The sequence below is a fragment of the Lepisma saccharinum genome, chromosome 9 (genome assembly GCF_977018435.1).
Source record: "Lepisma saccharinum chromosome 9, izLepSacc3.1, whole genome shotgun sequence".
Taxonomy (NCBI): Eukaryota; Metazoa; Arthropoda; class Insecta; order Zygentoma; family Lepismatidae; genus Lepisma; species Lepisma saccharinum.
Window position 1 is genome coordinate 55,447,598 of NC_139237.1, and position 144,179 is coordinate 55,591,776.

The window sequence follows — 144,179 nt, forward strand, 5'->3', positions numbered from 1 at the left end:
AGTGACAAAAACAGCAACTATTTGCAAAAGTTTCTAACGTGTAATTCAATACAGTAAAATGACATTAAAATGAACAAACAGTTTTATTATATACTCCTAAATGAATACGGTAAAGCAAATTACCTCGGTAGGTACTGTTTAACATAATAATGCATAATTTTATCCTGTTAATAGGAAATTCGTTCACCTTATGTATTGTAATAAATCAGTTATGTCATAGTTGTCACAGTTGTGAACCGTATATACAGTTATCTATTTTTTCTAATTATATTTTTTTGTTTAAAGTTATAATATATATTCTGAAAAAAGAATCCATTTTAATAAAATTCAATTTTATGGTTTAAAAATATACACATAGGTCAATTTCACAGATAATTAAAACTTAGAATAACTTATCTACACTTTAAAATAAAAAAGGGTGTTTAGCAAATCCCTAGGAAAACACTATATACTTCACTACACAATCAGTTCGACAACATTATGTAAACGCTGAAATCGTGATTGTTTATCCACATTCTAGAAATCAGAAGATTCAAACTGGTAACTTCTTAACTCGTTTAAAATCTTAAAAAGTCTGGGATGTGCATTAATATTTCGCTCGTCAGTTAATGTTTTGATATCATTATGTAGAACAGCAACTGAAATACTGATCGTATGCAACTTAGTAACAAAGGTTTTCCAATTTTGCTGGTCACACTCCGACATTTTGATTATATGGCTACTGTTACCTGATTGTTCAATTTGCATTATGATTTAAAAGGTGGTAGTACTCCTCGATCAGGGAATGTGTGTTTTACTATTCCCCTGAAGACTGTTGTTGCGAGTTCCCCTAACGCAATTGCATCTATTTTCTCCTGGAGATTTTGACTGTGAAGTTCCAGATTTTTGAAAATGGTGTTGTTTATTATTGTATATTATATGATTCCGCTTTGATCTTATTATGAAACTTACACAATCTATCCGCTATTATATTTTATATAGAGACGGGGTGTGACGGAGTAATTACAATTGCACTCTCTACGTGAATTTTATTCTCTTCATCAATCCATTCATATCCACCAGTAATCTTATAAGATAAGTAAAAAGTAAACAATTATTTAATAACCATAAGGAATTGTGTCAATAACACCATCTTTTTCCGGTAAGATCACCTGTTTATCGTATTCCAATTTAAATTCCTTCTAAGACCACTAAAAAACCTCTTATGAGGAAACCTCACCAGAGACTAACTCCCTTAGTTAGGTTTTTTGAAAGCTGATTAACTTACGAGACTTTACGCCCACGCCAGAGGTTTCAGCTGTGCCCACACAGGTTTAGGGAGAAGTAGGTGAAATGGGCGACTCTGGGCCTATCCTTTGACCTACTTTCTCGCCTTAATGGATTGCTCTCGTAAGGCAAGCCTCAAGCAGTGTTGCCAACTCGTCCTTGACCTACTTTTGAAATGCCTTACGATATTTTCCTATAAGGCCGTTTTTATACTGTAAGGCGTGCTTTAATGGATTGCTCTCGTAAGGCAAGCCTCAAGCAGTGTTGCCAACTCGTTTTTGACCTACTTTTGAAATGCCTTACGACATTTTCCTATAAGGTCGCTTTTTTTACTGTAAGGCGCGCCTTAGTGTAATCTACTCGTAAGGCAAGCCTCAAGCAGTGTTGCCAACTCGTCCTTGACCTACTTTTGAAATGCCTTACGATATTTTCCTATAAGGCCGTTTTTTTTACTGTAAGGCGTGCTTTAATGGATTGCTCTCGTAAGGCAATCCTCAAGCAGTGTTGCCAACTCGTTCTTGACCTACTTTTGAAATGCCTTACGACATTTTCCTATAAGGCCGTTTTTTTACTGTAAGGCGCGCCTTAGTGTAATCTACTCGTAAGGCAAGCCTCAAGCAGTGTTGCCAACTCCTCACTCGAAAAAATCACCAAGGTTTTTATCTTTGCCTAACCTAAAGCAAGGAGCTGGCAACGCTGCAAGGCAAGCCTCAAGCGTTGCCACCTCCTTTGTTCTGGCTGGGTTTTTTGACCTATTTTTTATTTTACGACGTTTTACGCACTAAATTAACCTACAATGAGAGAAAAATGGAGAGAAAAAGCTCTGATATCACTTTTTAAGCTATTTTTTATGCTAACTCGTTTTTTGACCTACATTTGAAATGACTTACGACATTTTCCTATAAGGGCGCCACCTCTTACTCGTAAGGCATGAGCCTCAAGCAGTGTTGCCAACCCCTCACTCAAAAAAAATCACCAAGGTTTTTATCTTGGCCTAACCTAAAGCAAGAAGCTGGCAACGCTGCAAGGCAAGCCTCAAGCAGTGTTGCCATCTTCTTCGTTCTGGCTGAGCCTTTTGACCTATTTTTTATTTTACGACGTTTTACGCACTAAACTAACCTACAATGAGAGAAAAATGGAGAGAAAAACTCTGATATTATTTTTTAAGCTATTTTTTGCCTCTGCAAATTTAGCTCATATACTAACTCGCCCTTGACCTACTTTGAAATGACTTACGATATTTTCCTATAAGGCTGCCTCCTTTACTGTAAGGCGCCCCTCAGTGTAATCTACTACAACCTGCTAATAGGCTTTTGGTCTTAGCGTAATCTGTTTTACGCACTAAACTAACCTACAAGAGAGAAAAATGAACAGAAAAAGCTCTGGCATTACTTTTTAAACTATTTTTTACCTCCTGCAAATTTAGCTCTTATGCTAACTCGTCTTTTGACCTACTTTTGAAATGACTTACGACATTTTCCTATAAGGCTGCCCTCTTTTACTGTAAGCGCCCCTCAGTGTAATCTACCACGACCTTGTGCTCTCAGCGTAATCTGCCACGATGTTTTTTTTGTTTTTAAAAACTCTCATGTGTGATCTTCTACAATGTGTGTGTGTGATAATCAAAATTAATTTTTGTTAAGGAAATCCCTGGCCCCTGCTACGACCTAACAGGGGATCTCTCCTACGATGTTTTGGGCCCCCTGTTACGATATTTTTCTGTAAATTTACTCTTCATGATGTAAAAATGGTATTGTAGCGATATTTGAAATTGAGTGTACTGCGTGAAGAGGGAAAAATCTCTTCATGTTCACTGAACAATAGGAGAGCGGAAGAGTACTTCCTGGGCTTTTTTCATCGAAAACGTGGGGTGATGATCAGTTCAGACAATGGAATTGACGGGCTATTTTTTGATGCGGATTACGCCCCTTTGCTCAACATATCACTCCTCGCATTCTCTTATAATCCGAAGCTCTGCCATGGAAACTTCCATATCATCTAGAGCGACTGTTCTGCGAGTTGATTCTTGAAACTAGCCAAACAGACGTGAAAAGGGGATTGTGGATGGCATTCCCATGAAACAAGCCAAACAGCCCTTAACGTATTGTGGCAGAAAATATACTCGCAGAACACAAAGTATAGAAAGTTTTTTTGTTCCTGTTGAGTGTGTGTTCCAGAGAAAAGTAAGTACCTTGCATGATATATTTTAAAACTGCTCTGTGACCCTCTTGTTTTTCACGTCGTACGCGAAGGACTTCTCTGCAATCAGGATGACGCTGCACAGAGTATCGGCAGGCGGCGCGTCCTGGAACTCGCAGACGACCTTGATGTTGGTTCGATCGTTGACCACCACCTGTTTTCTTTTTGTGGCGTTGATGACGAACATCGGCCTGCGGATTTTGAATTCGCTGGGGGTGTAGTACATGTCCACGCTTCCCTCGGTCACGCGTTTGTAAGCCGTGTAAGCTTCGTAAAGTTTGAGGTAATCATTTTTGGTCATGTCGAGGTTGTAATTCTCGCGCGGGAAGACTTCGTTGCGTCCATTTTTCAGATAAACGTTTTTGATCTTGCAGTCGTCGAATTTGCTGGAATCTTTTTCCTGATTGTTATCGCGACCGGTCTGAAAAAGTACAATGACGAAATCTGGCATGTCGAACTGTATGTTGTTGAACTGAGTCGTCACGTCGAATTCCATGTGACTTCCTGACGCCATCTTCTGCACGCACTGGTAACCGTGAAAGTGAATCGGCACCTGCGGACTTTTCAAGATCTCCGCTTTGTACTTGAGGGCGTAGTTTGTTTCGTATTCCACGATCGGCATTCTCAATTCCATGCTCCGGATGACGCACTTGGCTGCTTCGGGTAATGTGTTGGCTATCGGCGTGCCGTCGGCGTTTAAGTTGGTGTATCGCATCAGTGCGTCGTTGTCGTTGGCTGCTCTTCGAAACGTGACCCTCAGTCCTCCCTTCCACATGATCTCCTTGTAGTCCGAGAAGAATCCCGGCAGCAGACGCATGGGAAAGAGCACCGTGTGAGAAAAGTAAGTACCTTGCATGATATATTTTAAAACTGCTCTGTGACCCTCTTGTTTTTCACGTCGTACGCGAAGGACTTCTCTGCAATCAGGATGACGCTGCACAGAGTATCGGCAGGCGGCGCGTCCTGGAACTCGCAGACGACCTTGATGTTGGTTCGATCGTTGACCACCACCTGTTTTCTTTTTGTGGCGTTGATGACGAACATCGGCCTGCGGATTTTGAATTCGCTGGGGGTGTAGTACATGTCCACGCTTCCCTCGGTCACGCGTTTGTAAGCCGTGTAAGCTTCGTAAAGTTTGAGGTAATCATTTTTGGTCATGTCGAGGTTGTAATTCTCGCGCGGGAAGACTTCGTTGCGTCCATTTTTCAGATAAACGTTTTTGATCTTGCAGTCGTCGAATTTGCTGGAATCTTTTTCCTGATTGTTATCGCGACCGGTCTGAAAAAGTACAATGACGAAATCTGGCATGTCGAACTGTATGTTGTTGAACTGAGTCGTCACGTCGAATTCCATGTGACTTCCTGACGCCATCTTCTGCACGCACTGGTAACCGTGAAAGTGAATCGGCACCTGCGGACTTTTCAAGATCTCCGCTTTGTACTTGAGGGCGTAGTTTGTTTCGTATTCCACGATCGGCATTCTCAATTCCATGCTCCGGATGACGCACTTGGCTGCTTCGGGTAATGTGTTGGCTATCGGCGTGCCGTCGGCGTTTAAGTTGGTGTATCGCATCAGTGCGTCGTTGTCGTTGGCTGCTCTTCGAAACGTGACCCTCAGTCCTCCCTTCCACATGATCTCCTTGTAGTCCGAGAAGAATCCCGGCAGCAGACGCATGGGAAAGAGCACCGTGTGACTTCTCGTCGATATTTTGGTCCTCGCTTCGAATCCTCCCGCTTGATAGTATGCCACGTCCGTTTTGGATAATTTCAATGTTCCCACTGCCGTCGACGTGATGCCTGGATAATCTATTCTGTCGATGACGGTGTTGTGTTTCCTCACCTCCACCTTCGAGAACAGGTGAGGCACGAAGTTGTCCACGAGTTTCAAATTCGCATTGGGCGGAAACGCTTCTCCACTTTCCTTCTTCACCACGTCGAATTGAAGGTAGAGGTCTGCTCTGTGAGGATGAACGAACCCATCCCCTACGTCCACGTCGTATTCGATCTCCCTGTTCGCTTCGTTGAGATTGGCAAACGTGCGACGGTTGGGAGGGAAAGATAGCAATTCGTAACTTTCGATTTGCTCCATTTTTTTTTCACTATGTGTGTTATTTATTATACGTTGATCTCCACGATGGCAGTGGTCGTTGCACCTGCGAAATCCACCACCTCTCCTTTCTCGTTCGTCACCACCAACTCTATGTCGTCTATGCGGTTGCGACATACTGGAAAATAGATCGGCGAAGAAGGTGTGTAGATGATCGGTTCCATGAACTCGGAACTGGGTTTGAACGTGGCGATGATTCCCGTCTGCTTGTGACTTCCTAACAATCCGTCCGAGGATTTCGTGATCATGCCTTCCGCCACGTTGCAGTGAACGTTCAGAGTTTCGATGGCTAGAAATTTAGGAATATTGACTGCCGTGTGCTTGATGCCAGCTTCGAGTTTGGTGTTGTTCTCGAAACCTAGAAGTTCTCCTATGGTGCCCAGGTCCACGGTCTCCGTCGCGGATAGGATTTCCACTCTGTGCGTGACCGAATTTTGAGAAAGGTACGTGCCTTTGGGTAACTGAGCTTGCAAAGTGGAAAGATTGTATTGACCTGGCGTGACGACGATGTGTTCGCTTCCGACGCTAATTTTGTTGTTGTGCTGCGTGACGTTAGGTATGAGGTACATGCTGTAGAATGCACGCAGAGCCACGGATTTAGGATAGACGATGTCGTCGTGCAGCGTGAGTTTCAAGATTGAAGATTCGCTCGTGAGATGGAACACGCCCATCGTGTTTAAGGTTCCACAATGCTTTCTGAAAATGTTCCACCGACGGGTTATTTATTTTAGACATGTATGCGAGAACGGAAAGGCATAGGTGGTCGCAGTTAACATCGGTGAAACCCTGGATGCGTTTGTCATTGTAGTAGAGGTTGGCAACACTGAGATACTTCACCAACCTGGCAGGTGGTGTGCCACCGAACGAATCGAAAACAAATGCATTGTTATCGTCAATTTTGAGGTAGCATATCCAATGTGTACCAGGATTTTTGTAACTGTCCAGGTTGACCACGCCATACTCCTTTTTCTTCACAGCAGAAGGTAGAGAATCGGACATGAAAACACCCCTGAAGTTTTTTATTCCCAACAGTTTGATCAGAGATTCAATATCGAAGTTGGACAGGGCTTCTTCTTTTTTTTATATTTCTTCAAAGCATCGAGGTTGCTTTTTGTTTTTTGGTTATACCTTTCCCCTTCTTCTCCATAGCCAGGTTGTGACGTTTCTGTTCTTCCAACTCGGCCTTGTTCTTCTTTGAGTCGATGACGGTTTTCGCGATGGCGGCACTTCCGCCGGCCAAACTTCCAACGGCCCCCAATGCTGCCAGGATGGCTGGGATGCTGAATATGAAACCTCCGATTTTTTGCTGTTTCCGCGAACGCTGCAACCGTCTCAATTGAGGTGTGCTGAGAAGTAATTTCATTCCGTGTCCTTTCGTCAAGCATGAACGTTTCTTCTCGCGTTGTTTCTTGGTGAGTAACCCATCGAGGGCACCTAGATTTTTTAGATTGGAGTATGGTATCTGGTACACGACACCCTTGGGCTTCATGTTTTTTTTTTCACGGTATGTTATTTATATATAAATGTTCTGAGATTTTTTTGTTTTGTGTAATTGTTTTACGGTATGTTATTTATATATATGTATGTTCCGAGATTTTTTTTTGTTTCGTGCAATTTTTTTTTCAAGGATATACTCCGCGCAGCGCTGTTAAACAAATTCTATTACGTGCTTTGTTTTTTTACCAAGAAGTTCCTTTGTCCCCTTGTACACGATTCGAGTTTTGTTCTCGATTAAAATAGATAGCTTCTCGTCGGATAACATGTTAGCGTATCGATCCGGTAAAAATAGACTGTATTGTGCGTTGAGCAACAGACGCGCCTTGGGACCATACTGGGTAGAAACAATTGAACCGGAAGTTATCGTGTAAGGTTTGTCGACTTCCAATTCCTGAATTTTTACATACTCTACTGACAAATTTAGCATTTGTTTTAATGCTTGGAGGTCACTCATTTTTTCAGTCGTCATATTGAAGAGAAATTTTCAGTGTTAGAGAAATTTAATTTTTTTTCACAATGTGTGTTATTTATATATACACCGAAGATTATTTTTTTTTCGCGAAGTGTGTTATTTTATATATATTTTTTTTTCACGAGATTTTTGTATCGAAGTTTTTTTTTGTCTGTGTTAGAGGAAGAAAGTTTGTGCTTCGGAAAACGCGATGATGTGCGTGATGATATCTTCAGTCTCTTGTTTCGACTTATGCCAATCATCTGAGAAACATCTTCTCCCCTGCCTCGCCTCGTGCAGTTCATCTAACCTATTGTTTAATTTTTCCCCTGCGACCGAAAAAAGAGTGTCGAGATCGCCGCACCTCATGCCGCTAATTTCCCGAAGATAATCCTTGACAACCATTTCACAAGGGGTGCGAAATTCCGGCGTTGATCTGGCTATGATCAAAAGTTTTCTTATATCCTCACAATCTCCGTTTACTGCATGTTTGAATATTTTACACAGCAGTTCGTGTGGCAAGTCGGTTATACCAGACATGATGTTTTTTTTTTACTGTATGTTATTTATATACCCCACCCAAGTTTTTGTTTTGTGTTCATGGCTATGGTGGTGCCCAGTGCCGCAACTCTTTCTCCCAGCGATGCGTCTCTGCTAACGAATCTTTCGAAAGCTGCGTGCTCTAACTTTCTGTCTGCTTCGTGACGTGCATCCAGATCGGTGCGAGTGGTGTTGTAAGCGATGTCGTGATCTTTGCACGCGGCATCCAACGGATTCACACCCTTGTCTCTTCTCTCCAATCTTTTTTCGAGTTTGGTACCCGGTCCACAGTACTGGTAGCCAGGTAAATGCATCTCGAAAGGTAACTTGTTGATGATGTCGTTTACGAGTCCCTTTCCTTCGGCCACGTTCCAGAATCTCGGAGGCAGCGTGTTGATAATTTTGATGAGGTAACCTATGCCCTTGTCGTCATTCACGATGAAGTTGGAAAGTTTGGCGCTGATCATGTCCACGATGCCAACCTTCTCGTTGTAGAAATTACGATTGCCTGCATTCTCCTCTCCTGCAATAACCAACAATCGGTCTATGAGCTTGCGCACGTCGTCCACCCACACAAACTCTTTGGGCAGGGTGTTGTAGAGTTTGACGCCGCTGCCTGTTTTGACCTGGTTCCAAATCGGTTTGATGAGATTTCTGTACTTCTCACCGCTGCTCGATTTCACCCTATTCTGCGAGGCGTCGTTGTTCTGGTACAAGGCATCCGTCATAATCAAAATTTCCTTGTAACTTTGGTAATCTTCGTCGGTGTAATCTTTCGGCTGCTTTTTGGCAACGAGTTCCCACAGTCCCACCGTACCCGGATACCTATTCCAACTATCTTTCTCGCCTAAATTAACCTTAATGTCGTTGCCTTCGAAGGTCACCTTCGATTTTCCAATCTTCCAAACCACACCGCCGCCTTCGTTGCTCTCCATGCTCGGATACAATCCGAACACTTCATCCTTGTCGAATTTCCCCGTGCTCAGGTAGTCTCGTGCCAAAGGTCCCAACTCAATCTTATCCAAAGACGAGGACGTGCTACCTATGGCTCGATGTCGTGCCGGTACGTCCTTCAGTTCGAACGGCGTCGAAGGAATGCTCGAAATAGGCGTGGGTACGGTGTAACTTTTAGCTGCAAGTGGTACGAGTTCGTTGATCAAATTTTTATTTTGTTCCGTGACGCCTTTAATTTCTTTACCTAGATCGCTGATGGCGTCGATCACAGGTTGATCTTGACGTTTCTTCTCTTCGTAGAATCCGCGATTCTCGGATTTCCAACCTTTGAAGCGTTTCGCGAGGTAATCGCGAAGCTTGAGATTTTCGTCTTCGATTTTTCGTTTCGTCATAACGTTATTTATACACGTCGTTTCTTACAACGTTGCAACGTTTAGAAAGTCGTTGATTTTGTTTCTGTATTTTCCCTCGTTGGGTTTCCTCGTCATGTCGATCGTCGCGAATCCGAAATCGTCACTGTTCCAACAGTGGGAGCAGCAGCGTTCCGAAAATTGATTGTAGTTCATGTCTCCGCCTACGTAGTCATCGTACGCGTGCTTGAGGTTGGTGTGATCTTGACGAAACAAACATATGAAATTAGCATTGTCGCGTACTAACTGTTTTGGAATTTTGGAAAACGTTTGAGCTAGAAAGGAGCAATCCATTCCTTTGTGACGACCTTGCGTGAAAAAGTTGCGAATTTCATTTTGATTTTCCAGGATGACATCGTCGAACACAACGACTGAATTTTCACGACAATCGTCGAGTGGTTTTATTTCCGAAGAGAACGTTGCAATGTCCAGACCATCGTACAGTTTCATCAGTTGCTGGTATTTAGATTGCTCCAAACTTTTCGAGAACACGTACAGATGCCTGTTCTTCCAATCTAACCAATTCGGTGCGAGGAGAAAATTGTCCACGAGCAGTGTCGTTTTCCCACACCCCGAAGGACCTACGATCAGACAGCGGATGCTGTCGGGGAGCAACTTGCCGTTCCTTTTCTTTTTTCGATTTTCCGAATCAGGTAGACGTTTCACGATATTCCACGCACTCATAGAATCACTTCGTTTGAATCGATCCAACTCGTGTCCGGAAGTCCCAGCCATTTCACCAAAAGTTTGTCGCCTCTCTTACGCAAAACTTTTTCGATAAGGTACGTGTCGCGGTATTTAGTTTTAGAGAGTTCCTCCTCGTAGAAGCGCCCCAATAAAATTTCACCGCCACTGTCCTTTATTATATACGTGTGGCGGTTTCCGGGTAGAACTCGAACCACGGTAAAAAGTTCCGTGCTCCAGTTTCGTGTGAAACCCCTGTCGAACGTTCGCTTCAATTTACTAACCCTCACCTGGTCTCCAATTTTGTATTTAGGTTTTTTTGTCGTGGGATTGTACTTTGGACAGTAAACTGTAGAAATTAAACGCTGCTCGTCGGACTTGGTAACGTCAGCTGGCTTCATGTCTATCGTTCTGTGTACCGTATCATTATAGGTATCGACGAGTTCCGGCAGAATATCGACCCATTTGTAATTTCCCCGAAGCGTGAATCGTTTCCACATGTGTGTTTTCAAGGTTCGATTAAATCTTTCCACGATGCTGGCTTTGATGTGACTGAAGGTCGAATAATGTCGAATGTCATGTTTTTGAATAAACTTTTGGAATACAGCATTGTAAAATTCTTTACCGTTGTCTGTTTGCAAAAACCGTGGTCGTCTGCCGCTTTTGCGAAAAATTGTCTTGAATGCTTCCGTGACGCACGTTCACGTTTTGGCCTTCAAAGGTAGAGCCCATGCGAATTTCGAAAATGTGTCTATGACTGTGAGGAGGTACTTGTTGCCCTTGTTCAATTTATGTACGTTTTTTAGATTGCCGCTACTCATCTCCACGAGGTCACTTTGCCAGAGGTCGTCGATGCCCTTGGTCACCACCGCCAAACGTTCGTAGTTGCGGCGTGCAGGTTTATGCAATTCTTGGACGATGGCTTGCCTAGACATTTTTTTTAGAGATTACGTTTGAAGAGAAGCACAAGCGTGATGGGATTCAAAGAGGGTGGCACTTCGCTCGTGTTTTGAATGATCAGCTTATCGCCGGCACTCACGTCAAAAACGGTGAGATCTTCGTCTTCGTGTATTTCATATATGTTGCGCGTTTCGTTCCAACGTGCCAGAGGAATGTTTCCTGCTTTCTGGACACCACGATTCGATATCAAGGTCATGGTAGGAACGCTAGCTTTTCTGCCGTGAGACCAGTACGAAAATTCATTTATCTGAATTGTGCCATCGAGGAGAAACTTGTAGTACGGATGATAAGGATGTAACATGTACAGTTTGTTACCTTCGACGAACGTGGAGATTCTTTGTTGATTGGGTACGCTGTTGATTTCGATGGCTTGCAGAGAATGCAGTTTAGCGAATTTAGTATCGACGCTAACGAGGTTGCTGTGAAGCTGTCCCAGTGTATTTTGTACGGGCAACAAATGTTCGACGATGGTATCCGTTACTGTAGAAAATGACGGTTTGATTTTCACTTCCACGTTCAACTGCTTGAAGTTTTCGTTGAGTTCTTGCAACTTGGCACCGAAAGAGGCCAGCGTCGATTCCTGCGTGGATTCCAGCACTCCAACTTGATCTCTGATGTTGACGACAATACTCTGAAGGTTCTCGACTTGATTCAATTTCGAACTTTTCTCGGTAAGATCGTTCACGATGCTTCGCATCTCGGTAAACTGCGTGTGAAGGTCGGCAACGCTCTGCGAAGTGGGCAGCGTCGACACCAGCGAAGCAAGTTCGTCTCGAATCTGTTCCACGTTCGCCGTTTCCGTTTCCAGTTGTTTCAGCATACGTGATATGTTCCTTTTCAAAGCATGTAATTCTTCGGCGGTGGGGAGATTGGCCACCCTACTCTCGAGATCGCTCAACGAACTTTTGATGTCGCTCGATTCGGATAGTGCCGTCACCGCCGTTTTCAATTTTTCCAAATCTTCGCTCGAAGGTACGCTCGTCCGTAACGATTCCAAATCACCCTGTATGTTGTCGAGTACGTGATGAAAATGAGCAAGATTGGATTCGACGTTCAAATTTTCTAAATATTCGATCTTCTGCTGAACCGTGATTAACGTGTCCTGAATGCTCGTCAACGCGCTCGCTTCAGCGTGAATATTTTTAATTTCTTCGTTGATCAACTCCAGAGACGCCTGAAGCGTAGCGATGGTGGTTTGAATGTGTTCGAAATCTTGATAAGCCTCCAATTGAATTTTTATGTTCGCAACGCTTTTGCCGATGACCTGCAGTTCGTCTGACGATGGTAGGTTCGTCATTGTATCTTCCAAAGTCTGTAACTTGGATTTAATTTCTTCCAACGTGGTGGCAAATTCTTCTTGTAATTTGGAAACGACGACGTGCAAGCGTTCTACATCAATATCCTTCACGACGGTTTGAAGTTCAGAGAAATTCTTTTCGATTGCAGAAGTTCGTTCTTCGATTTCGAGTTTCAATTTTTCCAAATCTTCATTTTTCGATTGAAATTGCTGTAATTTGGCCAAATCATTTTGAAGCGAATCCACGCTCAACTGTATATTTTGAACGCTGTCGTAAGAAGGTACGTCGACATAATTTTTTATGAGCGTTTTCAGTTCGGAATCGATTTTCAGAATGGGGTCGAGACATTGCGTTTGGAGCGTAGCGATTTCCGACTCTAAACTTTTGTTTAAGGTCTCCTGCAAAGCGATCAAATCGCTCCTCAACTTTTTAATTCGGACGTCCAACATGAGAATCTCTTCTGCGTGGTCTACACGCTTAGTGTGGCCGAAAATGTCGTTAGGCATTTTTGGTTAATGGTTATTTATAATAGGATAGACAATACGTAATTCTACGAAGAGAGGAATGAGTTTATCGTAATCTCCTAGGAGTTGAACGTAAAGATAATCTCCTGCAGAAACATCGTACGTAATGTTAGAAAGCATCTTGTCGTGCTTGATTCGAAAAATGTTCTTGCCGGTAGATATTTTGATTTCACCTACGTTTTCCGGATTCACGGTGATTTGAAGTTTCCCACCGATCGGAATTTCGTAAAAATGTAAATTGTTGTTGAAGACGTAAAACATCTTGCCCACATCATCATCCAATTTCGTCCAAATACTGTTGAGATGAACAATCAGTAGACCATTGAGTTTAGTTAACATGGAAGGTAGATCTGTCGTTGTGAGGTGTACAGTCTCCATGTTGGTTTGTTTTCGAAAACCAAAGAGATTCATGCTGGTTATTTAAGAAAAAAATTGAGAACATATCTAATATAAACAACACCACAAATAGTAACTTCATCTATTGTAGATCATTTATGGTTTTGGGGGCTAATATAAATAACACCACAAATAGTAACTTCATCCGTGGTAGATTATTTATGCTTGGGGGTCTAATATAAATAACACCACAAATAGTAACTTCATCTATGGTAGATCATTTATGGTTTTGGGGTCTAATATAAATAACACCACAAAAAAAAATGAGTGCAATTTAGTAACTTCATCTTTTTTTTCTTAGCAAAAAAAATGGAGAAGAAGGAAGCGAAACGTGCATGTGACTACTGTGGGAAATATATATCTATTTCAAACTTGAGTAGACATCTGAAGAATGTGCATGGGGAAGGATCAAGTAAGAGAGAGCTCGATGTTGACGATCAAGCGCCACGAAAAAAGCAGAAGAGTGCCGGCGAAAATATTAGAAATATTTTAACCAAGGAGACTTTCCAATCTAAAGAAACATCTGATCTAAACAACTTTTTTCATTCGGTCAAAAGCAAGTTAAGTTCGTCTATCACCAAAGCTTTGTTGCAATGCTCGTTGAAAATCCACCTCATCGTTTCCGTCATTTACGAAAACGTAAAAAAAGAGCGAGAAACTTTCCATCATTACACTGGTGTAAAGAGCCTCCACGCCGCCGATGTCGATGAGCTGGATGCCATTTGCAACCAGATGTTTGACGCTTTGTTGAACAAGCACGAGACTTTCCAACAACGTGGATCGGGTTGGACACTTTGTGGTTCGCCTCACACTTTAACTTTGAAGGTGGCACGATACAACCCGATGGGAGCATCCAGCTACATCGATTTGCCTCTGGAAATAGCTGGTAAGAAAGCCATCATCAACATTCAAAATGAGGATAATAGATGCTTTTTGTGGTGCATCATTGCCGATCATCACCCAGTCAATGATCACAAACATCGTTTATACCACTACAACAAGCCAGAATATCTCTCAGAATTTGAAAAACCTATGGCTGGTATTAATTACCCTGTAAATCTACGAGACATTAGTAAATTTGAGGCACAGTACAAGACAGATAAAAACGAAAGTATAGCAGTACACATCTTCGGATTAGACAAAAACAACACCATCTACGTTCTCAGACATAGCAACATTAAAAGTAATCGTGTCATCAGATTACTTCTGATCGAAGATGATGATAATTATCATTATTGTCTAATTCAGAATCTTCCAAAATTAATAAGAAGTCAAATTACCGCACATCAACATAAAATTCAAGTATGCGACAGATGTCTGAGTATATTCTACGGTCGAGGAAAAAAGAATGCTGATGAAGAACTCCAAGATCATCATGAAATGTGTAGTAAACATCCGGCTTCGACTATCGAAATGCCTTCTCGAGACATGAAATTTTCCAACTACAAGGCGCTACTTTGGCATCCCGTGGTGATATGCGCCGACTTTGAAAGTTTCCAACTTCCACTCGCCATCTGCGAACCGAATCCCAGCATATCGAGCACCACCGAAATTCTACATCACGAAGCCTGCGCTTTTGGATTGATGGTCAACAACACAGGCAATGTTATTTTACATCGTGGCAATGATGCTCCACAAAAATTCGTTCAAACCTTGAAACAGATGGCCATACAATTCGCTCCTCTACTAAGAGAAGACAAACCAATGGAGCCTCTTACCCAGGAAGAGATGGAAGCATACGACCTTGCCTCTCAGTGTGATGTGTGCGAATGTAACTTCACCCTCGAAAATGTCAAAGTTCGCCACCACAATCATCACACGGGAAAATATGTGGCCCCCCTGTGTAACGACTGTAATATACAAATCAAGAAACCGACTTTTATTCCTGTATTCATTCACAATTTGGAGGGCTACGACGCCAAAATCTTCATAAAGGAGATGGGATGCGACGCTCAACCCATTAGCGTCATAGCTCGCACCAACGAGAAATTCATTTCATTCAGCAAGATGGTGGACGTTGGAAATGGCAATCACATAGAAATTCGCTTCTTGGACTCCTACAACTTTCTGTCTTCGAGTTTGGCGACACTTGCGTCTCAACTCACCGACAATGATTTGGTCGCCACCAGGAAATGTTTTGGCGACCAACATTTAGCACTGTTGAGACGCAAGGGGGTTTACCCCTACGAATACATGACGGATGCTTCCAAATTCTCAGAAACGTCGTTACCGCCGAGAGAAGCATTCTACAGTTGTCTTAGCGACACCTGTTGCACCGAAGAGGACTACCATCATGCTCAGCTTGTCTGGTCTACATTCTCTTGTCAAACCATGGCCGACTATCACGATCTGTATCTGAAACTGGATGTTACGCTATTGAGCGACCGTTTTCATCTCCATCGCTCGAGAGGAATGGCAGCATATGGTTTGGACCCCGCTTTCAGCTACACCACACCGGGTTATTCTTGGCAGGCGATGTTAAAATCCACGAAGGTGAAGATAGAACTCATCAAGGACGTCAATCAACTTTTGTTTGTCGAAGAGGCAAAACGTGGTGGAATCGTCCAGTGTCCCCTTCGATACGTCAAGGCCAACAATCCATATGTTGCCGATTTCGATGCAGGGAAACCGAGAAACTTCTTGGCATACTGGGACATGAACAACCTGTATGGTTATGCCATGTCCGAGTCTCTGCCCATCGGAGAATACAAATGGATGAAGGAGCAGGAACTTCAAGATTGTTTGGAATGGAGCGAAGATCATGAAAACGAATGTTTTCTGAAAGTAGATTTGGAATATCCTGCATCGCTTCATCGAGAACACCATGGATTTGCGATGGCACCTGTGATGGAATCGGCTCCGGAGAAGAAGCTGATGCTCACCTTCAAGAGCAAAGAGAATTATGTGGTGCATTATCGTCTCCTACAATTCTACCTCCAGCATGGATTGATTTTGAAACGCGTGCACTCGGGATTGAAGTTTAGACAGACCAGGTGGCTAGCACCCTATATCGACGGCAACACTCAACGTCGAGCATCAGCTTCTTCTTCCGCAGACAAAGACTTATACAAATTGATGAACAACAGCATCTACGGCAAGAGCATGGAAGATGCCAGGAAAAGAAGAAATATCAACTTGGTCTCCGACCCCAAGAAAATAAACAAGCTCGTCGCTCAGCCCACGTACAAGAACTTCACGATACTGAGCGACACATTGGTATTGATCGAACGTGCTCTCAGGAACATAACATTCGACAAACCAATCGCCGTGGGAGTCGCGATCCTCGAGTTGTCGAAGCTGGCCATGTACAAGTTTCACTACGACATCATGAAACCACGCTATGGAGAGGCGATCGAGGTGGCATACACAGACACGGACAGCTTCGTGTACAACATCCGCACCGATGATCTATACGAAGATCTCAAAAGCATGAGCCAGCATTTCGATTTCTCCAATTATCCAAAAAATCACGCTCTATTCGACGACAGCCAGAAAATGACGATCGGGAAGATGAAGGATGAAGTCAACGGCCGCATCATCACAGAGTTTGCTGGTCTTCGAGCGAAAATGTACGCCATCAAAATTCAAGATGAGACCGAAATAAAAAAGGCAAAGGGGGTGGGGCGTTCCAGCACAAACAAACTAACCATCGAAGATTACAAGTCATGCTTGTTCATCAAAGAAATCAAACGCATGACCGAACATCGGATCACGAGCACCATCGATCAGCTGCATACATCCACGATCAACAAAGTGGCGCTTGATCCCCACGACACCAAATTGAAGCTGCTAGACTGCAACATCCACACCCGAGAATGGGGATACCATGACGAGGAAGAAATCTGCTCGCACCATTAGACTTCTGCATCAAAAAAATACGTATTATTTTTTACCCCACTTTTTTTTTTAAAAAAAACAATCATTCACACTTATTTTTTGCATTCACTCTTTTTTTATATTTTTCTATTTTTTTTAAAAAAAACAATCATTCACACTAATTTTTGCATTCACACTTTTTTTTTATATTTTTCTATCATATTATGTACACTATTTTTGAGGATATTTTTTTTTTCTTTCAGATGCTGCCCCCCTACGGAAACTTTTTTAGTTCTTACACATTCTATTCTTAACCAAAATTTTTTCTTCTCTTCAATCATAAAACACACACATTACACACGGAGGTCCTCTGTAGGGGGTCATTGGGGGGGGGGTTTAAAAAAAACCGTGAAACTCTACAGAGGCACGGCTTTGTTAGCCGTGGCCATTAGAACTGTGTTGGGTACCACGCACCCCTGGCGAGATATTTTTTTTGGGGGGCCAGGGATTTCCTTAACAAAAATAAATTTTGGTTATCACACACACACATTGTAGAAGATCACACATGAGAGTTTTTAAAAACAAAAAAAACATCATAGCAGATTACGCTGAGAGCACAAGGTCGTGGTAGATTACACTGAGGGGCGCTTACAGTAAAAGAGGGCAGCCTTATAGCAAAATGTCGTAAGTCAATTCAAAAATAGGTCAAAGGGCGATGTTAGCATAAGAGCAGGAGGCTAAAAAATAGCTTAAAAAGTGATGCTAGAGCTTTTTCTGTTTATTTTTCTCTCATTGTAGGTTAGTTTAGTGCGTAAAACAGATTACGCTGAGACCAAAAGCCTATTAGCAGGTCGTGGTAGATTACACTGAGGGGCGCCTTACAGTAAAGGAGGCAGCCTTATAGGAAAATATCGTAAGTCATTTCAAAGTAGGTCAAGGGCGAGTTAGTATATGAGCTAAATTTGCAGAGGCAAAAAATAGCTTAAAAAATAATATCAGAGTTTTTTCTCTCCATTTTTCTCTCATTGTAGGTTAGTTTAGTGCGTAAAACGTCGTAAAATAAAAAAATAGGTCAAAGGGCCCAGCCAGAACGAAGAAGGTGGCAACACTGCTTGAGGCTTGCCTTGCAGCGTTGCCAGCTCCTTGCTTTAGGTTAGGCCAAGATAAAAACCTTGGTGATTTTTTTTGAGTGAGGGGTTGGCAACACTGCTTGAGGCTCATGCCTTACGAGTAAGAGGTGGCGCCCTTATAGGAAAATGTCGTAAGTCATTTCAAATGTAGGTCAAAAAACGAGTTAGCATAAAAAATAGCTTAAAAAGTGATATCAGAGCTTTTTCTCTCCATTTTTCTCTCATTGTAGGTTAATTTAGTGCGTAAAACGTCGTAAAATAAAAAATAGGTCAAAAAACCCAGCCAGAACAAAGGAGGTGGCAACGCTTGAGGCTTGCCTTGCAGCGTTGCCAGCTCCTTGCTTTAGGTTAGGCCAAGATAAAAACCTTGGTGATTTTTTCGAGTGAGGAGTTGGCAACACTGCTTGAGGCTTGCCTTACGAGTAGATTACACTAAGGCGCGCCTTACAGTAAAAAAAAACGGCCTTATAGGAAAATGTCGTAAGGCATTTCAAAAGTAGGTCAAGAACGAGTTGGCAACACTGCTTGAGGATTGCCTTACGAGAGCAATCCATTAAAGCACGCCTTACAGTAAAAAAAACGGCCTTATAGGAAAATATCGTAAGGCATTTCAAAAGTAGGTCAAGGACGAGTTGGCAACACTGCTTGAGGCTTGCCTTACGAGTAGATTACACTAAGGCGCGCCTTACAGTAAAAAAAGCGACCTTATAGGAAAATGTCGTAAGGCATTTCAAAAGTAGGTCAAGAACGATTTGGCAACACTGCTTGAGGCTTGCCTTACGAGAGCAATCCATTAAGGCGAGAAATTAGGTCAAAGGACAGGCCCAGAGTCGCCCATTTCACCTACTGGAGAACTTAATCTCTCGCCAGTGACCTTCATTTACTCATTAACTTACGGGATTTTACGTCCACGCCAGAGGTTCAATTTTTCTATGGTATGATTATGTGGTGAAGTTTAGTTGAGATATGGAGTTATGCAATGATTTTTATCTATGATTATGTGGTGAATTTTAGTTGAGATATGGAGTTATGCAATGAATTTTTACCAGGGCTGTTATTTACGGAAGCAAAACTCCGTGTTTGGAGAAACCTAGATGTCCATCTGAGAGGACCAGCGCTGGTTTTTATTATTTTCCCCCCAGATGGACACCCAGGTTTTTTCTCATTATTTTTTTCCAACTTTCTACATCCTGTTAGGGGCCCCTAATTTATTGCGTCAACTCTAAGTGTAGACTAGCTAACTTGAGAGAGCATCCCACATCTCCCACTCCCCACCAATACTCAGTTGCATTAACAGTCACGTGGAAGTAAATTTATACCCGGCCGGGTGTATAAATTTGTTCTTCCTCAGCCGGGTTCGAACCTACGTTATCGGTTGAGCCAAGCTAACTAGACTGTTGCCTTAACTCCCTGAGCCACAGAGTCAGGCAAGAATAATATGTTATAAATCGGTCTTTATAGTTCCAAGTGTGTGTACATCTAACAAGTTCCACAATTCTCTACTAGATGTCACTATAAGGTAAAATATTCTCACTTTGCCGTCACGGCGACGAAGATTTGCTACGATACATATATTGCGTAATATGTCGAGCAGGCGGTCTAATTCTAAGGGGCACGGCGCCAAATTCAAAAAATGTTGTGTATATATAATGCACAGCGGCCAGAAATAAGAAATGCATTATATTGGTTCCTATTAGATATTTCGGCAATCTGACTTCAGATTTGGGTAGCCCACCCATGTATTGCGGGTTGCATACCTTACAGGGGCAATACGGGTTGCATGACTTTCAGGGGCAAAACCAATTTTTGTTATTTTCTCTCTTGCTAATTAAGATATTTGAAGACTTCAAAATCCTATTTTTAATAAAATTTTCCGTAGAATTCAATGGGAGTATCAGTTTTTAAAAATCTCAAATGTGTGACCCGATTTTAAACAATTTATCTTTAATTTTCTCAACAAGATTTTTAATATATTCATCATTCATATCCCCATTAAGAGTTAATAGGATTTCTAACTCATTTTTAACATTCTTGATCAGCTGAATTATATTCTGATAATCTGTTTTCTTTTTATTCAAATTAAATTTAGTGCTTAATCCAGTGATAACTGCTGAAATGGTTGTAAAACTAGTACTGATAATTGTATATGTGGTCAGTGGTATTAAAACATTTACAAATGCTGTTGCAACTGATAAAGCTATGGATAGAGTGATTAAACAATAATAGAAATATTTTAGAGCCTTATATCTCTTTTTTTCTTCTTTAACATTATCTCATATTGGTTTATATGACATTGTAGTATAATTAGTTAACACCTTAACATATGTTTGTGTTGGTGTTTGTGTTTGTGTTTGTGTTTGTGTTGGTGTTTGTGCTGGTGTTTGTGTTGGTGTTGGTGTTGGTGTTTGTGTTTGTATTTGTGTTACTGGATGTGTTGTCAACAACTTTTTCATTTTGATGGGAAATACAGAAATAAAATAAAAGCTTTTATCATTGTAGAAAAATCAAAGATGATTTTATCACTTATATAAATGGAGTACATGGATTTTTCTAAAGCCTACTATGTAACAACCGCAAAAATACCTATTTATTGTTTTTTTTTTCAAATTTTATTACTTTTTTATGTAGTTACTCATACAGATAGAGATGGTCTATAAGACATAGTGTATTATTATATTTACGATTCCATCCGTCCATATTTTATGTTTGGAAAATATTATGTTTACAAGTATATATAATAAACAATATCCAAAATATTATTTTAATTCCAAAAACATTCGATGTTGTTTGTTTATGCAACAAATACTAATTTTTTTATTTTTATTTGGAGTTGTTTTAATTATATCGAATTTAATTTTTATCTTGTAATTTAAGTTCAATTTCCTTTCCTGTATTTCTTTTTCTAGCCAATAATTAAAAGCAAAACAGTTGGATAGATTTTCGAACATTAGTATATATCTGTCTTTACTTCTATAATTTACTGTAGATATTTTAGATATTACTAATTCTAAACCCTCTTCTAAAGTTTCCAGTCTATTGCATTCTATAAATTTTACCTTCCCAACTATTTCTCCCATTTCTAAATTATTTAATTCTTCTTTAATATCTTCCATATATTCTAAATCTTCTTTATTTTTAATAGCATCCAATACTACTAAAGGTTCTACTTTTGGAAATGTATGACCATTATATGCAGTTGTACCATTGGTTTTAAATTCTATAAATAGTTTGTCCATCGGGTAATATATAATATCTAAATTATCTCGATAAGTTAAAATTACAATCCTTCTTTTCTTAATAACTCTCTATCCTTATCAAGAGAAATAAATATATTTTTTAAAAATAAATGAACGGAATAAGCGGGTCGGGATTTACTATGCTTTTTCTTGCAAATTTGTCCAAAAAAGTAAAATTAAAAAAACTATGTTTTTAGCCCGTTTTCTTAAGTAAATGACAAATTTTGGGCAAAAAGAAGGGTGTTTTCGAAGGTAGTTGAAACTGGGTGGTTGAAAGCAAGGCAAAGTTCTAATCTTACCTATATAAAAGTAGGCAAGCATACCTATGAAATGCACAGCTCTGCTCGCTAGGCAAGCAGCGAAGCGGCGTCTCTTAGCACCTTCAATGCGCTAGTACATAACCATGCGCGCAATTATATTGCTAGCACGTGTCCGTGCGCCAACGTATCTGTACTTCCAGGAATTAGAAATCTTTTATCATCTTTCCAACTGAGTGATTTTTTTATTTAACTTTTCTGTATAAATTTCATGTTTGTGACTCCTAATAACGTGTTGTTTATGTAAGTACTCAATTTTATTGACCAAGCAGTTTTTATAATCCTCAAATTGAATTTCTTTCTTTAATACAGCTTTTTTAATTCCTTTCAATCGCTTATCCACTTTATTTTCGGTTCTGTACGCATACATTTTACTCCTTAACCCAATAAATTCTAACATTTTTTCCCCATTCAATTCGTCTTTCATTTTTCCAATTACTTTTTTATTTTTGTTACTATGTAACGAGTGATCCTTAGGATAATCTGAAGTATCGAATAAATCAGAATTATTTTTCATAAAGTCATAATAATTGTGATTTTTTATTTCAAAAATAAAAAAATCAGTGTCTGTGTATAATAACTTTATATTATCTTCAAATTCATTATTTAAAACATTATAGTAAAAATCATACATTAAAGCTCTAGATAAATCTAGCACAGCCTGTTCAATATAAATTGGTTTATCAAATTTAACAGTTGTTTTATAATTATGGACTGCAACCAAGTATTTACTAAAAATGGTTCTAGATTTAAAATTAGATTTATTTATTGCTTTCTGGACTTTATCCTCATCACAGTATAATTGAATATTTTGTTGTTTTCTAACTGATTGCATCGATTTACCAAATACACTATTAGACATTAGTTTCCAAAAATCCTTTTCAAAATCATTCTTTGCTTTCTGTCGCTGTTCAGTATTGAACTTGATATATGACGCCATAAAGTCTGATTGAGTAAACTTAATTCCTCTGTGAATTTTAGTTATTTTCGTTCCCAATTCTATATACAGTTTTAATATTTTGTAGTGAACAACATAATTCTTTTCATCACAAAAGTGACATAATAATTTAGGAACTTTAGCATTGGGGGGTATTACATTCTCTGGCGCAAGTGGAAGATCATTAAATTTATTATGCAATGTAAAATCCTTTGGAAACGATAAATCTACTTCTAAAACAAATCCAGTATCTCCATCAGACTTTAAGTGATAATCTAAATTATTTAGTTCGTCTTCACTCATCCATTTGAAATCTTTTTGAGGTAATTTTTGTGATAAACTATGACCATATAAATTATTCATATCATTATAATGAATTTGAGTGTTTTTATCAGTAACACTATACCTATTAGAGCACTGACTTATTCCACCCCTAATTCCTTTTTCAAAGAACAAATACATCTCATAATCCATTAATTGATCTAAAGTAACATTTGTATATTTTAGCATGCAATCCCAAGCAAATCCTGGAGTAGTATAATACCAAACTGGATCTAAACCATAGGAACTATTTAAGGATAAATCTCTGAAGCTTTCAAACACATCAGCTAATAACAAAACATCTAATTTTAAATATAAATCATGCCACTCACCCAGATTCTTGATTTCAAATTTCCTCCAGACTTTTTGTGCATGATCATATTCGGGCCAACTTATACTTGCGCCTGTAAGGGTTGAATAGAATTTATCTATTGGGGGTAATTGTGTCTCATCGAATCTTTCTAATGAGTTTATATATTCATAGGGATAAATGCCCTTGCGAATTACCTTTGATCCTTGCTTTCTGAATAAAGCATCTAAAACATTCTGTGGAAAATATTGTAACGTTTCTTTTAATTGTTTCGATTCTAAGTTGGATGATAGAGCATCTAAACTGCTTGCTAGGAATCTAAATGAATCTATAAATCTTAATTCAATATAACCACCATCAGCCATTCTTAAAACTTTACTAAATGAAATGTATTTTTCTTCATTGTCTGCAATTAATTTAAGATTACTCTTAATGCCTTTGGCGTGAGCCTCTGCACTGTCCTCTCCCAGGTTTCTAACAAATAGATGGCAATCATAAGAACTTAAATTATGGAACAGAATTGGAATAAACAAATTACAATTTCTACAGGCCGCTCCTCTGTACTTTGGGCTGTAGTGATCGTGTTCTCTGACTTTCGGATTTTGTTTGGTAAACTCTTTTTTGCATAGATAGCATATTTTAGCCTTTATGTGCTCATCCCAATTTACATCTGTCATGGTTTAATTTTCCTTTAATAGTTTATAGATCCTTTTGGCTTGGACTGTAATCTGTTTTATAAATCTTTTATCAGCATTTTCTCCTCTATAATTTTTTAAAGGATTTGTAATGTTTCCGTAAACACTCTTAATATAAAGTCCATAACTACAAGGAATATGGAGTTGAGTTTTCTGAGTATACGAATTTTCTGGATTTGGTTCACAGCTTTGAATTGGTTTTAGAATAGATTCAAAATCGGAATAAATTACATACGGATGCCTCAACATTTTTTGAATATTTTTAAATGATATTTTAGGTTTAATTTCTATTCCATTTTCTATGTTAGATTTAGGCATAACAGGTAAACAGGTTTCATTGTTATTACATATTACTTGATGTTTCTTAACAGCTTCTTCTCTTCTAGCACTATAATTTAAACATCTTCTACAGAAATATTTTTTATCTCTATTAATTTCTAATTGATTATTCAATAAACGACTTAAACTTTTAATCCAACAATAATGATTTTCAAAATAAAGTAGATCAATATTTTTATTGTATTCTTGTTTCTTGTTATGGTATAATGGATAAAATACATGTTCTTTATCTTCAAACCCAAATACCGTTATGTTAAGTTTATTCAATTTTTCGAATTTAGGAATATCTTGAATTTTAACTGGAAATTCAATTCCATAAAAATTTAATAAATCTTTGTATTCTGGCTTATTAAGATATTGTGACCATCTTTGTGGATCTTTTTTCGGGGTTTTTAATGCACATGAAACTGAATATTTAAAACACTTATTATCTTTATTTTTAATATTAATACAAGCCTGTTTGTCCTTAATTAATTTGGGTAAATCTTTATACGATGACCCGCTTAATGGTTTGTATTTATTAATATTAATTCTTAAATTATTTATTTTACTTAAAGCCCAACCTGAGCCTTTAGCTTCTAATTCATCACATCTAGCAATAAATAAATCTCTTTGATTATCCCAGAATGCTATTAAATCATTTTCAGATCTTATTATGACATTAGGTAATTGAAACTTGTGTGTCATTTCTTGTTCTAAATTTTTAAAATAACATTCTAACTCTAAATTAATTTTAATATTTTTATGCATATCTAAAGCTTTTTTAATAAGATTATTCGCTTTATACTTAATTGAGTCCATATAGTAAGACAAATCAGAATCTCCTTCTTTATTGTTGTGTTGATAAATTAATAACCTACCTTTAAAAGCAACTTCAACTAAAATAAAATCAGGTTCAGGATTATGTTTTGCTTTATGAAACTGAAGTCTAGTTTCTTTAATATACTTTCCACAAACATCACATTTTATTTGTTTTATTCTCTTTTTCTTTTGAGGAGCTATTATACTTTCATCAAAAGGGAATAAATCATTGATTTTTTTGTTTTCTTTTTCTCTTTTGATTATTTTATATTGCTTATTAATTTCTTTTATTAAATCAGATTTTTTATATCTTGAAATGTATTGTATTTTTAGTTCTTTAGCAATATTATATAACTCTGGTAGTTTAAGTTTATTTAATTTGTGCAACAATATTTGATCTTTTCTAATGTATTCACTACATTCTTTGCATTTAATCTTCTTTATTCTTTCCTTCTTTGGTTCTGCTATTATTTCATAATCAAATGGAAATATTTTATTAATTTTCCTGTTCGCTATTTCTTTCTTTCTCTTCTCAAGCTGTTTTATAATTTGTTGTATTAAATCATCCTTATTATAGCTCTTAACATATTTTATATTTAACTTCTTAGCTATATTATATAATTCAGATAATGTGAGCACATTTAATTTTTCGTCCACTTCGTGTAGAATAAGAGATTCTTCCATTATTCGTAGCCAATTTATTATAAAAAAATTATTCAGTATTAACCTTACCAGACAAATTGTAAAACTACACCAATCCCCTTTTTATGTAATTGAGTTTTTAGGTGTCTGTGATAATGTGTTTTAGTATAATACCTACCACATTCACAAAAAAGTCTTTCACAGGTTCTTTCTATTTCACACTTTTTACAACTTTTATCTTTATTGTAATTATAGAAATCATCTAGAGATTTAATTTCTAAACATTTAGAACATCGTGGCTCCATTTATTTAGGAAAATATATTTTCAGTGCTCTTAGCTAGAGAATTTAATTCTCAATAAACCTAGTTTAGCTAAGGTTATAATTTTATTCTTATGTTCTTTAAATTGAGCATTCATATTCCTAATCATAATTCTTTCAAAATCATTGGTTGCAGAATCCTCTGATCTGTATAAACCTTTCACTCTTCTTTGAAATTCCTTGATTTCTGGTTGTTGGGTTAAAATAATTTGATTCATTTATTTATTCCCAATATTTTTTTCAATTTACAAATTTAATTCAAATTGGACATTTTGTTGTAACACACTTATTTATGAAGATAATAGGTAGAAATATCGGCTATATTTAAATCATCTTGGTAGCTAATCTTACAAATAAAAAGTATAGCTTATAAATTAATGATGGGGTAAAATTATTTTATTTTCCCATTGATAATATTTTTCCCTTCAGGAATGTTAACTATTTGAATTTTTTCAATATCTTTAAATGTCGGACCTTTATTACTAGTTTTTATTTCTAGTAATTCTTTTTTAGAATATTCATTAATACCTTTTTTCTCAAATATAGGTTTAAAATCATCTTGAAATTTTATATCTTTTAAAGTTTTATTCATATATCTACTTATCTTCTTATTGTCTTTTGTTTCTATTATCATCGTACTAAACATTTTGTTCATTTCGTCTATACCACTTTCGTCATTGTGTTTAGATGCTTGTTTTCTTATAATTTTTTTATATTCCTGTTCTCTGACTAATAATTTATCAATTATTTCTTGATTTCTAAAATTAGAGTATTTATATATTTCTTTAGTAATATGCGTGTTATTCAATGATTTAAAAAAAATTATTATCATATCTTTATATGAATCTGGAAGACCTTTTAGATTTTTAACACCATTATTGATAGTTTGAATATTATAACCGGATTCTTCGATTAATTCTTGTAATTCAGGTACATTGGTTATTAAATTATCTAATCCTATTAATTCACTCTCACTGGGGGTAAATAAATTGATTTGTTTTTCCATTTATATATATATATATTTTATTTTAGAATATTTACCTTACCACATTTCTTTACTTTACTATATTACAGGATTTCTTTACCTTACTATATTACTGTATTACCTTACTATTTTGCAATACCATAACTTACAGTATTACTATACTATAATACTACAATACGATACTGAATTACACTACTTTACAGTAATACCATACTTTAACAAATATAAAAAAATATAAATAAATAAATAAAAAATGTCAAGACCGATTACTCCAGATGAATTTGTTAAACTTTTAAAATCTTATAATTTCTTAAATAATTCAATTAATTCTTTTTGTGAGAAATATAAAGTTAATTCTAAAACTGTGGTAAAATATTTAAAAGCCAATAATATATCCTATAATCAAAAAAGAGTTGTTAATTTACCACCTAGAGATAATTATGGGCGTTTTATGTTAAATTTAAAGGTTAAATCACAAATTATAGTAAAACCTAAATCTAATACAAATAATAAAGCTGAGTTAAATAATGTAAAACGCAAAGAAGTTAGATTTCAAGAGCCATTGAAAAAATATCGATCATTAAAAGACTTGAATAATATTTAATTAATTTAAATATTCAGTTGCATAATTACGATTTCTCATTTGTGTAATATCATTATTATTCTTTGCAACATTCATTTTATTATGTTGTGTGAATGATTTATAGATGTTCTTTAGTATTTGTAAATCAGATTGCTGCAACAAAAACAAGTTGTTTTTACCAGATCGATATAGCAAAACCTTAACTAATGAATTGATGCAAGAACTTGTTGACGATAAATATAAAATTATATATAAAGGTAAAAAAAACTCTTTGATAACCAAACAAAGCATGACATTGAATTTGTTAAACCATTAAACTAACAGAAAATATCTTAAAACAGCATCGTATCCCCTGTGAGTGGATTGATGAACACAATGTAATTCACGCGTGGAGTGTAATTGTAATAACTGCGTCAGACCCCGTCTCTATATAAAATATAATAGCGGATAGATTGTGTAAGTTTCATAATAAGATCAAAGCGGAATCATATAATATACAATAATAAACAACACCATTTTCAAAAATCTGGAACTTCACAGTCAAAATCTCCAGGAGAAAATAGATGCAATTGCGTTAGGGGAACTCGCAACAACAGTCTTCAGGGGAATAGTAAAACACACATTCCCTGATCGAGGAGTACTACCACCTTTTAAATCATAATGCAAATTGAACAATCAGGTAACAGTAGCCATATAATCAAAATGTCGGAGTGTGACCAGCAAAATTGGAAAACCTTTGTTACTAAGTTGCATACGATCAGTATTTCAGTTGCTGTTCTACATAATGATATCAAAACATTAACTGACGAGCGAAATATTAATGCACATACCAGACTTTTTAAGATTTTAAACGAGTTAAGAAGTTACCAGTTTGAATCTTCTGATTTCTAGAATGTGGATAAACAATCACGATTTCAGCGTTTACATAATGTTGTCGAACTGATTGTGTAGTGAAGTATATAGTGTTTTCCTAGGGATTTGCTAAACACCCTTTTTTATTTTAAAGTGTAGATAAGTTATTCTAAGTTTTAATTATCTGTGAAATTGACCTATGTGTATATTTTTAAACCATAAAATTGAATTTTATTAAAATGGATTCTTTTTTCAGAATATATATTATAACTTTAAACAAAAAAATATAATTAGAAAAAATAGATAACTGTATATACGGTTCACAACTGTGACAACTATGACATAACTGATTTATTACAATACATAAGGTGAACGAATTTCCTATTAACAGGATAAAATTATGCATTATTATGTTAAACAGTACCTACCGAGGTAATTTGCTTTACCGTATTCATTTAGGAGTATATAATAAAACTGTTTGTTCATTTTAATGTCATTTTACTGTATTGAATTACACGTTAGAAACTTTTGCAAATAGTTGCTGTTTTTGTCACTTTTCCTTAATCAAATTGTGGTCATGTTTTTAAGGGGTGCAAGCACTTCGTGATAACCCCATGAGGGACTCTGTTTTATTACTTTTTTTGCTTGTTTTTTCTAGATTTAAGGGGTGTGAGTGAAAAGTTAGCCCTAAAAAGTCATATCTTTTTGTTAAAAAATTTCCCCTTAAACGCAGTAAAGTGTTTTTTCATTAATTTTTTTTTATTTTTCTCTTGTTTTTTATGTTTTAGAGGTAAAAAATTGCCCCTTAAATTTAGATGCGCTAGAAAATATGGATGCATAAAATTATTATTAAGGGATGGTGTTTTTAATGTTTTTTCATTATTTTTTTGTTTTTCTCTTGTTTTTTTATGATTTTGAGGTGAAAAGTTGCCCCTTAAATTTAGGTGCGCTCGCAGCCACATTTTGCTATCTTCTACTTTGTTTAACCGCAACGATGAGAACGCATGGTTAATTTAGTATGTATCTTCTCTAACATCACATTTCTTCCCACTTTTGGCTAATCGCTCCATTAAAGATGAATGACTAGAATAGTATTCGAAGTCGGGGTGCAGGAGTACACCCCCACTACACACACACACACTACCACCAACTGCACAATCTAAGTATCACCCAACCTGCCACGATACGAGACGAACTTTTTCTTCTGTCCCATCTTATTTCGAAAACATTCACTTGTCCCATCTCCTTTTATGAGACGAGACGGGAAATGTCTCGTCTCGCGAGCAACACTAACATTAACAATAGAAGCATCCCCTTAGCTGTCCCCAAAGTCTCGAGCAAACATCCTCCCATGTAACAATTTCCAGTTCAATGAAATGTCGCTCACAAGGAAACAGTCATGCCGAGGTCGAGAGTCAAACCTGGAACATGCGACTTCCTCAGATATCAGATAAATCATGAATTTTGTGTATAATAATTACAACGCTAGTTCATTCCTGGTAATTCTGAATCTGCAGTTTGGTTTGCATATATAAGCAGGATAATATTCAGTTTTCGAGGGCTCGTCCCGTCGAAACGAGGAGTCAAAGAAAAAAATATTAAGAAAGTTTTTTTTTCTATTTATAATGATAAGTCTTTGCATACGTTGTTAATTCTATATTTTTCGAGACTTGAGACGAGAACGAGAATTGCCCTTCCAAATCGAGACGGTTGTTTATAAATTGAGACGAGACTGTCAATGAGACATTTGCAAATAAACACGAGACAGACATTTACAACTCTCACGAGAACGAGACCAAGGCTGCCATGTCTCGTCTCGATAGGATCCTTAGTGGTGAAGTTGTGAAACAACCAATTAATGCGTTCGGGGTAACGAGATGAGGCGGCTTGTTTGGCAGTACAAAATAATTATATCGTACCATTTCAGTATGGGATATTGTTATACACATGGGCCTATATATAGTTCACGGGGTGGGGGGGATGGATCAACTTTTGGTATGATTGGGGTTGCTTTATTTCGTAAGTGAAAATCCAGGACACTGCTGGCTGGAAGCTTGTTGGGGAGCAGGGGGTGCTGGAACCGACAAAGTTGTGTGTATGTAGTCACGAAGTCACACTAGTATTGATACTTTTCTGTTCATCTTATGTCACTGCGTTTTCAAAAACCAAATATCTTTAAGATGACTCGAGGGGGAAAAATTACTGATTTGACAGTCTCAATGCAGTTTCTTATCGCAGAAATTACGAAACTATCAGGAAATTGGAGACATTGGTCTGCAGTCCCATCTGGTGTGTGGAATTACGAAATTTCCTTCCCATCCGTATCCCGTCCTATTCGTCTCTAATTTAAGAGAATGAAATAAGTCCAAAGAAATTTTTATGAACAAGCGGATAGAACAGGTAACTCTGGCAAATTTATTGAACCAAAAAAAGAGGGGGGTTGGACCCGTTGAATCCCCCTTAAATACGCCCTTGGTTATACATATTATTTTCTTTTAATAATTATAAATAAACTAAGTATAGATATGTACTGTGCAACTGTGCAACTAATGTATTTTCTCTTATCTGCACAAAAATATTTGATCATAATTTGCGCAACAGAAATGGAACACAAACTCAAATTGCTTTATGGAAAAGAAAGTTAAATAGGCTTTATAAATAAAGTGAAGAATGTGAAAATTCTTATTTTGCACTACATAGGTTACGGTAAATTTCGATAAATATAAGTTTAAAAAATATTTTTGAGTGTCTGGTCAGCAACCAATTTTATAAGCAATATTTTTCGCATGGCCTGAGAACACACACGCAGCTGAACCCTTTCATTTATCTTCCACGTGAGCAGCACGGATATTTCATAGAAGAATGATCATTACAAAGCATAGCTTTCCTTTCTCCTATCGCTCCTTCTTCCATTATTTAAATCGGTACAGATTTGTAAAACTGCTGCACGTGTTCGCTCACCGTGGGCTACCCATCCGGAACTGGACGCTCGAAGCAGACGACAAACGAGCTCTCTCTAAGGCGTGACGTATTAACATGGTGACGGCGTGTTTTCAGCGCAACGCTAGCCTCGCAACTTTGGAAGTCTCGTTTCTGCCTTAAACTGGATGCAGAGAAACTCGAGAACTTGCAGGGGTCATTTTTCCAGGGTGTAGTTTTTAAAATTGTTGTAAAAAAATTGAGTGGAAATGTCCATTGGTAGTGTTGGAGGAGCCAACCCATCAGGATGGATGGACGAAGTTAACTTTGTGGATTTTATGAAACACTTTGTGAAAGAAGTAAAGTGTACCAAAGAAACTCCTATTCTGCTACTTCTTGATAATCATGATTCCCACCTTTCAATAGACGCCCTAAACTATTGCAAAGAAAATGGAGTAACATTATTATCATTTCCTCCACATTGTTCTCATAAACTTCAGCCCCTAGACAGATCCGTATTTGGCCCTTTGAAAAAGTTTATTAACTCAGCCACAGACGCTTGGATGGCAAACAACCCAGGACGTACAGTTACCATATACGATGTTCCTGCTCTAGTTCAAACAGCGTTACCTTTAGCAGCAACTCAAATCAATATCCAATCAGGATTTGTAGCAACGGGAATAATGCCATTTAATCCACACATCTTTCAAGATGAGGATTTCATGCCAGGATATGTCACGGACAGACCTAATGTTCAATCTGAAAGTGTTAAAGAGACAAAAGTCGACAAACTTACCAGCACAGAAGGAGACTCTGTTCAGGATTCGGGAAATATGGATATACAGGCAACACCCGGAACATCACAAACTGTTAGCAGTGTTCAAAAACTCACTATTAGTCCTGCAAATCATTCAAAATCCCCTGAAGATGTACGACCATTACCAAAGGCAGGACCAAGAAAAGAATGCCACAACAGGAATGTAAGAAAACGTCGTTCTGCTATATTGACAGACACACCTGTGAAGGCAAAATTAGAAGAACAGAAGAAAACATCAAAACCAAAGCGACTCTTCAGTGATAAGTGAAAGTCAGCAAACAAGCATAAACAGTCAAATAGTTTAGATATATCTTCTGATGAAGATGATGTCTTCTGCTTGGTTTGCACAGATCTTTATTCTAATAGTAGGCCAAAAGAGTCATGGATTCAGTGTTCCCGTTGCAAGTATTGGGCTCATACAGCATGCACCCCAGGAGGAGATTTCTATGTTACCACAACTGTGATTCCATGGATGATTTATCTGACTGAAACATAATGATAAAAGACTGATCACTGCTTAGGTAGAAGAGTGGAGTGTACATCATTTTAGTATAATCACTAAATTATGATTGGCCAATTTGTGTTAATCTCGTTACTAAGAATAAATGTGTACTTCAATCTAGTATTAGCAATTCTATAGTTTGAAAAACAATTGTATATTGATTGTATTGTTTAAAACAGAACAATGTATGAGCTTCAAATACAAAAGAGGTAGACAAAACAGTGTTTTTATGTTTCCTTTCAATGTGTCAACCTACCCCACATAGTGTGTCAATCAGCCCCGTGTATGGGGCACATTGACACACTTCACATGCCTCCATTTTTGTGCTCATAGCTCCGAACGTATTGGACGAAAAATATCTCTGATTCTTCTCTTTAGTAGAGGACACTATGGCAGTTCTTGCAATAGTTTACTTTCTTACTCTGGATAAATACTTCGGTAGCTGTAGGCAAGAAACAAAAAAGTGTGTCAACTAGCCCCGGTCTCCCCTATGTGTCTGTCCAACTTATAACAAAGGAATTCCCTGTATTTAGATTCACCTGTACCAAAACCTGATCTTGCCACAACTGAACCCGTATGAAAAGACCGGTTAAACAATATCATCGAGGTGTACAGAAAGACCAATGGTCGAATACCAGCAGAGGCTTTTAGAGCTCTTCTCCGAGCAAAACATTTGAAACGTATTTTATACGAATGGGTCCAAATCAGTTGAGTCAGTTGATTGCGCCTTTATTGTGGACGCTGAGATTTACAGTTACGCTTTATATCCTGCTTGTTCCATCTACACGGCGGAACTACATTCAGTCCTAAAGACACTGGTATCTGCTGACGATCACGTCCTTGTTTGAACTAATTCGATGTGTTCTCCAGGGTCTGTAATCGCTTCCTTGCAGGCATTACATACTATGACGTTTCCCACGCTTGCCGATCATTGGTATTTATAGCAGTAACCACGCTGGATTGCCGCAGTAGAGAGAGTGAACCCCTGGGAAGCAGAGGCCAGGTTGGGCATAAAATAAGCGGGAATTCAGAAATTCAAACCACACTAATCAGCACCACGCATATAATACAAGGTTCTTGCAGATATGTACAAAACATGAGGGAGTTAGACCACAACGTGGCAATAGCATCTACCTAAGCGCCTCTCTGCTGGCTTCCATTCGCTCCTCGCTGCCCAGCAGACGACGTTTTCCTCCTTTCTCATTGGCGCCGAAACCGTAGAGATATCGATAGAACGGGAAACGTGACAGGTTGTAAGAAAAACGGAATAGTGTAGTGCATCCTTCTAAGGCTCGTATTCTTATCAGTCAGTTCTCAATAGCAGAAGCCATGGGGGTGAAGCTCTAATGGCGTGAGCTGTAGTCTGCGTGACGTCAGCGATGTTAGCAACATCTATTGGCAGGCACCCATGCTATGCGCTTCTCAGTCGCGAAGTATTTCATAGTTCTACGCTTGATGTCAAGCAATCGTCAACTAACAGTGAAACCAAGCACATTTGCTGATCCTAGTTACATTGAACGTTTTTAGGACATCTGCTTGAATTTTTCGCAGGAATATCTCCAGAAGAAGTCGTGAATTTTAAGCTTGTTTGTGTTTGTTTTATGCACAGGTAGGCTACTTGTGCCTGGCCCAGTAGGTTTAAATGGGATCCACACCATCCAATACCTGCAATGGACAATGATGTGGGGGTATCTCTAAGATAGAAATACGGGTACCTACGGAAAGCATCCGCACCTGTCCTATTTTATTATTTATTATTTCAAAACACATGGGCATACAACTGGACTCACGGCTCCATCAAACATCCCCTCATCTCAAAATTTCCACTTCGAACACTATCTCCATCAGTGTGATATTGAACCCGACACACTTTGATTACATGTCAACCAACGAAGTTATCATTAAGCCGTCCGGGATGCGACATCGTCTTATGAATTATGTCCATTATGTAAAACAGTGTTGATCTTCTTTCCTTGAATAAGAAGCACGATAAATCTTATCAAGTGTACCATTTGAAATATATTCCCTGGCCCTTAGTTCCCAAACAAGACTGTAGACATCTTAAAACGTTTTATTTACTAATTAGCATTAGTTGTGAATTATATCTAATCCTTGGTATTTGCTGCTTTTAATATGAAGCTTATATTACACAGCGCTTCACATTGATATTTATTTCCACAAAGCATTTACCATACTTTCTGTCATCCAGTGCTCAGCTTATTTTCTGCGGGGAGAGTTAGCAACACTCATTAAGCGTTCGCCAGTCCCCGCAAGCACAGCTTTGCATTTGAAATGACCGCTCGTCCGCCACTGCTAGTTGGACAATGGACGTGGATGGACAAGGATCGAGGGTGCCGCGTGATGTATGGAGGCTGCTTTGTTTTTGGACTCGTTTTGAACGGCAGTGAGTGGATGCTGTCTAAAGCACTCTTATCGTAATCTATAGCTTCAAAATAAGTTATTTCGCTCATGCCTACATTGAAGAGAAGATGATATTAACAGTAGGATATTTAAAAGGTAAAAAGGAGAAACTTAGATTTTTTTTGAAATACATTGTTTGGTGCAACCCCTCCCCTCCATCTCCTCTGCCCAGGCTGCCATCTAGCGTCCCCACAGAGAAGAAAATCGGCAACATAGTTTGGTGCACTGCCAATAGATGTCGGTAGCTTCGCCCGTGACGTATTAAGACCACAGATTATAACATTGAGTTCGCACGTCTCTCCTAGTAGTTTGTCTATGGCATGAGCCCACTTCTGCTGGTTCCCCCGCCTCGCGGGCTTAAAGGGTTACGAACCAACCGATGATGCCGCCAAGTCTGCTGATGCAGACGGATGTTCTGCTACTCAAAATTTGGGTTAATCATGTTACAAACTAAGAGACAGAATATTGTTAGACGAAAATATATGTTGGCCTATTGGCGATCTTTATAATGATAATTACCATCGCTTGTTATTTTGAAATGGTTGATATTAACTATCTTGTGAAATTCAGCCGAGAAATGAATTCAGTTTCTGCAGAAAATAATATGAAAGGCTTTAAAACGTACATGGACTTGATTTAGGCGCTCATTTAAGTAGCTGCTATCGTCCCTCATGCAAGGAAGGGCAAGAAGCTAGTTGATGGCCAGGAAGAGAAATGAAGGACATTTGAACAATTCTGCATTTAATCATCAGTAAGATTTTTGGGAAGCCACGGTGCACAAAAATTTACTGTATTCCAGATTATTACACACTACGAAAATGGGCATCGAAAGCTCTTGTTCAAATATGAAGCTTCAAAGGAAAAATAATCATACATTCTACAATTGAGTAGAGTTTTGTAACACGATGTTTAACATGCCTTGGTTTACTACATGCCTTAAAAGAAAGAAAATAAAAATTTGGTTTAATAAGTATTCATGCGTACCAATCCACTGTAAATTCAACATGATATGAAATGTTTAGTTATGGACAGACGTTTAATATATTCCATAATTATCTTACCCAGGTAGAAGACGAAATACTGAATTGAGACTGAAGCAGGTTCCATCTTCGAAGGGAGACCTTTCCATTCCATTTATGTATTTTACAGCCATTATCTGTGAAATTTTTAACGTTGCTTTTTAATGTGCATTCTGTAAATACTATTATATATTATTATAATAAATAATATTAATACGGGAATATTTTAAAATTACAAGTCAAATAAAGAACAAGAATTAAATTTTGGAGAAAAGACTTTCCAAATTCTGTTGGGAGGGATGTGACCATCCAGTGCCGTAAAAGTTGGTTACTAACTTATGTTGTTCAGGAGTCTAAGTGATCCCAAACCTATCGATAATCACACCAATTCCATATTATCCTCAAATCTACAACAGCACTCCGCCTGTTTGCCATCATGAGATTGCGTATTGGCAACGTTGAAAGGTACTCGAACGGTTCTGTATGATTATTATTACAGCTATTTTTACTTCCTACATTATTACAGCTAGTGGCCTCCGTGGCTCAGTCGATGGCAGTTCCATGGAAGCCTTCAGAGAGAGCGGACGCGGAAACTAGTTGCTCCGTGAAGGTCAGTGTAACGTTGCCTTCAGGAAACAACGAGCGGGAGTGCTGTGTGTGTGTTGCTTGTGGCGTTTTGGTGCAGCTGGCTGGCGAGTAAGTAGAATTGGAAAAGTACTTAAGATTAGTAAAAAAATGAATGTCATTAGATAAAATACCATCCAGATACGTTTTTCGTTCGGGGCACCGAGGCCGTCGGCGCGAGAAATTCTTGACATTATACATGGACAATTTCAACTCGACGTAGATGAGATCTTGTGAATACAAATACTTCCGCATTTTCGATGTGTTTTCGTAAAATGTATCAGAGAAGCAATAATGACGCGAATATTAGAGAAATGTGGTCCGGAAACAAACTTTTGTTATGATAATGGTGAAACTGTAAAAAGTGCATTTGAGTGATGCGGGGAGGGAAAGAAAACCGATAAGAGTGTTTAACTTTCCACTAGAATTAGATGATGACTGTGTGAAAGAAAAAATGACGGAATTTGGGGATGTGGAATGTATAGATAAAGAAACGTGGTCAAAAACTTTAAATATCAAGTTTACAATGGGGTGAGAATAGTGAAAATAGAACTAAAAAAACGATTCCTTCGTTCATTACAGTAAAATCTCATCAGTGCCATGTGATATACGACGGACAGCCGAGAACGTGCAGGGCGTGTGGAAAAGAAGGACACGATAGCTGGCAATGTGATAGTCTACAGATAACAACGCTTCGTGTAAATAAAAACCAAGAGAGAAATTATAGTGATATAATAGTGGAAAAGGGGAGTTCCTCGAACGTGAAAAATCAGTTCCAACCAGATAGTAATGAAATCAAGTCTGAAGGTCTACAAAAGGTGACAAAATAACAAAAGCAAGATAAGGGGATAAAGAATGTGTCAAGTGACACCGGCCCGGTGGAAATGTTCCCATCGGTAAATACGGAGACCACAAAGGAAGAACACAACCAGAAAATCTTATCGATGGACACAAAACAACCGGGAACTTCCCACCTAGACAAACAAAAGGAAAAAGGAAGTGAAGAAATTCAGGATGACCTGATGCAGGACGAAGGGAACTCAGTTGATCTTCCTTCCATCCCAGCTGCAAAGAACAACGACCCAAAAGCGGAGGACAAGGGACCATCGAAAGACTGTGAGCTGGAAAGTGAATTGAATACAGAAGAAGAAAGTGACGAAAGTGCCACTTCAGTGTCAAAGTGGGAAATATCGCAACAGATGGGTGCAAAAAAAACGGACGAAGAATACTTCGAAAGGTAGCGAGAACACAGTAGCAAAGAGGAGATCAGTGAGAGAGGTAGGAGGTATGAATAGAGTAATGAACAGAAGAAGTAAACCCTAAAAAGGGAAATTTAGTTTGATATTTCATTTGTTATTTGTATAATTTTTTTCAACGTTATGAGGGACGATCGGAAAGTACTCTTAACTGTGTGCTGCCTTATTCATTTATTAATGGTATATACCACTAGAATATGTACTATTAATATTAATGGAATCTTTTCGCCTGTAAAATGTTAGAAGAATTTGTACGGGTACACTCCATAGACGTCTTGTTTTTGCAGGAAGTTTGTATGTGTAACTTTCCATCAATATATGGTTACGAAGCCATAGTTAATACTGGGTGTCAATGGCCGTGGGACAGCAACACTTGTTAGAAACGGCATAATCATTAATAATGTAAAAAAGTTAGTAGATGGGAGAGGCATTAGCTTTCAAAGTACCAACTATACTTTTGTGAATATTTATGCCCCATCAGGCAATTAAAATAGACAGTCACGTGAATATTTTTATAATCAGGACATTTTATATTTGCTACCATTAAATGAATCTGAAATAATACTTGGGGGTGATTTTAATCAGGTATTACATCCCAGCAATTGTTTAGGAGCTTATCAAAAGAGTACAGCCCTTGCAACATTAATTGAAGAATTGAATTTGAAAGATATTTGGTTACAGAAGAGACAGGATATAATATTTACATATTTTAATAATAAATCTGGATCGAGAATCGATAGGTTATACACAAATACAGATCAAATCAAAAATATAACATCCATAGAAGCACTGCCAGTGCCCTTTACTGATCATGTGGCAGTAAAAATGGCAATTAACCTGGAAGAAACAAAACTAGTAAGGGGTCCTTCATATTGGAAGCTAAATATACAGTTATTAGAGCTTCCACATATCAATTAAATATTTGCACAAAAATGGTCCGAACAGTGTAAACAACAAAAGCATTACAGTAATCATAATGACTGGTGGGTTTGATATGTAAAACCAAAATTAAAAACTTTTTTCTGCTGGTATGGAAAAGAAAATGCAAAATACAGAAACGGATTGATCAATTTTTATTACCAGTGTTTACACGAGGCATGTCAAGGGAGAGATGTCACCATAAATTACCAAGCCATACAGCAGGATAAAGCCAAAATGTTAACACTCCAGAGTCAACAAATGGAAGGCATAACAATAAGAACCAATTACAAGAATTTAATTCAAGATGAAAGAACTTCGATGTATCACTATGTACAGATGCAAAAACAACAAAAAACACTCATCATGATAAACAATCTTGTGGATTCAGGTGGAGAATAGCATGTGAGTCAGCCAGGAATCATGCAAACATTTTATGACTATTATGGGGATCTTTATCAGACCGTGGAGGGGGAATCAGAAGCAAGAGAAACATTACTGAATTCTCTAACTAATGGTTTGCAAGAAGAGGATAGACAACTTTTAGATACTGAAGTAACAATAGAAGAAGTTTATGAAGCGTTACGAAATACAACCTTAAAGGAGCACCAGGAAAAGATGGTATTGGTTACAAGTTTTATTTGCAGTTCTTTGAGATTATAAAATATGAACTAATCAAAATCATACAAGATGATTTTAAAAATGGAAAAGTTTTATAAAATGAAGGCATCATCATATTGATACCGAAAAACCCACACGCAAAACAAGTAGACGACTACAGACCAATAACATTACTGAATTGTGACTATAAAATAATGGCAAAGATCTTAGCAAATAGGTTAAAGTTAATTTTACCACGGATACTCAGTGAGAAACAAACATGCATTGGCAAAGAGCATAACATATTTAGTCCAGTTGGTGGGATTCGCGATCTGATATCCTATTATATGATGCAGAAACTTGATGCATGTGTGCTTGCTTTTGATTTTTAAAAAAACGTTTGATTTAGTATCGCATGACTACCTGTTTGAGGTTCTAAAGGCATAAAGATTCAGTGATAAATTCATTAATATTTTGAAAGGTTTCTATCAACAGGCAACATCTCGGATAACGGTCAATGGATTCCTGACGTCCCCAATAAATATAACAAGATCAATTCGGCAAGGATGTCTACTAAGTATGCTCTTGTTTGCTTCAACCCTGGATCCTTTGCTGCAATATACCAGGAAAACTTCTCCCGACGAGATACACGCATTTAAGGAAAACCAAATGTTTGCTTTCGCAGAAGATCTATCTACTTGTATCACCACAAACGAGCTAATGCAAAAAATGATGGCAGCGATACATATATACTGCCGTGCTGGTGGAGCCAAAATAAATATGGAAAATTCAAAGGCGCTACCCTTTGGCACATGGGATGAAAAATATCCAGATATAGAGATCCCATATGTACAGGAAATTAAAATATTGGGAATAATTGTTCACAGGGACGAGGAAAAAACGTTAGAATCCAATTGGCAAAATATAGCGAGAGACATTCGCATACAATGTTATGAAATGCAAAGCAGACAGTTGAACATGATACAACGAGTGTGGTTTTTGCAAACATATATGTTTATTAAATTAAACTATACTGCCCAAGTGATCCCAATCAATCAAAAATAACTCAGAATAATGAATTCAGCAATTGGTTGGTTTATGTGGTATGGACATTTTTTTCGAATACCACTATCCAATCTATGGCAAATGAAACTAAAAGGAGTATTGGAGCTCACAAATATTGAGATTAAATGCAAATCCCTATTCCTGGCACGATCCTATACGCTCTATGGCATTGAAGATTCCATTACATCATTGTGGATACAGTTATGGGCGAAGGAATTTACACCCCAAAATCCGCCAGATGTACGCAGATTGCAAAAAGGACCGATATATCTACGAATTTTGATGCAAAAATTCAGTTATGTGGTGCTTCCGCCAAAAGGTGAAGATGTAAAACTCTCTCAATACTTATATACACTGTTTCACAAACAGTTGCAGATACCGACTCACCGCATTGAAAAACATTTTCCCAATAACAGATGGCAAAATATTTGGAAAAATTTAAATAAGAAATTTCTGGATACATCAGTGTATAGTGTTTGGTACAATGTAAAACATGATATTATACCAACTAATGAACGCTTACATAATATCAATAGACAAACAACTAATAAATGTCACATATGTGGAGAGATAGACACCACTGGGCATAGAATAGTAACATGTAATGGAGTACAGGGAATTTGGAAATGCCTAACGACATATCTAGGACAAATATGTCGAACAGCACCCCAATACATTCAACCGTCGATGTGTAGAAGACCAGATTTCAAATATTTTCCAGAAAAGAAAAACAATGCAGTAATTTGGTTAATAGCTAATACAATATATTATGTATTTTGTAAAAAGTATGAGAGCAATAGCATTTTGTTCACACAGTATTTAAAAAGAACTAGATGGAAATTGTTACAATATCCAAAAATGTATGAGTATTTTGGCAACTACCTCAGTGTTGTTTAGAAAACAATAATTTTGTACTTGTGGTGTGAAAGTGTAAACAGATATTTAATATATGGAGAAATGTATATTTATATTACAGGTACAAATGCATGTTTACGCCAAAAAACCTTGTATCAGATAGCGAAAATGGGTCTTTTACTATAATACTTACTATGTTAAAAATTCTATACAATACTTTAACAGAATTTATGTAAGAAAACAGACCTATTTTGTATATATGCTGATAAAATAAAATTTTGTTAAAAAAAAAAGTCGGTAATGCGTCTAACTACCATGCTATAGGTCCCGGGTTCGATCCCCGGCGGGTTCAAATCTGGGAACTTTTCTAACGTTGGAAGCGGCCCCGGCGCCCACTCAGGGTCGAATGACATGGGTACCTGGGGGAAACCTTGGGGGGTAAAGGCGGTCAGGGGCGTGATGCTGATCACATCACCCCCACTCATGACCGGATGAAGAAAGTGTGGGCATTACCCCTACACCCACTATACGCTTTCATGGCGTGGTGCTAATCACAGGGGAGAACTTTACTTGTTTACTTTACATTATTACAGCTAAGAGCCTAGAAATATATTTCCTACATTATTACAGCTATGGGCCTAGAAATGTATTTCCTACACACCGTTTTGTCTAGTTGCTCTTTATTTGTTTGCCTATGTAGTACAATGATTTCTACGTCAATGTCAAATTTTCAAATCTTATGTGTCCGCTCCGAAACTATATTCAATCGCCATAAAACGAAAGATAGTAAAGAGAAGGTAAAACCAAGTACATTAAACATAAGACTAGGAGATGAAAAGCTAGAATAAATAAGGAAATACTTATGTGAGGAAGAAAGGTTGAGGAGAAAATGAGAGTTAGGATGTGAATTGAATGCACGTGTGAGGCGTGAGTTGCCAAAATACTCATACATTTTTGGATATTGTAACAATTTCCATCTAGTTCTATTGGTCAGTAGGTGTATCTTTAAGAAGAAAACTTTTCATACCCAACACTTACATCAGGATTCTCCGCTTTGAGCAAAGCATGTGCACTGCAAGATAGTATTTTGAACATATTTTCTAATTCGAAATGTTGTGTAATGAAGTTGTCCCGGGTTAGAAACCCGTTTGAGGCATATTGTACAGTACTTCGAATTCCACTTTAAACTGCAGGTCCAGTTCCAATTAGCCTATCTGTGCACAAGTGGACTTAAAGCAACAATTCATTCAATCAATTCAATCTAATTCCATCTTCCCATAGTCGTCATATCATGTATACCTGGAAGAGTATTTACAATGTCCAAACGGTACAAAAACACTATCACTGATATCTGTTATTACTCTGTATTTAATATTGTCACTGCCACCGTTAAATTGAAAATAAAATACACTATTGTAGTCATAAATATCTGCATAATAACAGTGTCACATACGTCTCAGGTACAAACCTGACCACTGTGAAACACATGACCACCATAAATTGTAATACTGATTAAATTTTCAATTATTTTTTTAGTATATTTTGACAATCTTCCTTGGTTGCTTCTTGCACACAATATTTGGAGATTTACATTTGAACCATGTACGTAGTATGAAAAAAAACCTGTGAATTCCTGAAAACCACCACACAAGTATAGAATGCAAAACAGATGGAATAGGGTATCAAGAAACGGATCATATTTCGCTACAATATTTCCAAATAGCTACACAATATTTGCAACATGCAATTTAAATAACAACATTTGGACTTATGGAGCTAAAATAAGGTTGACTACCAGACATATCACATATTTTTAGAAAATAAAGTGTTTGCCACCATAAATCAATGAAAAAAATTGGCACCTTGGTTTTAAATTATGTGGAATGAGCCGTAAGTTTATATCACTATGCAGTAACTCCCCAAAAATCACATATCAAATTTATTATGAGAAGATATGTTAATAGTGCCACTGACCTTTGAAAAAATTTCTGACATATTTAATTCAGAAGGCAAATAATTATAAAGCATCAAATTGGAATATGAAACTTTTGACATGTTCCGAAATATAGCCGTCCTTCGAACAGTCTCTTCGTCATTAGAATTTGGCATCCTGGAATGACAGAAAGTTTGCATTCATTTCATCACAGATAAACGTATTATAATACTTAGTACTTATCTGTAATCAATCAATTCAATGTATTATTTTATCACTTGATCATTATGTTTTCTCTCATCTTTGTTTTTACTGATTTGTTGTATCTTTGACAAGGGTTGGTTGTAAGAATGGCCCATGATGCCGAAACACGCCTGCTTAAAGATCATTCTATTCTATTCTAAACACAAAAATAGGAAGTTGATATCTGGCGGCCTGGCTGCGTGTTCACGGAGGAAGAAAACAGATGTCATCGCGGCAGCAATGTAGCCAGAAAGAAATGACAAGCGTCCACGAGAAAATACTTTAGCTAGTATTTACTATATGGTTTGTGATGGGTGAAAGGGTATAGTGGCGTGCATGTCATATATGTAGGCCTCTTGCGGCTGCACAGTTATTTGCAGGTTCTTCTCACATAGAATGACGTACCAGAAGATGTCAAATAAGAGATTTGATTTGATTTTGATTTGATTTTGATTTGATTTTGATTTGATTTACTTTACTTCGCCTTTTGTGCCGCTTGTGGCTAATTAGCAAAGATGGGATAAGTGATGACATGATTAAATTGATGATTGGACACTCACAAAGATCCATGCCTAAGCCAGGATTCGAAACCGGGACCCCTGGCGTCGTAGCTCGATGTGCTAACTACTCCACCACAGGGGCCGGGTCAAATAAGAGAGAATCTGCAATATTTTATCTATCGTTCAGAAAGTACTTTCGCTTTGCGGATCAACATAGTCTTGCAAATTGATTTTTAAGCTAAGGTAAAGTTCCCCGTGCGCATTTCATCGTGCCATGAAGGTGTATATGAGGGGTGATAAGGAGGTGGGACCCCCCAATTCTCTGATCACGGCATTTTGGGGATGTGATGTGATCAGCCAGCAACCCCAGAGGAAACTTTTTACACTAGTGAATTTTAAATTTTGAAAGTTCATTATCTTCATTACATCCTTCTAAACTTATAAATTCAAGAGAGGATTCGTTTCAGTATTAAAAGCAATGCTTGCTAATTATATTTGATTTTTATTTTTCAATTACCTTCCTTCTGTAACTAAGATATGTTCACTGATATCAAGATTGCATACGGTTGCGGCGGTCTGTGGAAATATCTCCAACGAAGGATTTTTTTGGATGGAAATAAAAGTCGGGTTATTCTGGAACTTCAACCATTTAGAAAATATAATGGTTACAGCCAATAGACAGGATATTCCAAAACCAAGTTTCCAGAAACATCTGTAAAGAAAATGGCATTGTTGGTATGAACGGAATAATGGATCATATGGACAACATACACAAACGAACAAACACAACACTCTCTCAAGTATATCAGATTTTTATATGACGAAGTGAACACTAATAATGACATAGGATATATTTTTTTGAATCTTCAGAAAATATGAATTTATATTAACATTTACTTTAGTTTATCGTATTATTTGTAATCACATAAAACATTACGGGTATGTTATGCAGACATATCCTCTTATATAATGGATTCCGTTTTAACGACTGGTTTCTTCATCGGGCATCCTCTTCCTTGAGATTACATAAAGAGGCAAGATAATTAGAAACGTTCTAAGCATATTATTATTTTAGTAAAATTACTTGTTTTAGTTAATACCATATTTGGTAGAAAATGCTAACCTTTCGTAAGTGGTAAACCTTTTGTTAATAGTATATGATACTCCGTGGAAAGAAGTATGTTTCACAAACTCCGGGAAAAATTTCATTGCTGAAACGATAACAAATAACAGTGTAAGAAATTTACGAATGCATACGTGGAAAATATCTCATATATATGTACATAGGAAAAGAGAGAGACACAGAGATGCGATTATTATTAAATATGATGTCTCCTATTTCTTGTTTTAATTAATTGGAACTTATCAGCCTGGAGTGGAATCAGCAGTTCTTCTCCTTGCAACACCTACTCTAGAAGGACGTAAATTTGAACTATATATATATGTATGTATGTTGTACTCGTTACTGGTTTCTAGTTCTGGTTTCTACTTTTAGAGTTCACTTTATGCTCAGATAGGTCAATCGGGGTTGATCCTACAGTTGAAACTAGGACCTGACCCACAATTACTGAATTATCAGTAAATATGATTAGACGCATACAGGGAGAGCATATTACATTGTTTCTTTGACAAGGGTTGGTTGTAAGAACGACCCTTGAGACCGAAACACGCCTGCTTAAATAAAGATCATTCTATTCTATTCTATTCTATTACAGAGGCAAGTTTGGAATGAAAATCTTATGAATTCCATTACTATCCTTGCCTGGTAAAGTTACTGGCCCGGACAGCCGGTTATGAATCAACTGGTTCTGTGATTTTGTACATCTAAGCAACCGAACCGCTCTGTGAAGATCAAAATTAATATGTATTGGAGCCAGTTTCTGTTTACGTATTGTAGTGAGTACAACAAGTGTTACGAAGAAAAACATCTCTAAACATCTCACGTAGTTCTGTCTTTATGTACATTTAAACCGCTGCCTTGTCCTTATACATATCTTTCCATTACAATCCATCAACACCTGCTCCCGGTTGCCTTTTTGCCCAAAAACAGAGAAATGAACTTAACAGGACCTACAGGACTTCCCTCTAGGAGCGCACTATTTAGCATAGTGCTAACCCGCTCTTGCAGTTTATCACGCAAGAGTCCCTACATCGTCCTCTCATTCAGTAATGTACATTTTATCTGAGCTACGAGCGCATTAATTAGCATAGCAACAACCCGCCTCACGCAGAGGTCCCTATACATACTGCGCTTACTCTCTGTGCATCTGGCTAAGTAAAAAACTGCCTCAATCCATCGGGAGTATCTGAGAGAGTCGGCAACTGTTTGACTATCTGAGAGCGTGTAACAAGTCGAAACCCGGTATATACGCATATATCTGCAACAAACTGGTCCGCCCCCAACAACCCGAGCAAGGTCGTATTGCTACCTCTCAAACAAGAAGGCCGTTGAAGGAAAACAACCGTTCGCTTCCCCGGCTACTGGGCAAAAAGCAACCTAGGCAAGATCATTTACAAGTATCCAAACACATACATATATATTTCTATTTTCCAGCTGTGTGCGTTATAAACCACACAGCACAAGTCAATATATTTTGACATATACCTGGATGACGGAAGTGTGACTCTGGGACTCCCTGCCTGAGCCCATCTAATATTATCCTCTCTCTGTCCTGTAAATGTACCCTTCTTTCGAAATTATATCCCGCTAAAATCAAGTAAAATGAATGGAAAGGAGGATGCCTAATTGTAATTAAAACATACGTACATGATGGCAAACTAAACATTTTTTTCCAATTCAAGTTTATATTATAAATTCCGGTTACGGCCCATTTGCTTTCTTTCTCTTGAAACGAATTAAATTTATTTGGCTCAAGAAGAGAGAATGTTCGATAGTGTGCAGAAGATAAAGTACAAACACAAGTTGAGATTTAAGTAAAACCGGAGTGATCTACATCAATCACATAATCAATATTTTTCCACAATAACTATAACCCTTTCACATGCATCTAATCTGTTTAATCTATTTATGTGTGAAAAGACTTAGTGGTATAATTAATAATCAGATGTTGAAGCGGACCATGAGAAAATGTATTTCCATATCTTCTGCATTCCAAAGCATTAATCTCTCTCAGCAAATATTTTTGGCTCGTTCTATATTTTATGATCAACGGTCAATGCCGAATTGATGATCTTGCATCATTGAAAGTAATAAAAGTTCAAATTCCAATTATTTTCTTTCTGAAATATCAGTCGGGTTTTATACATAGTTTGAAAATTTTACTTACAATAATGTATAATACATAGTTGATAATGATTTTTTTTAGAACAGAGTTGAATAAATTGCAAATTTTCCTACTGAGAATCTATTTCACATTGTATTATTTATTTCAATTAACATTCTTACCATTTTTCTTTTACTTGCAAGCTTATATTCTGGTGACACACTGTTGGAATTTTGGGTTCCCCAAAGTTGTAGTAATATTTCACTCATATACACTTCTTACATATTATTAACTTTTCTTAATCAAAAGGTTTTTCTTTGTTTCCTCAAAATTTTCTTTGTTTTTCAAAATTTGCAGGATGTAAATATCACATAAAATTGCTTCCTATTTATTTTCCTGTGCTTTCATGTCGAGCACGTTGTTTGTTTAGCTACACCCTCTATTTACCTTTAAAATCCAAATAAATTCAAGAAGTCGGGAGAGGATGGACATTATTTCACAACACCAATCAAAACGCAAGCAGTGTACGACGCACGCTTATGGAAATCGAATAGAATTGTATGTAGACTGTGTAAGTGAGTATGTGTTAAAATGTTTTGTTTCAAATTATTCTCTCACTCAAATATGTTCACGTAAATTTTTCATAGTGTGGCATATTCTGTAAAGCGACTCAATGTTTTTTGTTCATCTTGTTCTGTGTCTTCGAAGAAGACAGAAATAAAACTTCTTATTTCCAGTTTAGTTCGTTTGAATAATGGCTTAGAATTTAACATGCAGTATCAAGTTTGAATTATAGCTTCTTAAAATTTAACAGGTTATGGGTACAGCTCACGTGTTCAAGAACTGTGCTGCAATGTACTTTGGAGTTGTTTCATCACAGTGGAACATTTTATGGTAAATTTTGTGATTTACTCATGACTAATCACATGATATCATAATAATGCATGTAGTGCTTGTGAAGCTTTGAATCGAAATTTGTGCTATGCTTTTTTTCTTGTACAGAAAGTACGGTGGCAATAAAATTGAAACAAGCTCGATACTACATACTACAATGATTAATAGTGGTGGACAGCTGAACATCGAAAAACTGGAAGGTGTTAAGAAGTGGAAGTTCTTAATGAAATTAACTCTGATCGATTGTGGTTTATGGGACTGCGTCGAAGCTACTACTCCAGTTTATCCAGTTCGAGATCCAAAAGCGTATGACAAAATTTGTTTGTGAGTGCACTCTCCTTGCTACCCACATGTTAGAAATGCTAAAAGTGCGATGGCAGCATGGGACAATCTGAAGGCAGCTTACGAAAACCAAGGTGTAAGTAGGAGCTTAGCAATTAAAAGAAGACTGGCCAGAGTGCGTTATGAAGGTTTTTCTTCAATGGACTTATACCTGGGTGAAATCATCTCATTGCAACAATAGTTAGCGGATGTGGGATGCAGTATCGATGATGAAGAAATCGCCGAAAGTATGTTGATTGTATTGCCTGAAGAGTTTATTCGTTTGGTAATGAGTATTGAAGGAACTCAAACGAAACTTACAAGCGAGTTTGTGAAGTCATGGCTCATGCAGGGTGTTTTTCGATGAAGTAAAAATGTTTCCAAAGATTCTGTATATTTTGCTTCAGATAAGAAGAAGGGTTCATTTGTGCCTAATTGCCATCATTGCAAGAAGGAAGGTCACATAAAGCCATGATGTCCTCAACTACAGAAGTCTAAGAAGCGGATGAAGAAACCTACAGTTATGAAGCAAGGACCAAGTTCTTTGAAACACAATAGTTCATTGTTGTTGACTACCCACAGCGCTTATGTCAGTAAAATGTTTAATGATGATGACTGGTTACTAGATTCAGGGTGTACTTCACATATGAGTAAACGTAAAGATTGGTTTGTTAATTATTCAAATTCTAAATCATCTGAAATTACCATTGCAAATAATGAAAAGGTGATAAGTAAAGGAATTGGTGATGTGAATTTAAATCTCAAGAATAATGTGCAGAAGTTATGTAATATCTGGAGTGATGTATATTCCCAATATTACGGCTAATATGTTGTCTGTTAACAAAGTTACTGAAGAGGTTATTTATGCTATTTGATAACAAAAGATGTATTGGTTACAACGTATCTGATATTGAGATTAAGGCTACTCCAAAATTTACAGCAACAAAGGTAGGTTGTATTTATAAGTTAGACCAAGCTGAAAATTTGTCCATGATGAATTTAAACAATACTGCTGCAAAATTATCTTGAAAATTGTGAAGAGACAGTAGCTATGTTGTCAGTTAATGCTTCACAAGATGTATGGCATAAACGTTTAGGTCATTTGAGTGTAAAGGGAATTATATCTTTAAGAGATAATTTAGCTGATGTAGTGTTTTCAGGATGACACCCAAAAACCATGCATTCCTTGCATGAAGGGGAAACAGAAAATTACATCCTTTCCCAAGGGAATGGCAAAAAGAGCTAAACAAAGCTATTGGTGAGCCCTAATTAAGAGTTCAGTATGGGGCTTATGGTAACAGTGTTTGCCGCATGGTGCACAGTAGAAGAAAGCTCCAGCGCGCATCTAGCGCCTGCTGTAGTACACGCCGCAACAAAGTTAGTGGTCAACGGGGCTGTTCACACCCAAACTTTTCCGCTAGAGGCGCCAGCCTAGTTGTGTCCCTAAATAATTTCGTTCGTCATCCGGTTGCCCTAAGCTTTACATTGGAGTGCGATAGGATGGCTATTCAAACGTTATTTTCAACGAAGGTAAGAATTTCTCGTATAAATCGGTAACAAAAATTGTTTAGCAAACCTTTAGGATTATGTAGAAAGTCATAATTTTCTGAAAATTACATTCTCCTGAACCGAAGAATTAATATATTAAAGCGCAACTACAGGGTAGGTCAAACGTTCTAAATATAGTATATTTATGCACAAAGAGCACTAAACTGGTCGTAATTTTGGTCGTCCCTATTTGCCATGGGTCTATAATAAAAAAAATAGATTTTTACACTACGCATTTATGTTTCCTCTTGTTCCGACTTGCGAGTATGTGTAATTCAACGGCTGGAGTAAGAATCGGAGAAATACCCAAATTACAAACAGAAAATGTATTAAGTGGATAAGCGCATAATATTTATTATTATACACTATGCCCTATCCGATAACTTAATATTAACATATATTTTCTTTGTATTAAGCAGAAATTTCCTCCTCGTATTTTCATCCTTTTAAAATTATAATTCCTGTTAATAAGAAAGCTCTAGAGGTTGCGAGATATGAAGCAGAATGTAATATATTTTTTGTAATAACTATTCCTCTCGATAAATGTGTATGTATAAAATAGAGAACCATATTTACTAGCCATGAGGAAAAGTATGATTTCACGTAAAAAAATGAGTCGGGTATTAATTACAACTAGCTAAAAAAAAGTACAGTCGCGTGGAATTATTATGTATTATTCTTTACCAGATTCACAAGAATAAAGCACTTAAATTGTGAAAATTCGAAGTGACGTAAACAAGTACTTTGCAAATTTTAAGGCTTTTTTTAGTTCCGATATATTTTCTGTTGTTGACGATCGTCTTATTAAAATTCTTAGTTTCACAGCACTGATATTCCGACATAATTTCCTATGTTAAGATTAAATTAAACTTGCAATTTAATGTAATAGCAGCACATTCAGCATCAAATTCCCCATGTGTTTAAATGGGAGAACAATTGCCCTTCAAAAGCATGGGGTCACAACAGGGGTGCTGTCAATTACAATAGTTTGCTTTGACCAGGAACATACAAGAATGCATGACTTGGTGGGAAGCTTTTCATTCTTGCCGCTGTTGGTCCATAATAATGACGGTCCGTGGAGGAAGATTTGAAAATAACTGTTTCCGAATATACTTTTCATACGTCTTGCTCTCTATTTTATCACATGCGACGGCAGTGTTTTTCTTTCCTTTATGCATAGAAAGGCAAATGGGGACTGGACCCACAGCCAAAGTCGGATCCGAACCACTATGCGCCTCCACCGGGAATCGAGCCAGGGACCCCTTGATTACAAGGCGACGACGGTACCACTGCAAAATCGGGGAGGCCCTACGTTTAGTTGTAATGTGTGCGTATATGCGATTATTGAAACTATAGAAAAACACAAATAACATTTGGAACACTATACGCTTAATAAACACTGTATAAAACAATAGAAAATCGCAAGAACACTTGTAACACATAACCACTTTCAAAATACGACTGAACTGAGATCTCAAAGTTACTGAAATAGAATGGGGTTAAGAAAGAAATCCATAAGTTATGCTCATAGCCATGTGTTTCATTTGGCACTCTAAAGCCACGAGCTGTTAGGAAACTTAAGTGCCCTTTTAGCGTGTCTTGTTACCAAAGCTACGAGAAATTTCCTAAAAACATGCCAAAAACGAGTGGATGCACTAGGACAACATTTCAAATATCCCCCGTGACAATTAACTTGCTTATTTTGAATGTAATTGTAACTATAATTTTGAGAACATGAAGTCATTTCGAAGCTAGCGGCTTCCATAGCAAAGATATCGCACGCTATTTGACGGGAGTTGGTGTCTGGGCGGGCACCGTCAGGAGGAAAGAAGGACCCTGTATTTATCCAGAATTGGAATAACGAACAATAAGAGGTGAGAATGTGGCTGGGAAAGTTCAGACGCCCAACAAATAATAGAGAGACAAATATCTTGTATAAAACTTTATATTATCTAAAGGTTCAGTTTCCAATAAATTTGCAAAGTTTGGTTCTCAATTCAGATGTGCGGATGGGTTATAGTTTGTTGACATATTTAAGTAAGTGTAAAATACAATTGTAAAGGGAACGGGTTCTTTTTTAATCTAGTACACAGGGTTACCTCAAATTCAACGTACTCCTTTGAAGGCATGATAGTAAAGCGAATGTTCAACAAATTAAACCCTAAAGTGCCTTATACCAAGGGGGTCATTTTCGAGATATTACACATTTATTGATTTTGTTCAAAAAACTCTCAATTTCTAGGTTCAAGATAAAAAAAAGTGGTAATCGAATTCAACTTTTTTTAATTTTTATTTCATACCAACACGTTGACAATGTTGTATGAACAGTAAAACAATCAAAAGCGCCGAGTATTTTCAAAGAGCAGGTCAAACTTACTCCGTGTTTAAATTTTAAATGAAGTTGCTTACCAAAAAACAGCGAATATTTAAAAATCCATAACCCAATAAGCGTACAAACTACTTGAAAAACTTCCATGTTTTATCAAATGTCCGACGACTTATTAATGTTCACGAAAATAAAAATTCCTGGAAAAAAGTTCAATATCAACGGGGCAGGTAGAGCGCGACTATGAAATGGAAATTGAAACAACAATTAAATTAAATAAATATTGTATGTAATTAATAATGGATTTAGTTCACAAGTCGTGCTCAAAATGTTCTCCCCTATGTCGAATACACGCCCGAACCCGCTTCCTTACTTCTGTTTTAATTACCCTGGAAGGGATAGAGAGTCGCATTTCTTCAGCCGCATCGACGATTCTTTGTCTGAGATTTTCAAGGAATGCACTGGTGTTGCGTATACCAAGGCCTTCATATGCCCCCACACCGAAAAATCGACAGGAGGCAAGTCGGGGCACCTTGCAAGCCACGGGGTTGGACCTCCACTGCCGATCCAACGTCTTGAAAAAGTTGCGTCGAGTCACTGCCGCACGGTGACTCGATAATATTATCAACTACCACCAAAAGCACAAAGAAACTATAGAAAGTGTAACCAACAGATTCACTAAGAGGTTTTTAGTATCAGAATGTATGGATGGGAGTCATTGACAACTATTTGATTGGACCCTACTTTCGGCCTCGAACTTTAAACGGGGAGAATTACGAAGAATTTTTAAGAAATGAGCGGATGACATTGCTTGCGGTTGTCCCTCTCGCAACAAGACGACAGATGATATTCCAGAACGACGGCTGTCCAGCACGCTATCGAATCACCGTACGGAAGTGACTGGGCGCAACTTTTCCAAAACGTTGGATCGGCAGGGGAGGGCCAATCCCGTGGTTTGCAAGGTTCTCCGACTTGACTCCTGTCGATTTTTAAGTGTGGGGGCACAAGAAGGCCTTGGTATTCGCAACACCAGTGCGTTCCGTGGAAAATCTCAAAGAATCGTCAATGCGGCTGAAGGAATGCAACTCTCTTTCACTTCCAGGGTAACTAAAACAGAAGTAAGGAAGCGGGTTCGGGCGTGTATTAGACATAGGGGAGAGATAACATTTTGAGCACGACTTGTGAACTATATCCATTATTACATAAAATATGTCTTTCATTTAATTGTTGTTTCAATTTCCATTTCATGGTCGCGCTCTACCTGCCTCGTTGATATTGAAATTTTTCTAGGAATTTTTATTTTCTTCTGAACATTAATACGTCGTCGGACAGCTAATAAAACAAGTAAATTTTTTTTAGTAGTTTGTACGCTTAGTGGCTTATTGATTTTTTAGATATTCGCTGTATTTTGATAAGCAACTTCATTGAAAATTTAAACATCGAGTAAGTTTTGACCTGCTCTTTCAAAATGTTGGGCGCTTCTGATTGTTTTACTGTTCATACAACATTCTAAACGTGTTGGTATGACATACAAATTAAAACACGTTGAATTCGATGGCCCTTTTTTTCTTATTTTAATCCTGAACCTAGAAATTGTGAGTTTTTCAACAAAATCAATAAATGTGGAATATCTGGAAAATGGACCTCCTTGGTATAAGGCATTTTAGGTTCAAATTTGTTGAACATTCGCATAATATCATGCCTTCAAAGGAATACGTCGAATTTGATGTAACCCTGTATGCAAAATGGGGGGGGGGGGGTGATATTTTTAATGAAAAGCAATTATGTATATTTTATATGTATTTTAATGGGCAAGGAACAGCATAAAAGTTGTTAGGTCCAAAATAAATGAATAAATAATCCTCCTTGTCACAACGACGCCTCCAAGGCATGGTAAAATATTTATTCAAGACATGTGCGCCACACATCCGTTCAATAAAACATTGCGATAGAAAAACAGTGACACAGACTTCAGAACCCACCTCTCCACACTAAAGTTTTCTTTATTTTAGATTGTTACATTATTGACCCTGGAGCATAACAACTCACCTTTACCCACCCCGGCCCACTTATTTATCAACTTACCAGTCCCAGAACCCCGATTAGAGGTACTCTATGAAGATCCGGGCAGATACAAAAATTACAGATCACTGTGGCCCACATCAGTCTTTATTTATACTGACGGCTCGAAGTCTGCCAACGTAGTGGGATGTGCTTTTTATGTACCATCCCATAACATAACCCAACAATTCTCACTCCCACAAGACATGTCTATATTCTCTGAAGAATGTTATGCTATTGATAGAGCGTTATTACCTGCTCTGCAGCTACGCCTCACTCGCACTTTAATTCTCACGGGCGCCTTGAGTGCCCTTCATGCACTAACACGAAGAGACCTGGCATCATACCGTATGTACCATACTTGTTCGTACAGGCTGTATACATTGTATGAAACATCGATGAACGTTATCAGTTTGCGAAATATCGTAGCAAATTTGTCCAGTATTCAGAGAGGCATTTGAAAAGGTAATTTGTACAAAATATGCGGGATACAGTAATTGTATTGGATGGAGACTATTATAAATTGTTAGAGGTTGTTTCATGTATGTACCTTTCTTGTTTGTACGCATGAGTCATGTAGTGATTCATGCCACATCGTTGTTTGCAGCACACTGCATTTTGTACGTTCAGCTTCAGTTGCAGGTGTGTTTAGTCGCTCTAACGTTCAACAACCAGGTCAGCGTGGGCAGTCCGTAATGGGGAAGCGACATGAGCTCAGCTTTGACCTTAAAGGTGTGATACTCAATCTTGCTATTAAATCACATTCTTTGAGGCAAATAGAGTCATTAGTGAACAAATCTCATCCTACTGTTCAGTATATAGTAAATAAATTCAAATATAACTGAAAGAGAGGAACTTTTCGTGGTGAGAAAAGTTAAGGCTAATCCAAAATTAAATGTTCCGAAATTCAGGTCACGGGCCGAAAATGCAACAGGAAAGACAATCAGCAATTTAACAGTTCATCGCGCATTGTACAGACAGGGAGAATGCTATATATATATATATATATATATATATATATATATATATATATATGAAATGAAAAAATGCAGAAAGACCAGGAGTTCTAACGATGGAAGCGGCCCCGGCGGCCACTCAGCTTCGAATAACATGGGTAACTGGGGGAAACCCTGGGGGGTAAAGGTGGTCAGGGGCGTGATGCTGATCGCATCACCCCCACTCACGACCGGATCAAGAAAGTGTGGGGCGTTACCCCCACACCCCCTATACGCCTTCATGGCGTGGTGCTATGTTCAGGGGAGTACTTTACTTTTTTTTTTACCAGGAGTTCTGGAACAACAAACGTCATCTGCTCCGATGAGACCAAAATAAACCTTTTCGGATCAGATGATGTTCACAGGGTGTGGAGGAAGGCGAATGAAGATAACAATGTACCACTGTTATCAACATCATTTCAGCAAGACTCTTTTTTCTTTTATGTTTTTTAGCGGTGTACGTTATCATTTCACATTCTAACTACCTCTGTACAGATAAGACTGGTACATACTGTACAAGTTAACAGGATTTCCCTATCTAGTTTTCTGTATCATGCTCAAGCTACAACAACATGCCTTACAGCGACCTTCAATTATATCCGAGCACACAGTGACCTAAATAAATATCACGATCAAGTAGACGCAATGCCTAAACGAGCGAGAACGAGAGGACACGTCACCCCGCTACGACTGCCGTAACTGTTCTCCTACCACAGATATTTAATAAATAAATAATAATAAGATTATAGTGTGGTTGTTTTTTTGTAAAAAGGTAAGTCGTGAGAATAATAATAATAATAATAATAATAATAATAATAATAATATACATTTATAGCTCTCAAATAAACTCATCATCATTTGAGGGAATTTTTTAAAGAATTGCTTGAGTTCTCATATATTTAAAATGCTCCATCTAAATAATAACCTTAGTATAATTTGTCTTAGGTGAAGCATTTATTATGGGTTGTAAGAAGCGTGATAAAAGGAATGAAAATATAAGTCGTAAGAGCCTTAAACAGTGTATAGAATTAAGTGATTATAATAGTGAAATAAATTAATAAACGAACATCAGTATGGAAACGTTGGGTTCCAAGAAGGTGCAAAGAGTAACATAGATGACGACTTCAGTAACGTTATAGAGCGAATAAACATTGATGAATGCAAGAAAAAGGAATACTTGTAACATTTTGTACAAAGAGACAAAATAAACGATGGAACAGGTTTGGATGAAAATGAAACACTTCTGACACCGAGGCTAGACGGCAAGGAAAACATGTAGTGCTAATAGTATTTATAAATTATAATTATTACGAAGATATTAAAATTCCATTAGCAATGGTATAAATGGTCAATCTAGTCATAGGAATAAACCTGGTAATGCAAGGAACGCAGTGCGGAACGGATTCAAATGAGTCTGCAGAGCAAACGTCCCAGATGACAGACGGGAGTTACAGCATAGAAGCGATCAAAGGTCAATTGCTTGGCCTCACATATCTTTCACGATGGCATCTGCGAGTGAACAAAGAATTTTGCTAATGCAAGGATTTCCCTCGTACCGCCAATCCCCAGTTATGGCGGATCAGATAGCAACAGCCAGCAAACTTTGGCTTTGGGAGACATGTGGTGTCGCAACAGAAAGCCAATACAAGAGGAAAATGATGAAAAGTAAACAACAGGTTCCAAGATTTCCAAGAGATTGCCAAGTCAACGATTAGAATTCTTGGAAGAGCGAGACAACTCGGTCCCGCACATACATCAACGAGGAAGCTATTTTAAAGGGAGCGTTCGACTCTAATTGGAAAGATACAGCAAAACAAGCATGAAGGAAAGTTAATACTAAAGGAGGCATCCATAAAGTTTAAAACATCGATTGATAACAGTAATGGACATAGTTGTCTGCAATGGTTTTCTTTATAACTGTAGCGATCATCATTAGATAAGAATATTTAGAGATTGAGGGGTAATTAGGAAATTTAGAATGATTTAAACACAGTATAACGCATTTTTTAGTAATTTCTAGAGGGAGAAGTAATTGAAAATAACACCAGTCGTCAGAAAATGTATTCAGGGTAATTGAGACGGGGGCAAATAAGAAGGTGATCAACTGTGACGATTGTCATAAATGACACAGCAAATTAAAAATTACTGTTCGTAGTGATATTTTTCTTTTAGATGAAATCTATTTACGAAGTTTTCAATCTTAATTTTTTGTTTATGGAACCTAAGCTTGATGGTATATTTTTTATCATCGTTATACAAATCATCGACGATTGACAGGAAATAATGTTCAGCAAGATTAAAAATTTTAACAGTATATCAAATCGCAGAGATATGCAAATTAACATCAAGCAATTTAGTAATCATGGACACAATTTAGAAATTACTATTATTTACGACAACAGTAATTTTTTAACATTTTTTGGGGGAAATTGAATTAAAACCGTTTTATTGTACATTAGTGGAAGAAAATGAAGTAGGATCGGTCAGTTTGTGCTCCACTAGTGTTACTAAATTTGAAGTGTTTTATATGGCTATGGTGTTGAACAGTCTTACAAGCGAGCTTCAGTAAATACTAAACTATATATTTATGTATAAAACATGAATTAATATCATGAGTGAAGTGTTATTTTTGATACTTTTCTGCGTTTAATGAAATGTAAACAAACAAGCGATGTCTAAAGTGTTGTATAGCCAACTTTTTATACAGCGTAATAGGAGCACAGACTAATAAGTATCGACATGAGTATAAGTGTGTGTGTGGAATGTTCTAAAGCCGTACCAAGACAAGACATTACATAAAAAATACAGTGTTGTGACTATTACAATTGGTTTCACATAAAATGTGTTGGTCTAAAGGAAAATGATGTAGAATATATGAAGTCCGTAAATCAAACATGGTGGTGCAAAAAATGCTCAAACACAAGGAGGAGTAGCTTGCAAGATAATAACATGCCACTACCTTCGCATTCATCAACACCATCAATATCAGATGTTTACAACATGTTACGGGATTTAAAGACAGAAATAGAGAATTTGAGGAAGGGTAATGAGGAGACTGAGCGTGAGCTGGAATAATCACTAAACCTGGCACATGAGAAACTGGACGAGAATGCGAACTTTATGAAGAAACAATCTGAGAGTATCAGTGCTTGTCTAGCACAAATTCAGGAACTGAAGGAGGACAATCTTATCTTGAAAAAACAACTGAAGGAAACTCAGCAACAACTCACTCGATGATCTCGATCAATATTTAAGAAGAAACACGCTTCAAATCTATGGTATTCCGGAGAAGAAAAATTAAGACTCGTATGAAATTGTAAAATGTGTGGGAAGGGCATTGGATATTGAGATGACATATGATATGATAGATGTGTGTCATAGGTTAAGAAAACTACCGACTCAAACAGTAGGAGGTGTAATTGTTAAATTTGTAAGGCGTGCAGACAGGGATAGGTTTCTGGAAAGGCGAAAAGTGAAGAGAAATTTAAATTGTATTCATTTAGGTTATGAAAGCAATGAGATGGTATATGTTAATCAGAATCTTACCCCATATAGAAGGAATATTTATGGTCAAGCTAAGAAACTTAAACGCAAAAGAAATTACGCCTACCTATGGGTGGATAATTCAGGCACTATTAAACTGCAAAAGAACGAGGGAGAGAAAAATGTATATATATTGAGAACACTTGAAGATGTATCTAACTTAAATTGATGTCATTACCACTAATTACTTCTAGATGACGACTATTGATAACATAACAGTTTATTATCAAAATGTAAGGGGACTTAATACAAAGACTCAAGAATTCCATGTAAACAATATTGAAAATTGCTATGACATAGTTATTATTACAGAAACCTGGTTACATGAATGTGTCCTTAGTAGTGAGTTGTTTAGTGATAATTATAAAATATATCGTCACGATAAGAAAAACCGAAATAGAGGAGGTGTAATAATAATAGCAGTGAGGCAAAACATAACATCTAGGAATGTTATTTTAGATGATAATTTCGATGTCTTATGTTTGAGAATGAATTTAAGAAATAAGGTATACTATATAGTAGCTGGGTATTTTACTCCTTCCTCAACGATTGATAATTATATGCATTTTTATAATTTGTTTGAGAATTATAATGAATTTCATAATGCCAACATTATTATTCTTGATGATTTTAATCTGCCAAAAATTTCTAATACGAGTTACAATCTGCATCTAGGTGGACCGTGTTACAGAGCCCTAGATCACTTTTTGAGTCTATATGGCTTACGCTCATTAAACAACATACAAAATCATAATGTTAGAACGCTAGATTTAATCTTAGCTAACGTGTATGATGATGTAACTATTAACAGAGAAGAACTCCATCTTGTTAAGGAGGATGCACACCACCCAGCATTAAATTTTGCAAAATCACCAAATATTATAGAAAATAACCCAGTCATATCGTTGAATTTTAGAAAGGCAAACTTTCTTGGAATTTAAGAAATGTTACGTGATGTAAACTGGTTACCTATTAGTAGTATGGATAATGTAGATGATGCTGTAAAGTTCTTTAATGATAATATTAATTCAATATTTAATCTTACAGTACCAACAAAGAAAATCTATGCAAATAATAAATATCCTTGTTGGTTTACGCGAGAGATCATTGAAACACTTAAACTTAAAGAACGACATAGAAGGCGCATGAAATATGATAGAGACAGTAGAATTAAATATAAAGATACTCGTAAAAAAGTAAAAACACTCATAGATAAGGCATATAATATGTACCTAAGAGAAACCCAAGAAAGTATTGAGAATAATAGTAAATTATTTTGGAGTTACGTAAAAACGAGAAAAGGTAGAAATACTTATTCAAACCAAAGTATGACATATATGGATAATGTAATAGAAACAAATCAAGGTATAGTCGATAACTTTGCTTGTTACTTTAAATCTGTCTATTCTGAGTTTTCAAGCACGTATGATGAAACAGAGCAAATGGAATTAAGCGTGTCTAATTCACTCTCAAGCAACAAAATTACTGAACCGGAATACTGGAAGGCATTAAAAAAATTAAATCCCAAAAAATCTAGCGGGTCTGATGGAATCCCTCCATATTTACTTAAAGGGTGCGCTGAACTGCTTAAAACGCCTGTGTGTTTAATATTTAATCTAATTATGAGGACGCAAACCTTTCCTACAATCTGGAGGCTGCAAGAATATGTCCTATCTTTAAATCAGGTGAAAATGCAAAAATTGATAACTACAGACTGATTGCCATTCTGTGTGCTCCAGCAAAAGTGTGGGAACAAATTTTGTATTCAAGGATTTTTAAATATGTTAGAAGCTATATAAGTAGCAACCAACATGGATTTTATCCATGCCGATCCACTACAACTAACCTAATAAATTTTGTCCAAGATGTGTACAATGCCTTTTGATCAAGTGTGCATTCAACTTATATTGATTTTTGTTAAAGCATGTGATAGAATTAAACATAATCTTATTTTACGTAAGTTATCAAGTTTTGGGTTCACAATCAATTTAATAAACTTATTCAAATCATATCTTCAGGGAAGAAAGCAATATGTAACATATAAACAATCCATATCTCGTGAGTATTATGTGAACTCTGGTGTGCCACAAGGATCAAATCTCGGGCCTCTATTATTTATGTTGTTTATAAATGATTTGCCATCTTATGTTAGGTATTCAAAATGCCTTATTTACGCTGATGATGTAAAATTATATAAAGAAAGTACTAGTGTAGAAGATGCATTAAAACTTCAAAAAGATCTAAATGCATTATATGAGTGGAGTTGTATAAATGATCTTAGTTTCAATATACAGAAGTGTTGCTTTATGCAGTTAACAAATAAGAGAAATACTATTCATTATACATTCTCTGTAAATGGTCAATTGCTTCCACGGGTATACGTAGTAAAGACCTTGGTGTTCTTATTGATTTTTCCTTGACGTTCAAACAGCATATCTCACATGCTGTTAATAACGCATACAAAATACTAGGCTTTGTTATTAGAAATACTAAGAATTTCAGAAGTATAAAATGTATAACAACCATATACAACAGTATTGTAAGAAGTAGACTAGAATATGCTTCTATTATCTGGTCACCAATCTACAAATCGCATGAAAATACCGTGGGGAGAACACAGAAGAAACTTTTGATGTATTTATATTATATAAAATATAAAAAGCCAGTACAATATAATGTGCCATATCAAAATTTGCTGTATGAAATTAGTTTTAAGAGCCTTTGTAATAGGCGGAATATTTTGTATCACTTATACTTACATAAAACTGTAAACTGTATATTAGACTATAGTTATTTCCTCAGTCAACTACAATTCAATACGAGAAAAAGTAATTTACGTGGGCGAAACTTACTGATTCCGAAAATTCCTAAAACTGAGAAATATGAAAGCAGTCCATTAAGTAGAACGTGTGATTTGTATAATACACATTCAATGAATAACCAGGCCTTAGATTTATAATTGCCATTCAAACTATATAAAAAATGATTGAATCAGAATTATGACAAAAATACACTGTAATCATTCCGGTATCACTATTCTCCTCATTATTTTTCATTATATTCTACAATTATATATCTATAGGTATTTTATGTCTGTAATTATTGCACAAGTCTTTGTTCTTGTATGGTGAAAGACAAGAGAAAGGGTCAGATTGTTTAATTTCATTATTGATTATGTTATTGATTACTTGTATTATCGGTTGATGTATGTTTATATATTTGCTAATTGTATTGTTTTCTTTGTGTGTTTTTTTCTGTCGTCGGAGGTTTACCTCTGTTGACGGCAGTAAATTATTAAATAAATAAACATATTCTCTCTAGACGTAAGTAAGATCAATGCATATTGAGTTATTTATCAACTTGAGATTTATTCTGATATTAATATCAACTTTATTGAAGCTTTGAATTAGAGTTACTTAAGTGTTATAGTTTCATTTTTATCCTAAATTATTGCAGAATTATATTTAGAATTATATTGACTAGCACAATGTTTTTTTTTTCTTTTAAGAAATGTTAGTATATGTAGTAACTGTTGTCAAGGTGGACAAGGTACAAACCCATCTTTTCTTTTCCTTATCTAAAACCTTCAATAATTTGTTCCAAAAATTCTTTCAGTCTCAAATAATTCAAGTAACGCAAATTCAAGAGGACGCTAGAACATGCAGTCTCTGATCCTGAAACAGTCAACAGATAGTATGCAGATCATCAGTATCCAGAAATTCCAGTCGAGTATGGATTCCACTACGTTCACTCGAAATCAGGACTATCCCTCAAATCTTCACAGGGTTCCAGTGGTTGTAATGACTACCAGTACAACATGATTTTCCCACCAAAAACGTTCCAGTTTACCATGGAAGGGGTAATTTCATATGTCCACTCCATGAGCGTCATCATTCAGACAAGCAGTATATTTATCCTCTCTCTAGGAAATTATTTCTCCCATTTAAAGGATACATACAACCATACATTCTTTTGGTAGTTCTGTGATGATACACTCAGCAGCAAAAGTGTATGTATCAATGTTCCAGAGCAGAACAATCCTAATTGCAACAAGGAATCACTTTCCCACCCTTATGTTTGAGCTTCAACAAATTATCCCTTTCTAAAGTGAAAGTACGAGTAATGCAGAAAGAATAACTCTATAGGGAAGACCTATATTCAGCATGCATACAGTGACAGTCAGAAGGAAGTACACAATCTTGGTAGGCTGAATTTCATCGGTATATTTTACACAAGTATAGTATAGTAGCAGAAGTTTAATGGTATTGTACTCTCAGGTACAGTCATGAACAGAACGCGATTATGCGCAGTCAATTTGAACTGCACATCGTTTCAGGAATAAATAAGGTGTATCCTAAGTGGATGACGCTACGATTCATTGTTCATCGTACCTTAAGTGGCCAATATAGAGATCAACTGGGGTTGACAGGACTTTTCATCCTCAGCGTGTGTTCAACGTGTGTTGATGGACTTATCAATGAACAATTTTTAGTGGAAGAATAAATACACTGTTTCTTCAAGCAAATGAGATGTATGGACAATTTTGTTTCTGTTTAGAAATAATTTTCTACGTGAATTATTAATTCACATATTATATGTAAGTATATACATATTTCATATCAAAGGATGTAGATAAATAAGTGAAATCATATTGTTATAATAAAATAAAGACGGTAATCCATCGATAATATTTCTAAAGGAAAACTATAGTGATTATGATTATATGTGTGTGCGATAAACATATATGTCGCGGTAATCGCAAATACTCATCAGTGTTCTAATAGGCAACATATTACAATACTAGTACATTATAAGTAATAGCAAACAAGTGCGACGAATTATGGATACAAAGTTTGATGTAAAAATACAATTGGTGAGGACATAATCCAATACAATAGTGTATCGATTTATTATTACTCAGTGATACAAAATCAGTTACATATTACTCACTGTCAAAATAAATATATTGCGTAATATTAAGTCACTTACCTTAAACAGTACAATGACTTTCTCTCGTAGAAAGATGGGTCTTGCTATGCAGCAGACGTATCACGCTCTGGGATGATGTGATATAAAAATTGTCTAACGTCAGGTGGATGACGTAACGCTTTCAAGAAACATATGTGTTCATAGTATGTCATGCTTTTCAACAAAGACGTCCTTACCAGTTGCTTGTATTGACATATAGAATTTCAAATTCAATTTTTTCATATATATCTGAAATGGTACGAGACGATTACATCAGAAAGCATTGTATAGAGAAAGTCTTCAAGTTTACCACCTCCGATTTCCTTTTGTCTTCGTAACATCAGCATCACGTAAGGACCCTTGATGTAAGTCGAGCAGTGTGGTCGCTAGCCAGGTGGAGAAGGCTTTCTGCGTAATTGAATTTCCAAAAGCAAATTCTGTTACTATCGTGCAGCGTCGTCTTAAAACTCGGCGTTTTAAACAAATCACTTACACGGCAGTCAATTTACGATTGGGGCAAGGAATTTAAGGAAATTGCTTGTCTGTGAAAATCGTAAACGATTTTCAACAGAATTTCCAGGTGTGCCTGTTCCACACAGAAAAAGAGAATGGGAGTCGCTTAAATTTCTTTAAATGAATTATGGGGAATGTTAGTGGTGGGGTAATTGATCCACTTTTAATATTTTTCTCTAACGAAGCAAGGTTCCATTTACAGGGAAAAATGGAACCTTACTTCTGTTGTTCAAATCATTTTGAAAAAAAAAAAAATATTTAGCCTTTTTTTCTAAATTTCCCAGCAACAATGGGACCTATCGTTCATTGTTGAACTCGTTTTGAAAAAAGGATATCTAGTCTATTCTAAATTTAATTTTCTTTGAAAAAAACTCATTATCCTGCAATATCTTTACCACATTTTGATCGCACACTGTGACGTTATCTCTCGTTTCCCAACAAAAATGGGACCTTTCGTTCATTGTTGAACTCGTTATGAAAAGAGATAAATTAAATTTTCTTTAATTAAAAAAAAAATCTCACTCTCCTGCAATATTTTTATCACATTTTGGTCACACACTGTGACTTCATCTCTACTTTCCCAGCAGCAATGGAACCTTTCGTTATTTCACAAAATTATGGTGGCATGATCCTCTTTAAAGAACATGAGGTGCGTTTGGTTGATTTCAAGGGCAGACAACATGTTTGAGTATGTGGTAAAAGAGAGCTTTCCATACATTTCGATAGGCAGGACTTTAAAGTTGACATTTACGTCGTGATGAAAGATTGTTATAGGAAGGAGGAAATTATATTGATTGATTGATTTGGTATTTTAAGTCCACTTTATGCACAATAAGGCTAATCGGGACTAACTACAGTTCAATGTGGTATCCGAACCACTATGTGTAAATAAATTATATTGAGCCATTTTGTTTGATTGTAGTATTAAAGCCGGCCCCCGTGGTGGAGTGGCAGGGGTCCCGGGTTCGAATCCCGCTCTAGGAATGGATGTTCGTGAAAGTCGATTCATGAAATTTATGATATCATTTTCCCACATCTTCGCAAATTAGCCAAAAGTAACACAAAAGGCGAAGTAAAATAAAGCAAATCAATAACAATTACAATTGTAGGATTAAAAGTTAAGAGATAAAGAACAGGTCTGGCTCCAAAGTGTTAAGTTAGCAACATTGACAACTCGGGGGCAACAGAACCGCCAGGAAAGCGGGGAATCCATTCGTCCGCCGAACGAACCTTTCCTTGCCCCTCATCCCCCTGGGATGTTCGGTACCAATACATGCGAAACAGATCCAAGATTTTACACACAAACACTTCCTGGTACCAAGAGATGCGATTAACCACCACACTTTTACACACTCTTGAAGCTACCAGATTTCACCTGCAGATGGCTGAGTGTAACACACCATAAAGACAATAATCCAACAAATATGAACTTTTATGGTAACTTCGAAATGCTTCGCGTACATGTCGCAAGGGGTCTCAGGAGTCCCGCAATGGTTTTTTTCCTTTTTGGGACCGGCAAAACGTCCCAACAAATTTTTTGGTCCCATTACGAAAGGTGTTTATACAGACTCTGGTTCCCACAAGAATATATCTGTGTCCCCCCCCCCCCCCACACACACACTGCAAGTTAACTGTAAAAAAGCCCATTTACTCATATTCGACACGCTCGACCTCAAATGCATCAAGCAGGATCTACCATACAGAGGGACATTGAAAGCGAGCTGTTATCAGAGTCCATTATTCTATTAAATTATTTACGAATTCAAACCCAGAAACTTAAATCTTTTCCTTTCCTTTTTATTTTAACAGTGCAAGAGTACTTTTATAGAATGGTAACAATGAACAAGTAAATATATTCCCTTTCTTTATATATCCTTAATCAGACAACTTTTTGATATGCAACTTAAATTGATAAATAATTAGGTTTCAATGCGTGTATAGTGAATGCGGCCATACGACAGAGAATTCTAATAATAGGTTCCTCAATACTCAAACTAACATTAATTTAATTAGAAGTTAGAATAACAAAAACCTAATATAGGACAAATAAATGAACAAATAAAGTATAGAATTTAAAGGAACCACAATCTACGTAAATTCCCCATCATATCACCACACTTACCATACACGTTGTTAGTCAGAGCTACACTGTTCTTTCCCCCGTAACCGATGCCTCAAGACAAAACGTGCTCGTTTCCTACTGGCGGCTCTGAGCATAAGAGCCAATCAAATATAAAGGCATGACATCAGTAGAAATGTTACCAGCACATTTAGTACATTTGTGGCCAGAGAGTTATAACATCCCCTCCCCCTAGAGTATACCAAATCTTAACCTCTGAACACAAACATTTTCAACAACTTACAAATCAATTACATTTACCAAATTACATTCATTATATTTTCATAGAAGTTGCTCTGGTTTATCCAGAATTTTAGGAATCATATCTTCGAATTTCATTTTAATTTGAAGGATTGTGTACAGGTTCCACAGTAAAATCCTGTAAAATAAAATCTGAATCAGAACCTGCAAATTTTATGGCATACATATTATTTTAGGTGCACCCTGTATATTCTCTTTTACAATGATTTTCAATATGTTTAATTTTTACATACACACTCTCAAAATTATAAAACAGTAAAAAGTAAAGTGTTCCCCTGTGCTTAGCACCACGCCATGAAGGCGTATAGGGGGTGTGGGGGTAACGCCCCACACTTTCTTGATCCGGTCGTGAGTGGGGGTGATGTGATCAGCATCACGCCCCTGACCGCCTTTACCCCCCAGGGTTTCCCCCAGGTACCCATGTTATTCGACGCTGGGTGGGCGCCGGGGCCGCTTCCATCGTTAGAAAAGTTCCCGTATTTGAACCGGCCGGGGATCGAACCCGGGACCTTTAGCATGGTAGTCAGACGCGTTACCGACTGAGCCACCGCGGCCCAAAATTATGAAACACGTAACATTATCTCTAGTATTACAATACATTAAAAAAACAATACAAAGAAAGGGATTAGTCAAATAAACAATGAATGGTCGGGAGGCATAGTGACCTAGTTTCACCTCCTGTTATCAACATGCCTGGGCAAATATCTCTTCAACGAAGTTACATGGCAACGTTTGTGCTTGGAATGGTTGTTGACCTCCACTGCACACTGACAGGAGTGAGGAATCGTATTATGCGATAAGGTCCCGAGTATTTTAGTTGCAGTGACCTTGTAGTCTGTTCGGGGCCAGAAGAAACAAGTTGAGATTTTATCAAGATAAGATCGCCAATTACAAAGGGAACTCTCGAAAACTTACGTGAATAAAGGCGATTCCTTTTTTTCACAAGATTTCTGCATGTTTTCAAGAGCAGATTTCCATTTTAATTCTAGTTGTTCCTTTGACAATTGATCATTTTCTGAGTGTAATTGCATCGAACTTCCAAGGGATCGAAAAATATACGCCACAAAAAAAGAATTCTGACGGAGTGTTACCACTTTCAATCTTTTCATCCACCCATTTTGTCTGTTATGAAAATAAGCTCGAAGAGAAGTTTTTAAGACTTTAATATATCTTTAATTTATAAAAAAATAAATTATATATTATTATATAAATATATAAATTACTCTGAGGTTTATATTCGGTACATGTAATATGTTTAATTCCAAAATTGTACAAAAATGATGTGAAATATTGCGAGACAAAGTAAGAGGCATTGTCACTAACCACTTCCATGCACAAACCGATGTACACAAACAACTCGTAAAGCTTATCAACTATAACTCTGGAGTTCAAAACTCTTAACCCTTCCAAATGAACAAATTTGGTTGCAACATCAACTATTAATAAAATATATTTACAATTCTTAGACCGTGATAATGGTCCCACAATATCTACATGATATATTTGGTAGCTATCGTGATTACACGTAAACATAAAATGATAACAGGATTTTAATTTCGATCTTGAGCTTTCTGACACAAGTCGCAGGTTTGACAGAACTCTAACCATGGACTTCATATTGTCCCAAGTAAAATGTTTCTGAATTGTTTTCAAGGTTTTAAACCAACCACAATGTGCTCCACTATAAATATTGTTGTGAAAATACTTAATCAAGGATTTTTGAGGGTTACTAAGTACACAAATCCTATAAGGCATTCCCGATACTTTTTTTTTGTACAAAACATCCTTGACCATTTTATAATCTTTTACATCTTTATTTCGTCTAATATTATCTATTATAGGTTTCAAGATTTCGTCTTTGTATTGTTCGTCAGACCAAATATTACTATACAAGGGATGAGACCACATTGTTAAATTGAGGTTTGTAAGCTGTTCAAAATCATGCCTCTCTGTGTCAAAATTCTTATTATCATACATAATGGACAATAAATCAGAACATACGTTATTTTTAGCAGGAATATGTTCTATTTCGGAACGAAATGATAACAACTTTTCCAAATAACGAGCATATTTAGTGAACTTTGTTGCCCGCTTGATCATCCAGGCAACACTCATGCTATCTACGTGAATTTTAAATGGCCTAGCTCTAAAATAATAATGAAACTTATCCAAAGCAAACATTAGGCTCCATAACTCAATGTCATATATCGTACGATTTTTATCTCGATCTTTCAAACGTTTCGAGTGATAAAACACAGGACGTAAATTATCAAACTCGTTCTCTTGAAGCAGGATAGCTCCATAGCCTGTCAAACTACCGTCGGTTTGGATAACGAAATCTTTATTATTGATATCAGGCAATTTAAGTACAACATGTTGTTCAAAGAGAAGTTTAATATGATCCAGTGTGTTTAATTCTAAAGATCCCCATTTAAACTTCACATTCTTTTTCTTTAAGTCATTAAGAGGGGCTACAACTTGTTATAAATTAGGTATACATTTCGCAAAATATTGTAAAAAACCCAATAGTTTCATCAAAACTCTTAAATTTTTAGGAGGACTCTAGTTGCAAGTTTCCCTGAGAAATTTTAAAACCTAGGAAAAATATTTCATCCTGCATGAATTGACTTTTAGAAGGTGAAATTGTAACACCATATTTACGTAATATCTCTAGTACAATTTTGAGATGTTTCAAATGACTGGCTTTATCTGGGCTAAAAATTATCAAATCATCACAATACCAAAATAAAAATTCTCCTTTAAGATGACCAAACAAAATTTGCATAACTCTCGCTATTGCAATTTGATCTACGCTTAAACCAAATAGTAAGGTACGATACAGCCATTGTCCCGAATGTGAGACGAAGGCTGTTACTTCCTTACTTTCTTCATTAATTGGGATTTGATTGAATGCACGTTTAAAATCAAGAACAGAAAAAACTGTGCCCTGACTTATTTTAGACAAACTTTCTTCCAAAACACATGGAGGATAAGCGTCAAACATAATATGACGGTTAACCTCAGAATAATTTACCACAAGACGTTTGGTGTTGTATTTAGAGACAATCAGGAGTCAAGGACTGGCATACGGGCTGTTAGAAGGTTCAATTACATTTTGGGCTAACAAGTTCGATATTATAACTTCTAGTTCTTTCTCCTTCTCTGCATTTAATAAATAAGGGGCTGATCTAATTGGCACATTATCTTTCATGTGAATATGGTACACAAAATCTTTTATAACCCCAATCTTATCACAAATGACATCACGAAATTGTTTCTTACACTCACCAAGTTGATGTGCAAAATAGTTCTCATCTTGCGATGTCACATCTGGAATCGTCTCCCGAGTGGGTGGATTCTTCCAATCTCCATCTCTGGATCTCTCACTGGGTACAGCAGTCTTCTTGCCTAGTTGTCGTCCTGGTCCTCTTCTTGATGCATTTGAAGAAAACCTGTTAATAGTACGATCATTGAAACGGGATTTCACTGTAGAAGTAGAGGGGGGATTTTCCTGAAAAACACGTCCAGTATTTAAAATGCTGTCACAGTTCCACATAATAGGAAATTTTTGAGGCAGGGTTTCAAATTCTAACAAGGCTTTGTCCATACGAAACACCATCTTCGATATGATATGAAACTTGACTTGACGTTACAGGTAACGTCGGAGACACATACAGTGCTACTGGCCATGTGAGGGGCCCCAGTTGAACAGGCACACACGCTACTGGCGTCAACTTTAACTGTTCATCGTTCCCTAGAATGACGTTTAGAGCATTTTCTTTTACTTCCACTTTACAAATTTGTTGAATGAGTTCTAAAAATCTTTGGCTTATAACATTTTCAGAACACTCTGTATATAAACATAGCGAAGTGGGAATGCTAGCCAATTTTCCATCGGCAAACAATGTTTTTACTTTAACGGAAAGGTCTCTATTGTTATATTGTGGCATCATATAAGTGTTCTTATACTTGGAAAAACGTTGTTTTTGCTGGGGAACTACAGGAAGGCACTGTTTCTTTCTTAATGAATTCCCATCTCTAACCAAATTCCCAGTTTGTGTCTTACTAAAGTTCTTACATTCCATGACATATTCACGACAAAGATAAGCATGTTTTTGAAATATCTTAAGTTTACTTTTCAACTAGTGAATTGAAGTAGGAGTGTCCGAAAATAACAATTGTTGAGACAGAGAAGGATGAAGTCTATCAATCATGAGTCCAACGAACTCTTCTTCTGAAAATTCTGAAAATTTCACTATCAAAATCTTGGCTCCTCTTAACCTAGTATCCAGAAAATCCACCGGGTCTTCTGAAATTTCTTGCTTTCTTAATACCTTTTCAGATATTAAACTATACACACTTATACTGTTACAAAATTGTTTGACAATACTTTCTAGAATTACGTCCCACTTGGAACCTTGTTGAATATGTTGTAACCATATTTTACTAATTCTACATCGAACTTTAGATAGAACAGCAATCAAAATATATTTTACATTAAACATTTTCTTTTCTACAAGGATTTGAACGGAATACAAAAACCTAAAGATATTTTCTGCCTTTTCATCATTCAAATTTGGAATATTTTGCAAAAAGTGATTCAAAGTCAATTGTGCCGTATTATTAGACAACTTCTTCACAGCTTTTCCAGAGAATACGGAAGTACAGTAGGAATCGTCACCAGAAGACGATTCAGCAGAAAAATCTATTAAATTCTGGGACGGTATTTTATTCACCCAACACGGTTTATGGGACAATCTACTATAAGTCTGTTTGACTGAAGTTTCCTCCTTTCGAACATCACCAAATTCCAAAGGAGGTTTTGGCAAGGCAGGTGAAAACTGGTATAATGACTAACCTTGATAATGTGTGGAACTTATAGGTAAGCCCTGGTACATAGTGCAGTCACCAGCAAGTGGCAGCAATGTGTCTGGCACACATAGCAAATCATTTCCCAGAACTTGAACCATGCTCTCTTGCAACTTAACTGTAAAAGAGGCCCATTTACTCATATTCGACACGCTCAACCTCAACTGCATAAAGCATGATCTACCATACAGAGGGACAGTGAAAGCAAGCTGTTATCATAGTCCATTATTCTAGGAAATTTGTTACAAATTCAAAACCAGAAACTTACAGTGGCTCCAGAAAGTATTCATCTGTGTAGAGGAATGCGTTATTGGGTGTACAGACTGGCATGAAATTACAATGAAAAATAACACAAATTGCACTCGATTACTTATTCGTTTGCACACAAAAAATATACAAAAGGAAATGACGTATTTGTAATACAAAGTGAATTACAACAAAAAAATACATTAACACGCATCATCCGATGCCAAATAAATATTCGTCTGCTATACATAAAAATAAAGTGTGTCATCTTTACAAATGGTTAATACTTGGTGGGACCACCTTTGCTTTTAAGGATGGCTTCCATCCTTCGCGGCATTGATCGAACCAAATTACTTGTAGTTTCCTGTGAAATATTACGCCATTCAGTCATTAGAGCTTTCTTAAGATCATTTTTATTAGAAATGTTGTGTTTGCGTATGTTTTCCTCCAGCATATTCCACACATGCTGTATGGGATTAACATCTGGAGACTGTGGAGGTGTTTCCATCCAGTGTGGTGTATTATAGAGTAACCACAACTTGGTGTTGTGAGCCGTATGCTTAGGGTCATTATCTTGGGTGAAGATGTATCCATCGGATAGACCCATATCATGCACTCTGTTGGGAAGGTGGTACTTCAGGATGTTGATGTATGCTTTATGATTCATGATGCCTTCCACAAAGCACAGATCCCCAACACCAGTGGCATTCATGCACCCCCATACAAGTATTGAACATCCACTATGTTTCACAGTCGGTGTTAGATTCTTCTCAGCCAGTTCTGTGTTCTTCTTCCACCACACCATGACCCGTCCATCTGACTTGAAAAGATTAAATTTACTCTCATCTGTGAATATGACTTTCTTCCAGTAGTCATATGTGTCATTTTTGTGTGCTTTGGCGTAGTCAGTCCTTTTCTTCCTGTTGCGTTTGTTGATGTACGGTTTTCTACGGGCAGTTCTTCACCGATACCCAACTTGGTGGAGAACACTTCTTCATGTTTTTGCTGAGACCGTTTTTCCAGTTTCATTTGTAACCTCAGCAGCCAACTTTGGGGCACTCACTTTCGGATTTTTCGCAACTTTCCGCACAATCACACGTTTTTCTTTCTGTTCTTTTCCTTTTTATTTTAACAGTGCAAGAGTACTTTTATGGAATGGTAACAATCAACAAGTAAATATATTCCCTTTCTTTATATATCCTTAATCAGACAACTGTATGATATGCAACTTAAATTGATAAATAATTAGGGGTCAATGCGTGTATAGTGAATGCGGCCATACGACAGAGAATTCTAATAATAGGTTCCTCAATACTCAAACTAATATTAATTTAATTAGAAGTTAGAATAACAAAAACCTAATATAGGACAAATAGATGAACAAATAAAGTATGGAATTTAAAGGAACCACAATCTACGTAAATTCCCCATCATATCGCCACACTTACCATACATGTTGTTAGTCAGAGCTACACTGCTCTTTCCCCCGTAACAGATGCCTCAAGACAAATCGTGCTCGTTTTCTCCTGGTGCATAACAGCCAATCAAATATCCAGGCATGACATTAGTAGCAATGTTACCAGCACATTTAGTACATTTGTGGCCAGAGGGTTATGACACACACATACAAGAATACCCCCACACACATATATACGAGTATATGTATGTACATACATGCATACTAACACACAAATACGGTGTTATTATTGTGGCACCCGCAGACCACAGAAAGTATAGAGGACATAAAATTAACAACTTTTCTCTAACGTTTTTGCAGCCGGTATGCTGGCTACCCAACATAACATTTAATCGCATCTGGAACGTTTCTTTCTGTTGTAAAACGGAGTTTACCAGTATTGCAGGTGCCAGCATATATTCTGCTAAAACTGTCATACCACCAGCCACACTGTGTGTTGTAAATCCCAGCGGGAAATTTGTCCAGTAACCTAAACGGAAATAAAAACGATGCAAAATACGATAGGAAAACAAATAACGTAAAGTTAAAGTTCTTATTCGAACGCCACTTTACTTCAAAGAAAGTTCCGAAAGATCTGTTTCCCTGAACACCACATGTTAATTGGAGGTGGAGCCCAGTGTATCCTCCCCTCAAACCTTTCCCTCCAATAGCATCCGTTTTGGGAACTGTCAGTACTACGTAGTCATATCCACGTGGAGTAAATGAGATGTTTCCCATTCAGTTTCTTTAGAGATTTCTTAACGAGAAGTTTCGGTTATCATTTCTAGGCTGTGTTATGGTATTGTGCTATTTTCTTAATGCAAAGTGGAGGCCATGGGAGTGTATCGTCGTCGCAGTTCTTGTTGGATGTCTAATCACTGCAGATAAAAGCGACAACAGAGCTTTTCAGAAATAGAGGTGTTGGCTCGAAATCAAATACGCATCCCTTCGGCTTCCTCTCGAGCCATGTCAAACATACCGAACTGGTGTTCGAATCAGGACATCAATTATATTCAAGAGGAGACAAATACAAATTGGTATCAGTTTTCATTACTCAAAAATTGACCTAAACTCTTAATTGATTATAATTATTGACGTACCCAGAAATATGGTAGATGAGCTGGTATTGTCCTAAGGAGAGTTCTTGCTTACCTCTCTAGCAGTCAGAATACTGGTTTGGTTGAAATACTTTGCAGAACTGCTGTTTGTTACAATAAGACAAGAATAATTCAAGTCTATTCTACACTAATTTACACGCGCAAGTACGAGTAATTGCGTTCTAATTAAGAAAACGTGCGTCGTTCAATACTAACATTTAATTTCTGCTGTGTAATAATAAAGCAGCCTCATTTCTCGACTCATTACATTCGCGTAAATTGTGGAAGTAGATTGAAGATGTAGCAAAGCAAAAATCTTCTCGACAATAAACAAAAGGAAAATAAATTGTAAGCGTGATTTTGTGTCACATTAGAAACATACTTATTCACAGACATCTTTCTGTTCTGTTATTTTTAAATTGCTTTCCTGTTTTTCTACTTGCATGTTACGTACATACAGAATTGAGAAATTAACCACATATGCTGAGAGAAACAAATCGCTTTACGACAGTAGCATTTTGTGATGGTCGATGGATATGTTGCCGTAATGACATCCATTGTACTAAGAATGCTTACAATAGCTATACTTTATACTTAGGAAGGTTACTGTGTAAATTACTTGAATTACTGTTTTCTTTATATATAATTTTTCAAGTAGGTACAGTCACCATCAATACACATGTACAAGGAGAATAAGGCACGGATGGCGCCATCAATGTTTTTGGGGAATTTTTCGGTAAAATATTAATATATAAGTTATACTTATGCGTTTCTAAAATGTATAATAAAAGTATCAGATAGAGAAGCAAATGTTTGTCTTGGCTCCACGAACAGTAAAATAATAATGCCTCTCTTTAGGAAAAGTTGTTTACACGTATCGAATCATCACCCTACCGCAGCAATTTGCCTTGTTAGACAATCTTGTTTTATACATTTTGATATTTGACCTATCAAATCTCCTTTGATTATCTTATTATCTTGCATGGATTATTTACATGTAGTTGCATCAACGACAAGAGGCGTAGCTTCTCAGCAGATTCTTTTTCAACCATAGAGCAAATGCCATGTTTTTGTCTGAAACTATATGTTAGCCATGGAAGTGTGGATCCTGTTATCACTATAATTTTTCATACATTACATTATGCCCTATTCACCTTCAAAATCCCCGTTGAGTTTCCTGTTTCAGCATCGAGAGTATGTGTCAGTTTGTTTCTTTTCTTCATTCCGTGCTAAATTCTAAATACACTTCAACCTTTACCACCAATAGTAATTAAAGGAAGGACCCCCTGAGAATGCCCGCCTCCACCCGCATACTTTCGGGGGTATGCGCATTATGCCGTGGTGCCTTTATATATAAACCAGGGCGCCAGTTTTCTCAGAATTTACCGATTCACCCGTTTATTTTCTTTTTCGCTTTATTTATGTTATTACATAAGTAGGGTTATTTGGTTCCTTCAAAGTAATACTTGGTTCAAGCCCTATTATTTATATTAATTTAAGCACCGTGGTAAACCTATTTTGACGAAGTTTTTGTCGATTTTATAGTATTGCAACTCTGTGATTTTTCATATCATACTTGGAACGAGTGTCATAATTTATTTCGAGTTAAATTACGTAAAACCCACACCCATCCACACCTACACTCACACCCACACATATTTACTTCCGGTCCACTTTCGGTCCATTTCCGGTCTCCTTCCGGTCTACTTCCGGTCTACTTCCGGTCTATTTCCGGTTTACTTGACAGATACCTGTGGGTTTTTACAGTTCTTTAAAGTATATAGTATTATTAAGTATATAGTTTTTGATTTGAGCCCCAAAAAATTATATAAAATACCAAAAAGAAAAATATTAACAGACTAAGTAACATACTAATCGATCAGATTGAGTTTTGATGTACTTATTAATTTTTTTATACTTAGTACAAATATATATTTTATATATAATAAAAAAATAACAATAGTCAGAGAGGGGGACGAGCAAACACCCCAGAAATCTAACAATTTCATAGTAAGCTCTCGTAGTGTAATTAAACTGAAAATCATGATTTTAGCTGATTTTCCAAGTGTAAAAAACTGAAAATTTGTTTTTCGCAAGAGCTTAAATTCCAATTTTATTGTATAAAAATTCTAAAATTTAGATAATTTCCCCTTATGACACCTAATTTTTAAAATTTCACTTTTAAATAACTAAAGCGAAATCCATTATTTTTTTACTGTAAAAAATAATTGACTCTCATGAGTCAATTTTAAAATTTTGCAAAATACCCCAGTATACATTCGGTCCATTTATATCTGAACCGAAGATACCGTACTTGCATATTCTCATATCCTCCAGTGTTATGATATTGTTTGTACTTGTAACTAATCAGTAACATCATGGCGGTACATGAAATATACAAGTTTAAAATATTCTAGTAATATTTTGGGCCCTAACAACTAGCTACGTGAACTTGAGAGCGCTCTCTCATATGTCTTCAGTTAATCGTATTACTGCCGGATGATATATAAAATCATTGAGTAATGAAACTTTCTCCATGAAGTATTTTTTTTTGCAAATAGATTGCAGCATGTAGTGATACTTCTTTCATGTTCTCCAAGTACATTTATTTGGAACTAGATGTCTTCGGTGATATATAAATTACTGTGTAGGAAGTATTTTTTGGGAACCTAACTTGCATCACTGTTAAGAATGAAATGAATCTAAGTAAGGACATAAGTTTGTGTAGTGTTTTTCTTTCTAATTTTTTTAAAACAAACTTTTCGTTGAACAGTAACTTTAACCAAATTGAATGTTGGCAAGAATTATCATGTAACCTAGTTGTTTTTACTCAGACAAATCAATAGTTTTCCATTCAAAACATTCCTCGAGTGCGTGTGCGTGTGTGTGTAGATGTGACGTTGACTTGTTAAGAATGTCACGTCGATAATACGTACTAGCTTGGGAGTGTCATGACCCTCCCTTTTCTCTATAAAAAAGAGAGAGAGGGTGATGTAACTTGCATGGCTAAGAGGAATTTCCTTAGAATTCTTTCAATTCTAAACATTCCTGTGTGTGTGAGTGTATGTGTGTAGAGATTGATGCGCTTATGTGTGTGTGTAAATATTAAGGCATTGACCTGATAAGACTGTTACATCAATAATACTGTCTCGGGAATGCTATGCCCTTCTCCTTTCTATATAAAAAAGAGAGAGAGAGGGTCATGTGATTTGGGCTGATTGGTTGGCTAAGGGGAATTTCCCGGATATTAGTTTTTTAAAGAGAATGCTTTGCATTCCAAACATTCCTAAGTGTAGAGATTGTTGTACTTACAGCTATGTGTGGGCATTAACCTGTTAAGAATGTCACATCAATAATACTAGCTCGTCTTCCTGTGACGAAGTCACGTGAATTTTGTTGATTGGTTTGCTAAGGGGAATTTCCCCATTAGTAAATTGAGGTTATAAATATAATATATTCTTACTACTTATGTGCGTCTAGTTTTTTACACCACAGATAAACGGTTACACAGTGCAACATTAACTCGTCTATTTTGTTTATTTGGTGTTAAGTAGTGTATTTCGTGTCTGTGTGTTTAGTACTATGTTCTTGAGCGGTGTAGTGTGTGGTGTATGGTTACACGGTGCAAGCTAACTAAACAAATGAATGTTTAAAGCAGAGGCAATTGTTGAATTTTTTGAACTTGAATACAGCTATTTGTCTATTTGGTTGAACACAGTTCTACTGCACTTGCCTGGTGCTGGGATGTACCTGCACTCCACCATACGTCTAAAAGTGTAGCGAACTAGACGGGGCTAATAATTTCTTAATTGCAATCATTTTTCCAAAGAAGGTGACTTGAGTTTATGTATGTTTTTAGAGTTTTAACCCAAACAAACAGCGTAAATTTATTCTTGTAGTGTTTAATTGGTTAAATTGCTTTATTTTACTTCGTTTTATCCCTTATTGCGACTGTTGTATATTTAAAGAATTTGGGGAACATGTTTTTAAGAGATAGGGATATAATTGATCAAGATAAAGATTGTGAGAAAAGAGAAAATGTGTAAGCAGACGATAAGGAAAACTTTATATTTTGAGTTCCTTATCGTGATAGAACAAGGAGATAAACGAATTAACATTTGCAGGTGACCAAATCTCATGAAATATTGATAAAAAATACGCTTTCTATTAAAAATGTAATTACTTATAAACATGGAATGCGTGATATTCTCGAGAAACTTAACCCCCTTTTCCCTCCCTTCAAGAATTCGAATCCTGTTAAAACAAACAAAAAAAAAACATCTACACGGACAACAAACATGTATCACAAGAAATAATATCATTTGAACTAACAATTATTTTTTTAACAAACCTATTTCGTTAAAATAAGTTTTGTTGGAATTCCCTTGTCAATATAAATATACTGTTACTATCTTTAGTTTTTTAAATATGTGAAACTATATTACACTGAATATTAATTAATTAATTAATTCTCTAGCTTTCTTGATTCCGAAAGTTCATAGTTACAATTCAATTTATCCTTATTATAAGCAATATATATATATATATATATATATATATATATATATATATATATATATTTAAAACAAGTTGTTATCATTTAGATTTTAGCCTGTAAGCACATATTTTTAGATTTCTCATGGCTAACTTCAAAATCTATCTTTTTATCTGCTTTGAAAAAATATTTTAGCATTATTCTTAATTGTATTTACATCTTTCACCAGTAAGTCTACATCATCTGCATATACTAACCGTTTAATTTTAGTACATCTTTAGTTTCTTCTACCTTCCTAACAACATATTCTAAGGCAAAATTAAAGAGCAATGGAGATAATGCACCTTTGTTTTTTTAATCCCTCATAAATTTTATATTTGTCAGACATTTTAACAAGATTCTTGGGTATTCCAAATTCGAATAATTTATCTCTTTAGCTTTTTTAACTTCAATCAAGTTAGTTTCTGGAACTATAGGTTCGGCTGTGCGTAATTTATTTATTTTTGATTTATTTCCTACATGAACATTTAAAAAGTCATTAAAGCAATTCTTCCATCTATTTAAAATATCACTTGAGTCAGCCATTTTTTATCAAATTTACTTTAGGTTGCCAGAACTTTCTAAATTCATTTGCACCTCTGATACTTTTTATTTCAATTGCGTTAATTTTACTTTTCAAGTAATCTCTTTTTTGTTACTTCTAAATAGGCTGTTCTATAACCACCTAAGTCCATTTCTATTAAGTTATGCGAACCAGTGCTTATTTTTTCTTGGTTTATACATTATTTAACTGTTGATTCTATTCTACTATGTACGTGCTTCCCAATTTTTATTTAAGTCTGTTTCATTTAAATATTACAGAATGAAAAATGTACAATACTATAGGTTGAAGTTCATTATGTGCAAATAAGTTTCATTTTTTTAAAAAATCATTTTATGCCAGGGATTGTAATTTTTATAATTCCTAGAGTGGCATGTGCTTTCATAAGTAACTAACTCTCTAGTCTTCTTAAACCCAAAGGTTCGTAGCTGCAGCAATACAAGCCTTCCATCTGTCCCTATCTTGAGAAAGATCTATACACTATTTTTTTACATCATACCGATTTCCTTTATGTTCATCTCAATGTTGTACTTCCAATTTCGTCTTGGCCTTCCTATAGGTCTCTTACCATGAGGTTTCCCAACAAGAATCCTGTAAACTCCTATTTCCTCTCCCATTCGTGCCACATGACCTGTCCACCTAAGTCTTCTTGATTTCATTATTCTAATAATAAATGGACATGATTATAAATTATGTAGTTCTAAATTATGTAACCTTCCCCACTCATCTCTTTTAGGTCGAAATTATTTTCCTAACAATCATATTTTCAAATACTCTCAATTTATGTTCCTCTTTCAATATAATAGACCAAGTTTCACATCCATATAATACTACAGGTAAAATTACTCTTTTGTATATATTAACTTTTAGTTTAATAGAGAGAAGTAACATACATTTCCTGAATTAAGCCTACTTTTTATTTGATTTCCTCTTTAATGTAATTTTCATTTGTTAATATTACTCCTAAATATTTGAATTTAGAAACTAGTTCAAATAAGTTGTTATCATGTGCATTCATTAGATATTAAATTTTGATTTTTTTAATTAAACGAAATAGGTTTGTTAAAAAAATAATCGTTAGTTCGTATGATATTATTTTTTATGATGCAAATTTGTTCTCCGTGTTGAAGTTTTTTTTGTTTGTTTTAACGTAATTCGAATTCTTGAAGGGAGGGAAGAGGGGTTTAAGTTTTTCTAGAATATCACGCATTCCATGTTTATAAGTAATTACATTTTTAATAGAAAGGGTATCTCTTATCAATATTTCATGAGATTTGGTCACCTGCAAATGTTAATTCGTTTATCTCCTTGTTCTATCACAATAATGAATTCAAACTGTAAAATTTTCCTTATCCTCTGCTTAAACATTTTCTCTTTTGACACAGTCTATATCTCGATCAATTTTATCGCTAAGTCTTAGAGACATGTTCCCTACCTTCTTTAAATGTACAACAGTCGCAGCAAGGGTCAAAGAACGAAGCAAAATAAAGCAATTTAATCAATTAAACACTACAAAAATAAGTTTTCTCTGTATGTTTGTGTTAGAAACTCAAAAAGCATCCATAAACTCAAGTCACCTTCTTTGGAAAAATGATTGCAATTAAGAAATTATTAGCCCCGTCTAGTTCGCTACACTTTTAGACATATGGTGGAGTGCAGGTATATTCCAGCACCAGGCAAGTGCAGTAGAACTGTGTTCAACCAAATAGACAAATAGCTGTATTCAAGTTTAAAAAATCAACAATTGCCTCTGCTTTAAACATTCATTTGCTTAGTTAGCTCGCACCATGAAACCATACACCACACACAACTCCGCTCAGGAACGTAATACTACACATGGATACACCAAATACACTACTTAACACCAAATCAACAAAATAGACGAGTTAATGTTGCACTGTGTAACCTTTTATCTGTGGTGTAAAAAACTAGAAGCACGTAAGTAGTAAGAATATATTATATTTATAACCTCAATTTACCAATCGGGGAAATTCCCCTTAGCGAACCAATCAACATAATTCACGTGACTTCGTCACAGGGGGGGAGCGTCATGACATCCCCGAGCCGGTATTATTGATGTGACATTCTTAACAGGTTAATGCCCACACATAGCTGTAAGCACATCAATCTCTACACTTCGTAATGTTTGGAATGCAAAGAATTCTCATGACAAAACTAGTAATCGGGAAATTCCCCTTAGCCAATCAATCAGCACTCAATTCCCGGTGCAAAACTATTGATTTGTCTGAGTAAAAACAACTAGGTTACATGAGAATTTTTGCCAACATTCAATTTGTTAGAAGTTACTTGTTAAGGAAAAGTTTTTTTTTTAAAAAAAGGAATATAGATAAAGAAACACTACGGAAACCTATAACCTTACTTAGATTCATTTCAGTCTTAGTAGGTCAATGCCTCAATATTCACACGCTCCCGTAAATACGTCAATCTTCACACATACACTCAGGAATGTTTGGAATGCAAAGAATTCTCGTAACAAAACTATTGATTTGCCTAAGTATATACTAGCTTACATCAGAATTCTTGAATGTGACACAAGTTAGGTTCCCAAAAAATACTTCCTACACAGTAATTTATATATCACCAATGCCATCTAGTTTCAAATAAATGTACTTGGAGAACATGAAAGAAGTAAGTATCACTAGATGCTGCTATCTAGTTGCAAAAAAATTTACTTGTTGGAAAAAAGTTTCATTACTCAATGATTTTTATATCGTCCGGCAGTAATACGATTAGCTGAAGACATATTAGAGAGCGCTCTCGAATTCACGTAGCTAATTGTTAGGGGCCAAAATATTTCTCGAATATCTTAAACTTGGATATTTCTTGTACCCCATGATGTTACTGACTAGTTACTAGCACAAACAATATCATAGCACTGGAGGATATGAGAATACGCAAGTACGGTATCTTCGTTTCAGATATAAATGGACCGAATGTATACTGGGGTATTATTCAAAATATAAAAAAATTTACTCATGAGTCAACTATTTTTTACAGTTAAAAGTAATGGATTTCGCTTTAGTGATTTGAAAAAGAAAAATTTTATAAATTGGGTGTCATAATGGGAAATTACCTAAATCTTAGAATTTTTATACAATCAAATTGGAATTTAAGCTCTTGCGTAAAACAAATTTTCAGTTTTTTACACTTGGAAAATCAGCTAAAATCATGAATTTCATTTAAATTACACTAACAGAGCTCATTATGAAATTTTAGATTTTGGGGAGGTGTTTGCTCGTCCCTCCTTTCTGACTACTGTTATTTTTTATTATATATAAAATATATATTTGTACAAAATATAAAAAGTAATAAGTACATCAAAACTCAATCTGATCGATTAGTGTGTATACTTATTCTGTTACTATTTTTGGTTTTGGTATTTATATATAATTTTTCGGGGTTCAAATCAAAAACTATATAACTTAATAAAACTATATACTTTAAAAAACTGGAAACACCCACAGGTGTCTGTCAAGTAAACCGGAAGTAGACCGGAAGTAGATAGGAAGTGGACCGGAAATGAACCGGAAGTAAATGTGTGTGGGTGTTTGTGTAGGTTAGGGTGGGTGTGGGTGTTACGTAATTTAACTCGAAAGAAATTATGACACTCGTACCAAGTATGAGATGAAAAATCACAGAGTTGCAATACTATAAAATCGACAAAAACATCGTCAAAATAGGTTTACCACTTTGCTTAAATTAATAAAACTGATAGGCCTCTTACCAGGTATGAGATGAAAAATCACAGAGTTACAATACTATAAAAACGAGAAAAACATCGTCAAAATGGGTTTACCACTGTGCTTAAATTAATAAAAATATTAGGCCTCGGACCAAGTATTAGTTTGAAGGAACCCAATATACCTACTTTCATACGCTACAATAATTACAAATAAGTAAAATATACGTAAGTTGGTTAATGTACGTGAGTACGAAGACCTATCCTGGTAGCCAGATAGATCGTGTTTAAGAAAATCTATCTATTACACATTTGGAGATTCTTAAGTTGGCATGTTAGGAATTTTACGAGTATATTGCGCAACAGTCTACAATATCATTGAAAATATTAAATACGAAGGAATCCAAATCCCAGACATGGCCATCACTTTTCCAGGCAGGAAATATCGAGAAACATCTGATAAATGCCTTGTCAGACATGGACGAGTTTCCTTGATCGCCATCGTTGCAAACAGGTGTAAACAATTGAAATCAAGGAAGAGACTACAGGTAACTGACTCGGCATTATTAGTAAATTCCATAGAAATAAATGTCTGGGAAGAAAGGGGTCATTGGTCAGTTAGAGCAAACTTTGGGACAGGCAGAAAGACAATTGGTGGAAGAACGTGTTGTGTCAGACTCTGTCGTAGAGTCACGACCATAACCATTCTTAGCAGAACTTCAGCTACTATATGGAGACAGGTATACCTTTTCGTTAGCCATGCTGATCCACTCTTAGGGATTTAAAACAACGTTTTGTTCTGCTTTTCTTGCGTGTGTAGTCATTACCTCTCGGACCTTACCATCAAGCTCAAAGTGAATAGCGAGTTGCTCCAATAATCAAGGATGAATTATAAATGAGCTACACTAACAAAGTTCGATCCCACATACCAAAGGGTATGTTACGTGGTGGAGATGCTGGGTAGTGTAGCTCATTTGTCATTCACCGAAGGGTATGTTACAATTGTATCTATGTTAGTATTTTATCATACAAATACAAAAAATATATATTATAGTTTTATTTCTATTACACTAGGGAACAGCCATTTTGTATCCTCTTGGCGAATAGGTGTTCTTAACTAATTTCGGCATTCTGATTTTGGATTTGCTTCTCTATTTTCTCCATCACGTGACATTTTCGAGATACGCGTGACGTCATATTTAGTATAATGTGGGTAATGTATGCACCGCTGAATTCCGCTTGTCTTGTAATCTGGCAACACTGCAAACTGTTTGCCTGTCAAACCGTCATATATACACCTTCAGTCGTGTCTTATGTGTTGGTATGTGAGGTTTATTGTAACCCTGTTTGCTGAAATAAAATATATTATTATATATCGTATGAATAAATATTCAGTTTACAGCGTTTGATATGTGCAGTGACACAGGGGTCTGTGCTGTTATAAACAATGTCGACACCTTAGCTGTACATATCACCCTAGCATATTCTGTTACATTTCTGACCTATGTACTCCAAAATTGCCATCTAAAAACATCACAGATTGTGTAAAGATAGTGTACCTACCGACTGTACTTTGGTTGTCACTGGGAGATGAAGACAGCCCATGTGCCTCGCCTGGTACATGTCATAGTTGTGCTGTTGTAACACTAAGAGAATGGTTTAATGGTATTCATTCAATGCCTTATTGAACAGATTGTTATTTGTGACTCATGTAATGCGTGGTTATTTCTCGAAGAATAAAAGCATGTGTATATGCCGATGTGCTCTTCGCATGGAAGTCGGTACCACATATTGAAGGATTCCCGATTACAAATTCCCAATTCCTATATCACTAGCTATCACAGTGGAATTGAACATTCCTCGTGACCAGGAAGGTTCTTTCAAATATAAAAGAAAGTGTTAGATAGAAAAATATAGGTAGGTTACTTTCTTGCACCATAAATATCAAATCTTCTATTTTATCTGGAAATTAATTGAATAAAATCGCCAAATGTCAGCGCACTGGTACTGGACTCTGACACGACGAAATGTTGCCACTACATCTTGATTTTTTTTTTTAAAAAAAGACATTTTTATATGAATGTGGCATAATTAAGTACAGAAATCTTCTGTAATGCACAGAATTACTACCACATCCCCTAATATGTTTTAATTTCACGGTACTACATGCACGGGGAATTTTGATGTTCGTTTTTACTTTCTTTGCATAGAATCCATACAAATGTACATTTTCTATTTACAATTCGACCATCGACCATTGACACAAATAAAAAAATATTTCAATCGACTCCATATCTGTCTTTTATCCATGTATTTCTTTCCTTCGTACAATATATTTTATTTTACAACTTACAAACTTTTATTCCATACTAAACGTTCATGCAGATAATTATCTTCGTGTTTAATATTTATAGAATACTAGCTGATTACCCGTCGTTTTTAGTTCCACTTCCAAGAGCAAGAATAAATAAATTGAAAGGCATTGGGAGTGTCACTATTCATCTTAGAGACCCCGAAAACTGCGGATTCCACACAAATTACGGTCGTTTTACATGTCAGCCCCTTGTCACTCCCCACCCTAGGGGTACCAGAGGTGTCTTGGAGTTGAAAGGCATTGATAATGTCATTATTCACCTTAGCTACCCCGAAAACTATGTATTTCACACTACGGGTGGTCCAAAAGTGTGAAAACACCGGAATAAAAATTGAACGACATTATATTTCCAGAAACTAACATTTCACGTTTGTACCAAGGGTTGGGGAAAATGTTCTAGAGCAAATGACGATGACGGCCACCTTCTTGAAATCCGCCGTCTTGAATGCAACTTTAGAAGTTCAAATAGAAACCATATCGTGCAATACCTCAATTCAATAGGAAATTTTCCAACGAGTTCAACGGTGTGTTTAATTTTGCTCTAGCACCAACAGAGACGAAGTTATTAACGTTTCGTTGTGTCTGTCACCACAAAACAAGGCTCGTAATGAACCCATGACCGTTCACAGTTAAATCACATGTTCAATGTGATGACCATCGTGATCCACATTTAAAGCCAATCTTGATACCCATTCGTGTAAAATCCTGCGTAAAGTGTCTGCAGTAATACTGGCACATGCGTCAATGATGCGTTTCTTAAGGTGAACAATATCTAGAATTTTCTCGGAGTAAACGATGGCCTTGACGTGTCTCTACAGGTAGAAATCCAGCGGAGTGAGAAATGGGGAACGTGATGACCACTCCACAGCACCTCGTCGCCCAATCCAAGTGTTGGGAAACTGCACATCTAGGGACTGACGAACACAATTTCCATAATGAGGAGGGGCGCCATCGTGTTGGTAAAACACAGGGAATGAACGACCCATCGTCAGACAACAGAGCTGGCAAGATGGCCTCTTCCAACATGCATCAATACTAGACCTCCGCTAATGTCCCTTTCACGAAGAAAGGGCCCACAACACGGGTCCCCCACACACCACACCACACAATCACTTTTCCGCGAATACCTACAGATGCATCACACCATTGCGGGTTACTGTCCGACCAATATCGGAAGTTCTGTTGTTCACCTCGCCCGACAGGTAAAAGTTTGTCTCATCAGTAAATAGCACTTCGAAGGAGAATCGAGGGTTACGCCGTATTTGCTCCATGGTGCATTCCGCAAATTCAACACGGCGATCTGAATCGTCTTCTGATAGGGGATGCTGCGGTTGCAGCTTATACGGGTGCCACTTATTCAGGCTTAAAATCCGCATAATGGACGTGCCGCTAACACCACTTTCCTGGGCTACACGACGTGTACTTCGTTGGGGACTCTTGCAGAATGCAGCCAACACAGCTGTGGACGTTGCTTCATCCGTATCCGTACGTGACCGGCTTGAGTTTGGTTTATCAGAAACAGTCCCGGTTCCACGAAATTCTGCAAGCACTTTACTGACAGTACCATAATGGATGGGTACCCTATCAGGGTGACGGGGGTTAAAGTTGTCTCAAATCACAATCGTGCTTCATTCGCCTGAGATCAACACGATCTCAATGCGTTCTGTCTGCGTGAGACCCATGCTGTGTTACATCAACTGCAGCGATAAAGCAAGCATAAAAACGTTAATACATTCGACCCTGTTGGTGCTAGAGCAAAATTATGAACACCGTTGAACTCGTGAGAAATTTTCCTATTGAAATGAGGTATTACACGACATGGTTTCCATTTGAACTTTTAAAGGTGCATTCAAGATGACGTATTTCAAGATGGCGGCCGTCATCGTCATATTTCCAATAACATTTTCCCCCACCCCTATTAAAAACCTGCAATGTTCGTTTTTGGAAATATAATCCCATTCAATTTTTATTCAGGTGTTTCCTCACTTTTGGACCACCCTGTAATAACGGTCGTTTTACATGTTACGCTCTTCCCACCTCCACTCCTGGGGGGTGTCAGAGGGGTTTCGGAGTTGAATGGTATTGGGAGATTTACTTTTAATCTTAGCGACTCCGAAAACTATGGATTCACACTAATATCGGTCGTTTTATATGTCACCCCTTCCAACCCACACCACTAGGGGTGCCAGAGGTGTCTTGGAGTTGAACGGCATTGCGCGTGGCACTATTCATCTTAGCGACTCCGAAAACGATTGATTCCACATTAATATCAGTCGTTTTACATGTGACTGCCTTCCCACCCCCACTCCTAGCTGTGTCAGGCAAGTTTTAGATTTGAATGGCATTGGGAGTGTCACTATTCTTCTTAACGACCCCGAAAACTAAGGATTTCACAGTTACATCGGTCGTTTTCAATGTCACCCTGTTCCCACCCAACCCCAAGGGGATCCTTTGAATTGAACGGCATTGGGTGTGTCGCTATTCACCTTAGCGACCCTTAAAACTATGGATTCCACACTAATATAGGTTGATTTTCCATTATTTTTACATGTCACCCCTTCTCACCCCCGCCCTAAGGGTGCCAGGGTTGTCTTTAGTTGAACATCATTGAGAGTGTCACTATTCATGTTAGCAGCCCGAAAACTATGGATCCCACACTAATATCGGTCGTTTTACATGTTACCCTTTCCTTACCCCACCCATTGGTGTGCTAGGAGTGTCTTAGAGTTAAACGGCATTGGGAGAGTCATTATTCATCTTAGCGATCCCGACAACTAGGGATTCCACACTAATATTGGTCTTTTTATAGGTCATCTCTTCCCACCCACACCTCTAGGGGTACCAGGAGTTTCTTAGAGTTGAACGGCATTGGGAGTGTCACGATTCAACTTAGCGACCAGAATAACTATAGATTTAAAACTAATATCGGTCGTTTTCAATTATTTTTACATGTCACTCTCTTCCCGCACCCACCAGGGTTGCCAGGGGTCTTGGGTTTGAACGGCCTTTTGGAGTGTCACTATTCATCTTAGTGACACCTTAAAACTATGAATACCACATTTATGTGGGTCGTTTTACATTTCACCCCCTTCCTACCCCCTGTAAATGTGCCAGTGGTGTATTGGAGTTTATCGGCATTGGAAGTTTCCCTATTCATCTTAGCGACCCCGAAAACTTTGCATTCCACACTAATATAGGTCGTTTTCTACTATTCTTATATATCACCCCCTTCCCACTCCTACCCATTTGGGTAACAGGGATCTTGGCGTTGAACGGCATTGGGTGTGTCACTATTCATCTTAGCGACCCCGAAAACTATAGATTTCACACTTATATCGGTAGTTGTACGTCGTCCCTTCCCACCTCCACCCACAGGCATATCATATGTGTGTTGAACTTGAACGGCACTAAGAGTGTCACTACTCATCCCAGCTACCCCGAAAACTCTTGATTCCACAGTAATGTCGGTCGTTTTACATGTCACCCCTTCCCACCCTCATCTAGGGGTAACAGTGTTTTCTTGAAATTGAATACCATTGCGAGTGTCAATATTCATCTTAGCGACCTCAAAAGCTATTGATTCAACACTAATATCGGTCGTTTTCGATTATTTTTACACGTCACCCCCTTCCCACTAACACCCCCTAAGGGTGCAAGGGATGTGTCGGAGTTGAATTGCATTGGGAGTGTCAATTTCCATCTTAGCTTTCCCGTGAAATATGGATTCCCCATTAATGTCGGTCGTTTTACATGTCAATCACTTTCCACCCCTTACCTCCATATGTACCAGGGGTGTCTCTGAGTTGAACGGCATCTGCAGGGCTCCGTATTCATCTAATCGACCTCGAAAACTATGGATTCGTACTAATATTGGTCGTTTTTTATTATTTGTATATGTCAAACCCTTCCGTCCCCCAGCCCTAGGAGCTCCAGGGGTCTCTTGGAGTTTAACGACATTGGGAGTGTCCCTATTCACCTTAGCGACCCCGAAAACTATGGACACCACAATAATATTATTCGTTTGCTATTATACTTACATATTGAACTCTTTCAGCCCCCAGCCCAGGGGTGCCTTGCAGATTAACGGCATCGGGAGTGTCCCTATTCATCTTAGCGACACCGAAAACTATAAATTCCACACTAATATCGGTAGTTTTCGTTTATTTTTACGTCACATCTTTCCACTTCCACCCCTAGGAGTGCCAGGGGTGTCTTTCCCCCACAGTATTTCTTTCCACATTGTAAGTCATATGTGTGCCAAGTTTGGCCATCGTGAATGTCACCAATTAGCTTTGCGACTCCAAAAGCTATGGATTCGACACTAAACTTGGTATTTTTGACATTTTAATTTTCACCACCTCTCACCCGCCATCCCGATAGTTGATGAACTTTAAGTGGAACTTCATTAGGAGTGCCACTATTCGTCTTAGAGGACCAGGAAACTATGGATTCCACACAAACATCGGTCGTTTTCGATTATTTTTTACATGTTACCTGCTCCCACCCGTACCCCTAGAGATGCCAGATGTGTATTTCTTCCACAGCATTTCTTTCGAGATTGCAAGTGATACGTGTTCCAAGTTTGGTTGAAATGGCTCCAGGCGTTCGAGAGTTATGCTGGAACAAACATACACACATACAGGCATACATCCATTTATATATTAAGATCCACATGGGTGAAGTTAGTAACTAATACAAGGTTCACGTTTCTATCGTTTTTGTTCAAAAGTTAAGATCATTCAATATCTTGGTTCCGTGACTTTTGGGACACTCTATATATCTCGGAAATGTGACGTGATACACACATTGTGAGACTTCCTCTCAATACCTCGCACCGAAATTAGTAAAGAACACTTTATTTCATCCAGGTAAAATGAAAAAGTTGAAATTTGTTCCCTAATGTTATATATGTCATGGTAATATGTGATAATATCTCTTAATTGTATTTACTGCTAGTAAATTCATATTGAATAGAGAAGTGTATAAGAAAACGTATTAACATGAAAAATGTAAATGTATATTAGTAGGATATACATTTACACATGTACTTACGTACATGTACTGTAACAAAGTCTTGTGTGATTTTTACGAGATGGTATTGAAAGTATATTAGACTTCCACTCACCACTAATGCCCAGCCATATGTTTAGTACTGGAAGGCCATCAGTACGGTGGTTAATTCTAGTAAACTTCAGGAGGGCAGAGGTTCCTCCCAGAGGGCGTCGAGAATTATGTTAAGACTTAAGGTCTCTTAAAGTCTTAGTTTTAGAAATTGATGTTTCTCCACGTCATTTGATTTGTAAGTTTCACTGTGACCATTTTAAATATATTGTTCAATTTTTGTTAGTTACATGTTAAAGATTATTCGGAAATTATTGAAAGATTCTTAGTTTGCATTTGACATATGCGATATTTAGGTCACTCTCTGAGCATGTGTATTGGTCTTCTTCATCGTTGGCTGTACCTTGACAGCGAAATAGCGTTTCATTCTGAAGGCGTCCTCCGGTAGTTCTTCCTCTTGACTCCCTTTATTCTCATTTCCTACCAAAGTCTCTATGTTGGGTCCTTGTTCACAATCTTGTTGATCTTCTTGGTGCCTCCCGTAATTCCTGTGTTTGTTATTGAGAGTTGTCTTTGTGAATGTCTTTCAATTTCATACACTGAGAAAAGGGATTAGTTGCAGGTGCAAAATATATTTTGCTGGAGAAAATTTCTTACGGTTAAACAAAGTTCCGTTATTCCTACAATGCTCCTGTTTACATAAACCATTTGGTTAAGTTCACTTAAGAAAACTGTTTCAACTTATTTCGTTTCACCAAAAGGTGCATTGTGCCGCGTTACACTTTCTTGTTACACTGAAACATATTTGTTGCTCATCGGAAACAAACCTGAGGTTTGTACTGGCAAGTGCAACAAGAAGAAACATTGCGGATCCCTAAAGAAAGGAATCGAAGATCTTCGATTATATTTTAAAGTCGTGGGGATTTGAAACCGTGATATCTACATTTGCTGGTAAGTGTAACAGTATTGATGTTAAATGTTGTTAAATATGTTAAGTAGGAAGTGTAAATTATAGAAATATATAAATACAGGCATATGCAAATTTTGAGGTGGTTTCGTCTCGTACCTTAATTTGTGATTCCTATGCAAATATGTAATATCTGATCATGCTGAATACATAATACAATACATCACAAGTGGTGCAAGCGTGTTTTACTTTAACATAGGCGCGATAGCTCAGTTGATATAGGCTAGCATCTTGACTACCATACGGACAACCTGGGTTCGATCCTCGGATTAGGTGATCTGGGCGAACCAGGCATTTCCCCAACAGTTAAGATATTTTTTTAACAATTTACCTTTTGATTGTAAGCTACTGGCGTAGCAGTGCAACGTGCACCGTGTTAGTTTCTATTACATACTGCATCTTTTTACATTATGTGGTCCGTTGTTCCACTGTACTCCCTCGAGAATTGCTTTGTGTTTTTTTTGTTTTTTTTTAACGACAGAGTTCGACGTTTTACGTAATATAAAATTATTTCCAGCATGCGGAAAACACAAATAACGGTGATATCTAATCCCAAAATATGCTCAGCATAAGTAAAAACTTGCCACGACGAAGTATTTTCGCCTGTTGTTATTAGTAAAAACCGGTTGTATGCACACTCAAAGAGCTAAAGAACAAATCTAAAATTTCTATCAGCCCCAAACCTAAACCTCATAATCTAAAAATGTATAAATGTTGTTGCTATACAGGGTGGCTCAATAAGTCACTTAACACCCACAAGTACAAGGCCACTGCGGCATGGAATTTGAAATTGGCGATGATCAATCGTTATCAGGCCAAGGGGGAACCACATTATCCTTGTCACTGTGAAGGACTTTTAATTCAATGGAAGCGTCACACTGTAAATTGTTCGCGACAACCATTCATAATGCACAGCTCTTCATGGATGTATCCGATTAAAATAATGTGCAATGGCATGCGAACGTCTCTCCATAGACGTCACTTTGATCTCGATGCATTACCGATGCGCTAAACAAATTTTAAGTCATTTTTCTAACACCTCGAAAAGGAGCAAATTGGTACAAGAATTCGGTCATAACTTTTTACTGGTTAAAGATACGTCAAAACAACCTTCACCATTGCATTTCTCGTGAAATTCTAGCCCATTTTGATATGTCGCACGACCCCCTTCCTATTTAAAATTTTGAAGTTGAATTCAAGATGGCGGACATCAAGATGGCCGCCGACCGTGAGGGTGGCGTCAATGTGGTTCCCCCTTGGCCTGATAACGATTGGTCATCGCCAATTTCAAATTCCATGCCGCAGTGGCCTCGTACTGGGGGTGTTAAGTGACTTATTGAGCCACCCTGTATGTCATATTTGGTGCAACATGCACTTGCCACAAAACTTTCAGTCTGTTCTGCTTCATGTTAAAGTAACAGGTGTACTTGTCTTCACAATAACACATTTCTGCAGGTCATACGCAAGGGAACAACACAATCCTCATAAACCATGCAGACTATTTCATTGGTTGAAAGGGTTCAAAACATTATTATGTTGAAAAGGTTATGAATTTTTATTCTTTCACTTAGCTACATTCCACAAAATAAGTATTTTGATATTCTGCGCATAAAAATGGTGCATCATGGGTAGTTTGTCATAATGTTCCCTGTGCCTACTTCGGATAGTTCCAAATTTTTACCCCAGAAATGGTTGTCAGGTGCAAGGTAAATAGTAAGGTGATTAGAAATGTTCTCCCCCTTAGTATTTACTTTGGTTTTCCTCAAAAAATATTTATTTCTTCAGCTTCAGTTTTGTTTCATAAGTAATACAGTTACTTGTTTTACATGAGGATTCAATTTGGTGCTTGTTTGCTTTGGTTGTTAGGTTCAGGTCTCTCTTTAAATATATATATAATCTGTGCAAAATCGCTATGCTTAGTAAGTTAAACAGTTAGATTGAATTGCACTCTTCATAAACACTATTACGGTAATTTTATTTTTGCTTAGTGTCATTGATTTTACCTACAAAACATTGGCAATGTGTGAAATATAGAAAGTACTTGATGAAATAAAATGGTGGTGAAAGTAGTTAGTCTGACAATTTGTTGTGCCCCTTTATACACCAACATACCACACAAAGGTAAAGTGTTTTAATGGTGGTATGGGAAGTTTTTAGGGTACAGAATCATGAAACATATGTTTACAGAGTTATGGTAGTTAGAATGTATTTTGAAATTGTATGTTTCAAGCACAACGAAAATGCCATTTCAAAATTGTGCCTGAAATGAGTAAACATATATGTCAAATCATAATAAAATCATGCAGATTTTTGTGAATTAAATGTAATTAAAATAGGGAAGACTAAAACTAACTGCTTAACCTAGTCGTGTGTGAATTCATGTCCCATAATTTTTAGAGAGGCATTGGTAGGCCCAGCCTTGATTAGCCTACATACAAACTTTCATTCAGAGAAATAATGAAGAAAGAATATTGGAAGGAATCAATAGAAATTTGGCCATAGCCATTTATTGTACTTTTATTCTCATTGAGAAAAATTTAGAATTTAAAATTTATTAATACTCAAATAAGAACATTGTGTTTTTACATTTTCATGTATTTTTTTCACTAGTAATGTTGTTCACCTACCTGTGGCTGATATTATACATATTTCACTATTATTTATATTGTTATGAAAGTTTAGAAATGCATCAGAGTGGAAACTATAGTTTAATATTTCCTTGATTTTTGTTTATCTCAAGGATGACTAGTGTGTCTTGGTTGGCCAAAAGCAGTGAACCATGAACATTAGAGCATTTTCACAATACCTGCTGGAGCATGAAGCAAGAAGTAAATATCAAAAGTGCCAGAAATACACATGAATGATTGGCCAAAGCTACAGCACAAACTGAGATGTACATTGGTAAGAATTTGTCTAATTTCTTTATGAATAAATAATTATAAAATTTTTAAACAATTAAGCGTGCTCAATACTTTGTACAAATTAAACATTTTTTGAGAATAAAGTTTAAGAGGTAATAATCATCTGTGGATATGAGTAGGTTAACTGTGCATGTGTGAGTTTGTTAATATTTCTGTAGCATTAAATAGTATATTTTCCTCTTTCAAATGCACAGCAAATATTTCCAATCGTTACAAGGCACTTCATATTTTTCATTGTTGTTTATTTCAAGAGTCTCCTGAGATCAACAAACCTCGTATCAAGTGGTATATCACAGATGATTGTAAAGGTTTTTTTATAGTTCTACTTTATGCACAGATAGACTAATTGTAACTAGACCTGCAGTTTAAAGAGGAAGTCAAACTATTGCCATGTGCCTCAAGGTGAATGCAACATGGTAGGCTCACCCATGAGTGAGGCACACATATATCTTTCCTAAGAGCCTCATTTGCATAATTTCTACTGGTGTGTGCAGTTTTATTTTCAGTTTCTTTATACGTATTAACAGTATTGGCCAAAGAATATACCGTTTTGTGACTGTACTTTTACGATATATTAGTTTCGTAATGTTATCATATTAGCAAGGGTCCTGGGTCCAATAGCTGGTGGAGGCACATAATGGTTCGGATCATCCCATCATAATCTGTAGTTCTAGTCCGGATTAGCCTTACTGTGTTAACGAGTTACGGTAACTGGATGTCCCATAAGTTTCATTATGCTGTCCCAAAAGTCGAATTCCGTGCATTTCTTGTAAGAACGAGATTCATCAAACGCTCGGCCAGGAGGCTGGTTTGTTTGGTGAGAATCGTTTGCTGCTTGCGGACAACGTGCATGCTGATGGATTCAAACTGCAGTAGGTCGGAAAATATATTATAATTTTAACAGATAGTGATATGAAACCACATACACAAGATGAGTATGCCTTAACTGTTTTTTATAATACCATTAAAATGAGTAACAGTGTACAAAGTAGATTTTATTTTTGCCATAGGGTCATTACTTCTGCTGGATGGCATGTGGAAACTTTCTCTAAAACAAAAGGCTGCACCCACCCTTTCACCTTGAGTGCCCCATAAGTCTGTAAAATAACTGGTTTCACCAGATTCACGAGCCCAGTTATTTTCGTTGAATGCGTTCGTTTCGTTAAGACTTTCGGAACACACCTTATGTTTTATAGACCACTGTGCACTAGGCCAGTACCCTTAATTTCTGAGCTGTGGCTGGGTACAAGGCCCTAACATAAATCATACCAGGTAATAAGAGGTCCAGTGGTTACCAATTAATTTAATTCCAATTTTACATTTGTAAAATGAATTTCTTGTGTATAGCATTTAGTTTAAATTATGTTTGACAATTCTAGCCATTTCATGGAAAATTAAAGTAAACATCCCTGTATTCATATATAATTCTGTGTACCTGTGCATTCGAGTAGTATAATGTAGGGTGAAAATCCATATTGGAAACTTCATGCCATTACAGGAATATTCATAATGTTTCTTCATTAACTTTTCTTTCTCTGCTACGTTCAATGAATATTACGCTGCATATTAAAATACAGTCTGGCCTTGCACAATTAACATCACACACTACAAACATATGCACACATTTTAGAGCTATTGTAGTATAAATATGTACCGTATATAGTACAGTATAGTATATAGTATGTAAATTCATAACATTTCCAACATTGGTGGTGTTCTTTATATTCCTTTTGTCCTTGTGTTTCGAAGTCTTGGGACTCCCCGATGGCACAATGGTAATGTCCTCGCCTTGTAATCAAGGGGCCCCGGGTTGGATACCCGTGGAGGCACTTACTGGTTAGGATCCCACTTTAAACTGTAGGTCAAGTCCCGGTTAGCCTTTCTGTGCATAACGTGAACTTAAAACAACAATTCAATCAAGCAATCGAAGTGTTGGACCTGGTTCAGGAATAGAATCAGATGGCTTTGATCCAATGCTGCTGCTCCAAACCTCATACATTCTTGATTGTGGTATATAAACTGAATATTACAGTAATATAGAAAATAAAAGATGGAATATCAACTATTGTAAGTTCAGTCACAAATGACCAAATTAAGCCACACATCTTCCTGTCACTTAATAACTTCCGAACCACATGATAACTATCAGCATTCTGTCTGTGAAACAAAAGGTTGACCTGCATTTTATCTTTGCATAAGAGGACTGTGGTAAGTAGTTAAATTTATTTTATCCCCCTATTGAAGGGTTTAATAATACTTCAAGATATTATTAATATTTATAATATCAATGTGAAGAAATGGAGTACATCACATAGTATGATGTGAAATGTACTTCTATAAAGGTAATGCAAAAATGTGTAGTGAGATTGCAATGTGTGTCTGCAACATAAAACATACATGTAACAGTGCCTCAAAATAAAGTTTTACCTTTTGAGCTAAGTGCGTGGCATTAAGTGTAGATTTTCTACATCATGGTAACAGAAAAGAACCATAGTGTTCCAGTCAATAGGACGTCCGACTACCATACAGGATACCTGACTTTCATTACTAGAATATGTAATTTCGGGAGGGAATTTTCAATCTGTCCTAGTACAACAAGTAGCTTACCCACTCATCCAGCCAAAAATGAGTGGTGCTCTGGGGGAGATAGAAGGCTATAGCATGGCTCTGATCACATTTCCACTTTGTAAAATTGGGAAAAAATATATTGGTTCTACTACTTCCATGTCCCCTTTGTACTGTAATTAACAGGAAATTTCTGTACTCCAGGATGTGAAATCATTGAAGACTGGTGAGGGTGGAGGAAGAACTCCATTTACATGAATGTGTGTGAATTATTATGATATGTATATTATATTTATATATATGACAATACATATTAGAAAGTAGTGTGTGAAATCCTGGAAGACAGGGGAGGATTTTCCCTCGCCAACAATTCTGTCCTACAATCCTCCAAAGATTCAGATGGTAAAGAAATTAGTTTGCTACTTTGTATACTTTATAATATATATATATATAAAGTATGCACTATATATATATAGTGTATAATGTGTGTAATACAAAATGAATGTATGTATATATATAGACATTAGCACTCTATATTATATATATTATATATAAATATATAACAAAATATACAATATTAAATAAGTGTTTATATATATATATATATATATATATATATATATATATATATATATATATATATATATACATTCATTTTGTATTTTATATACACATATGTCAGGTATTTATAAAGTAGCAAACTAATTCCTTTATCAACTTAACTTTTGTAGGAAAAAAAAATGGTGGGGTGGTAAATTGCCCCTGTCCCCCAGGATTCCATGTTTTTTAATAATAATAATTCCAACAAAATAACCTTCACTGACAAAAAGTTGATTTGTTTGATGGTAGGAATTATCTTGTTCAGAGAACTACACCCATCTCATCCAAGAGATTTGGTTGGATGAAAAAAATTAAGTCAATCAAATAATTTGTACAGGCAACCTCAACGTTTTGCTCGCGTATAACAAACAAGGGACTTTTTTGCTGTAAGTAGGATTTGTTGCAGCCAACCAGACTTTTCTCTCAGTGTACCTGTCTTGTTCTTTTGATATGAGGTCGCCTAGTTTGTTGATTGTTCCGAAAAATTATGACCTGCTAGAGAATTTACGTTTCGGTTTGGTAAATCTAGTCCCAATATATTAATATTTTCGTTTTGATACGGACAGGTAAATAATTTGAGCTCAGGCGTATCATTTATCTGGTGAAATGCACGGCACGTACTCTGTTGTCTTAGGTTCATCTTGTGCAGGCGTGTCCCATCTGGGCTGTGCCCCGTTAGGAAATGTAAGCACACCTCGGGTAGGTTGTAGGTGTGTCATACGTAATCTTTCTGTATGCAGGGGAGAAATCCATTGTTTAGCTTTGTCTCACTATTTTTGCCATTGCCGTATAATTTAAATGTCTATATCTGTTCTTGTTCCAACATATACTTCCAGAAGCTCCTATATCCTGTCTTTCTCACCCTATCGAATCCAATAAGTTGCAGCTCTTTTATTAATATTTTATCTATTGGTATCATCCCTGTCGTTACAAGCAGTGTCTGGGTAGACTAACAAATCTGCTTATGCAATTACGTCAAATATTAGGATCAACACCATGCTTTGACCACCTTTGCTCCCAGATGCCCAATTATTTGAGATTGGGTGAGCTTCAGAGCCGCTTTACACGGGGACATCAAGGTCGGAAAAAATTGGACCCTATATCACACACCCCAGAATCGAACCCGGTTATCCCGTAGTATGGCGTCAGATACCATACTAACTATACCACCTCGATTGAAATAAATTTGAATATCATAGTCACATCTATCACATTAATTATTCAAATACATTGATATTATTAAATAATACTTCAGTGATTGTATTACAACTTTATTCACACTAACAAAATGAACAAATGTACTTATTCAAGTGTCATTAAAATTTACACAACACATTAAGCTTTCATTGCAGTGTTATATGTAAGATTTATAATCTATTGACGAAAGCACACAAATCTGGTACTAGATAGGAATTCTTGTTTTCTTAATTGAATCTACTCATCTTGCTTCTCCCAAAGATGGTGATGATGTGCATTCTTAATCAGTAGTCATGGGTGTTTGGTTCATACCAAATATTACTGCCTTACTACATGGATCCCTAACTGAATAACTCAATGGGTGACCATACTGCTGTCACTCATGACCGAAATTTTGAAATTTCAAGTTAGTCAACGCCTGCTCTGTGAAAGCGATAACGAGTCGGTTTTCGATCTCTCCACTGAAGATATTTGGTTCTAGACGTGGATAGGACGTGGGTGATTTTGTGAATATCCCTTCATCAATCTCATCTATTCATGACGCATGTTCATCATCGCGATTATCCATAAGTGGAAGAAAAACAATGCAAAGTAACAAAAATGCAACTTGATCAGCCACGAAGATACGAAATATCAGGGGTATATTTCCTACGTCTTGTGCTTCAGTCAGGCCATACGTGCTTCAAAATGGGGACCGAAATATTGATTTTCTGAATGTTGCTCCTCTAACAACAAGATTTGTTTTACCAATTTGCTTTATTCTGTGAAATGCATTATTTGAATTGTGACGCAATCCATAAGAACGCTGTCTGAGCTACGTGTAAATAATACTTCTAAATCATGTCGCTTGAGTGTAAAGCTTAGGCCTACTACTCTAAGACAGTGTAGTATGTTCATACTCTTTAATTAACACTTTTAACAAATATGTAACATGATAAATTAAAATACTAATTATTTCCAGTAGGTTTAAACAAATACAGCACAGTTTTGAACAGAACGAAGTACACAAATTCAACTCCGCTGATCACACTTACTCCGAGAAATAAGCAGATGATACCTGTAAGAGAAACTGAAGAGAAAAAGTTGTTAATGTCGAGGCACATGCGTTGAATGCAAATATTAAATAAGGAAGGTGAAATTATACACACAATAAATGTATCCAAAATATCATTATTTATGTGACGTAGTCAATAGCATTTTTTGGTGCTTGCTTTATAAATCGAAACCATGAGTTGAGGGATATGTACTGAGATATGATGTAACTCAATAGTCACGCAGTTTATAAAATCCACACTTTGAAAGTCACGTATTATATCACGTGTTCTACTTACATTTTCAGTTACAAAGCAATGCGATAAAATTTTAAATGGCGCTTACAATAGATAAACGATGCTATGAGCAATTTAATGGCTGACGTAAAAAAATAAAGAAACTGTAGACATCTTATACCTATGTGTATATATATGGGTGTGTTTGTGTGTGTGTTTGTGTTTGTTTGTGTTTGTCTGTACATATATATTTATAAAAACGAAGGCCGGCCTCCGTGGGGGAGTGGATAGCACATGGCTCTGCTACACCAGGGATCTCAGGTTCGAATCCTGTCCTGGTCATCAATGTTTGTGCGTGTCCATTCATCAATTTCATCGTCATCACTAATTTAATTTTAATTTTTCCCTTCTTTTCCAAGTAATTTTATTTAACTGAGTTTGAGAACCGAGCAAACGACAGCCACAGTCACAGAAGAAATTTTGGGCGGTGTGTGGATAGAGTTGGTTTATCGTGTGGACATTTGTCGGGTCATACGTGGCTCACACATTGAATGTTTGTAAGGTGTGTGCTGACAGAAACCTGAACGTATTACTTAAAATATATTCATGACAGTGATAATTTTCTTAGTTCTTGAAATATAAATTTTTGAAAATGTTACCGGACTTTATGCATACTCTGTATATTATATGTAAGTTATGTCATACATATTCCTTTCCAAATATGAACATTCATTATGAATTAAGCTCCTTTGTTCAGCACCAAGTTAAGACTTTGATGTTATCACATTATGAGTCGACAGTGAAATTTTCTGTGTTAATTTATTGGCTATTGAGCTCCAGATATAATTTCCTAAGTTAAAATTAGCTGTGATTACTTACTGAAAACATCTAATGGTCCGCGAATAACTTTCAGCTTTACTCCATCTTCAGACTGATAAAATTTTAGGTGAAGGATACGCGTATCTCTTGGCCCTCCTTCGACACTGCAAAAAACAAGAATTTTCTTCTTTGATTATTGACTTTCATTCAAGTGATAACGTTTTATCTGCCATTATGTTCTATCAATTTTTCAAGTCAAGGGTTAAAAGTTACAGGGAGCACGGTTGCTATTACGCCTGAAAACTTTCACCTGGTGCCTATATTTTTAAATTGAGTAATAAAAAATATACTTTTTAAAACATTTCCAGTTCACTAATAGAAATTTATATTATCTTCTTTTTTGAAATAAGGAATACAGAATGTCTTTTTTAACATTTGCGTGTTTTGTATATTACATGTACCATTAAATCATAATAATAAACATGCTATTAGTATTTTGTTTACTGCTCTCAGCCTGATTTTAAAATCTGCATTGATATGATTGCGTCGGCCATATATTAGATTAGTTGTTACCAGTTGAGCCTTGTTTAGTACTGCCACTCGAGACCAAGAATTCATTCCTTTTAATGAATTTTATCTTACTTGGTTCTTGGCTTTCTTAACCATTGTACTTAAGAGGGGGCCACAGGCTAATAATCAATCAGTATTGATTACCTTAATCTTTTTCCAATAATTGATAAATGATCAATAACTTTTTGGGAGAAAAATCGATTTTTTGTTATTTTTTGTACATTTTAGGTAAACAACTGTTTAAAAATATAGTTATTGATTGATTGATAGCTGATTGTTATAAAAGGGCGTGGCTAGATACTGTTTACTTCGTTGTTTAATTGATCACGGATAAGTTGAATTAGTTAAAAACAGGGTGGATAAAAATATTGAGTTTTATTTTTAAAAAAAATCATTTTGATATTTTCTTTGATTAATCTGATTTTTTTAATGAAAATAGATTAAAAAAGGCACGCTTAAAATTACTTGTATATTTCTTGGCACCATACATAGAGATATATGTTTTTCATAGAAAGCCTTTAACTAGTAAACGGTTATGTAAAATATTTGAACAGTTTGACTAAAGCATTTTAAAGTTATATATTTTTGATTCTTTGTAGCCGAATTTTGGAACTCTGTTTTAATGATAATTATATGAGCTGCCATGTTTATTTAGACTTCAATTTAACGGGCTGCCTTCCTAGAGGACGGACGTGTTCTCCCTTAGCTCCGCGTGGAGGAGTGGACAATATGTAGTGAAGTGATCTTCTGACGAAAGTGAAGGTTGTGTTGCAGTGAACGTGATTTTCGTGAGTGCAAATCTTTGCAGGAGAAGCATTTTGAGTTTGAGTGTTTGTGCATTAGCTATATTTTTCTGGCAACAAGGGTATCACAAGAGGAGAATGGAGCACAATTGAGAGCACAATGGAGACAGTCGTTGCAAAATAACTGAACTCTCAACTGGGGGATCTGGACGAGAGGAAAGCCCTGGCCTTCGTTAGCGACAAAGTATGTACAGTTGCTTATTAAGACATATCTGACGCAGATGATAGCCGAGGCTGTGGAGGAAGCCGTTTTAAAAAAACAACGAGAAAAAAAAAAACGATGCGGAGAACCTCACCCGGCCGAAAATGCAACTATTTCAAAAGGTAAGAAATAGTGGAACTTTCCAGCGCATGTGGACTTCTGATGGCAATATCCTGGCACTGTCCAACAAAGCCACAGTAAAAATGGACAGCTTGGACGACCTAAGCAAGTATGGCAAGTGACGAACTCTACTCTCGGCTGGCACTCACTACTTATAATCATCGAAACTATTAATTAATTCACTTCAATTATGGTTCTCAACTTTAAACATATATATATATATCTTTACTTATATCCTTCTCCTTTAAATAACTTTATTTTCCTTACACATATAGTATTATATATATAATTTTTTCAATCATTTTATTGATCAAGAATTTTTTTTAATTTGAATGCAAGGAGGCAAAAGGTCGATGTTGTTCTGTGTCAGTGCCAGTTAGCTCGTTGGATACACCTGAAAGATGTTCCCTAAAATTTGTAAGAATGGGCGTGACCCTTGCGTGTTTCCAGTTGTTGGGAAAGATTCCGTTTTTTATGGTTGAGTTAATTATATCGGTGAGATGTACGGCAATCCATGGAGCTAGCAGATATAAGATGCGATTACTTATTCCATTGAATTCTGGACCCTTTCTGACATTAACTTTATGAAGGATTATTAACTCGTCATCATGTGAGACGGGTGTAAAATTGAAACTGGCTTCTCTACATTGAGTGGAGTTTTCAGTTTCATTGCTAGTTTCATTTTTCTTGAGCGTTAACTTGTTTGTAAATGTATTCGATATTGACTTTCCACAAAGTGGTAATTCTGGACAATCGACACCTTCTCAGCTTTGGTAATTATTTCATTGTTGTGTTCAATAGATGTGATGGATTGACTTTTGTTGCCATTTCCCCTTAAAAAACTAAAACTCTTGAATTTATTGTTGCCTGCATATTTACCAGAATATATCTGTTGAAGTAGATAATGTCTTCTCGCATCTTTTACTGTTTCGTTGCGTAGTTCCTTAAGGTCATATATTGTTCCCACGTGTAATTATTATTGGAACTACGTGCTCGTTTGAACATCCGATTCTTGAGTGACATCAATCTAAGAAGACCGCCAGTGCTCCAGGGACGCTTGTTGACCCTAACGCGAAACGTTTTTATTGGCGTATAGACATCAAGAGCTTTGGTTATTAAAGGCTGCAAATATGTTACCTTATCGTTTATATCCGGTATCATTTTTGTTTTGTGAAAGGGTAAATAAGAACAATGATCAACGAACTGCCGTTCAGGGAAGTTTTTAAATGAACGCCTAGTTACGAGTATTCTGGGAGATTTTTATGGCCTCAGGTTAATTGTTTTGTATATTAGAAAATGATCACTTAAATCATGCATTGCCACAGCGGATTTAACATGTATTCCTTTCTTGTTAGTAAAAATGTGGTCTTTGAGACTTTCTTACAAGAAACTTTAATCTCAGTCGACATACTCTAGGAGTATTTCTCGACTCCGACAAAGCCTTTGATCGAATTTGGCATTCTGGATTAATTGTGACACTATCGGAATTAGGAGTTCCTATTTATTTGGTGCAATTATTGAATCAGTACTTACAAAAGAGAAAATATCAGGTGCAATTTTTAAGTGCTGGATCTACAGTTAAGATCATACATGCTGGTGTCTCTCAGGGAGCTGTTTTATTCCACTTCTGTTTGATTTATTTACCAGTGATATCCCTTTTACTCATAAATGCATGTTAGCTACCTATGCAGATGATGTTTCCATCTTTACAAGTAGCCCTTTACAAGAACTATGCTACAGCAGGATGAGACAACAACTATTTGAGTTGGAAGATTGGTCTACTCGCTGATTCATGAAGTATAATTCATTGAAGAGTGGTGCGGTTTTATTTACACGTCGACATAGAAAACTACCAAAGATTCTACGACTCCAGGGATCTTCTATACCGGACAAACCTTTTACCACATATCTAGAAGTGGTTTTGGACCGAAGACTAAATTTCTATAAACACATCTCAAATATGACAGCAAAAGCACAAACTCGAGTTGGACAATTGTACCCAGTTTTCCGAAATCCTACCTTGGGACTGACGACTCGCTTGCGTGTGTATAAGATGATAGTACGTCCCACACTCCTGTATGCAGCACCAGCTTGGGGTCATTTCAGAACTTCAGTCATCAGGAAATTGCAGATTATACAGAATAATGTTGCTCGCCTTATTACTGTTCATAGCCGAGATACTCGTATCTCACAAATCCATGAGGACCTTGAACTAGATTATGTTCAATCTGCTATATATGCCATGTGTTACAACTCGACCACAGGTCCGGATGTCCCACTCCATCCCCCGAAATTTTGAACAAATCTAAATTCAAAAATGCTATTGTATTATTATGTTATGTGTTACATATACTTCCTATTTATGAGTACTTCAAAGTACAGTTTTCAATGGAGCAGATTAATGTTCATTGATAGTGCAGCTATAAAGCACAGATTGTGATTTTGTTGTTTCTTTGTTACTTATTGTTACTTATATATTGTTATCATTATTATTATTCTTTGGGGTTATTTTATGTTTTGTGTCTTTAAAGTGATGTGCAAAATGTAGTTTGTGATTAGAACTTTTCATCAGTGCACCGAACTATTGTATGGTTTGAAAAATAATAGTCAATGCAAAATTATAACAAGGAAATCAACAATTTCAAATTAGTGAAATAATACAGATGAACTATTGTCCAAATCCCGGCCGACAGTCTACCCGGGTTATAGCAAGAGAAATGTTGTACATACACTACTTTGTAAGAACATGATAGTAAGTCAAGGGCACAATGGTCCCGATACTTACAAAACAACTGTCAATAAAGCATTGGCATTGGAATTGGCATTGCTTCATCTAGGAGTAAGAGTTAATAAGTCAAGTCAGAGTCAATATACTTACTGCTCCTCTGTGCTAGCCATCATAATATATTGGTTCCATTCGCATTCTGCATAACACGAACAACGTCGCGCCATTTCCATTGCATTTGTAAAAGTTTCTGTAAAATGAAATATACAAAACACAACGTCATATGTGAGACCTTAATTTATGTTAGAATATTATTAACTTTATTACATTGTACACATTCACACTCTCACACATACACAAGCCCGCGCAAAATATAATAATAAAATCCAATTATTTCTGATCAAACCCGGAAAGTCATGTCTTGGAAATAATATTACCTTAAATGAACTGCACTTGATGGTAAGTGGTCAGATGGTACCATATTACCAAAGACTAATCGCTGTGTAATATACGTGCAATACGTGAACTGACGTACTGAAATTCACTGCTTTAAGGGCCTAAAAGCATGTGCCGAAAGTGACTTTGCCTAAGTCAGGTATCAGCATAAGTTAAAGGTTAGCATTTCAGCCCAATAGAATGTTTCTTGTTCATGTATTACGGTCGTCAGCAAACGTGATCGCTACAAAACCGACCATGACGTATCTCCAGAAAGAAATGAAATCAGGCACAATATGATTATCTTGAGCACAATCTACAAGATTATATACCTCCACTTAAACTCCTTCGCACACCAGCAAGTAACATGAATCATCGTTAGTTGGCTCAGCAACACAGATGAGAGAACAAAGTACTTTTATGCCTCTAACATATTCCACAAGTCAAAGTTTCGTTCGTATGCGTTAATTTCACTCGGAGTTGCAGGAATTTGACGTTAAGACAAAAATATCATAATACATTTATAATCTTATATCTTACCTTTATTTTCAAGAATGCACTTTAGTTCTGATACGTTATCGCAAATATTTTCTTCTGAAAATAAAATAATTATTATAATATTTTTATATATATATATATATATTTGTTCGTTTAACCAGTTATAACAATTAATTATTGTTTCGTAACGTATGTACTTTTGATTTTACACTTTTGAAAACCTTATGCCAGATATAAATGGAACGCTCATAAATATTTAGTTACGGGCTAATTTTTTCCCCTTGGATACAAAATGCTGGTGCTAACGCTAAAATGACGTTTACTTGTTTCTAACTGTCCTTTATTGTCCAAGGCAACATTATTACTTCACGGTTTATAGTCCTAACAATATACATTATCCTACTTATATTCTACCAAGCATCTTACTATGAAGTAATGAAGGCTCCAAGGAATTAAATGTTAGAATGTTACATAATTGTGAGGTTATGATCTCTTTCTGATCGATTGAGTCTTTTTGTACGCTAATTCAAATATTGTGTTAAAATTAAATGTATGCACAATTTATAACTGTGAGCACTTGACAAGTACATGCTTCTCCGTTTTACTCGAGAGAATGACTCCCACCCTCACATACGATTATAGAAATAGAAATATATAGAACGTTATTTTAGGGTTTTTTAACAGCTTTTCAATATTACAATACTGTAAATACTTCAAAAGCAATATAGTAAATACTACAAGTATATAATATCTAAATAGTATAAAATGTAAACCAGGCCACAAATTAATTTGACATCAGTTAATATTTATATTAATTCCAATAACACACTTCAATTACATAAATGCATTGAATAATATACAACATATATTATTAATTAAATATATTAATATTACAGTTTTGTAGCAACTTGCTGATTAGAGAGGAGAAATTATCCATTGAGGATGTAAATATTATATCCCCAAATTGTAAGGAAATTGAGATATTTTGTTTTTGGTCCGTATTTATGATGCAGTTGTTACACCTCTAACAATATTGACAGCTTGAGAGTATTTTTGGTTCATCTATAAAATATGGAAACAGCCACGTGAATGCAAACTCCAATAGCCAATGAAATCATACATCAATTTTTTTCAAACAACCATAAGTATGAGTATGAGTATGATATACATCAATTACTTGCATTCTAGACTCAGTCACTTGTGGGATTTTAGAATGCAAGTGATTTATCTCATAAAAGTATTAGTGCTGCTTTCATGGTGGAATTCTGTTATTACTTTTGCTCATTATACAACAATTTTAAATAATGGCGGAATAAAAGTAGTTGATATTTTATTTTTACTTTGCTGCCGAATAGCAAATGTATAATGAAATTGTTTCATTTCCATTACAGAACATTAATCTCATTTCTAAAAGCTAAAATTCAGTGTTCTATGTGTTAGATAGAGCAGTGGGGCTCTCATCTGAAAGTTGTTGTTGCGTGCAATTCATACATCTGAAATTTCAATAATTAATTACAAAATTCAAAAATTTATATTGTCAAATTCTAAAGATCCCTCCTGAAAGAAATTTAAAATTGAACATAGTGCATTGAACTTCTCAGTAGACGAAATGTCTAATAGAACTTACACTGACACCCGTTTGTTTTCTTCGATTGTATTTCGGAACATTATATGCTACATAAGATAAAATTGCTTTCTTAAAGAAAGTAAAGCCTTCTCTGTAACAGCACAACATATTTATATTATTTATTCTTCTGGATTTTTAAATTTTCAAGTGTTTCTTAGGTTTTCATAGTCATAACAAACCTGAAACTTTTTAAAACGGTAATATAAAAATATTTAAAAATTCTTAACACGCTTTCAATTACGTAGGAATTTCGATAGTGGAGAGCAAATTTGGCAACGTTGGAAGAGTAAGAGTTGCAAAAAGAAAGGTAAGCATGTTTAGGTTATCTAAATTTCATTTTTTTTTTGTGATTTCATTTTTAAGTTGGTTAAAGGCCAACTCAAAATTGTTGATAACTCCAAGTTCTTAATCACATCTATTTTGATAGCAGTTATGTTCTATAATGTATAACTATAAACTATGTATTGAGTACGTCTCGTAATTTTAGTTCTATTAGCATTGATTTTAAGTGTGTTTTGTTCCATCATTTCTCAAAAGGGTCAAGGTCTTCTTGTAGTAGTATACAACCTTCAGTGATGTTAATTTCTTTATAAAGTTTCAAATCATCAGCATATAACAGCAGATGAAAATTCTTTACTGAGTGGGAGGACGTAACGAGGGTTCTTGTGGAACCCCACTTTGCCATGCATGTATGTCCATAAAGTCTGCTGTTGATTCTTACAGTTAATTTCCTATCATTTACGTAACTGAGAAAACCAATTACAATAATTATGTGTAAATCCAATTTAACCTAACTTACACAAGGGTAATTCGTAGTGTACAGAATCAAAAGCTTTATCTATATCGAAATAAAGTACATCCACTTGTCTTTTTCGATACACTGACTGAGAGATGTAATCGGTTATTTCACATAAATTTGTAATAGCATGCCCAATCTTGAGAATCCCATTTTGTTTGTTTATTATTAATGACATATTTTTGTTTGAATAATTATATTCTTATTAATTATGTTTTCAAAAATATTTCCTAATCATTCGATTAAGGAGATAGTTCCAAAATTCTATATTCCTTTAATTACTTTTTCTTTAGGAACAAATTCAATTTGAGTAGTAATTTTTCTTATGAAATTGTTTGATTTGCTTCCAAAACCAAACTTTGTCATTGGCGTATATAAATTTTACTTTATTATAGTGTTGCTCTTATGCCCATTAACCCTCGGATGCGTGTGTGGGGTCATTTTGATCCCACTGTCTGATTTTTTTCCTGGTATTATAATAAAATCTAAATAAAGAATTCTGATTTTCTGTGACATCTTACCATGCTACTTCAGCTATAGGAACATGTATAAATAAATATCTTACAATTTATTCTTACTTATATTTTTAACGTTTTTTTTAACAATACCCCTCCTTTCCATGTGTGGGGTCATTTTGACCCCAGCTTGAAAACAGCAGGAAAACATTCATGAAGGGACATTGATCCCAAATATTATGTTCAATTATGCTCAAACTAAACGCAATCATCTCAAGGTCAACCACTCACCGTGCCATTACTCACTGCAAAGTGCGCATGTGCAGATGTATTCGGCGCGGATCGAGGATAAACAAGCCACCAGTTATTGTGTAACGAAGCGGCGTGTGAGTCGGACGGTATTTCTACAGTTCGTCGTTTAGATTTCATTGTTGCGTACGAAGAGTTGCCTACAGCGTCTGGTGGGTCGTCGAAGTGTGTTTGTGACCAGGTAATTTCTTAGTGCTGTTTTGTACCACTCTAAAAGCGCCTGTGTATTACATTGAAAGTGACACTGACAGTAATGACCACAAGACGATTAACTCTGAATAAAATTCACGAGCTGCTAGAAGAAGACGACGATGGTGTTGCCAGTTACACGTACAGCTTTGACGAAGAGGATGGTGTTACAGAAGCGGAAGAGGTTCGGAAAGAGAGCAGTGATGTTGAAACAGACATAAACAGTGAAGATCGTGAAGAGGATGATGCAACAGATGACCAAGAATATTTCGGCATGATCTCAAAGGATGGAATTCAGTGCAAAAGCAAGCCGTCAAGCTCTTATCAGACTGCTGCACACAACATCATACGAGAACCTGCACTTACGAATATCAAGACAAGATAGCCTTGCACATCACATTTGGCCTTCCATGAAAATGGGACCCTGGTAAGCTACGTGCCGAAGAAGAACAAAAATGTCATTCTACTCAGCACCATCTATCATGATATACATATTGATGATGATGATTCTAAGAAGAAGCCAGAAATCATAAAGTTTTACAACCAAACAAAGAGTGTAGTGGACTCCATGGACAAACTGGTTCAAACATACACCTGCAGAAGACAGACACGTCGATGGCCCCAATGGCCCTCTTTTATAACGTAATCAATGTAGGCGTTCTCAATGTATACATATGCTACTTGTCACAGCATTCTGATTACAAGTGAGGCGTCAGTCACATAAACCGTATGTTCCTTATCGAGTTGGCGAATGAGTTGATTCTTCCTCACATGCGGGGAAGGTTCCAAAGCTTGAACCTGAAGAAACCAGTAACCGAGGCAATGAAACTTTGCGGCGTAGTAAGGGAGGCACAGAGACTGGAGGATAGCTCTTCAAAGAAAAGAGTAAGATGCCAGGTCTCCACACAAGACAAGAATCCAGGAAGACGACGGAACGTTGCAGAAGATGTGGGAAACCTGTGTGCAAGGTCCACAGCAGTGTGATTGTGGTGTGCACAGAATGCGAGTGAGATATATTTATTTGCCATGAGAAGCCGGCACATTCTTCTTTTTATTTCTTTTATTATTATTTTCTATTCTTATTTTTTAAAATTTATTTTTTCTAGAAAAAAGAATATTTAGTGCTGTATTGTGTTATCTCTAAAATACTGTTTCTCAGGGCAACAGAAGTTCTGATAATTGCGAGCGAAGTGTAACTACCATTAACCCTTTACCTGCCAATGTTCCCAATTGGGAACATCAACTAATTTTCAATTTAAAACTATACTGAAAAAAAAATTTTCAAAGTTTTCTTGTTTCATCTATTAATTTAGGGTGTATATTTACTATTAACAACATTTAATTAATATTTTCATTATTATCGTCTGGATAGTATACTATGAAATTACACAAAAATGGTTAAAATTGCATTCATAATAGTATATATTTTTTTATTTACTCCCTAATAAATTACTTTTTTCTTCTTTGTACAATATCGGGCAGAATATAATGCTAGTATTACATGAAATGCATTAGAATGGGTTTTTCATTGATTTCTATTAGTCTGGACCTAAGTATATCATCATGTTCCCAAATGGGAACATTGGCGTTTTGCATGAACAATGGTTACAGACAACAAATAACTCGCACCAAAAACTGAAGAGAAATGTTCCTCTCTCACAGTTTTGAGGCAAGATTGTTTTGTAACTTGGTCAACAATGGAAATAAAATCATGCTTATTGTTGGCTACAAGTACATTTGAAATAATTGTTTTTACATTGTTTGTATAACAAATATCCCGGCGTGTTTTGTGCCACGTTCTGTTAGCTGCTTCTGTTGATTCATGCTGTCTCGTTGTTATAAAATTCAGTCTTTCAACAACATTTGTACGAACAACATGGCATCGAATCGTTTCCTAACATTGGAAGCAGCTTTTCAGTATTTGAATGAAATTTTAGATGACGATACTGAAGACATTGGAGATATAGTGGATATTTGTCAGTTGCCTCCAGAAGAAACTGCAGATCTTACCGATGAGGAAAAAATTGATGACAACGTTTTGGAAGAAGTGGTTCCTTCAGATGTGTGTGGTGAATTGGTTGTCACAACTAACGTGGAACAATCTACTCCGGAGTCCCTTCAGCCAACCACATCAAGAAAGGCTAAAGGGGCATCAAGTAAACAGGTAGGACATCCTTCGTGGAAGAAGTCTACGGTTATAGAAAACAATTCGCTCCATTGCGATGATTCATTTCAGTGCTTATCCGACAAACACCCAGAATTACTGTCACTGGAACCTATTGAGTTGTTTCATAAAATTTTACCAGAGACATACCTCGAGCATCTCTCTTCAATGACGTGCCTATATGCAGCTCAAAAGGGCAAAATTGTGTCGTTCACCAAACATGACATAGCTCAGTTCTTTGGTTTGCTTCTAATCAAAGGTTATCACAATGTTCCAAGGGAAGATATGTACTGGTCAACAGCAGAAGACGTGACTGTACCAATTGTCCCAACTGCGATGCCCAGGCAGAAGTTTCGGGATATAAAGAAATATTTCCACGTTATGGACAATACTCAATTGAAACAAGGTGATAAACTTGGAAAAATTTCACCATTATATGATCAGCTAAACAACAATCTTCAGCAATATGGAATTTTTCATAAACAACTCAGCATCGACGAATCAATGGTTCCCTATTATGGGCATCATTCTTGCAAGATGTTCATAAAGGGAAAACCGATTCGTTTCGGTTTCAAAATCTGGACTCTTAGTTCAAGTGATGGATATCCTTATGTTATGAAAATCTATCAAGGAAAGGAAGAAGATGAATCTAACTCACCACTTGGGACTAGAGTGGTGACAACCTTATTGAATGTTGTCACTAATCCTCTGCAAGTTGAAGTTTTCTTTGATAATTTCTTTACCTCGTACACATTGCTGAAAGAGCTGAAAATAAAGGGGTTCAAAGCAATAGGTACAGTACGAGAAGGAAGGACTGGTAGATGTCCCTTGGTTCCAAGAAATGAAATGAAGAAAAAGAAAAGAGGAGAGTTTGACTTTCGATGTGATGGTGATATTTACATGTGTAGATGGAATGATAATTCCGTAGTCACCTTGGCATCCAACTACCAGACACACTTGCCATTAGGAACAGCAAAGCGGTACTCTCGCCAATCAAAGAAGAGGATTGATGTCCCTGAACCTCACTTAGTACGAAAGTACAATAAAGGAATGGGGGGCGTCGATGTCTTCGACCGTATGCTGTCCAGCTACAGACCTCAGCTGCGAGGGAAAAAATGGTGGTGGAATTTATTTTCCAATGCTTTGAATGTGGCAGTTGTTGCAGCCTGGAAAATTCACCAAGAACTTCATGGGAAGAGTTCAAAGAATCACTTGGATTTTCGAAGAGAAGTAGCTACCTTCCTTATTCGCAAAAATCCACGAACATCTTCGAGGCCAGGACCACGATTTGAAATCCCAGGGTCTATGAGGAAAACTGATGGTCATTTTCTGATTGAAGGAGGACAAGGAAGGTGTGCATTTTGCCAAAAAAATGCTCGCCTACAATGTCGCGAGTGTGCAAGAAGTATGCATTTACACTGCTTCCCAGCTTTCCATGGCTTATCACCAGTTTAGGACATTCTGTGTGTGTGTGTGTATTTTTTTTTTCATTTTCAAATGTGTAAACTACATATATTTAAAATTTGGTATTGCTACATTTTCAATAAAATAAACCCTTTTCTCCTTGAGTAAAATTGCACAAGGATGTTTTCCCATTTTTATACAATTATGTAATCCTATTATGTATTTGTATTAGTATTTTGTATTTTGAAGGTTGTATTGTTGTCTGGCTCTCTGTAAGCTTATATGTAATATTTCTGTACATTTACTATGCTAATATATAAACAGAAAACATGCTGGTCCAGTTGAATTATAATTAGAAAACTCTGTAATATAACTTCACATGAAACGCCAATGTTCCCAATTGGGAACACTCCAGTTTACATATAGAGAAAATAAAAAATAACATTTTTTTTGAATAATTCTCTTTAATGTACACCAAAGAGAGACAAATTACTGATAAACTCATTAATTTCAAATCCAAAGACAATTCGGCGTGTAAAAGGTTAATATGTAGAACAGTGAATTGTCAATACATTGCTAATTTTTTGGGGGAGTTAAATAATAATAATAAAATGGTAATTGTGTCCTATGTTATATTCAGAGAAATTATTGATCAATAAAACCATATTAGCTGAACTATTTACTCTGTCGTACTTATGTCAATGCATAATTGCATTGTGGTCAAATTGACTCCACATATGTAAAGTTGTAAAAAAAAAGTGACATGCATCCGAGGGTTAAGCATTATTCTTAGTTACTATTATTTTTCTCGCTTATTTCAAGATCAAGGTTTTTAAGGTGAATCGTAGCATCCCTGTACGGTAACGGATAAAGCTAGCTGGCAAGACTTGTCAGCACTTGTTCTGCATATTGTAGAATAAGAGTTTTAGACAGGAAACGGCGTGGGCGCCTCCCTTGAGGAGAGTGTCAGGAGAGGTCACGGAGAGGGTACAAAAGGAGGTGAGAAATGTAGATTGTGGTCTTTTTGCTGGGAATCGTCGAGAGGAGAGGAGCTTGAGCAATAGCTTGATTTCGTTATCGATCAGGAGTAAGTTACTCTGCCCTTAACTGCCATTCCAGCTCGCTCAGTCAGAAATGTGTAAATCTAAAACATGTGTTCTCTAATTCATTACTAAATGATAAGCTAGGTATATATCACACCTGGCCTCTTCAGGACCGTCTCTACCTAAATTGATCATAATTAGTAACATCCCTTGTTAAGATCCCTCGCGTTCATGATGGAACGGTACGTGCTGGATTGATGCGGACCTTTTCATTTTTCGTAAATAAAAAGAGTCGTATTTTATTGTTAGTACTGGAATTTTCATTTATTTTCATCGTAATAACTAGGCATCGAAACATGATGGTTTCTTACATTTTTCTAGTGACTTGTTATACCAGTTCTCCCGTGAGAGAGAGCATATTACGCAAATGCGTTTTTATTCAAAGTGATTGTTCATGTCGTCGTTCTGGAAATTAGGCGGCGAGTTTGATACCATTTTGGATCGGCTAACCAATCTCGCCAAAATTGCAGTCGGCTCGTCGTTTGACCCTTGTGCCTCATCCACTCCATCAGGAGAAGTCCTCCTTTAACTAGAAGTCGCGCAAGCGGACAAACTAACATTCCAATTGCTAACAGTCCAACAGCTTGTATCGACCCCAACATCATGGCTGAAACACCTTTTCACTACCCCCTCCTTTCCGAAAGCATTCTGTTTCAGGATTCCTCGCGGGATGATGTTGCCAATTCGAATATCGTTTTGAAAGTTCGGCGATTCTGAATAGTTGGCAGGAGGTGAAAAAATACAAATGTTTCCAGTCTTGTTAAGTGGCCCTGCATTGAGCTGGTTTAATGCAATTAGCCAGAAACAAGGAGTAAATTTAATAAATTTTGAGGATGTAAAGAAACGGCTAATTGAAGAGTTCACAGTCTCCCTTGATCAGCTCCAGATCGTGGAGCAGATCAGATATCGGTTCCACAGGGAGGATGAACCGGTATCGTCTTACGTTAGGTATCAACAGACCTTCCTGTATAAAATTGGGCCTACCATGGCTTTGAACAAGCAGCTTAAGTACATCAATGCAGGTTTTCAACCGTAGTTTATAAGGGAAATGTACTGGAAGCAATATAACTCAGTCTCTGAATTGTTAAAAGATCTAAAATAATATGAAAAAGCGAAGTTACTTATGCGTCGTAGAACAGTGCAAGAGCTCTTACACACGCTCAGAAGGAAACTCATTTTCCATATCCTGCTGAGTTACGCATTCCTCCACAGAACCCCGATCCCTTCCTATATCAGAATCGTCCGCTGCAGAAGTGTTGGCCAAGCAGATCAGCAACGCAGCGCTCAAAGTTGAGGATGTCATGGAGTCAATTAGTAATGATAATTTTCAAACTTTAGGTCATTACTCCCAAAGGGGTCATTTTAATGTTAATGGTGGTTCCCAAAATAATAGACGAGACTTTCAGGGAAGAGGAAGTAGAGGATCACGCCATTACAACGGTCAGTCACAGAACCGCTCACATTTTAAGCGGGGCCGGAGACGTGGGGCACCAGTGACCGCCGTGGAAGGCAGCTCTTATCGGCTTGGGTTTCCTAATCAACATCAATAATTTTGTTTGGAAAATCAACCAGATTTAAACTACAATTAGCCGCAAGTAATAGAAACATACCTGCGGATAGTAAAAAGATTTTAGTCCTACTTTCCCGTCTCAAGTCACCGTCTATATAAATGTCAAGGTAAATGGGGAATGTTAAAAAATTATTGTGGACTCGGGAAGCCAGATATGCGTAACTAGTAAACAGGGTATTCCTGCAAATGCTAGGAGGTTTCCAATAAACAGTTACACATTTAAACAAACATTTAGTGTTGTGAAAAGTTTGTCATTATATCATCCTAGATAATGATTTTCTCAAAGCCCAAAATGCAAATTTAGATTTTCAAACTAATAAATTGGCTTTGAGTAGATTTGGCACCCCTCCATATAACCAAATTCGGTTCGATTCTAAAAAAAACCTTTGCTGTTTCCGCTTGTACACTTCGCAACATCTTATTTGACCGCCCCGAAAGAATTCTAAGTCCCGAAATCGTAAACTTAGCAACGTTGCACTTCAGCTCCAGGTGAGAGTAGCCAACTTTGAGTAGGTCCTTCCACTAGACGAAAAAAACTGCGGTGATAGTTTTCAATTTAACACTTTCCATGAACTTAGAAACTATAAACCGCAATTATAATGCACAATCAAACAGAAATAATAAATTGGAAAAAGAACCTTGAAGGATATTTACGATTCTGCTTGCTCGACTTGAAATTTTGGAGTTTGAAACACTCAATAGAGTTTTTCTCCAGCTGGAGGAAATTGCCATCAAGTTTGTGCAGAAGGAAGCAAATTTGTGAGAAGTTTATGCGACATTTTATTTACAATAGCTTACATAATATTGAACAGTTCTCAAAAACATATATTTTACACGACTTGTCGAGAAAATGTGCTTGAAACACAGGTGTAACGTCATTAAGTTAACGTAGAGCTGTTGGTTAGGCGCTGCTATCCTCCTTTTTCATCAAGCGTGAAAGGTTGCGGGTTCAAATCCCACCCTCTCATCTTTCTTTTTCTTTTTTTGTTTGCTGAACAGCAAAATGTAATGTTATTTAAGTTATGTATTGTTTGTTCTTCACTGACAACTAAAATATTGATTATTTGATTTCGATATACTAAAAAAGATATACAGTTATGTTAAGTAGTGATGTAGTGCAGTACTGTAACGAAGGAGAGCGTTTAATGAGTTCAAATTGCTAAGATTGGTAATTTTATGTCCGTTCCTTCGTAATGACTGTTGTTAATCCCCTCACAACCATGCGTCTAAAACTAATAGTAAAAATAGTAAAAACTAATTAACATAAATAAATTGTTATTGCGACAAAGGCCGATTCGATAAGAAACTAGTAATAAGTATTTATATAGTGAGTGACAAACAAATAATTCAAAAACTCATTATGATCGTTAATTCCTCACTGCTTTGTATCTAAAATGTTTGTCTTCTTTGAACAGAAAGCACGAGTATCAGATATAACAAACTTTCCGCACTAACTTTGCAATATTCGATACCACCATTACAGATTTAACTCTCTGTATCTTGATTCTGCGCACTCCACGTGACATGTGACTTCCTCCTATCATCGAAATAACTTTATCTTACTATTTCTTTTCCTCTCGTGAAACACAGAGACCAATGTTAACTTCTTAGCACGGTGGATAAACTTTACACCCAACGATACACTCCTGAAAAAAAAATCCTGCCTAGGTGGAGAATCAAACCTACGACCACCCTCGTAAGAATCAAGCAAGCTACCTCTTCACCAGGTAGCTCATGTTAAAATTTGCTACCAGTTTGAAGAAACCAATTCACACATAATGTCATATCTATAATTTCATCATAGCAATTTTCATGAGGAAACGAATTCAGATAAAATCTAGAATCGCTGAAAGGGAAAAATCATGAACATGTCTATTGTCGTTTTGTCATATTTTGTAAAATGTGTAAACATTCCGTGTTTTGAACAAGCAATCGTATAGTTACGAAATATTTTGTTGTTTGATTAAAGTAGGAACAGAAGAGCGAAAAGGAGTTATTTGAACCAGACCCCGTTTGACAAGAAACTTCAGCTTTTTTCCAAAGACTGTATGAAAAAAGAGAGGAACGAATGAAATATAAAATATGTGTGAAATTAAAACAATGGAAACCTTGAAAGATAATACTAACGAACTTCAAACTAGGAAAAACAAATTTTCGTGGTGGAAAACTCCAAGTAATTATCGAAATATGAACTTGATGTTTTTTTTATTATGAAATGGAGATATGGGACGATACGATCCCTCAGCAAAAAAAAAAAAGTAAACTACCTCCAACTTTTTCAGTGGTCATAATTACTAATTAGGGTCTGGAAGTTGATGAAAAATCAACTTTTTCTCTGATCCTTAAAAAGAATGGTAAACCTGATATCATGTCCGTTTCCCTTCAGTTAGTGCAGGAAAACACTTTCTATTTTACATTTTTTTTTGCATTTTTCGGCTTTTTTGGCTTTAGTTTATTTGTCAGTATTTTTAACAGTTTTTCTTGCATGTTTACTTATTTTTCAGGTTTATTTTTCTCCTGCCCTTTTGTTTCGTGAATTTTAAATGCATTTATTAGTAAAACTTACATATTTAGATTTCTTGACAAGGTCCTTTTAGCAAATTCACCATGAATGGAAAATACCGTAAATGGAAAAGCATAATATTATTCTTAACTGAAATGTTTGGCAATGGATTAATACACTTTGTGTGAAGATCTACTTTGAGGTTTTTTCTGGACACTCTTATCGCTTTAATCTGTAGTTTTAATGTAAAATTAGTCACAATATTAAATGCAATTAAACTCTGGTATACGCTTAGCAGAACTGTATTTTCGGATGCTGGCCGACTACAGTATCATAGAAGGTCACTCTAAAAGGAGGTGAATTGGTTGATTTGGTGTTTTAAGTCAACTTTATGCATAGTAAAGCTAATCGGGACTGGACTTACAGTTTAAAGTGGGGTCCGAATCGAGTGCATAAAATAACGTGAACCGTGTGGTGCAGGGGTATCGTTCGTTTATGGACTGGAAGGTCATGGGTTCAAACCTACTTCTTTGCAAAATCTTTTTTGGGAAGTAAACGGCTTTGGACGAGAATGCTTATCTACGTTTCTTGAATATATCCGTTGATATTTATGCGATTTATGTCCAGCATTTCGGGATGCAGAAAGTTGACATGTAAGTTCTTAATATGTGTTAACTTATAACATCTGAATGAAAGGAATAGTATTTCCTAAAATCCTGCCAATCACTGCAAGATTAAAAACCTTAGTAGAAGCATTACTTGAGGCATGCACAATGGCGAAGATTATGGAGTATTGAGGGGAAGATGACCCCGCACTATTCTAAACATTTTCTACCAAGGGAAAGAAAGTATCCTTGCCCTCCCCCCACTTTGCCCCATCAGCTTTGAAACCCAATCGCTGACACTGAGCATGCATCGCATTAATTTTTTATTGTAAAATCATATAATATTATATTACGTTATTAGAACACTTCGAACTTGGTAAATAAAAAGGAAGAAATAATAAGGAAAGGGTGGGATTTGAACCTACGATGTTTCGATCTTGACGAAAACAGAAAAAAAAGTACTGTCATTAACCAACTACTCCAGGATATTGCTAACAGAAAGCTCAGTAAAACACGTTATTCTCAGTTGAAGTAACATTGTGCCGTAGTTTCGAACCATTTTTAGCCCAGAACCAAGGAAAAGACACACTTTGCAGAATCGTTTGGTGTTGTGCAAGGCATCTTTAATAAACATTTCGCATAAAATCATCATAAATTTGCATTATTGCATTCTAATTTGACCTCAATTCTTTCCAGGTGGATGAGAACAATTTCAGTGTTTCACAATGCACATACATTTTCCTATTCAATCAAATTCAATTTCAAATTTTTGTCTACTCATATATTTTATTACTGCTTTAGGGTGTCTTTACTTTATGGAATGTGAAAGAATGAAAAAAAATCACAAGTTTTTTCATTCAGGAATAAGAAATGTTGCAAAGTTGGCTATTTTTAGTTGGCTCTGAAGCGTTATGCTGCCAAATTTACGAATTCCGGACTTAGAAATGTTTCAGGGCGGTCAAATAAGATGTTGCGAGGTGTACATAATGTTGAACCTGAATATGTGCATTCTAAAATCACATTTGTGGATCCCTTGAGAATTAGTAAACACAGACCATCAGAAGTTAACTTTACGTGAAACAGATGTAAATTTTCAGGCTATATCTGGCATAATGTTACAGAGGACGATACTCAACCCTGCCACACAGCTTGTTTGGTTATGCAACCCTTTGAATTATAGAATCGCTATTCGCAACGTTACTCGTATCGCTAGTGCGGAATAATGTGAGTTAGCAACCGTGGATCAGGAGAATAGAACTTCACAGTAAATTTAAAAACGAAAGAATCAGGAAAGTTGATATAGCTTTTGTTAAAATTAAAAATGTTTTCAGTTGATCAGAAAATTGCATGAGTCGAGCCACAAATTATGTACATAGGATAAAGCTCTTTGATCTTACGCTGTTCCATAAGCCGCAATATCCGATTCCGATCCATTTGCGTTCCAAGATTAAAAACAAAATAGGGACCATGAAAAGACAGGGAATAATCTGGGATAGTACAAGTCCTTATAACTCGCCACTTACATTTGTTAAAAGCGTAATGTTAGTTACACCTTTATTCAAGGCGGATGCTTTTAAAACCAGCGTTTCGTGTTCGACGCCATGGCCATGCTTTCCATTCAATCGATTCTGCATTATATGGACGGTAAGCTAAACTATTCTAGTGCTGATCTCCGTTCGGAATTTTTTCAAATACCACTTAAGCAAAATAGTAAACAGTAATAGCTTTCTTCATAGTAAACTATGGCCATTTTGAATTTGAGGTACTTCCTCACGGTCATATTATAACCCCTGCAGAAATGAACAGGACTGTACAGCTCGCTTGTAGTGGCATGCAAAATGATAATTTTGCCTATTATACAAAATGTTTCATAAGTTCGTTTACAACGCTTGGGAGGTGATTGTACGAGTGAAAATGAGGTAGAAAGTTCATGTAACGAAATTCCGGAAACGGCTTTGTTGCCGAGTTATTGACGTCTGAAAACGTGGGAAAATGATTTTCCAAAGTGAATAATGGCAAACCGGCTGGAGAGAAGTCGTCGGTGTTGGGCGATCCACTAAGAAATTGGGTACGCTCTTGTCAAAACATCACGCGGCAATGTTGTGCAATGTCGGCTCAAGGGATTCCCCAAAGGACGCGAACGAAGATGTTGAAGGAAGTGGGGTGAGTGTGCGTTCTGCGTGAGCTGGTATCGACGAAAATTGGCATGTGTTCAATGGCACCAAAAAACAAAGACGTAAACCATGACCATGACGGAAAAACGAAAAAATAAACTATCATAGGTTGCATACCCTGAAGGGCAGATGGGTGTCCGTGTGATCTGACGTTAAGTATAACATTTCCCGCTAGGGGCGCCAACAGTGTAGGTTTCCTCACGAAGGAGCGCACGTGTCTGTGCTATTCGTGCTTCAGGTGCTGTGCCAGCAGCAGGTTGTTAAACATTCACGATTGAATGGAAAGACGTGAGGTTCTTGGACGGTAGTGTTGGCCAAACATTTGACCTATTTGTGTTACGTGCTAATTCTTAGCCACAGCCCATCGTGTTCTGTAAAGTATTCTAGTGTTAACGGCCATAAACACTTGTAGACCTGTGTAAGGGATGGCTGCATACACGTCCCTACAGCTGGCGGACATGCATCTGATTTATGGGGAGGCTGGAGGTAACAGCCGTGCTGCAATGCGTCTGTATAGGGCACTTTTTCTAAATAGGGTGTTACCATCGCACACCTTATTTCAAACTGTAGACACTCGACATTCTGGAAACAGGATTAGTGTTGCCACCTCGTCGAGAAGTTGGACGACCGAGAAGTGTGCGAACACGACGGTTTGCGGAAGATGTGCTAACAGCAGTGATGGATCATCCAGGCACCAGTACGCGCGCACTAACCCACGAAAGAAAGACCTCCCATGTGAATGTGTGGCGAGTCCTGACAGAAGAGGGGATGCACCCGTACAAATTGAAGAAAGTGCAAGATCTTTTACCTCGGAACTTTGGCCCACGTGAGGACTTTTGCAAATGGTTTTTTCATCAAATTGAAACTATCCCCAATTTTCAGAATACCGTACTATGGACTGATGAGACTATGTTCACTAAAACTGGTGTGTTCAATAGTAAAAACAGTCATGTTTGGGACACGAAAATCCACTTGCACTGCTAGTGGCACATCATCACCACAGATTTGCAGTGAATGTGTGGTGCGGGATACTGCATGACCATTTCATTGGACCGTACATTCTCCCTGTTCGCCTATGTGGACCCACCTATCAAGCATTTCTCAGTGATATTTTGCCTGAACTACTAGAAGACGTGCCATTGGCACTGAGACAAAGACTGTGGTTTCAACATGACGGTGCACCCCCACATTTCGATCGGAATGTACGCTATTTCCTCAATACCGTATTCCACAACCAGTACATTGGCAGGGAAGGGCCTGTGCCATATCCACCTCGATAGTCTGATACTACGAACCTGGATTTCTTCCTCTGGGGAGAGATGAAACACCTCGTTTACGAAACACCAGTCGTGTCAGTCGAGATGCTCGTTGCTCGTATCAATGAATCTGCAGTATCGATAGCAGAAACGCCGTGGTTGTTGGGTCGCACTTGACAATCCTTGATTCGCCGTTGCCGCCTCTGCTTGGAAGTACATGGTGCACACTTTGAAAACCGTCTGTCATAAGGTCCCATTCACATCTCCGTTAAGCATACTGTGTGACCTTCAGGGTATGGTGCCCTTTTTTTGGTGTCATTCAACACATGCCAATTTTCGTCGATACCAGCTCACGCAGAACGCACACCCACCCCACTTTCGTCGAAATCTTCGTTCGCGTCCTTTGGGGAATCCCTTGCGCAGAACATTGCACAACATTGCCGCGTGATGTTTTGACAAGATCGTACCAAATTTCTTTTAGACCGCCCAACACCGACAAACGTCTCTCCACCCCTTTTGCCATTATTCACTTCGGAAAATCATTTTCCCACTTTTTCAAACGTCAATAACTCGGAAACGAAGCCGTTTCCAGAATTTCGTTACATGAACTTTACACCTTATTTTCACTTGTACAATCACCTCCCATGCGTTGTAAACGAACTTAGGAAACACCCTGTGTAGATGACCCTTTGCATGTAGTCATACCTTAAATGAAATGCTGGCAATACTGGAGAAGATGTTTTAGTGTTTGAAAAATTCTGGTTTAAAATTTCCCCGGTAAAATACCGCTTTGGATACAGGGAAACATTAGCTTTAGGGCATTTGGTAGGGCGCTATGGATTTCGTTTAAACGAAGCATTATTTCAACCATTAAAGTTATCCCACCCACATCACCACGAAACAAGTAAAAAGGTTTTTGGGACTATGTTCCTATGTTCGGAGATACGTCCCTACTTATACTGAAAAGGCTCTGCCTCTCCAATCCCTTCTAGGAAAGGGTAACTTTTTTATGTGGGGAGCAACAAGAAACAGCTTTTAACAACTTAAAATACGCCTTAATAACTGCCATAATTTTGCAGCCTTATGATCCCTCAAAACCGACGCGTGTGTATTGCGATGCAAGTTTAAAAGCTCTCGGTGCTTTTTTAACCCACAAAATGCTAATAATGATTTTCTTCCTGTGGCGTATGCAAGTAGAACGAAGAAACATTGCCCATTATGGAACTAGAACTGCCAGCGGTTCAATTTGGTGGGGAAACATTTTTGAGTTATACACAGATGACAAATCTGTTAGTTAATTGCGTAGCACTCGCAATCTAAATTCTAAACTCTCGCGCTAGTGTACTGAGCTCGATTCGTACGGTTTTAATGTCTTACACTGTCGAACGACGCAAAATATTTCAGATGCTATATCCAGGGACACAACTAACAATCTAGATGACGATTCGCCAGAATTGGGCGAGTTTCGTATATTTGTCCTACAGGATGAAACAATAGATGTGTGAAAACACCAGCGTGAAGACTCCTTTTTTCAGAAATCATAAAAGTTTTTGAAGGGGGCAGATGACGTCAACCTCCCTTCGAAAGACAAGCTTTCTATTATGTGATGGAAAATTGTATTTATAAAGGAATCATAAGATGGAAGGGAAGTAAGGAGTTACTTTGTATTCCTAAGTCCTTAAGACATACTGTAAGATAACAAATGCATTCTCACCTGTATGGTGGAGGTCATATTGGATTTACGAAAACTTACAACAATGCGTTACTTCGCAGTTATTTTCCCCATATGAAACGCTTTATACAGAAAAATGTCACCAGTGTCTATCTCGTCAAACAAACAAACGCCCTACAGGATTGACACAAGGCGAGTTCTAGACTTTTCCGAGCTGCCACCCTTTTGAACACCTAGCTATAGATTTTGCGGATCCACTCCTCCCTAGCAGTCCAAATAATTGTTTTCATTTTTTCCTGTATGGACTTTGGTACCCGTTACATGATTGCTAATCCTGTCCTTGACACCAGGGCGCAAACGGTCGCTGACTATCTCTACGAACAGATAATATTAAAATTTGGATGCCCAAATACCATTTATTCCGATCTTGGCGGAGCTTTTAATTCCTCTGTATTTAAAGAACTCAAAACTAAACTGGGGATCCATCTAAAGTTTTTTTTTACAGATTTCCAATATGGTAGTACATGCCTGGTTAAAGGAGGACATGGAATCTTTGAAAATATGGTTAAGCACTTTGTAAACCCGTCCCACAATGATTGGATCTCTTACCTGCAGCCGTAAGTATTTGCGTATAATGTTACGAGAGGCGATTCACTTCGGTATTCCCTGTTTTACCTCATGCATGAGTTCGAAACCCGGTTGCCCTGGGAATCAATGCTCATGCGTCTCTCTGTGAAGATTGTGCAAATGGTGATAAAATTTCAAAGGCTGGATGAGACAAGGGAAAAGGCCCAAATCAATTTACGTAAACGATTTGAGAGCCAAAAGAAGTATTATGACAGACGTCATCAAGCAATAAGATACGATCCTGGTGATTTGTTTTTTATATACAACCCTACTCAGAAAGTAAATACGGCTAAGTGCTTCTCCGGTGTTTATTTCGGACCTACTGTAACCGTAAGAAAATAAAATAACAAGTCCTATTTAGTGGAATATAAAAATAAACGCCTCCATATTGTGTCAGACTCGATCGCGGTTCAAAGGTTAAAACGCTATAACACCCCTTTAGAAGGTTATCCAGAAACGACTGTTGTGTCTCTTCAAGAGGAACATTTCGAACCCGGAACCGTTCAGTAATCCGCCGAAGCACAAGTCATATTTACTTAATTTCTGTATGGATATTATTATTTTCTCTCCATTTCCTTAAGGCATAAAAAGGTTAACCCTTTTTCTCGCCAAATGAGGACTAAAAGTGGTTAACGTTGTAATTGTCAAAAGCGTAAGTGTTGGGAAATCGTATCGTTCCGCACATCAGACCGTAAGAACGTGCACACTAGTAACCTCTTTGCACGCCCTTTGAACTACTTAGAGGGCTACCAGCCACATTTCACGTTTACCACATTATAAAGCGTGGCACGTTTCTCAGTTTAAAATGGAAAACGGATTTTGAATTTTTGTGGCACTTACAGCGTTTATCAATTTATATTAATTTATAAAACCTAATGTACACACCATTGCTGTTTTCTCATAGATGTAAAACTATTTTGTTAGGAAACTGCATGCTTTCTATATGTATGAAGTTTTTGGTGTTGTACGCTCAGAAGAGTAATGATTTTCATTCCATCCATGCACGAGAAATGTTCAAACAATGATAATTATGTTGCAAGTGAGCTCATTTATTTAGTTAAGGCAACAAAAGTGCAATAAGAGCGTTATATAATGTGTTTTGTCTTTCCTTGTAAATATATTTAAAGCTACCGGTAGTTCGTTTTTATGAAAAGAACCTTTATTATAGTTAATAACGTAACAAATGTTAATGTCTCCATGACATTTAGTCTTTAATAAAGAAGAAGTCTGCGTAACATCACTAAAGTGAAGCAGAGGACAAAGTTCTCATTTAGAACATGTAATTTGTGATAGTAATACTTAAGGTGTGAAGTTTCATGCATTTGACGAGATATTTTATTTTTGTATTTTCAGTTAAAGTTATACTCGGCCGACAGTTGAACTATTTCCTTCTTGAACCCTCCTTGAAAAGTTCCCATTTCCATTACTCTAAATTAGTTGTTTCTAAAATTAACTAAATGTACCTTTGAAATTTTAATTTTAATTTATTCTGTGTAAATATATATGATTTATCAAATTTATTGTTTTTTAAATTTATCGGCCCGAAAACTTGTTTCTCAATAATAACTAAAAATAACAAGTTAGATTTAATAATTTTCACTAATTAAAAGATGTAATCATTCCGATTTTTATAAATTTTAATTGCTTTATCTCTCACGTAAATTCCCTATCTTTCATGGAAGTGGTCATAAGATCTTTCCAATACCCGTATATCATTTGGTTGTAATATTATTATCACTATTTCTATTTTGCATTTTAAACATTGCATTCTTTTGTTGACGGCGGAAATGTAAAATGTTGAAAATTTCGAATAGCAAATGTCAAAGGGGGATGGAAAGAGAAAATTTGCAATCAAGTATACAATTTGTAAATGTTTCCCAGTCAGACAATGAACCAGAGCAGTGGCATCACACATCCCGTTATATATCAAAGTCTAGGTTTTATACCCCCGATCACTGAACCTCTTTATGACGAGGCAGGATCCCACAACAGAATTCTGCCAATGTACACGAGACCCGTGGGCTCATGTGGGCTGCCAGACTTACTACCCTTTAAGTGTAAATGCTAAAACGTCATGTTGTTCCATTCAAACATCCCCAGTTAAAATTAAGAAGATTAGAGCAAAAATGGTTAAAGCTGTAAGCGTGGACTTGACTCGAACCGAAAACTCCAAACCCCAATCTGAACCAAGTGTCCCCTTTATTCAAAACATGTTTTTTTGACGACCTATAACCAAGCTGCTTTCAACGACGTTCTCCTAGCGATTATGCAACTCGGATCTGAGAGCCGTGAGGAACAAAGTCCACTCCACGGGAGGTTGTCTCCCACAACAATTCCTCTTTATTTCTCTCTCTCGGAAAGTCCAGGTAAAACCCGATACAATCGTTACTGAACGGTACCCACTCTCATTTCCTAGTTTTCCTATTACCAGTTCCAAGTTTCCATCGTTGTGTTCCTCGCAAAGGAAGTACACGTTCCTGCCATTGGTCATCATTCTCGGGAGCTCCGTTCACCCAGAACGTCCGCCATAAAATTTTCCCCCCGCCCCCCCCCCCCCTTTGTCATCTACCCCCTGAGACGAAGCTAGCAGCAAAAATCGAAAGATGTTTTCAGCCAGACTCCTTGAGTTAAAATTTTACGCTGAATTGCACTTACCGTGCAATCCTTGTTTATCAGGCCGTAAAGCCATGCACAGTCTACAATTTACACGTTAGACGTTCTCGAAACGGAAATTGCGAATCAGATTTCAAACTCCAAGAATGTTTTATGCTGACACTAGTCCACAACCTCTTGCGATACTCGGCCTCCAGCTCCCATGAGAAATTTACGCATGTTGTAATTAGCCTCTAACGAGGTCTTACCAGTAGTCTCCATACAGGGTGCCTCCTGACGTGACACCTTCTTCAGAATTTCAATTTAAGAAGGAAAAAAAAATACTAGTTACCTTTCTTTAGTTTTCATTTTAATAAAGTATTAAATGGAGAGCAACTATAATCATATTTTAGCTTTCCCCTACGTCATATATCGAGTTGATTTGTTTCCATTATGACTCAGGCCCTGTTTAAGCATCTGGGTTAACCGAAACGTATCATGACAAATGCTACAGTCTGTTTTCTAGGTCGACAACGATTGGGCTCAGTTTTCCGTATCCAGTAGTTCGGACGTGCATGAATAGCTCTCTCTTTCCGCTTGAGTCGCCCGCTGTGAACCGCATGTAAGAGGGTCCGTCTACCCAACTCGAGCTTGCACGGAGGAGGGGATACTGCAGCAAAAGTACTTACTCTGTCGTAATTTTTTTTTAATTGTTAAGAGCAGTATTGTCCGAAAAATAGGAATCAGCAAAGCTGAGTGGTAACGGATTGAAAACTCCATCTCGACAGCCATAGCGAAGGAACTCAACCAACAGTTCGGAGACCTGGACAGACGCATCGTCCTGGCATTTGCAAGTGATGCGGTGTTGAAAGAAATTAAACCAGCGCTGACCACTGCAATTAAATCTGCCGTGGAGGATGCCATTCAAGAAGTAAAAAACGATCTCGAGAGAAAAATCTCTGAGCTAAACAAGCAAGTGAAGCACGTGCAAAAGGATCTGAATTCCCTGGAACAATATGACCGTCGCCTGAACCTTGTTTTTCATGGCATCAATGAATGTGAGGGTGAAAAGTGTGAAGTGATTGCTTCAAAAATCATCAATGAGCAGGTGAAAGTGAAAGTGCCACAAAATGTGTTTCATCGTGTTCACCGACTGGGAGCACCGCGACGTGATGGCAAACCCCGGCCGATCATTGAGCGCTTTGTCACCTACGCCCAGAGAGACTTGGTCTACAAGTACAAGAAGAACCTAAAGGCTACAGGGACAGGTATTTTCATAAATGAAAACCTCACAAAAGCAAATTTGGACCTTTTTCACAAGGTAAGGCTTAGTAAAATATTCGAACGAGTATGGACAACCGATGGGAATGTACTTGCCCTACACAACGGAAACGTGGTTAGGAGTAGTGACCCGGAGGACATCGCAAAGTTCAGCAGAAAGTAACACTGTCCCGCCACACTCCCCTCCTAACGGTGGTTGTGTTTATTTTTGGAACTGCTTCCCCCATCAATGACGTACGGGCAACGGCGACCAGTCAAAAGGAGAGGGGAGGGGAATGCAGGAGAACATTCCGTTCCGAACCATACAAAGCTTGCAATACTCTCTGCATTCCTCGATGGTGGCGAAAGGAGGGCATGAACCTGTCACATAATAGACTGTTATATAAATGTAAACAACCCTCAGCTTGTATTCTAACTCACGCCAGAATATATCGGCAAGCTCAAAAATCTATATTTCTCCCATTGTTAGTTAAACAAAAATTTTTATTTTTTATTTTTCTTCTTTTGTGTCAGTATTCACATTTTTATACTAATTTTTACTTTTTTATTCTTAAATTTTTCATTTATTTTTTACATTTTTAAAAATTGGATAGTAGAAATAAGTCACCATGATAACTAGCACCTGTTTTATTTTAATTAAGTGTTATTTTCCTTGATTGCCATATGCAATTCACACTCGGGACAGAATATATACTTCATGACCAACAGTGGAGAAAACGATAAATATAAATGACCCTACCAATGTAGTCAATGGTGCACATTTTCCTTGATTGCCATATGCAATTCACACTCGGGACAGAATATATACTTCATGACCAACAGTGGAGGAAACGATAAATATAAATGACCCTACCAATGTAGTCAATGGTGCAGAAACGCCACTCCCAATCAGAATTCACTCCAGTTACTTTGATGAGTCGCCCATTAATATCCGACACAGCAATTGCAATATATAGGAACAGCTCGAAGCTGAAATAAATAGATCTGAAAATGGCTTTAAATTGTGTCATCTAAATATTCAAGGTTTACTCAACTCCATAGATGAATTTAAAGAAATGATATCCAACTTAAACTTTGACCTGATAGCCATTACAGAAAGCTGGTTAAAACCGAATATTAGTAATAATATAGTAGATATCGGAAATTACACATTAGTTCGACAAGATAGATTAAACAAATCTAGAGGTGGTGTGTGCTTATACATATCTAAATCGCTTAAATGGAAACTTTTAGACGGGTTCGTTAATAATGATATCGGCGTAGAGTACCTTGTAATCGAATTAACTATCGATAGGAAAAAAATTGGAATTATGGTAGCATATAAACCCCCAAATGTCAGCTATACTCACATCAGTCACGTAGCAGATATCCTCCAACACCTATACTTAAATTACGATTACTTCATTGCGTTAGGCGACTGGAATATCAACATGTTAAGAAAAAACGAAAGCAGTACTAGACTCCTTCAGAGTATAATCAAGGAAGTTCACGGGAAACAATTAATTACCAAGCCAACCAGAGTGACAGCGATGTCAAAGTCATTAATTGATTTAATCGTTTGTTCACAAGATTTAATTGTAAAGCAAATTGGACAGAGCGAGTTACCTGGAATCACAGATCACCATATTACATACTCCATATTTGACCTGTATGCACCAAAGCAACCTAAAAAAATTATCAAAATTAGAAATTTCAAAACCATGGACTTGGACAAGTTTCGTAAAGACGCGGAAAATGTGGAATGGTGCAAAATCGAAAGAAGCGAGAACGTAGATGCAGCTGTGGAGGCCTTGAATGATAACATTATCAGATTAATAGATAAGCACGCCCCCAGCGAAAAATTCGTGTAACCAAATCTCCCGCCCCCTGGATTTCAAATCAAGTAAGGCAATTCTGGAAGTTGCGCGACTTCTTTCATCTGAGATATGTAAATACAGGAGACCCAGACGCTCTCCTATCGTACAAATACTTCAGAAACAGATCCAAAAAAGCAGTCAGAAACGCAAAATTTAAGCACTATAACAAAACGGTAAATATGAATGTAAAACATGCTAAAATTTTATGGTCTAACCTCAGAAGCCAGGGACTTTTACCAAATAAAAAGAGTAATGAGCTCTCCTCAGATACATTTCGGCCGAATGCGGTAAACGAGTTCTTTGTTAAGCCGATAACCCTCACCCTCAGATAACAATGCAGCGGTGATTGATGAAACCAACACGTATCTTGAGCAACCCAACAATGACACGTTCTTTTTTACCCCAGTAAGTAGCGAACAAGTACGTAAAATTTTTAACAAAATGAAATCAAAAGCGTGCGGTTATGATGGCATAAACCTAACTATTTTACAGTATTGCATCCCCTTTTGCTTAGAAGCTCTTACGCACATTATTAATCTTTCCCTTTCCAAAGGTTGGTTCCCTCAAGAGTGGAAAAAATGCGAAGTAACACCTATAACTAAAAAATCCAACCCCACAGAAATAAAAGATCTACGACCTATTAGCATTCTATCCACAATGTCCAAAATACTTGAAAAAGTAATTTATGAACAAATACTTTCACATATTCAAGGTTTCCTACCACACTTTCAATCTGGTTTCAGAAAAATGCATAGTACTTGCACTGCGCTGGTAGATATGGTAGACAATGTAAGTAAAGGAATAGATGAAAATGAAGTTACACTGTTAGTCCTGTTGGACTATTCAAGAGCGTTCGACTCGGTCAATCATGAATTGCTATTGGCCAAACTGTATTACTATGGCGTTACCGGAAACGCGTTAAATTGGTTTCGATCATATCTCGGCAACAGGAAACAACGTGTGAAATATCGGGAACCGGAAGTCACATACTCTAAATGGTTAGTTGTTCAACAAGGCGTCCCCCAAGGAAGTATATTGGGTCCACTACTATACATGATTTATGTAGCTGATTTCGACCGCGCTGTCCAATATTGCCACTACCATCAGTATGCTGACGATTCGCAAATATATATTCAGTGTAATACAGAAAACTACGATAATGCGATGACCAAACTTCAATTCGACCTTGATGCTATAACAAATTGGTCACGGAGAAACTCTCTTCAATTAAATCCATCAGAATGTTGCTTCATGACCATAGGAACTCATGGTACCCTTAAGAAACTTCACAAAAACGCACCTTCTCCTCCAACTCTTGGCAGTATACCGCTAAGCGAAGTGGATACAAGCAAAAACTTGGGAACTGTGTTCGATAGACACTTAAATTGGGAGCCACAAGTCGAATTTATTGTTAAAAACTGTATGGGGAAACTTAAATCTTTGTATCATTTAAAACATACTCTGGACGCTAATGTTAAAGATCGTCTTATGCAAGCACTCGTCCTATCCACATTAGACTATTGCGCTCCAGTGTACAGTAATATATCCCAGGGCCAAAACTATAAACTTCAAAAAATTCAGAATTGTTGTATACGTTTCATATTTAACCTAAACAGAAAGGAACATGTATCCCCCTATTTAAAGAAACTTTCTTATCTAAACATTAACAATAGAAGAAAATACTTAACACTCACCTTGATGCACAAAATACTCAAGAGTGGCTCCCCAAAATACTTATCCGATAAGATCTGTTCTCGTAGAACATCAGCCGAACATAATATCCGCAAGAAGCATAATCTAAAAATCCCCAAACAAAAAATCGCCACATATAACAAGTATTTCATTGTTACAGGGATTAGGGAATGGAACAAACTGCCTGCACCATTGACTAACATTATTTGCCATAAAAGTTTTAAGAAAAATCTGAAGAACTTACTATTGTCAAAACAACTTCATTAACCTTCATATGTTAACATTGCACCTGCACTTATACATCATATAATGCATACCTAACCTCCCGCCCCCCCCGCACACACATTGAACTACAGAAGACTTATTACTTATCTTTACTCAACAGTATATATACTAATCTATTCAATGTATTATTTTATCATTGTATAATCTTTATATTATCTTTATTGTATCATCATGATCATTATGTGTTCTTTTTTCTTTCTTTTTGTTTTTATTCATTTATTGTATCTTTGACAAGGGTTGGTTGTAAGAACGGCCCATGAGGCCGAAACACGCCAGCTTAAATAAAAACCATTCTATTCTATTCTATTCTACAACACAAACATGAAAGTCGTAATATTTTGTTTTTATTTTGCCCTTTAAGCCGATAATCAGAAGAGTGGCTGCAGACGTAGAGCTAGCTTCCTCTCATGGATCAAGTGTAATCGATTCGCGGCGAACTATTAATGTTAAGTGAATTCAATTATATTGCGGATTAAGCATGACATTTGAGTGGTCTGTTTTATTTCTTCTGTTTACTGCAAATTTGGAATCGAGACAGTTTTTTTTTCATTTTTCATAATACTGATTGGTTTTAAATTTTGAACTTCCCTTTAACTTCATTCTTTGATTAATAGCAACTAAAGGCAAACAACAAAAAGAAGTACGAAGTGACATTTATTGGTACATATATATCCTGTCGCAAAAGTCAACCGATCTAATCGCTACGGCCGGGTAAATGGGTCCAGGTTTACCGAAGCAACCTCCTAGGGTCACACCCAGGACGTTTATGGTTTGCATTAAACAATTTTAATTTGATTTCTTTTCTGTTATTATTTTTTAACATTATTTTCTTCTATTTTAAGTTCTCCGCCCTCCTTCCATTATATTTTATTCACATGTTGTTATACATACATGGTTTAAAATGCACTAATCCTATTCAGAGTCATGTATCTACGCATGCTCTGGAGAAAGAGTATGGCCTGAAGGCGTATGTCCGTTGTTCTCCTATGCACTGGATACCAGCAGGTATCCTCTGTCCAGTCTTTGACAGGTGACATCAAGCTCAGGACATACAGGGTGGTGAGGTCATCCTAGACGCCCCGTCTAAAACCATATGGAATATTCGCACCAAGATCTTGGGTGGGCAAGGTTGTTAACATGGTGATACTTTCCATTCCAATATTCATCTGAGAAACACGGCCACTCTCCTACGTTTCTACATCTCGTTTTTCAGCAACAAGGAATCGCTGAGTATTGTAATTTAGAACCAATGACATTCATTGTAGAATCATATAGCAACGTAAATCCTTCAGAATTCAACTTTCAGCGAACGTAGCGGATATTTAGACATGTCATCAATTTGTCGTATAGTACCTTATACGCCACTATTCTATTCTTTCCAGATACCAAGAATGGCTGATATCAAACAATTTTCATGGAGCCCCTACCTTCCATTCCTATTCTTCTTATCCTTCATACATATTGGGCATGCAAATGATAATGAGGATATTTTTGTAAGCAGGTTGGGTTTATTTTAAGAACAACAAGGTCTAATGGCTCACAGTTCCGATTACATCTATATCACCGCAAATATTCATATTGATATTAACAATCTGACCAATGACCACTTAGGCTGTTTTAAGTGGTTGGCCATTCAAAATTATACCCATGACCGCATTAAAACACACTTGCTCGAAATTTAGCTTTATCTCCCTTCTCGTATTAAAACCAGCGATAACCGCCCGAACTGCCATGAGGTCTGAAAAGATGCGTCTAGGATCCCCCGAGGGAAAATATTAATTTTCTTTAATTTAATGAATTTATTTTAGGCTGGCCTCTCAATTTACAATTCCTTTTCCATTCACCATCTAGCCTCATTCAAGCCTTAGCAGATAATCAGATTAAGATTCAGTCTGAACTCTAGACAATGCAAGAAGATGAATTACATGCTTTCAGAGTTATTGAAACATTAAAGTAATCTCCAAACGTTCTCTTATTGCTTTAAAAGCGGATTTAGTAGCAACATTTTGTGATATCTATACTTAGGAAAGACATCTAATGGCGCTCCTCCATGCTTCAGAATAATTTCCCGCATAGATTTCATGATCACCGATCTATCTATAAATAAACTGTTTAACCATATGATTTCTCCTGTTTTTCTGAGTCTTCATTTTAACTGTAAGGACACCCTATACCAGACGGATAATGGTCTATTTTACGCCCTGACCACTGTATATCTTGTAAGTATGATCTAAAGTCTCATTCCTTTTATATTTTGTTAGAAACTCCAAATTTACGTCTTAACTCCATTTCTTCAGTTTTTCGGACTATCATTGTTGGCACCTTTGATGATTATAAATGGTTCAGGGTTAACATTCCCCAGTTATCATATAAAATTGCACATAATGTCAAACACAATTCGCACAAATTCTTGATAGTCATTGTAAATTTTATTCCTTTATTTACGTTTGTATTCATATGGAGCTCTTCATCCACGATAATATTAAGTGTCTAACAAATATTCTCTTTCATAACTCTACTACTTTATGTTCTACAGAAATTAAATCTTTTTTAGGGGGCCAACTCAAAAAAGTACGAACTCGAACGGGAGTGATAGTGTCCGCAAAAGGCGATTTTCAGGTCTCTCAAACTATTAATAATAATTTAAATACCCATGCTACAATAATTGTTTCTGAAGGAAAGTCATTTTTATGCAACTAGAAAAACTTCGATCAACTGATCTTTAACGATGAAATCATTCATACAGGGCCCTACACACGAAAATTGCTATTCGTGACATTTTCCCACTTTTTAATACCTATGTGATATTTTCTAATCTAATCTTACCGGAACGGACCTATTTTCGGTTTGCCTTGCAGAAACTAAATCAATCAATAACGGAGGAACCAAAATTTCATGGGATATTTTTATCTCAATTTCCAGTCGCTGTTATCATTCTTGTGATCTGGAATATCATACTAACAGCATATTTAGGCTACAAATCTGGAATGTGCACCTGTAAATCCTCTTCCATCGCCGAGCGCTAATGTTGCTTGATCACATTTTTATTTTCACAGCTTTTACAGAGTTTTATTTTGTATAATTAGTCACCTTGACCTTTACGTCACAGAATAATTGTTATTTTACTATATACGTAATTCTAATGATCCAGAACTGATTTTCTTGGGCTGACCAGCACTAACAATAGCGACGTGCAAGAATTTGGTTACTTAATTTATTCCGTTATTTTGTCGTGTGTTACACCGTTCTGACATGTCATCATTAATTGTTGGCGTTGCTTACATAATGTGACATAACGGGCTACATATTTTATTCCATATATATATATATATATATGTATATATATGTTCCATCAATATCTACTCCCAAATATTTCTATTTCATTTGTCCGTCCTTTAGGATAGTAACTACGCGGCAACGGAGCGCACATAGCACCACCTTTTGTCATTTCAGTTCTATAATGTAAACTATATTATAATTGGGTGATGCCAGGGGCTACTTAATTTATTCAGTATATATTTAATTTTAACGTAGCTATCAACTTCATTTTATCTATTTAATTTTACACCTATTCCAGTTATATGGCAACAATGTAAACCAAGCACCATTTTATTTTATATGCTATATCTTTCATATTGGGAATATCATTTACTTATGTTCTATTCATGATTTTAATTTTTCTAAATATCGATTAATTTATATACCTTTTAAATAAAGTAGGGGCATTTAGAGAGTTCACAGCCCTCATTTGGGGCTCGAATCATCATGTGGGGCTCAGTGTTGCCAACTCACCCCACGAAAATTTCACCAACTGATATTTTGAAGCTTTTTATGATGTATTTGAGGGCAGAGTTGGCAACACTGTGGGCCCACTGTAGCTTTTCATGTCTGGCAACACTGCCGTAGACAGAGTTGGCAACACTGTGGGCCCACTGTAGCTTTTTATAAGGGGGGTTTATTGCCCTGTTTACATCTGGCAATACTGCCGTAGACAGTGTTGGGTTCACTGTAAATTTTTATCAAAGGACCTGAGGGGTCCTGCCCTGTTTACATCTGGCAACACTGCCGTAGGAGTTGGCCTGTGGGCCCACTATAGCTTTTTATGAGGGGTCTATTGCTCTGTTTACATCTGGCAACACTGCCGTATGACAGAGTTGGGTTCACTGTAATCAAAGGACCTAAGGGGCCCATGCACCTGTCTGGCAACTGCCGTAGACAGAGTTGGCCTGTGGGCCCACTGTAGCCTTATGTATTTGAGGACAGAGTTGGCAACACTGTGTTACTGTAGCTTTTTATGAGGGGGGTCTATGGCTTTTTTTTACATTTGCCTACCTACTCTACAAAAATTCTACTATATGATCTTTCACAGGCTAAGCTAACCTACAAATAGGAATTGGCAGCACTGACGAGGCTCGAATTATTATTTTAGGCTCGAATTATTATTTGACGCTCGAATTATTATTTGAGGCTCGAAATCGAATCGCTAAATATAAAATAAAATAACAATGCCTATGAACCTGTTTGGCTTCAGGAAGCAGGCTATGGAGGCATCTGCCCAAAGCGCACCATCGCCACCTGCAAGCTGGGACCTGTTACCCTCCCTATTATCTAAACTCAACGGTTTGTTGATTATACACTTGAATAGCATCCTGACGCAGTACGACGAGGATGTGGGCAAGACTTTCTACATATTCAACAACAACTTGAATTATTACCAATTCCCCATCTCCGGCAAACTGCAGTTTGACATGAATCCCGAGAATAAAGGAGAGGCCAATATTTCCTCCGGCAAGAACATCTATCGCATCAAACACGATAGGATGAACAGTACCACCACGTACGATGTATCTGCTGGCGATCGCCTGTACATAGAGCTCTTGGACGACTACGACAAACTTATTCCTTTTTTCATAGAAATGAAAATTAGCTATCCTATAATAAATAACAATGCCTAACGATATTTTTGGCCATACGAAACGCGACGACCATGGCGACGAGCTTCTCATGCTCGACGTCAGGGTCAAGAAGCTGCGAAGCGATCTGCAGGCCCTCCAGTCCACGCTCAACTCCAGCCTCCAGTCCGAGATAGCCAGCTTGCAGTCTCAGTGCTTGGACCCTGTACTCAAGATTGATGCAGAGCTAAAATCGCTGCTGCAAAAATACACCGACCTTGCGTCGATAGACAATCTCGACAAGCTGGCACTGAGTGTGGGCAATCTGCAGAACAAACTTCTGAAGCTGCAACAAACGCAAACCTCAGACGTTGAACAGCTGAAACAACGCTTGCAGGATCAAACAAGCAACATCCAGACCGAACTGCAAACTATCATCCAAAGCATTAAAACACAAGACGACTACGATCGCGTGAACGCTAGTATTGCTAAATTGCGCGAACAGTTTCAATCTTTCGAAATCCCTACGTTGGAAAGCATCAAGGCTGAGCTTCAAACGGATGCTTTGCATGCGGCCATCAACGAAGTAAAAACTAATCTCCAAACGCTGGAGGATTTTATCAACAATCTACCGTCGTCCAGCGAACTGAACGCCATTGCCCGTAGCGTGGCCAACATCAAAGTCCAACTTGAGACCTACGAGGATTTCGGGAAGCTGCAAGGCACCATAACCCATATTGAGGATGCTCTTGCTGTCATTAGAAATGATCTGGCGAACGTTCACGATGAGCTGGAAACCAAACTGCCGGGCATCAGGGATACACTGGCCAACGTCCAACAGCAAATCGCCAAACTGGAAAATCTGAATGCAGAATCCGAGTTGTCTCATTTCCATCACTTGATCGACGACATACAGACTAAGTTGGAAACCCTGCAACAATCTACCCCCACCCAGGATGACATAACGCAACTGCAAGAAGGCATACGTGCTGCTGCCGATGCCTCCGAGTTGGACGCGGTGAAAAAAGCTTTGGAATCGCTCCAAAACACGGTGGCCACCCTGCCTACCTCTCAGGAACTGAAAAGCGTGAAGAGAACTCTCAACCGAATACTCAAATCCGACGACATCAAAAACATCCAATCTGAAATTGAATCGATACGGGGGTCTGTCGCGACTTTACCTACCAACCAGAACATCACCGAGCTGCATGAATTGTTTGCGGAAATTAGAACCCAGGTCCACGACCTTGTAATACAGAGCTCCAAGTTGACGCTTGTAGAAAGCCTGCAGCAGATTATTGCCAGCGTGAAAGAGCAAATTGGGAGTATCGAGGCAAGTCAGGAATCGACTATAGCTAATTTCAGCACCCAACTACATGACTTAAATGAAAAATTCAAGAGCCTTATTGTCGATGTAAAGATCAAACCAAACTACGACACTGTTGTTCATGCTATCGAGGAACACCTGGAATCGGTGAATGGCAGATTGGAGGATGTGGAGACTGAGGTTCGAACCAACGTAAACACTCTAAATGCCAGCATCGACAATCTCAAGTCTACGATTGTCATCGAACTGTACAGCATACCAAACCGAGAGTTCTCCTCCCCTTTCAATCCAGGTTACAAACTCTACATGTTGACTCCTGCAAAAGCTTATCATCAATTTTTCCTCGCTGGCACACTTCAGTTCGTCAAGGTTTCCTACTGGTCTTTGCCTCACGCAACCCACTACCCAATCATGACCGTGACGAACATTGGCGATGAGCCTAAAATAAGAGGAGTTGAGCTGGTCGATTTCACACACCCCGAAAGTCGCGAGACTGCCTATGCCGAAGATGCCACTCAAATTATCGACATAGAAATAGGTGACAAGCTGTGTATAGAAAACCCAGCATTGTCTGCAGCCAGAAATCCCATCCAGGCTATATTCTTATTTTCGCGCCATGTCTAGGCAGGGTATCGTGAACGAGCTGCATAAACCTGCACGACGAAACTACAAACGACTGGCGGTGGTGACCAAAGGCGTGGATGACCTTTGGCAGGCTGACCTTGTGGAAATGAGTAGCGGCAACCTAAAAAATTTACATAAAATCAACAAAGGATACAAGTATCTTCTTACTGTTATAGATACATTTTCAAAATTTGCGTGGGCTTTGCCCCTCAAGGCTAAAACAGGTGTGTGCGTAATGGAAGCATTCAAAACTATTTTCAATGAAAGTGGCAGGCGACCTCGATTTCTTCAAACGGATAACGGAAAGGAATTTTACAACTCGATATTTCAACAGTTTGTTCAGAAGCAAAATATTCAACATTACTCGACTTTCAGTCACATCAAAGCCAGCATAGTGGAACGTTTTAACCGTACTCTCAAAACACGCATGTGGAAACGATTCACGCTTCAAGGTAACCACAAGTGGGTCAATGTGCTTCCGGAACTCGTAAACGACTATAATCACAGTTTGCATAGCACGATACGCATGAAGCCTGCCGATGTCAGCAAGTCTGATGAGGCACGATTGATCTCTACTGTTTATTACCCCAAGTACCGGCCCACTAACAAAAAACCGAAATTCAAAATTGGAGACCAAGTAAGAATTAGTAAATTTAAGCGCATGTTTGAAAAAGGCTTTACCAAAAACTGGAGTACGGAACTTTTCACTGTTGCTCGATTGTTACCAGGTAACCGTCACACGTATATAATAAAAGATAATCGCGACGAAATTTTGAAAGGGCGATTCTACGAGGAGGAACTCTCTAAAACAAAATACCCCAATACGTATCTTATCGAAAAAGTATTACGTAGAAAAGGTGACAAACTGTTGTGAAATGGTTGGGACTCGAGGAAAAAAGTTGGATCGACGCAAACGAGGTGATTGTGTAACGGGTGCTTGGGATGTGGTGAGGCGATTGCCAGATTTTCCCCCGGAGCGTCAGGCTAGGAAAAACGGCGAACTGTTGCCGGACAACATTCGCTGCCTTATTGTCGGACCTTCAGGGTGTGGGAAAACAACTTTACTTATTGATAATTTTCTTCTTGCTCCCGACTGGTTAGATTGGAAGAACAGGCACTTGTATGTTTTTTCCAAAAGTTTGGAGCAAGCAAGATATCAACAGCTGACAAAACTGTACGAAGGGCTGAGCATAGCTACTTTCGCCTCCGAAGTAATGCCGCTAGACTGCTGCCACGAAAATTCGGTGGTGGTCTTCGACGATGTCATCCTGGAGAACCATAACGAAATTCGCAATTTTTTTACACAGGGGCGGCACAGAGGCATGGACTGCTTCTATCTTGCTCAGACTTTTTCTAAAATTCCCAAGCAGCTTCTCCGAGACAACGCTAATTTTATTTGCTTGTTTCGTCAAGACCACACCAATTTAAAACATGCTTACGATGATTATGTAGGCGGGGACATGAACTACAATCAGTTTTCCAAATTTTGCTCTTCATGCTGGAATCAAGATGATTTCGGATTCGCCACGATAGACATGACGAGGAAACCCAATGACGGAAAATACAGAAACAAAATAAACAACTTTCTAAACGTTGCGACGTTACAAGAAACGTCTTGACGTATTATAAATAACAAATGATGAAACGCAAACTCGCAGACGACAACTTGAAGCTGCGCGACTACCTGGCCAAACGCTTCAGGGGTTGGAAATCAGAGAATCGCGGAATTTACGAAGAGAAAAAGCGACAGGACCAACCTATCATCGATGCTATAAGTGGACTAGGTAAAGACATCAAAGATGTTACCGAGCAAAATAAAGATTTAATCAACGAGCTCGTGCCACTTGCTGCTCGAAATTATGCTGTGCCTACACCGATATCCAGTATTCACACTACCCCGTTCGAACTTGGAGCTGCACCTCTGAGACGTCAGGTTCTAGGCAGTACCTCTTCGGACAAGGTAGTTGAATTAGGTCCGTTGGCGAGAGATTACCTGAGCACCGGGAAATTTGAAAAGGACGAGGTGTTTGGATTGTACCCCTCTGTGGAACTTAACGAGGGTGTGGTTTGGAAAATTGGAAAGTCAAAAGTTACGTTCGAAGGTGACGACGTGAAAATTAATTTGGGCGAGAAAAACAGCTGGACTAGGTATCCTGGCACTGTGGGCCTGTGGGAACTTATCACCAAAAAGCAACCTAAAGATTACACAGACGAGGATTACCAAAGTTACACAGAAATTTTAATTATGACGGATGCCCTGTACCAAAACAACGATGCAACACAGAATCGCGTAAAATCAAGCAGTGGAGAAAAATACAGGAACCTCATCAAGCCAATATGGAATCAGCTCAAAACTGGCAGCGGTGTCAAACTCTACAATACCCTACCTAAAGAGTTTGTTTGGGTAGACGACGTAAGGAAGCTTGTAGATCGATTGCTGGTTATCGCAGGCGAAGAAAATGCAGGCAATCGCAACTTCCACAACGAGAAGGTGGGCATCATGGACATGATTAGCACCAAGCTTAGCAACTTTATTGTCAACGACAATAAAGGTATAGGTTACCTTATCAAAATCATCAACACCCTGCCTCCCAAATTCTGGAATGTGGCCGAGGGTCGAGGTCTCGTGAACGACATCATCAACAAGCTACCCTTCGAGATGCACCTACCAGGTTACCAATACTGCGGACCGGGTACCAAACTGGAACGGCGACTGGAGAGAGGAGACAAGGGGGTAAATCTGCTGGATGCTGCATGCAAGGATCACGACATTGCTTACAACACACATACAAATTTAGATGCGCGTCACGATGCTGATAGAAAATTGGAGCATGCCGCGTTCGGGAGACTCGTCAGCAGAGACGCCTCGCTGGGTGAACGGGTTGCAGCATTGGGCACGACCATTGCCATGAATACAAAACAAAAATTGGGGTGGGGGCTGTAATTAAATAACATACAGTAAAAAAATGTCTACAGACTTACCAACAGAAGTGTTATACAAAATATTTACATTTACTTTCGACGATAGTCACGAGAATGTTAAAAAGCTTATTGATTTAGTTAAAATAACACCACAATTTTGCTTGTCCTGTGAAATGCTACTTCTGGATCATCTGAGAAAAATAAGCGGTGTAAAATCTTCTTCTTCTCCCTATGCTTTTTTTTCGGGCTGCTGATGAAAAATTGGCTGATAAAATGGACGAACTTCACGAGTGGAGACAGAGGAGGAGACGATATACAGACGACTGGTATGCTTCAAATGCTGAAACCAGCAGGATCATCGATCACCTCATCGCATTAGGCAATGCCGAAATTTTTTCTATAAATAACATACTGTAAAAAATCTACGAGACCAAAAAAATATTTCTTCGATATGGGTGAAAAAATTAGTGACGTCCAGGCATTAAAACAAATGCTAAATTTGTCAGTCGAATATATAAAAATTCAGGAATTGGAAGTGGACAAACCTTATGCAATAACTTCTGGTTCAATTGTTGCAACCCAGTTTGGTCCTAAAGTACGTCTGTTGCTCAACGGACAATACAGTCTATTTTTACCAGATCGATACGCCAGCATGTTATCCGACGAGAAGCTATCCATTTTAATCGAGAACACAACTCGAATCGTGTACAAGGGGACAAAAGAACTTCTTGGTAAGAAAACAAAGCACATAATCGAATTTGTTTAATAGCTGCAAAGTATATATAAATAACATACCGTAAAAAAATTATACGAGTGAGAAACAAAAAAATCTCGGAACATATATAAAATAACATATCGTAAAAAAAAAATACATCATGAAGCCCAAGGGCGTCGTGTACCAGATACCATATTCGAATCTGAAAACGCTGGGTGCCCTCGATGGGTTACTCACCAAGAAACAACTCAAGAAGAAACGTTCATGCTTGTCCAAAGGACACGGAATGAAATTGCTGCTCAGCACTCCACAATTGAAAAAGTTGCAGCATTCGCGGAAGCAGCAGAAGATTGGTGGTTTCATATTCAGCATTCCGGCCATCTTGGCAGCTTTGGGTGCAGTGGGCAGTTTGGCAGGAGGCAGTGCCGCTATCGCCAAAACCGTCATCGATGCAAAGAAGAACAAGGCCGAGCTGGAAGAACAGAAACGTCACAACCTGGCTATGGAAAAGAAGGGGAAAGGTGTGACCAAAAAGCGAAAAAACAACCTCGATGCTTTGAAAAAATATAAAAAAAAGAAGAAGCCCTGTCCAACTTCGATATTGAATCTCTGATCGAACTGTTGGGAATAAAAAACTTCAGGGGTGTTTTCATGTCCGATTCTCTACCCTCTGCTGTGAAGAAAAAGGAGTATGGCGTGGTCAACCTGGACAGTTACAAAAATCCTGGTACACATTGGATATGCTACCTCAAAATTGACGATGACAAAGCATTTGTTTTCGATTCGTTCGGTGGCACACCGCCTGCCAGGTTGGTGAAGTATCTCAGTGTTGCCAACCTCTACTACAATGACAAACGCATCCAGGGTTTCACCGATGTTAACTGCGGCCACCTATGCCTTTCCGTTCTCGCATACATGTCTAAAATAAATAACCCC